At 42.3% G+C, this 136676-nt stretch overlaps 1 protein-coding gene across 6 annotated transcripts; it reads right to left on the bottom strand.

Moving 5' to 3' along the window:
* Positions 1 to 35449: 35449 nt before the first annotated feature.
* Positions 35450 to 132536, bottom strand: LOC109864463 (endothelin-converting enzyme 2-like). 6 transcript variants are annotated; one of them, XM_031797704.1, is made up of 20 exons: positions 132398 to 132536; positions 131659 to 131815; positions 106483 to 106569; positions 104050 to 104194; positions 103530 to 103745; positions 89953 to 90077; positions 87599 to 87745; positions 87254 to 87319; positions 80385 to 80573; positions 66185 to 66327; positions 41955 to 42069; positions 41522 to 41632; positions 40775 to 40873; positions 40416 to 40493; positions 40139 to 40242; positions 39710 to 39820; positions 39573 to 39640; positions 39224 to 39414; positions 38752 to 38847; positions 35450 to 38348 (listed from the first exon to the last, which is right to left on the bottom strand). In XM_031797704.1, the coding sequence occupies exons 2-20, from the start codon at positions 131698 to 131700 to the stop codon at positions 38172 to 38174; spliced, it is 2310 nt and encodes a 769-aa protein (XP_031653564.1). In that variant the 5' UTR covers positions 131701 to 131815; positions 132398 to 132536; the 3' UTR covers positions 35450 to 38171. The 6 variants fall into 6 exon arrangements, with proteins under 6 accessions (XP_031653564.1, XP_031653565.1, XP_031653562.1 ...); XM_031797705.1 differs by having other exon boundaries at positions 131668 to 131815; XM_031797702.1 differs by lacking the exon at positions 132398 to 132536 and adding an exon at positions 131918 to 132087.
* Between the last annotated feature and the right edge of the window lie 4140 nt (positions 132537 to 136676).

The raw sequence follows: 136676 nt of genomic DNA, 5'->3' as shown, positions 1-136676 counted from the left end.
CAAACAAAGGTTAGTATTTATCAATTTGGAACTTGACCGGAAAGTCTGCGTATCTCCATGCACATCTCAGACCATGCTTATGCCCAACTTCTCGTGTTTGATCAATTATAATAACAGTAGGCTAATGAAAACATTAAAACGTAGGCCTAATGTAAAAACAGATGCATTTGTCGTTGGTAAGGAGATTGCATAGCAGCATGTAGCCTAATATGTTTCTTTAACTTTTATTATATAGGCCGAAATCATTATCATATTGCAGGACTTGTCACTCCTTTTATGACATAACTGGTTTATTCCCACTACGCAACAAACATTAGGCTACTATTTCGCCATCACTCATTTAATAACCAAACATGCTAGAAAGTAAATAGATCAGTAGCCTATTTAAATTATTTGACAGTATGGGTAGAGCAGGCTACAGTGTCGTATTTTCCATAGAAGTGTGCTGTAGCATTTACTTTCAAATAGTTTGAATAGACAATCAAATTTGCAGAATGCATGGCCAGTGTTTGGCACTCGCAAAGTGACACATTGTCTAGCTAGCTAGCTAATTGTCAAAACAAAAGACTCCACTATGCAAGTAACCATTTCACTACACCTTCTGGATCCTGTGCATGTGACACATTAACTTAGATTTTATTTGATATAGAATGTGTTTACCAGCGACGGTAATGTGACGAGCATGACCTTTACCAAAGTGAAATTAGGATATAACGTTAGGCCAATGAGACATTCTCCAAGTTCTAAAATTCTCTGGTAGAATGCCCTGTTTTTATTTAAATCACGCTCACAACTGTCAGCTATTTTCTGTAATTGGATCGGCATTCACTTGTAAATAATGATCTTGAGTTTATGATGTTGAGGTTTTTTTTACCTTAATTTAACTAGTCAAGTCAGTTAACAACAAATTCTTATTTTCAATCTTGCAACCTTTCGGTTACTAGTCCAGCACTCTAACCACTAGGCTACCTGCCTCCACAATAATGAACACAAATGAGCTAAAGTAAAGACACTGTCAGCTACATGATATGGTCATTATTTGGACTGGCTGGCCAGCTAACTTAGAGGCGAAAGAAACACAAACCTATTTAGGCGAGGTGCTGGCTAGCGGAGTGGAACACTAGAAAAAATAAAAGGCGAGCCGCACACTCTAGGAGCTCAGATGCAAAAACATGTATGTTCAACATTTTGACAAACAAGCTGTCTTTATCAGGGTATAATGACAAACACTGAGACTCGTTTATATAGTGTCAAAAGACACACACAGGTGTCTGTAATCATGGCCTGATATCATTGGTTAATTCTCATGTATTAAAATAGCATACAAAAAACAAATGATGGCGTATGATCATAGATACAATTTGGCTACATAAGCGTACAAACATTTACAATAGAAAAATCACAATAATCACAAGAATGGCTTCAGATCAAAGTCTACGTTGAGACCAAAGGGAGCAAGGGTCTTTAAATTAAAGATCCAGGCAGCCTCTCGTTTTAACAATAAATTGTCGAGGTCACCCCCTCTCCTAGGGAGAGGGACATGTTCGATGCCATTATAACGCAGAGATGAAATCGAGTGGTTTTCCTCCAAAAAGTGGGCCGCAACGGTCAATTTTGTACGATGCTCCGAGATACGTACTCTTAATTCGCACTTTGTTTTACCCACATCATTTTTACCACAAGGACACATTATAAGATAAATTACTGCCTTAGTGGAGCACGTGATAACACCTTTTGATTGGGATCTGTTTCCTTGTTTGGGGGTGTTCGAAGGATCTACATTTATAAGTGCCATTGCATTGAGCACGGCCATTACATTTGTAGTTTCCATTCAGTAGGGGTGCAAATACATGTTGTGCAGGAATATCCTGGGGTGGAAAATCAGAGTTTACCAATTGATCTCTGAGGTTTCTGCCCCGTGAGATTACGACCAAGGGATGGTCCGAAAACACATTACCGACCGATACTCATCATCAAATCTAAGAATGTGCCAATGTTTGTGAACGATTCCCTTCATTTGTTCAGAGCACTTTGAATAGCGGGTAGTTAGAATGCAAGAATGCTTATTTTTGTGAGACTGACCTTGAAAAAGGTCATGCTTTGTTTTTAATTTTCTCAATGGCAGTATTAATCTGACCATGTTTGTACCCCCTCTCCTTGAATTATCTTTGCGGCCCAGCCATATATCTGTCGAAATCTGAACGTTTTTTACAAATTCTTTTGATTCAACAGAATTGGCTGTAGGGCAAACTGTTTTTCAAGGGAAGTGGGTGACATCTATCAGACCTCAACAAACTGTTATGGTCAGTAGGTTTCCTGTAAAGATCAGTGTATAGAACATTATCTTCACACAAGATCAGAAGATCAAGAAAACTGATTTGACGTGTATCAGATTGCATAATAAATCTCAGATGCTCAGAAGAGGAGTTAAGAAAAGCATGGAACGCCTGAAGCTGTTCTGTATCACTCCTCCATAGAACAAAAATATTATAACAAATAATGATGTTAGGCAAGAAAACATTTTTGAGAGGATTGAAAATAGACTGTTTCTCCATGTAACCCACATACAAATTAGAATAGTTATGAGCCATGGGTGATCCCATAGCAGTACCCATCTTCTGAATAAAGAAATTATTTAGAAACATGAAGTAGTTGTGTGTGTGAGTACTATTTCAGCCAATGTTATAATACATGCACTGGAAGGTAGTTCACTAGGGTCACATTGCAGAAGAAAATGTTCCTTTTCTTCAATGCCCCCCCGTGTGGAATATTTGTGTATAATGACTCAACATCAAAAGTAACTAACAAAGTATCCTCAGGGAGGGGATCAAGAGATTCAATAATAGAGATCATACTGCTGGTGTCCTTTACAAATGAGGGGAGCTGTTCTGCAAGTGGTCCAATAAAAAAGTCAACAAAAGTCGATAGAGGGGCCATGACTGCATTAATGCCCACTACAATAGGGCGTCCTGGAGGTTTGTAAACATTCTTGTGTAATTTCGGCAAAGTATAAAAAGTGGTAATTTAGGGTTTTGAATAGCCAAAAGGTTGTGTTATTTTTGGGCTATCTGACCAGAACTTATATACCCATCTAGGACAGTACAGATCGTGTTCTGAAATTGGGGAGTAGGGTCATTTCTGAGTTTCTTGTAAAAGGTGTTGTCAAGCAGTTGTCTATTGACACTCATTTACATAAACTGTCCTATCCATGAGTACAACCTACCCACCCTTATCAGCAGGGCGGGTAAGAACTGACGTATCAGATTGTAATTCAAGCAAAGCTTGTTTACATTCTTCTGTAAATTATGGAAAGATATGTACTTAAGGAGATGAACAACATCTTTTTCAACAAGTCTGCAATATGTCTCCATAGAGTGATTGTGATTGGCTGGAGGTACAAAATAACTCTTACTTCCAAAAGTAGTTGGAGTATTTGCAGGTGAGCAACCTACATGTTCAGTAGAAATATCCCCGCACATTGACTCTGGACCGCTACAACCTGTATATAGCTCCGCTACTGTTATTTTCACTGTCATTTTACAGTTTAAAAAATGTCTTTACTTATCTATTGTTTACCTAATACCTATTTTTTACTTTAAAATTGCACTGTGTTGTTAGGTGTTGTAAGTAAGCATTTCACTGTAAGGTCTACACCTGTTGTATTCGGCGCGCGTGACAAATAAACTTTGATTTGATTAGGCTCTAACTAGAAAAGCAAACGGCTCTGGGATACGAATATTAATGTCAGCTAGAGAGCCAGCCAGCTAACGTTAGCTAGCTTGCTAACAGTCCACTCTAGCTTAAGACATATAGCTAGCTAGGTAAACAATGAACCAAGGTAGGTAAATAAAGTGTAAGATCACACACATCAAGTTACGTTAGCTAACGAGCCAGCCAGCTAACGTTAGCTAGTTAAACAACAATGAAGACCGTGCCAACAATGCCACAGTGCTGGAAGCTAACCAACCAGGTGCAATGTTAACTAGCTAACATTAGGATCTAACTAGAAAAGAAAATGGCTCTGGGATAGAACTAGCAACGTCAGCAGGGAGCCAGCCAGCTAACGTTAGCTAGCTAGCTGACAGTACACTTTAACTAAAGACATGTAGCTAGCTAGCTAGGTAAACAATGAACCTAGCTAGGTAAACAATGTTGAGGATCACAAACGTCACGTAACATTAGCTAACGAGGCAGACAGCTAACGTTAGCTAGTTAAAACTCCCGCTTGCGGATCAACTTACGGTTTAACTGTAAATCAAATAAATTCTAATAATTATTATAGTGGTTAAACATTTTAGGTACATATAAGTGTCTTATATCAGCTGAAGCTTAGATTCTTGTTAATCTAACTGCACTGTCCAATTTACAGTAGCTATTACAGAGAAAACATGCCATGTGATTGTTTGAGGACGGCGACCCACATCAAAATATTTTTCCCACCGGCCAGGTTTCATACATTCACATATAAAGATTAAATATTCACTTACTTTTTGAAAATCTTTCCCTGATTTGTCATCCACAGGGTCCCAGAGACAACATGTAATGTTGTTTTGTTAGATAATATCCTTTTTTATATCCCAAAAAGTCTGTATAGTTGGCCCCATCAATTTAGATTTTCTCCTACCATATGTGTGTTATATTCTGCTACATTATTTTAACATTTCTACAAATGTCAAAGTGTTTTCTTTCCCAATGTAGCTAGCTAACGCTAGACTGTCTTACCTGTATACATCATCATGCATGATGGACATGTCTCCCTGTCAGGAATGCCATACCACGGTTGCCCTTAGATTTAAGATGTAACCCGGAGACAGGTGTTTTGTCCATCTCTTTAGCTGTCATTCTCTAATTCCACCGATTTCAAAACTTGATCCTCCAGAAAATGGAGAGCAGCACTTATGCAGCTCCACACAACAATACATAAAAAAAGAAGCTTTCAACAGGATTACCAACACAGACTGACAAACTCAAATAGACAGAAGCCTTCTACATGGCAGACAAATCTGAACTAATCTCTTGGCATGTCCAGCCCACTCATTATCTCAACCAATCATGGTTGCTGTATTTTCTGTGGCTTAACCAACAAGGTTCGTAATTTAACAATTTTATTCGTATTTACAGATGCCATGCAAGTTTTTTATTGAGGCACATGAAAGTTTACATGTTCGAGAAGGCATTTCTGCCAAAAAACGCATTTTGATTTTTAAAAAATGTTATGTTCAAAACAGCTCTCCTGTGAAGTTGTGATTTTTGACATACACCCAGTTTCGTGAATCGGGTATCAAATGATTGTGGAGGCGTCTTGTTAGACTGCAGTGCAGCTTTTTACATTATCGATCATAGTCTGCTGTTGGAAAAAGTTGTGTGCTATGGCTTTACATCACCTGCTATAATGGGGATAAAGAGTTACTTGTCTAGCAGAACACAGAGGGTGTTCTTTAACCTCTTGAAACTAGGGGGCACTATTTTTGGAAAAATAATGTTCCCAAGTAAACCGCCTATTTCTCAGGACCAGATGCTAGAATATGCATATAATTGACAGTTTAGGATAGAAAACACTAAAGTTTCCAAAACTGTCAAAATATCGTCTGTGAGTATAACAGAACTGATATTGCAGGCGAAATCTTGAGAAAAATCCAATCAGGAAGTGACTCTTATTTTGAAACCCCTGTCTTTCTATGCATCCCTATTTCCCATTGAAAGGGATATCAACCAGATTCCTTTTTCTGTGGCTTCCCTAAGGTGTCTACAGCCTTTAGACGTAGTTTCAGGCCTTTATTTTGAAGAATGAGCGTAAACGACTACATTGCGTAAGTGGCCAGCTGAGGGCTGTCAGAGTGATTCTTGCATAGAAGACAGAGGTAGTCATTTTTCCTCTCGCTTCTACTGAAAAGCCAATTGTCCCGGTTGATATATTATCGGTTGATATATTATCGATTTGAAAAACACCTTGAGGATTGATTATAAAAAACGTTTGCCATGTTTCTGTCAATATTATGGACATAATTTTGATTTTTTTTTCGGCGTTGTTATGACCGCTATTTCCGGTGGATTTCTCAACATAACGTGACAAACAAAAGGAGGTATTTTGGGTATAAAAATAATCTTTATGGAACAAAAGGAACATTTTCTGTCTAACTGGGAGTCTCATCAGTGAAAACATCCGAAGATCAAAGGTAAACGGTTAATTTGATTGCTTTCGGATTTTCGTGACCAAGCTTCCTGCTGCTAGCTGGACATAATGCTATCGATAGGCTATCGATAAACTTACACAAAAGCTTGTCATACTTTGGCTGTAAAGCATAATTTCAAAATCTGAGATGACAGGGTGATTAACAAAAGGCTAAGCTGTGTTTCACTATATTTCAATTGTGATTTCATGATATTAATATTTTCTATTAGTATTTTTTGGCCATTGCGCTATGCTAATTAGTGTAGTTGATGACAATTCTCCCAGATCCGGGATGGGTAGTTCCAAAAGATTTTAATGGAAGCCCCTTAACTTCTAGGATATAGGGAGCGCTCTTTTAATTTTTGGATAAAAAAACGTTCCAGTTTTAAACAAGATATTTTGTCACGAAAAGATGCTCGACTATGCATATAATTGACAGCTTTGGAAAGAAAACACTGACGTTTCCAAAACTGCAAAGATATTATATGTGAGTGCCACAGAACTGATGCTACAGGCGAAACCAAGATGAAATTTCAAACAGGAAGTGCCCCAGATTTTGAAGGCGCTGTGTTCCAATGTCTCCTTGGCTGTGGCTGTGAATGGGCCAGGAATGAGCTTACACTTTCTGTCGTTTCCCCAAGGTGTCTGCAGCATTGTGACGTATTTGTAGGAATATCATTGGAAGATTGACCATTTTACACTACATCTACCAGGTGCTTGGTGTCCTCCGTCGCAATTATTGCGTAATCTCCAGCTGCGTGTATTTTTCCATTTGCTTCCGAGGAGAAACCCAACTGCCACGAATGATTTATCATCGAATAGATATGTGAAAAACACCTTGAGGATTGATTCTAAACAACGTTTGCCATGTTTCTGTCGATATTATGGAGTTAATTTGGAAAAAAGTTTGGCGTTGTAATGACTGAATTTTCGTTTTTTTTTCTTAGCCAAACGTGATGAACAAAACAGATCGATTTCTCCTACACAAATAATATTTTTGGAAAAACTGAACATTTGCTATCTAACTGAGAGTCTCCTCATTGAAAACATCCGAAGTTCTTCAAAAAGGTAAATATTTTATTTGAAGGCTTTTCTTGTTTTTGTGAAAATGTTGCCTGCTGAATGCTAGGGGTAATGCTATGCTAGCTATCAATACTTTTACACAAATACTTGTGTAGCTATGGTTGAAAAGCATATTTTGAAAATCTGAGATGACAGTGTTGTTAACAAAAGGCTAAGCTTGTGAGTGAATATATTTATTTAATTTCATTTGCGATTTTCATGAATAGTTAACGTTGCGTTATGGTAATGAGCTTGAGGCTATGATTACGCACCCGGATACGGGATTGCTCAACGCAAGAAGTTAAACATAACCCAGGCAGAATCAGGAATTCCCCAGGGTAGCTGTTTATGCCCCTTGCTTTTTACAATCTTTACTAACGATTTTCTGACTCAACACTTTACACGTCAACTACTACAGTGACGGAAATGACTGCAACACTTAACAAAGAGCTGCAGTTAGTTTAGGAATGGGTAGCAAGGAATAAGTTAGTCCTAAATATTTCCAAAACGAAAAGCATTGTATTTGGGACAAATTATTCACTAAACCCTAAACCTCAACTACATATTGTAATGAACAATGTGGAAATTGAGCAAATTGAGGTGACTAAACTGCTTGGAGTAACCCTGGAATGAAAACTGTCATGGTTAAAACATATTGATACAACAGTAGCTAAGATGGGGAGAAGTCTGTCCATAATAAAAAGCACTGCTCTGCCTTCTTAACAACACTATCAAAAAGGCAGGTCCTACAGCCCCTGGTTTTGTCGCACCTGGACTACTGTTCTGTTGGCTCAGAACAGGACAGCACGGCTGGCCCTTAAAAGTAAACGGAGAGCTAACATTAATGACATGCATGTCAATATCTCATGGCTCAAATTGGAAGAGTGATTGACTTCCTCATTACTTGTTTTTGTAAGAGGTGTTGACAAGCTGAAGGTACGAGCTGTCTGTTTAAAATAATAGCACACAGCTCGGACACCCATGCATACCCCACAATACATGCCACCCCAGGTCTCTCTTCACAGTCCCCAAGTCCAGAACAGACTATGGGAGGCACACAGTACTACATAGAGCCATGACTACATGGAACTCTACTCCACATCAGGTATCTGATGCAAGCAGTAGAATCAGATTTAAAAAGCTATTAAAATACACCTTATGCAACAGCAGGACTGTGAAGTAACACACACATAGGCACAGGCACATGCATACACACACATGATAACATATGCACTATACACAAACACGTACACATGGATTTTGAGTTGTAGATATGTGGTTGTGGAGTATGGGCCTGAGGGCACACACTTAGTGTGTTGAGAATTCTGTAATGAATGTATTGTAATGTTTTTAAATTTTCTTTGAAAATACTTTTTGAAATCTGACATGTTGGCTGGATTCACAACAAGTGTACCTTTAATTTGCAATCTTGCATGTGTGATTTCATGAAAGTTAGATTTTTATAGTAATTTATTTGAATTTGGCGCCCTGCCTTTTCTCTGGCCAGGTGAGACGCTACCGCCCCACATATCCCAGAGAGGTTAATCTTGACGCACCTATCCCTTTAGCGGGATCATTTTCATCAACACCCGCTAAATTGCAGTGCGCCAAATTCTAATTAAATTACTAAACATATTTAATTTTCATGAAATCACAAGTGCAATATAGCAAAACACAGTTTAGCTTGTTAATCCACCTGGCGTGTCAGATTTTAATACAGCTTTTCGGTGAAAGCATAACAAGCGTTTATGTAAGAACATCTCTCTCAGTAGACAAAATATTACAAACACCTAGCAGCCAAGTAGATTGGCCACGAAAGTCAGAAAAGCAATAGATTAAATCGCTTACCTTTGATGATCCTCGGATGTTTTCACTCACGAGACTCCCAGTTACACAATAAATGTTCCTTTTGTTGATATCCAAAATACCTCCATTTTGTTTGGCGCGTTATGTTCAGAAATCCACAGGCTCGAGCGGTGACGACATCGCAGACGAATATTCCAAATATATCAAATATCAAATATATAATCGATAATATATCAACTGGGACTGTCACTTTTTCGATAGGAAAGGGAGAGACAATGGCTGCCCCACTCTGTTGCGCAAGCAAAACTCATGTGAACACCCAGCTATCCACTGACGCGACGTTATCTTTCTCGCTCATTTTTCAAAATAAAAGCCTGAAACTATGTCTAAAGACTGCTGACACCTTGAGAAAGCGATAGGAAAATGAATCTGGTTGATATCCATTTAAATGGAGCGAAGACAGGCTATGGAACATGGAGCTTTCAAATAGAAGCCACTCCCTGGTTTGATTTCCCTCAGGTTTTCGCATGCAATATCAGTTCTGTTTTACTCACAGACAATATTTAGACAATTTTGGAAACTTTAGAGTGTTTTCTATCCTACTCTGACTGAATTATATGCATATTCTAGTTTCTAGGCCTGAGAAATAGGCCGTTTCAAATGGGTATGTTTTTTTTGCCAAAAACGAAAATCCTGCCCCATACACTCAAGAAGTTAAGCCATTTTGCCACAACTTTGTAAGTTTGCTTGGGGTCATTGTCCATTTGGAAGACCCATTTGCGACCAAGCTTTAACTTCCTGACAGATGTCTTGAGATGTTACTTCAATATATCCACATATTTTATCTGTCTCATGATGCCATCTATTTTACGAAGTGCACCAGTGCCTCCTGCAGCAAAGCACCCCCCACAACGTGATTCAGCCACCCAGTGGTTCACGGTTGGGATGGTATTCTTCAGTTTGCAAGCCTTCCATTATGGTCAAACAGTTCAATTTTTGATTCATCAGAGGTCCTTTTTCGAAAAAAATATGATCTTTGTGTAGTTGCAAGCCGTAGTCTGGCTTCTTTATGGCAGTTTTGGAGCAGCGGCTTCTTCCTTGCTGAGCGGCCTTTCAGGTTATGTTGATATAGGACTCATTTTACTGTGAATATAGATACTTTTCTACCGGTTTCCTCCAGCATCTTCACAAGGTCGTTTGCTGTTGTTCTGGGATTGATTTGCACTTGTCGCACCAAAGTACATTTAACTCTAGGAGACAGAATGCACCTCGTTCCTGAGTGGTATGACGGCTGCTTGGTCCCATGGTGTTTAAACTTGCATACTATTGTTGATACAGATGAACATGGTACCTTCAGGCGTTTGGAAATTGCTCCCAAGGATGAGCCAGACTTGTGGAGGTCGACAATAGTTTTTGAGGTCTTGGCTGATGTATTTAGCTTTTCCCATACTGTCAAGAAATGAGGCACTGAGTTTGAAGGTAGGCTTTGAAATACATCCACAGATACACCTCCAACTGACTCAAACGATGTCAATTAGCCTATCAGAAGCTTCTAAAGCCATGACATAATTTTTGTGAATTTTCCAAGCTGTTTAAAGGCACAGTGAACTTAGTGTAAACTTCTGACACACTGGAATTGTGATAGTGAATTATAAGTGAAATAATCTTTCTGTGAACAATTTTTGGAAAAATTACTTGTGTCATGCACGAAGTAGATTTCCTAGCCGACTTGCCAAAACTAGTTTGTTAACAAGAAATTTGTAGACAAAAAAATAAAGGGAACACTAAAATAACACATCCTAGATCTGAATGAATGAAATATTCTTATTAAATACTTTTTTCTTTACATTTCTTTACATGTGCTGACAAAAAAAAAAAATCACACAAAAAATGATCAATGGAAATCAAATGTATCAACCCATGGAGGTCTGGATTTGGAGTCACACTCAAAATTAAAGTGGAAAACCACACTACAGGCTGATCCAACTTTGATGTAAATGTCCTTAAAACAAGTCAAAATGAGGCTCAGTAGTGTGTGGCCTCCACGTGCCTGTATGACCTCCCTACAACGCCTGGGCATGCTCCTGATGAGGTGGCGGATGGTCTCCTGAGGGATCTCCTCCCAGACCTGGACTAAAGCATCCGCTAACTCCTGGACAGTCTGTGGTGCAATGTGGCGTTGGTGGATGGAGCGAGACATGATGTCCCAGATGTGCTCAATTGGATTCAGGTCTGGGGAACGGGCGGGCCAGTCCATAGTATCAATGCCTTCCTCTTACAGGAACTGCTGACTCACTCCAGCCACATGAGGTCTAGCATTGTCTTGCATTAGGCGGAACCCAGGTCCAACCGCACCAGCATATGGGATCTCATCTCAGTACCTAATGGCAGTCAGGCTACCTCTGGCGAGCACATGGAGGGCTGTGCGGCCCCCCAAAGAAATGCCACCCCACACCATGACTGACCCACTGCCAAACCGGTCATGCTGGAGGATGTTGCAGGCAGCAGAACTTTCTCCACAGCGTCTCTCAGACTGTCACGTGCTCAGTGTGAACCTGCTTTCATCTGTGAAGAGCACAGGGCGCCAGTGGCGAATTTGCCAATCTTGGTGTTCTCTGGCAAATGCCAAACGTCCTGCACGGTGTTGGGCTGTAAGCACAACCCCCACCTGTGGACGTCGGGCCCTCATACCACCCTCATCGAGTCTGTTTCTGACCGTTTGAGCAGGCACATGGACATGTGTGGCCTGCTGGAGGTCATTTTGCAGGGCTCTGGCAGTGCTCCTCCTGCTCCTCCTTGCACAAAGGCAGAGGAAGCGGTCCTGCTGCTGGGTTGTTGCACTCCTACAGCCTCCTCCACGTCTCCTGATGTACTGGCCTGTCTCCTGGTAGCGCCTCCATGCTCTGGACACTACGCTGACAGACACAGCAAACCTTCTTGCCACAGCTCGCATTGATGTGCCATCCTGGATGAGCTGCACTACCTGAGCCACTTGTGTGGGTTGAAGACTCCGTCTCATGCTACCACTAGTGAAAGCACCGCCAGCATTCAAAAGTGACCAAAACATCAGCCAGGAAGCATAGGAACTGAGAAGTGGTCTGTGGTTATCACCTGCAGAACCACTCCTTTATTGGGGGTGTCTTGCTAATTGCCTATAATTTCCACCTATTGTCTATTCCATTTGCACAACAGCATGTGGAATTTATTGTCAATCAGTGTTGCTTCGTAAGTGGACAGTTTGATTTCAAAGAAGTGTGATTGACTTACACTTTACATTGTGTTGTTTAAGTGTTCCATAAATGTTTTTGAGCAGTATATATATATATATATATATATATATATATATATATATATATATATATATATACACACACACACACACACACACACACACATATATATACAGTGGGGAGAACAAGTATTTGATAACCTGCTAAATCGGCAGTGTTTCCTACTTACAAAGCATATAGAGGTCTGTAATTTTTTACCATAGGTACACTTCAACTGTGAGAGACGGAATCTAAAACGAAAATCCAGAAAATCACATTGTATGATATTTAAGTAATTCATATGCATTTTATTGCATGACTTAAGTATTTGATACATCAGAAAATCAGAATGTTATGTCTGTGAGTATAACAGAACTGATTTGGGAGGTAAAAATTAATTCAGTAAGTAGGATTTTTTGTTGTTGTAGTTTTCAATTCAATGCCTTTGCAGTTGACTCCATTGACTTAGGACTCAAATTGCTCCAATGCCTTCCAATAGATGTCAACAGTCTTCAGAAATTGTTTCAGGCTTTTATTCTGAAAAATGAGTGAGTAAGAGCAGTCTGAATGAGTGGACCCTGCCGTGTCACAGAGCTTTTTCATGCGCGCGACCAAAAGAGTGCCTTTCTTGTTTACCTTTTATATTGACGACATTATTGTCCGGTTGAAATATTATCGATTATTTAGGCTAAAAACAACCTGAGAATTTAATAAAAAACATTGTTTGACATGTTTCTATGAACTTTACGGATACAATTTGGATTTTTTTGTCTGCCTGTTTTGACTGCGTTAGAGCCTGTGGATTACTGAAGAAAACGCGAACAAAACTGAGGTTTTCGGATATAAAGAGAGACTTTATCGAACAAAAAGAACATTTATTGAATAAATGAATGTTTTCTGAGTGCAATCATATGAAGATCATCAAAAGTAAGTGATTAATTGTATCTCTATTTCTGACTTGTGTAACTCTTCTATTTGGCTGGTTACTGTTTGTAATGATTTGTCTTCTGGGCTATGTTCTCAAATAATTGTAAGGTATGCTTCTGCCGTAAAGCATTTCTGAAATCTGACATAGTGGTTGGATTCACAAGAAGTTAATCTTTAAACCTATGTAATATAGTTGTATCTTTTCTGAATTTTTATAATGAGCATTTCTGTATTTGAAATTGGTGCTCTGCAATCTCACTGGATGTTGGCCAGGTGGGACTCTAGCGTCCCACATACCCTAGAGAGGTAAATTAAGCTGTCAGTTGAGGACTTGTGAGGTGTCTGTTTCTCAAACTAGACACTTGAATGTACTTGTCCTCTTGGTCAGTTTTGTACCTGGGCCTCCCACTCTTTAAATTCTGGTTAGAGCCAGTTTGCGCTGTTCTTTGAAGCGAGTAGGACACAGCGTTGTATGAGATCTTCTGTTTCTTGGCAATTTCTCACATGGAATAGGCTTCATTCCTCAGTACAAAATTAGACTGACAAGTTTCAGGCCATTTTGAGTCTGTAATCAAACCCATAAATGGTCATGCTCCAGATACTCAACTAGTATTATGAAGGCTATTTTTATTGCTTATTTAATCAGGAGAACAGTTATCAGTTGTGCCAACATAACTGCAAAAGGGTTTTCTAATGATCAATTAGCCTTTTAAAATTATAAACTTGGATTAGCTAACACAACATGCCTTTGGAACACAGGAGTGATGGTTGCTGATAATGGGCCTCTGTACGTCTATGTAGATGAATTAAACCATTGTTAATTCGACGTAGTCTGAATCTGGGTCTTACCTTCATACCAGGCCATGACTGACCCAGCAGACCTGGGCCAGATGTGCAATGCCATCTCCTCCCAAGGAGCCTCCATTAGTAGGCATGAGGAATTGCTTCGTGGTCTTATGGTGGGCATCCAAACATTGGCTGAGCGCCATGACCGGACGTTGTACATGCTGCTGGAGCAATTCCGTGGGTTTTCAATGGGGCAGCCTGCCACGGTGTCAACCCCACCACCCCCCAGTAACTAGGAGGCTGGCAGCACCGCCCCACCGGCCAATCCACCTTCCCGGGAGCCCTGTTTACCTTCCCTGGAACACTTTAATGGAGAGCCAAGCACCTATCAGGCATTTTTAGCTCAGTGTGTCCTCATTTCCGAGCTTCGGCCCTCCCCTTGGATCGCTCCAAGATAGCCTACCTCATCACGCTGATGTCTGGGAGGGCTCTCTCCGGGGCTTCTGCCGTATAGGAACAACAGCCAGCCATGCGTGTGAGTCTGGAGGGGTTCATGGGAGAGGCGAGGAATGTTTTTGATGCCTCTTTCTCCGGGAGAGAAGCTGCCTAGAAGCTAATCCAGCTCCAGCAGGATGCACGCAGAGTGGCCGACTATGAGGTGGATTTCCACACGTTGGCAGCAGAGAGTGCGTGGATCCAGGAAGCACTGTTTGACATGTTCCTGCACGGTGTCTCGGAGGTGGTTAAGGCCGAGCTTCCTGCACGGGAGTTACCCACGGATCTTGTCTCCCTCATCGATTTGACCATCCGCGTTGATGGGCAACAACTGGAATGAGAGGAAATTTGATTTAGCAAAATGTTGGTAATTTTGTGTCCTCTTGCCCTGTAAAAGACCAGGATCACCGTTAGTTGCAAGTGCTCTGGAGGGCCATATGGAGAAATGTTCTACTTCCCTTACTCGCACCCCTTTTCATGTCATTCTGCTCTGGGGAATCCAATAGAAATCTCTCCGGGTCCACATTGACTCTGGGGCCGATGAGAGCTTTATGGATGGACACTAACACTGGCCCATGGATGTTAGAGCACTGGACGGGTGCTCTATAGGCCAGGTCACTCACAACACCACTCCCATCAACCTACGTGTGTCAGAAAATCACATAGAGAACACTCAATTCCTACTCATCAAGTCCCCTCAGATTCCCGTGGTTTGGGATTCTCCTGGCTTCAGTGACACAATCCCCCCATTTCAATTGGTCTACGGGTGCTATCATGGGCTGGAGTCCGTTCTGCCACGCCCATTGTCTGAAGTCGGCGCAACCTGCCCCCGAGACTTCTTCCTGGGGACTCGGAAGTTGCTCCAGATCTCTCCGCCATTCCAGCAGAGTACCAGGACCTCCGGGAGGTGTTCAGCGAGTCCCAGGCAAATTCCCTTCTCCCGCACCACCCCTATGACTGCGGGATTGACCTTCTGCTTCCTGGGGTTCGACAATATTATCTGGGGTTAGAGCACCCTGTCCGACTCCTGTCTGCACTCACCTCTACCAGGGTTCCATTCATGTGGTCATCTGCCACCGACCAAGCATTCTAGGACCTTAAACACCGCTTCACCACTGCTCCTATCCTGGTTCATCCTGACCCTTCCTGTCAGTTCATGGTGGAGGCCGATGCTTCGGATGTTGGAGTGGGGGCTGTCCTATTCCAACGTTCTGCCCTGGATGTAAAGCTGCATTCCTGCGCCTTCTCCCACCACCTCAACGCTATGAAGAGGAACTACAATGTGGGGAACATCCCTTCATTGTGTGGACCAACCACAAAAACCTGGAGTTTCTCTGCACCGCCAAGCGCCTCAGCTCCAGATAAGCGAGATGCGCCCTGCTGTTTACCCGGTAAAAATGTTCCCTCTCCTACCGGCCGGAGTCCAAAAATGTAAAGCCGGGTGCCCTGTTTCACCGCTATAACCCCACGGTTACCACCCCAGAGCCTGAGACCATCCTTCCTACCTTGTGCCTGGTGACGGCACTCAGCTGGGGTATAGGGAAACAGGCTTTTGGTGGCCTACTATGGTTCCCGATGTTGCCGCGTTTGACGCCGTCTGCTCACAGAACAAGACTCCGTGGCAAGCTCCGGCTGGTCTTCTCCATCCACTGCCTGGGGCCAGGGGTTCTTGTCCAGGTTCTGGAAGGCATTCTGCATGGTCTTTGGATCATCAGCCAGCCTGTCCTCTGGATTCCACCCCCAGTCCAATGGCCTGTAGGAGTGAGCCAAACAGGACTTCGAGGCGACTCTCCAGTGCCTATTCCCCGCCAACCCTACCACCTGGAGTCAGCAACTGGTATGGGTTGAGTACACTCGCAACACCCTTCCCTGCTCTGCCGCAGGTCTCTCACCCTTCGAGTGTTTCTTGGGATATCAGCTTCCGCTCTTCCCTGAGCAAGGGGAGGAAGTCAGCGATCCCTCTGCCCAGATGTTCATCCGACACTGTCACCATACCTGGAAGAGAGCCAGGGCCACTCTGTTGAAGACCTCTTCCAGGTATAGGTGACAAGCGGATTGCCATGCTATCGGCTTGAGTAGAGAGTATGGCTCTCCACTTTCCCCGTATCTAGAGTATTTAGCCCCACTGCTATTCGTCTTGTTTTACCCCTACCCTCCGTATTCACCCTACTTTCCATGTGTCTAGGATGTCTCACAGCACTTTGTCTTCTGCATCCAAGCCCACACCTCCTCCCCATGTCATCGATGGCCATCCGGAGTACACGGTGAGACACCTCCTGAGTGTTCGACCATGGGGCAGGGGCTTCCAGTACCTGGTTGACTGGGAGGGTTATGGCCCAGAGGAGAGGTGCCGGGTCCCCGCTGGAGACATCCTGGACCCGGCCCTCATCGCCCGACTTCCACTGCCGGCAACCAGGTATGCGCCAAGGTAGGACACCAGGTGGTGCACATAGATGGGGGGTACTGTCACACCCTGATCTGTTTCACCTGTCTTTGTGATTGTCTCCACCCCCCTCCAGGTGTCGCCCATCTTCCCCATTATCCCCTGTGTATTTATACCTGTGTTCTCTGTTTGTTCGTCTTGGATTATTGACCTCTGCCTACCCTGAGCCTGCCTGCCTTCCGGTACCGTTGCCCCACCTATGGTTTACTGACCCCTGCCTGCCTTGACCTGACTATTGCCTGCCCCTGTTGGATTATTAAACCATTGTTAATTCGACGTTGTCTACGTCTGGGTCTTACCTTAATACCTGATAGTAAATATTGTTAATGTAAACACTGTACAGCCTCAAAATATGGTTAAAATAATACATTTGATATTATGGAAAGTCAGTCCTTGCATCCATAGCTCTGTCTATTAATCTGAGAGTGGTTACATGTCTCCAGGCCCATCCCTTTTACCAAAACAGAGGTGGGGTAGCCGTTTTGTTATGGTTTTGTGTTGAGTCACTGATGTGGTCATCCTGTCTGATTTGACTTTATTTGGGGTGTCCTGCTAATTGCCTATAATTTCCACCTGTTGTCTATTCCATTTGCACAACAACATGTGCAATTTATTGTCAATCAGTGTTGCTTCCTAAGTGGGCAGTTTGATTTCACAGAAGTGTCATTGACTTGGAGTTACATTGTGTTGTTTGCAGTGTATGTCTCTGGAGATTAATTGGCTGGGTGCTCAATTTTATACACCTATCAGCAACGCGTATGGCTGAAATAGCTAAATCCACTAATTTGAAGGCGTGTCCACATACCTTTATACAGTGGGGCAAAAAAGTATTTAGTCAGTCACCAATTGTGCAAGTTCTCCCACTTAAAAAGATGAGAGGCCTGTAATGTTCATCATAGGTACACTTCAACTATGACAGACAAAATGAGAAAAAAAATCCAGAAAATCACATTGTAGGATTTTTTATGAATTTATTTGCAAATTATGGTGGAAAATAAGTATTTGGTCACCTACAAACAAGCAAGAAGAAGGCTCTCACAGACATGTAACTTCTTCTTTAAGAGGCTCCTCTGTCCTCCACTCGTTACCTGTATTAATGGCACCTGTTTGAACTTGTTATCTGTATAAAAGACACCTGTCCACAACCTCAAACAGTCACACTCCAAACTCCACTATGGCCAAGACCAAAGAGCTGTCAAAGGACACCAGAAACAGAATTGTAGACCTGCACCAGGCTGGGAAGACTGAACCTGCAATAGGTAAGCAGCTTGGTTTGAAGAAATCAACTGTGGGAGCAATTATTAGGAAATGGAAGACATACAAGACCACTGATAATCTCCCTCGATCTGGGGCTCCACGCAAGATCTCACCCCGGGGGGTCAAAATGATCACAAGAACGGTGAGCAAAAATCTCAGAACCACAGGGGGGGACCTAGTGAATGACCTGCAGAGAGCTGGGACCAAAGTAACAAAGCCTACCATCAGTAACACACTACGCCGCCAGGGACTCAAATCCTGCAGTGCCAGATGTGTCCCCCTGCTTAAGCCAGTACATGTCCAGGCCCGTCTGAATTTGCTAGAGAGCATTTGGATGATCCAGAAAAAGATTGGGAGAATGTCATGGTCAGATGAAATGGTCAGATGAAACCAAAATATAACTTTTTGATAAAAACTCAACTCATCGTGTTTGGTGGACAAAGAATGCTGAGTTGCATCCAAAGAACACCATACCTACTGTGAAGCATGGGGGTGGAAACATCATGCTTTGGGGCTGTTTTTCTGCAAAGGGACCAGGACGACTGATCCGTGTAAAGGAAAGAATGAGTGGGGCCATGTATCGTGAGATTTTGAGTGAAAACCTCCTTCCATCAGCAAGGGCATTGAAGATTAAACGTGGCTGGATCTTTCCGCATGACAATGATCACACACCGCCCGGGCAACGAAGGAGTGGCTTCGTAAGAAGCATTTCAAGGTCCTGGAGTGGCCTAGCCAGTCTCCAGATCTCAACCCCATAGAAAATCTTTGGAGGGAGTTGAAAGTCCATGTTGCCCAGCAACAGCCCAAAACATCACTGCTCTAGAGGAGATCTGCATGGAGGAATGGGCCAAAATACCAGCAACCATGTGTGAAAACCTTGTGAAGACTTACAGAAAACGTTTGACCTCCGGTCTTTGCCAACAAAGGGTATATAACAAAGTATTGAGATAAACTTTTGTTATTGACCAAATACTTATTTTCCACCATAATTTGCAAATAAATTCATAAAAAATCCTACAATATGATTTTCTGGATTTTTTTCTTCAGTTTGTCTGTCATAGTTGAAGTGTACCTATGATGAAAATTACAGGCCTCTCTCATCTTTTTTAAGTGGGAGAACTTGCACAATTGGTGGCTGACTAAATACTTTTTGGCCCCACTGTATATATAGTGTATGTCTGTGCTGGATGTCCAGAGTAAGCAAATTGAGCCTATGTAGTGTATTCTGGATAGGTCCCACTCTAAGACATTTTCCTTTTCTACTCCTCTGCCTAGTCATTGTGCCACTGCCTCGCCACCATTTTGCCACTCTCTGACTGGCTGGCCAGGGCTGCCCTACAGAGACCCCTCCCCAGTGAAGTCATCTCTCCTCTTTCATCTCACCCACCCTTCCATTCCTACCCAACCTGGCCCCCCCTCCCAACCCCCGTTGGAGAATAAATTAAAGATAATAATTTATGCTAAGAGTATTATTATATTATTGATCGATTGACTCTGTCTTTTCAAATCACCCAGCAGTGCTATTTGCAGAGTTAGCTCGAGGTAAATTTGCGACCCAAAAAAAGCTACATATGGACAGTACCAATACAAAAGATCTAATGACTCTCTCTTCGCTGAAAAATCTGCGGAGATGGAATGGTTGTATACCCCGTACAAACAGTTCCTTCAGAAAGTATTCAGACCCCTTGACTTTTTCCACATTTTGTTAGGTTACAGCCTTGTTCTAAAATTAATTATAGTTTTTTTCCCTCTTCTCATCAATCTACACACAATACCCCATAATGGGGTGGCAGTGTAGCCTAGTGATTAGAGCGTTGGACTAGTAACCGTAAGGTTGCAAGGTACAAAATCTGTCATTCTGCCCCTGAACAAGGTAGTTAACCCACTGTTCCTAGGCCGTCATTGAAAATAAGAATTTGTTCTTAACTGACTTGCCCTAGTTAAATTAAATCACGAGGTAGGAAAATGACGTGGATATATTGAAGCAACAGCCAGGAAGTCAGTCAGGATGTTAAAGATTGGTCGCAAATGGGTCTTCCAAATGGACAATGACCCCAAGCATACTTCCAAAGTTGTGGCAAAATGGCTTAAGGACAACAAAGTCAAGGTATTGGAGTGCCATCACAAAGCCCTGAGCTAGAAAATTTGTGGGCAGAACTAAAAAAGTGTGTGTGAGCAAGGAGGCCTACAGACCTGACTCAGTTACACCAACTCTGTCAAGAGGAATGGGCCAAAATTCACCCAACTTATTGTGGGATCTTGTGGAAGGCTACCCGAAATGTTTGACCCAAGTTAAACAATTTAAAGGCAATGCTACCAAATTCTAATTGAGTGTATGTAAACTTCTGACCTACTGGGAATGTGATGAAAGAAATAAAATCTGAAATAAATGATTCTCTCTACTTCTATTGATACTTTTCACATTCTTAAAATAAAGTGGTGATCCTAACTGACCTAAGACAGAATTGGTTTTACTTGGATTAAATATCAGGAATTGTGAAAGAATGAGTTTAAATGTATTTGGGTAAGGTGCATGTAAACCTCTGACTTCAGCTGTACATTTGTTTTAAAGAAAATACACTGAAACCAAAATACCTTTAGTTTTGATCCTCTCAGCTCCGACTAATTTTCAAGTCCTCTGGTGGTTACAGTCCTAACCCTAGAACAGATAGCACCAAAATAAATAAATAAAATACCTACAAAACCTACGGTAGGCCTACAGTACCCTGCGTCACTATTTCATTGTTCCAGACCAGCGCAAGGGGGAGTTTTAGCACTGATTATGCTTTTGGGTCCCAAGGCACTGACAATTAATTGGTAACTGATAATTGTGCACAACATCAAAATTGAATTTCAATGAACTGAATGATGAGGATGAAGAAGGTGATTGAATTTAGAACAATAGTGTAATAATTGCTATTCCTCTGTTCTGCACACCCGGAGAAATACATTTACTACTCGTCAGTATTACTCACTAAAACTGTTGTTGCACTAAGGTTTTTATTCTAAGAGAAACTTAGATGTGGAAATGTTAGGATTATTTTGCTCTTACTGTGGTAGTGTAGTCCACTCCCGACCAATCACATTGTACAGTGCCTGAGTGGCGCAGCTGTCTAAGACACTGCATCGCAGTGAATATTGCGTTACTACAGATCCTGTGCCAGCTGTGACTGGGAGACCCATGAGGCGACAGCAGGCTTTTGGTTTTTCTCCTACTAAAAACAGAAATAAATCATGATAACTAACAAACTATTTAATAGTGTCTCACCACATGTTCAAGAATGGACTTTTTCTCACTCACTTTCAATTATTTCAAATCCCCAAAATATCGTTATTTTTTAAACAAAGCAATTTACTATTATTATTGTTAATTAATTTCGAATTATATAAAAGCCCCTTAGAAATTCTCAAAGTAAAACAATGTAAAAAATTCCCCTTAGATATTAATTCGGAGGGCAGATATGATTCAATATTAAAGCATTAGACCTCGCACTAAAGGCGTCAGTCAAAAGTTATACTTAAATCCAAACTGGATTTAACGAAAAATTACTTGAAAAGCGCATATTTGTAAATCCCAACTCTAAAAGTAATTGGAAAGGTAGATACAAATGATCTGTGACATTGTGGTTACAATAAAGAATGTAGATTTAAACAAATAAAATGCTGTGTTTTTATTTACAGTAGTGATGGACAGCTGGAGACATTTTGTATTTCTTCATCGACATCTTTATGCTTTTGTTAATAATATAACGGAAAAAATACATAAAAAATGCAGATGACACAACCCAAGGGGGGGCGCCAACCCAGACAGGAAGATCACGACAGTGACTCAACCCACTCAAGTGACACACCCCTCCTACGGATGGCATGGAAGAGCATCAGTAAGCCAGTGACTCAGCCCCTGTAATAGGGTTAGAGGCAGAGAATCCCAGCGGAGAGAGGGGAACCAGCCAGGCAGAGACAGCAAGGGCGGTTCGTTGCTCCAGAGCCTTTCATTTCACCTTCACACTCCTGGGTCAGACTACACTCAATCATATGTCCCACTGAAGAGATGAGTCTTCAGTACAGACTTAAAGGTTGAGCCCGAGTCTGCGTCTCTCACATGGGTAGGCAGACCATTCCATAAAATAGAGCTCTACAGGAGAAGGCCCTGCCTCCAGCTGTTTGCTTAGAAATTCTAGAGACAATTAGGAGGCCTGCGTCTTGTGACCGTAGCATACGTGTAGGTATGTACGGCAGGACCAAGACCATGTAATGCTTTGTAGGTTAGCAGTAAAACCTTGAAATCAACCCTTGCCATAACAGGAAGTCAGTGTAGGGAGGCTAGCACTGGAGTAATATGATCAAATGTTTTGGTTCTACTCAGGATTCTAGCAGCCGTATTAGCACTAACTGAAGTTTATTTAGTGCTTTATCCGGGTAGCCGGAAAGTAGAGCATTGCAGTAGTCTAACCTAAAAGTAACAAAAGCATGGATTCATTTTCCTGCATCATTTTTGGACACAAAGTTTCAGATTTTTGTAATGTTACGTAGATGGAAAAAAGCTGTCCTTGAAGCGGTCTTGATATGTTACGTAGATGGAAAAAAGCTGTCCTTGAAGCGGTCTTGATATGTTACGTAGATGGAAAAAAGCTGTCCTTGAAGCGGTCTTGATATGTTACGTAGATGGAAAAAAAGCTGTCCTTGAAATGGTCTTGATATGTTCGTCAAAAGAGAGATAACGCAGAGGTCCTTCACAGTTTTATTTGAGATGACTGTACAACCATCAAGAATAATTGGGTTTCAAATTTGACAAATTTGGGTTTCCAATCTCTCCAAAAGAATGTGGTGATCGATGGTATCAAAAGCAGCACTAAGGTCTAGGAGAACGAGGACAGATGCAAAGCCTCGGTCTGAAGCCATTAAAAGGTCATTTACCACCTTCACAAGTGCAGTCTCAGTGCTATGATGGGGTCTAAAACCAGACCATTTCGTATACATTGTTTGTATTCAGGAAGGCAGTGAGTTCTCTGAGAATTTATAGCATGACTTTTGATGCTCCTTGGTTGGGGTCTGAGCAGATCATTTGTTGCGGTTGTGATTATGATCAGTGATTAGTTCATTGACTATAACTGCCTTTGAAGTGAGGGATCTAACACTAAGTAGCCCTATTTTGAGATGTGAGGTATCACGATCTCTTTCAATAATGGCAGGAATGGAGGAGGTCTTTATTCTTGTGAGATTGCTAAGGCAAACACCGCCATGTTTAGTTTTGCCCAACCCAGGTCGAGGCACAGACACGGTCTCAATGGGGATAGCTGAGCTGACTACACTGACTATGCTAGTGGCAGACTCCACTAAGCTGGCAGGCTGGCTAACAGCCTGCTGCCTGGCCTGCACCCTATTTCATTGTGGAGCTAGAGAAGTTAGAGCCCTGTCTATGTTGGTAGATAAGATGAGAGCATCCCTCGAGCTAGGATGGAGTCAGTCACGCCTCAACAGGCCAGGTCCTGTTTGTGGGAGAGTCCCAGAAAGAGGGCCAATTATCTACAAATTCTATCTTTTGGGAGGGGCAGAAAACAGTTTTTAACCAGCGATTGAGTTGTGAGACTCTGCTGTAGAGCTCATCACTCCCCCTAACTGGGAGGGGGCCAGAGACAATTACTCGATGCCGACATCTTTCTATCTGATTTACACGCTGAAGCTATGTTGCGCTTGGTGACCTCTGACTGTTTCATCCTAACATCGTTGGTGCCGACGTGGATTACGTACTCTCTACACTAGCCTGTTTTAGTTTTAGCCAGCACCATCTTCAGATTAGCCTTAACGTCGGTAGCCCTGCCACCTGGTAAACAGTGTATGATCGCTGGATGATTAGTTTTAAGTCTAATACTGCGGGTAATGGAGTCGCCAATGACTAGGGTTTTCAATTTGTCAAAGCTAATGGTGGGAAGCTTCGGCGTCTCAGACCCCGTAACGTGAGGAGTAGAGACCAGAGAAGGCTTGGCCTCAGACTCGCTGCTTAATGGGGAAAACCGGTTGAAAGTTTGTCGGCTGAATGAGCGACACCAGTTGAGCATTCCTACAGCACTTCCACCCAGCTCCACGACCACGGGTAAAACCTTGCTGAGATGATCAATGTATTTGTTACATTGTTGTATCATCAATTTCTCTAGCCTAAATGTCTTGATGGCCTTGACCAGTTCATCTTTGCTTGTAGGTTTAGCAGTTATGGATGAATGTTTTCAGTTGATGCCAAACAAGTTAGATCGGGTTTAAATCAGGAGACCTACATGTAGAGATTTAAAAATACATTTGTATATATACTGTAGGTCTACCGTAGGCGGTTTATTTATTTCTATTTAACCTTTATGTTACTACATAATGGTCTACTTTCTCTGCGGGCATCTTGACCCAGTTTGTCCTCATTTGCAATGCAAACCCGGTTGGTAGTGTGTTTTGGGTCATTGTCTGCATTTGGAGAAAAAACTAATGTATTTAGCCTAACAGCCAACTTTAGATACAATACCAGAAACATACATGTAAATAGGCCTAAACATAACAGAATATTGCTATACTCCTACCTTGAAAGAAACGATGTGGTCCCAGAAACACCTCTCTGACATAGGGTCCAGCATATCACTTGAGGATTTATTGATGACTCCGGGATGCTGGCCTTCTAGGCAGAGTTCCTCTGTCCAGTGTCTGCGTTCTTTTGCCCATTTTAATATTTTCTTTTTATTGGCTAGTCTGAGATGGCTTTTTCTTTGCAACTCTGCCGAGAAGGCCAGCATCCCGAAGTCGCCTCTTCACTGTTGATGTGGAGACTGGTGTTTTGCGGGCACTATTTAATGAAGCTGCCAGTTGAGGACTTGCGAGGCATCTGTTTCTCAAACTAGACACTAATGTACTTGTCCTCTTGCTCAGTTGTGATCAATTAGCCTTTTAAAATGATAAAACTCAGATTAGCTAACACAATGTGCCATTGGAACACAGGAGTGATGGTTCCTGATAATGGGCCTCTGTACGCCTATGTAGATATTCCATTAAAGATCTGTCGTTTCCAGCTACAAAAGTCATTTACAACATTAACAAATGTCTACACTGTATTTCTTATCAATTTGGTGTTATTGTAATGGACAAAAAAAATTGCTTTTCTTTTAAAACAAGGACATATCTAAGTGACCCCAAACTTTTGAACGGTAGTGTATATATTAACTTGTCTTACCGAGCCTTTCCATAAGTCCATGTATGTTTCTTCAACTGTCTTCTGACTGTGATTAGAGTGATGTTGATGTGCCGTGATGCAAGCAGATTACACATGGCATTTGTCGATCGCTCATCATTTTCATTCCTCAGTGAGTCGATGGCTTGAAAAGTCTTGCTGGAAATGGAATTCAACGTAAAAATGTGCATTATACAGTAAAGACCAGCAGTCGATTTATTTAAGCATTATTTTTAGCATTATTAGGCCAACTTTGCAGTATTGTCACCTACTGTACCTGTTCGTTTTCCTGGGATTTCGCGTTCGGCGTAACACAGGCATCTGATGATAGTGTCTGCAAATAGCACTGTCCGTGACTAAAATCCCCAAGTCTACCAGTATTTTTTAAATGTCTCCAGTAGATGTTCCGTTCCTCCTGAAAGCCCTAATCTGCTCACTTAAATTAATAGAGTTCCTGGTCATGGTGCTGCAGTATGTTGTTACAGCATAATCAAAGTGAGAACAATCGGCGATCTGCTGTATTCTTATGCCCTATTGTAAACTGAAAGTCACACCTTTCCAGTACTCCTCAACCCGCCCCAAACTCCACCCTTAATAACACAGTTACCATTCAAAAACAAGCTGTTTCTCAAAAAAAAAAATATGACAATGCGACCAAACAGACGAAATGGACGTTGTTTTTATCCAGTCAGCTTCTTTCTATGGTGCTACCCGCTTCAGGGTTAGGACTGTAACCACCAGAGGACATGAAAATGAGCTGGAGCTGAAAGGATCACCAAAACTAAAAAGGCATTTAGGTTTCAGTGTGTTAAAAAAAAAAAATGTATATAGCCTATCCATGTGTAGGCAAACTGTGTATTAAAATCGATAGTGAAATAAAAATATTATTGTGCCCTAAAAACGTGAATCTGTTTTTGCAGAGCATACAACCATGCTGACAACCATCCGTGAACAAAGGGCTGGACAATGGGCTCCACCGAAGAAAAAAAAATGGTTGACAAGAAAGCGATTATTATTGCCAGATTCTTAAAAATGTGTACGCAGCATGTGTGTGTTGGAGTTACTTTTAATTCTTAATTGATCTACCGTTTCTATCATAGGCCACTGTAATCGATGGGGGCTCAGGGCAGTACCATTCTGCTCATCTGATGGAGGTGCACATGGATCAGATTCAAACTTTGAAGACCGAGATCGAGTCATTGAAGGCAGACCAGCAGAAAGAGAAACATTATCTGAGGGCAGAGATACGGGCGACAGCTGATGCATTGGTCCAGAGCCAGGCAGTATTGGCAGAGAGTCAGAAGGAGAATGACGCATTGAAGAGGGCGAGGAACGATATGGATTCACAATCCATGCCAGGCACACCTGTGAGCTCTGGAAATCCACCTCCGACAGGCAGAGTCAATATACCTGACAGGTTCGTCAGGTCGTCGGTTCACCATTTCCATTCCTCTCCTGACAACAGAACTTGACCAACTGCACACCAGGCACAGCAAGGGCCGTCCGAACAGTTACGCTGTTCTGCTATTCCAAGGATGTGTAACCGAAGCGAGATACCACGAGTGGAGACAGAATACCAACTGGGATATATCCCGAGGCAAATGTGGCTTAGTGAACCTCCGAGTGTTCATCATTAATACTGTGTCTCAGAAGTTTCTCTCCATGACTGATGCAACCCGAAAAAGAATTAAAGACAGAGATAATGAGTACTTGAGGTCACAGAGAAAGTTTGGACATGGTCTGCACAGTAGTCTAATAAACAAATGCAGATGGCTTCTATCTTCCAAATTATTAAAATGTTTATTATCCAAATGTTTAAATTGCGTGTGGGCAACCTCATGTCGGATAAAGCATATACTGGACAGTACTGCATTTCTTCATCAGCATCTTCATGCTTTTATTATTAAAATAATGATAAAAATACAGATGTTTATTTAGTTATGGATCAATAATGATTTACTATGGGAATAAATATCAATGAATGACAGAAATATTGGAACAAAGCAGGTAAACAAATTGTTGTTTACTGGAAAACACTCTTCAAACACACACGGTCGGCACTGGGATGTCCTTGTCCAAAAACTAGGGAATGTGGTTTAATGGTTTTTCTTCTTCTTGCTCACTCTAGGTTATATGAAAATGAAATCATTTTTAAACAAAGCGATTATTATTTTAGAATTATATTAAAGACCCTCAGATATTCTCACATATCAGATATTCATTTAGAATCCTCCAATCCTCTAAATATAATTATTGATGGAGAGTCACTCCATAGAAACAAATATTTTTAGATATACTACAGGCGACATGAGGTGCTGTTAAAAGTGGTGTAGGTCTTATTTAAAAAGCATATTGAAGTTAGTACTGCTCTTACTGTAGTACAGCGCCATATTTTCCATTCCATCCTAACAGAAACGCTGAGGGTTTCGTTTTTCATTTTTCTTGGAATAGAAACACCATAATATTAATCAAATGAATTAAAATGTATATATATATTTTTAAAATCAATCCCATATACTGTGTTCTTACAAAAACAGGTTTTAAATTCTCTAGTACAGCCACTATTGAAGGCTATCAAATGCTTCTCAAAGATGCCCTCTGGTGGTCAAACTAGCACTAACTAGCATTATTGTTAACAATGGCTGACAATTAAATAACGTGCCATAGAATTCTGAGCCAGCCCGCAAGGTGTGCTGCAGTGTGGCGCAACTTTTAAAGGAGTAACCACTGTAGGTCTCCTGAATTAAACCCGATCGAACTCGTTTGGCATCAACTGAAAACATTCATCCGTAAATGATACAAGTCTCCCCCTTACCCTCCTTCTTGGCAAGAGTCTATGGTCCTGCTAATAGCCCATAATGGGTGGATGGATGGCTTATTTTGTATTACAATGTATTGAACAAGTTAATTAATTACACTCATTTACCATTCTCATTCTCGGATTGGAAACGTTGTTTGCAGAGTTCACGATCTCGTTTTCAAGTCCTTGTGTAAAAAATAACGATATTTTGGAGATTTTGTTTTCAAATAACTGAAAGTGAGCGGTTGTAATCTGAATACAAGGGAAAAGTCCCGGTAATAGCCCATCCTAGAAATGTTTGCAGAATTCACAGCCTGCAATGCTTGTTTTCTCTCCCAGTCAGGCAAAGTACAGCGGCAAAGTACAGTCAGGCAAAGTACAGCGCTATCTTCTCTCCATAGTACTCTCGGATGTGGTCCAGAGGCTGGAAGTTCTGGCCCAGCGAGCCCAGTACTGTCGGAGGATCTGCCTCATGCTCAAGGACTGGGAGTCCACCGCCTCCCCCTCTGGCATCTCAAATGGACCCTGCAGGGACATCAGAAGACAGAGGCAGACGGTGGCTAACTATTCAGGTTTGGGGTTACAGTCAGAGTCAAAGGTGCCATGCACATTGTGACTTGACATTCAGGGGCATGAGACGCCCCATTTCAGATTACGGTAAGGTTTAACATTACAGAGTGCGATTCATAAGATTAGTGAGATTTTGAGTTATGTTTATCAGAAGATCCCTGGGAGTGGGAGGACAGAAATTAAATCATATGCACATATACAGTGCATTCGGAAAGTAGGAGGAAACCTGGCACAATCCTTACGGTGAAGCCTGGTGGTGGCAGCATCATGCTGTGGGGATGATTTTCAGCGGCAGGGACTGGGAGACTAGTCAGGATGGAGGCAAAGATGAACAGAGCAAAGTACAGAGATCCTTGACAAAAACCTGCTCCAGAGCGCTCAGGACCTCAGACTGGGGCGAAGGTTTACCTTCCAACAGTACAACAACCCTAAGCACACAACCAAGACAACACAGTAATGGCTTCGGGACAAGTCTCTGAATGTTCCTGAGTGGCCCAGTCAGAGCCTGGACATGAACCTGATCTAACATCTTTGGAGAGGATTGAAAATAGATGTACAGCAACACTCCTCATCCAACCTGACAAAGCTTGAGAGGAGAAACTCCCCAAATACAGGTGTGCCAAGCTTGTAGAGCCATACCCAAGAAGACTCGATGCTGTAATCGCTGCCAAAAGTGCTTCAAGAAAGTACTGAGTAAAGGGTCTGAATACTTATGTTATTGTGATATTTCATTTGTTTCATGTTTTTCTTTGTCGTTATGGGGTTGTGTGTGTAGATTGATGAAATATTTCACCCATCAATTTTAGAATAAGGCTGTATTGTAACAAAATGTGGAAAAAGTCAAGGGGTCTGAATACATTCCGAAAGCACTGAACATATTTGTTTTAAGAAAATTGGTTGAACTGGGAAATAATACAAGCCTAAGAGATCCACATCTGGTACTGGTAGCATATTGGTTTTATAGCTGCCACCTGTAATAGTCTGTTGTATAGCAATGCACAATTGAAAGGTCTGCTCTGTCATTTGTTGAGTTGTTCCAGCAAGTTAACAAAGATTTAGGTAAACACGATCTCTAAAAAGGAACATGGGTGATTAATCTCTTCTATCCAGTGGTATAAAATATTTAATTAAAAATACTTTAAAGTACTACTTAAGTCGTTTTTGGAGGTATCTGCACTTTTATTTTTGACAATATTTACTTTTACTCCCAAATATTTTCCCTGACATCCAAAAGTACATGTTCGATTTTGAATGCTCAGGCAGAACAGAATTATGGTACAATTCACGCACCTATCAATATAACGTGTTGTCATCCCTACTGCTTCTAATCTGGTGGACTCACTAAACACAAATACTGCATTTGTACATGATTGTTTTTTAAATCGTGCTGTCAGGTTTGCTTAATATAGGGGAATATGATGTATTGCGTTTACTTAAGTATGACAATTGAGTACTTTTCCCACCACTGTACTTAAGTACATTTAAAACCAGATACTTTCACGGGAGTCCTTTTCTATCAAGGTATCTTTACTTTTAATCAAGTGTGAAATGTAATACTTTTTCCACCACTGCTTCTGTCCCTGAACATCATGATTTTAAACGTATCATCTCTAACCTTACAAGTTATTTAATTAAATATGTTACCTAATAATTTTGTAGCCATTAGTTCAGTGGCTGGTTGACACATTTTATAGAAACTATGCAATTGGTGATTAGAAAAAAATCCATGCTTTTAGCAATTGAACCATTTCTGATACCCTTGACAACCCTCAGCAGCCACTAACAATACATATTTCAGACTCATATTGCATGCATTTTCATTATTAGACATCGGTGAATGCTATTCGAACATTTCAAATCAAATTGATTTTCTTACTTGCAAGCCCTTAACCAACACTGCAGTTTTAAGAAAGTATTTACTAAAATAAACTGAAGTAAAACGTTATATATATATATATTTTTTAAAGACTATCATTTAGGAGCAACAATAAAATAACAGTAGCAAGGCTAAATACAGTGGGTATTGGTACAGACTCAATGTGCGAAGGCACAGGTTAGTCGAGGTAATTGAGGTAATATGTACGTAGGTAAAGTGACTATGCATGGATAATAAACAATAAACATAGCCATTTGTTTAGCTTGGGGGTAGAAGCAGTTAAGAAGCCTCTTGGATCTAGACTTGGCGCTCCGGTACAGCTTGCCGTGCGGTAGCAGAGAGAACAGTATATGACTAGGGTGGCTGGAGTCTGACAATTTTTAGGGTCTGCCTCTGACACCACCTGGTATAGAGGTCCTGGATGGCAGGAAGCTTGGCCCCAGTGATGTACTGGGCTGTATGCACTACCCTCTGTAGTGCCTTGCGGTCAGAGGCTGAGCAGTTGCCATACCAGGCGGTGATGCAACCAGACAGGATGCTCTTGATGGTGCAGCTGTAGAACCTTTTGAGGATCTGAGGACCCATGCCAAATCTTTTCAGTCTCCCGTGGGTTCCGTATTTCACTGAAAGAATAAACGTGCGTTATTTTATAATTAAGTCTGATTTGATAGACTGAGCGATGGTAGGCACCAGCAGGCTCGTAAGCATTCATTCAAACAGCACTTTTGTGCGTTTTTCCAGCAGCTCTTCGCAATGCTTCAAGCATTAGCTGTTTATGACTTCAAGCCTATCAACTCCCGAGATTAGACTGGTGTAACCGATGTGAAATGGCTAGACAGTTAGCGGGGTGAGCGTTAATAACTTTTCAAACGTCACTCGCTCTGAGACTTGGAGTAGTTGTTCCCCTTGCTCTGCATGGGTAACGCTGCTTCGAGGGTGGCTGTTGTCGATGTGTTCCTGGCTCGAGCCCAGGTAGCGGCGAGGAGAGGGATGGAAGCTATACTGTTACACTGGCAATACTAAAGTGCCTATAAGAACATCCAATAGTTAGAGGTATATGAAATACAAATCATATAGAGAGAAATAGTCCAATAATAACTACAACCTAAAACTTCTTACCTGGGAATATTGAAGACTCATGTTAAAAGGAACCACCAGCTTTCATATGTTCTCATGTTCTGAGCAAGGAACTTAAACGTTAGCTTTCTTACATGGCACATATTGCACTTTTACTTTCTTCTCCAACACTTTGTTTTTGCATTATTTAAACCAAATTGAACATGTTTCATTATTTGAGGCTAAATTGATTTTATTTATGTTTTTTATTAAGTTAAAATAAGTGATCATTCAGTATGGTTGTAATTGTCATTATTACAAATAAATAAAAACAATTGGGCGATTAATCGGCTTTTTTGGTCCTCCAAATAATTGGTATCGGCGTTGAAAAATCATAATCGGTCGACCTCCAGTCAAGGTCACCCCCTCTCCTAGGGAGGGTGACACGTTCGATGCCGATATAACTTAGGGATGAAATCAAGCGGTTGGCTTCCAAAAAGTGGGCTGCAACTGGATAAGTCGAGTTTTGCACCTAATGGTGCTACGATGCTCCGAGAATCATACTTTTAATTTGCACTTTGTTTTACCCACAGAATTTTTACCATAAGGACAAGTTCCAAGATAAATAACTGCCTTAGTGGAGCAAAGGTGTGATAACACCTTTTGATTGGGATCTGTTTCCCTGTTTGGGGGTGTTCGAAGGATCTACATTTATACGTGCCATTGCATTGAGCACGGCCATTACATTTGTAGTTTCCATTCAGTAGGGGCGCAAATAGACATTGTGCAGGGATATCTTGGGGTGGTAAATCAGAGTTTACCAATTGATCTGAGGTTTGTGCCCCGCGAGAATATGACCAAGGGATGGTCCGAAAACACATCACCAATACTGTCATCAGATCTTAGAATGTGCCAATGTTTGAATGATTCCCTACATTTGTTCAGAGCACTATGAAGAGTAGGTAGTTCTTTGCATCTCAGCCATATTCTTTTGATTCAACATAATTGGCTGTAGGGCAAACTGTTTTCAAGGGAAGCAGGTGACAACTATCAGCCCTCAAACTGTTACGATCAGTAGGTTTCCTGTAAAGATCAGTGTATAGAACATTATCCTCACACAAGATCAGAAGATCAAGGAAACTGATTTGAATGTGTGTCAGATTGCATAGTAAATGTCAGAGGCTAAGAACAAGAGTTAAGAAAAGCATGGAATGCTTGGAGCTGTTTTGCATCACTCCTCCATAGAACAAAAATATAATAAATATACTGTTTCCAAATAATGATGTTAGGCAAGAAAATGTTTTAGAGGATTGAAAATGGACTGTTTCTCCATGTAACCCACATACAAATTAGCATAGGTAGGAGCCATGGGGGATCCCATAGCAGTACCCTTCATCGGAATAAAGAAATAATTTAGAAACATGAAGTAGTTGTGTCTGAGTAGTATTTCAGCCAATGTTATAATGCATGCACTGGAAGGTAGTTCATTAGGGTCACGTTGCAGAAGAAAACGTTCCATAGCTTCAATACCGCCCTCGTGTGGAATATTCGGGTATAACGACTCAACATCAAAATGAACTATCAAAGTATTCTCAGGGAGAGGATCAAGAGATTCAATAATATAGATCATACTGCTGGTGTCCTTTACAAAGGAGGCGAAGGCGAGATGTTCTGCAAGTGGTTTAATAAAAAAAGTCAACATAAGTCGATAGAGGGGCCATTACTGCATCAATGCCCGCTACAATAGGGCGCCCTGGAGGTTTTGTAACATTCTTGTGTAATTTTGTAAAAGTGTAGAAAGTGAACATTTTAGAGTGTTAAATAACCAAAAATTAACAAAACTCCTTGGCTATCTGACCAGAAATTAAATACCCATCTAGGACAGTAAAGATAGTGTTCTTAAAATTGGACAGTGGGTCGCTTGAGTTTCTTGTAAAATGTGTTGTCAAGCAGTTGTCTATGACACTCATTAACATAAACGTTCCTATCCATGAGTATAACCGACCCACCCTTATCAGCAGGGCGGGTAAGGACTGATGTTTCAGATTGTAAATCAAGCAAAGCTTTTTTCCATCCTTAGGTCAATTATGGAAAGATTAAACTAGAAACGCCCCCTTTTCAGGACCTTGTCTTTCAAAGATAATTAATAAAAATCCAAATAACTTCACAGATCTTCATTGTAAAGTGTTTAAACACTGTTTCCCATGCTTGTTCAATGAACCATAAACAATTAATGAACATGCACCTGTGGAACGGTTGTTAAGACACTAACAGCTTACAGGCAACAACTGCCCGAGTTACGCCAGGAACTTACAATCCCTCCATCAGTGCTCAGACGGTTCGCAATAGGCTGAGAGAGGCTGGACGGAGGGCTTGTAGGCCTGTTGTTAGGCAGGTCCTCACCAGACATCACCAGCGACCCACCGTCGCTGGACCAGACAGGACTGGCAAAGTCTTACTTCAAAAAAGAAGTCAGAGTATGTGCAGGTGAGCAGCCTACATGTTCAGTAGAAATATCACAAATAGGGGAGCTAAATGATTCCCTTAAACGGATGTTTCTAAAAAACTTACATGTCTACCTTAACATCGAAACTGTTGTAAGAAACAAAAATTAACCCTTTATCAAGCAAGGAGACATGGGCAGGGCTCAATATCTTGCGTGATAAATTGAAGACACTCAGTCCCGTGGGTGCTGGGACCATGTGAACGGTCCCCTCTGCCTCTGGTAGTTGTTTCTTCTTACCCCGTCCGGTGTGGCATCTCGGTGTGGCATCTCGTTGCACGTGTCCGGGGCCACCTCCGGGCTTCTGTCGGCCCAGTCTGAGGTGCTGGTTTTAGAGTGTTGGTCAGACAGGGGTGGATAGAAGTAAGCGGACACCCTCCAACGTCTGTCATGGAGAGGAGGAGCAGGACCTCTTTCATCAGGGTTTCTCCAGAAGTAGCCTTTGTCTTGGGTTAATTTCTTGATTTTATGCTCCTTTATTTCTGTAGACTACTTGTCCTGGAGTGCTTGATTAGATTTCATCAGTTCATTGAATATGCCATCATTAACATCTCCTTGCAGAGCTGTGCGATTCTCTTCAATCGTGTTATCCATTTCAATACAATCCTTTTTCAACTGGTCAACAATTAATTTCATTAAATCAATAGAACATTTGTTCAGGATGGCACACCAGCTCTCACACAAGTCTTCCATGCCAGATACAGTTGGGACATACTTAAGACACAGAAGTGACTGCCTGCTGTATGTATGTATGTACCCTGTCCTGAGACAGGTTTTTTCAGACCGTGATCACTTGACAGCAGACTGGCTTAGTTGTTTCTCACTGAGCGATGGAGAGAGGCACTAGCAAGTCGCTAGGCAGGTGCTGACTGACAGGACAGTGTTCATTAGGCACCAACCAGAAGAAAATGGTCTGAAACAGTGAGGGCCTACCTGGACTTGTTCCAATAACAAATGCTCATTTTCATTTTTTACATTGCAAACCATTTTTTAAAAATGTTTTCCGTTGCATGCCCTAATGAACACAACGCTGGTGGTTTTTGTCTAGTCTCGCTGGCAGCCCTGTTTCTACTATCAAAGCTCAAAATGGACCTTAAAACTTATTTTGACTTCAGTTTTTAATTTCAACACTCATCTCCAAGAAATGCCGGCCGGTAGCTTTTAGCATAATGTTCCACATTGGAATAAAAAAGCCTAAGTAAGTAAATAAGTAAAATGATAGCTTTCTCTTCACCAGGCTTTAATACAGTTCAGATAGTTTGAAAAGTATATGACTAGATGGCTGAAGAAATAAGAGAATTGTGGAGTGACAGAGACAGACAGGTGCACAGCACATCAGACCAAATAGAGAACACTTAATGACATTAGCTGGCTAATTAAAGGCTTTTACACACTTTCAAGTTATAATTTTTGCTTGCACTTTAAATATAGACCTGTGTATTTCATGAAGTAAATATTTATGGCTAACCCCGACCAACCCTCTATGTGAAAGCACTTCCCCCTGACTTCTAACCCCTGGCCTTGTGTACCTCGGCATGGAGTTTGAAGGGCACAACGCTCAATTCTAAATGTGTAGTGCATAATAGACATAGCTAACTCTCTCTGTGTTAGATATTTGATTCCACAAAATGTATGATACTGACCGTTATAATGAACTGGGAGGATGAATCATCAGCGTCCTTTATTGTTGTGAAATTGAATGGCAGATCTTTCCAGGGCAGTTCACCTAACAGGAGGGCTTCTGATTGAAGCCAATATCAACTGACTGTAATTGGTTAAACCTCATGGTCTTACATTAGACAGCACAACTCCATCTACCTGTCGTGATACAATCGGATTGTCCTGTATGGGTTAGGATTTGGTGTGTGGTGTGGTGCAGTGCTAGTATGCTCATGAGTAATGACACATCTCCATGTCTTCTAGTGAAACAACTTTGCAAAGTGCAGACATGAGCAAGTAGAGATAAAACATTAACATAGCTTGATTGAACAAGAGTCCAACAATATCCAGATTAACAAAGGTATCCTGTACCCACCCTCCCTCACGAAAAGACAGTCTTGCAGCACTTTGGAGTAGACCATGTACAAACACGGAGTTCTTTAGGAACATATCTCTTCTTCAACATATCCAGTCATTTCAAATACATTATTTTGGAATGTGAGGTGAAATCACTGCAGCTGACTTGACATTGTTGATAGTCCAACGTAAGTGGGGATGAAGTATCAAAGCAATCTGCAAACATATGCACACGTGTACATATGCACACTATGCACGGATGCACCCACGAACAGGCACACACACATACAAGCTCACACACACGCACCCACACAACCGCAAGCATACACACACATGCAGAAACTGTCCTTTTGCAATGAAGCTGACAGCTTAAACACAGTAAACATCAAACAAGCTTCGAAGGCTGTTCATACACACATACACAACTTCGGGCCCTTAGCATACAGAGAAACAAAGAATCAACTGGAAACAAGGAACAACAAATGATAATAATAATATCTTTGGCAAAAAGCAGTTTTAAAAATGAGAATGTCATTTTAACTTTGTCAACTTCAGAATATGCCAATAAAAAACAACAACTAAAACACATAGGTAAGCAAGTGGTGAGTGTCCCTACAACCGGAGTCACAGCCAGTCCAGCACTGTCTGTAGGTCCCAGATGGACCTCTGCTCATCTTGTGGTTGGATGCTTCAGTGTGAAGTTTCCCTTAAATACAGATCTACGATCAGCTTTCCCTCCCCTATTCCTAATCTTAACCATTGTTGGGGAAAATGCTAAATTGAACCAAGATCAGCATCTAGGGGCAACGCACCCTTACTCCTGGTTGGATCAACATTGTTAAGTGGCTTTCCTATGTATCCTTTCTATGTACTCAAACTGCTCTCCACCAATCTTTAAGAAATGGGATAGCTATAAGCAATATGGTGGCAAGGCCTATCAGTAGGCTTCAATATTGCTTTCACCTGTCCATTGATTTTGTGTATGATGATTTTGATTTTGTATATTTTGAATATTAAGATCCTCGCCCCTGCTATGAGGTCACAATGAAGCACATTCAAAAATATTCATTGTGATGTGACAGAGGGAGCTGAGTGGTGTCTGTGAGGACTCACAGAAGCCAGTGCACTTCATGTGAAGCAACAGAGAAAGAGGGAGAGCTGAGTCTATATGGCTCCATCAGCCACATTGTACTATGTGTATACTATATAAGGAATGCAGGCCGGAAGCAGTGGTGCTCTCTTGTGGAAGCCTTATGTGCCTCAAGGCAAGTAATATAGGGAATAGGGATGACATTTGAGATAAAGCCATATACAATGTTCAATCACAGTGAAGTTTCTCCACTTCCTGTGAGGTCATAGAGGCAGCTGAACCCATCCTGTGATGTCACAGCCAAGTTTCTGTGCTTCCTGCGAGGTCACAAAGGCAGCTGAACCCATCCTGTGATGTTACAGTGGTTTCAGTGAGAGCCCTCAGTCAATAGAGGGCTCCGGTTTAAATTGTAAACAGGGCACACAGCGAGTACAGAGACAACACAGTAGCACAGAGAAAGGGGAGGGGATAGACAGTCTATAGTGGCTCCTCCTCCCCGGCCCCATACCAAGTCCAGCAAATAATAAATAAAACGTGCCTTTGTGCCCCACCGGTGGAGGGGTTGACTGGGGCATGGAGAAAGAGGAAAAATACCATAACACTGTAATTACACACACATCAGCAGATTACAACATTTCTCTCCACGTGACGTGCCTCCCTCTCGCTCACCTGAGTCTGTCCTGCTCTACCTACAAACCACTAGTAATCCAGCATCATGTACAAAGTAAAGAAAACTAGAAGAAAAAACATCAGATGATTAGTTAGAGGTTCTCTTCCTCCTCCTCTTGATTCTCCAAGCAGCTTCCACAGACAGCACCCCCCACTGGTTCTCTAAGGCCCTACCACACCACGCAGCGGTGACCCGAGTTCATAGGGGAGCCAGTGGGGCATTGGAAGTGCTCAGCAAAGTCTGGCGAGTTGGAGAGGGTGCCGATGACGCGGTATTTTGGGGGGCTGTGGGGGTCCGTCATGAGTCCTTCGTGGGCGCTCTCCGGGGTTCGCACGGAACACCACACCTGAGAGAAGAGAGGATCTTCCGATAAATTAAACAGGCAGTAGCTAGATTATTCTCCTCTCTAGCTTCCCAACTGTTGCATATTATACTCATTCTGTTTCCAAAATAGTGTTTTATTCATTTGTACCCACATTTGTTCATCCACTTCTCCAACAGTACTTTTAATATTCCACTCTTACTTTCACCCCCAATTGCATGTGAACTCCCTCTCATTTCACCCCCTTGTCTTATATCATGATGTAGGAGTTCATCCTGAGAGTGTGACCTGACTTAAAAAACTTGGGCCCCTAGTTTTATAGCTTATGATATTGTCATGCAAACCCTGAGCCCTAATCATGAGTATTTGATACGTGAACTTTATCAGGATGTGTGTAACGCATATAGTTGACACTCCCATCACCTACCTGGGCAAATCCCACAAAGAATAGTTGGTCATTGGTCAGGTTGACCGCTGGCAGCCTCTTCTCCTCACCATTCTCCTGCACCCACGCCTGGTACGCCTGAACACAACAGGACATTTGTTTTTACAATAATAACATTTTCCGCCACTCTGATGGCCCTGAGGTGAAGTATAGTAAGACTATTGTATAGTATAATAAGAGTCATGCTGTCCAGGATCCCACCACTGACACCATGTGAAATAAAACCGTAATAACATCATAGTAACATGTTGTTTCATAGTAGTAACTATGCAATTGCTTTATAAATACATAGCAATGGATTTGGCAGTAATGGATTGAGCTATAACTGCTCAACCCCATTACTGTTACAAAATAACTGAACTTTACTACAGTTAATAATTATTACAGTGATAAATAAGTTAGTATGTGAGCAACTAAATGTAATGCATTATCAAGTGCATTATCACCTACTCACCTTATAGGCTGCCTTTAGGCCTCCGTTGTCAGCAATGTTCTCTCCCAGCGTCTGCTTGCCATTTATATGCTCCCCATTGATTGTAAACCCGTTGTACTGCTCCACCATGCATTCCGTGTGGTTCTTAAATGCTTCCACAGAGGAATTTTGCCACCATGGTCGAAGGTTCCCGTCTTTGTCGTATTCCCTGCCTGATTAAGGAAAAATCATCTTAAAAATGCTTAATCTTTACAAACATGCACACCTAGTAATCATGTCTGTGCATGCATGCTAGTGTGTGTTGGTGAGTTGGTGTTTTGTGAGGATGCGTCCATGAGTTCTGTGGAATCTGTTAAATGTGGACACCAACCTTGGTCATCAAAGGCATGAGTGAGCTCGTGTCCCATCACCACTCCTATCCCCCCGAAGTTCAGTGCTCTGCAGAGAATTCACATGGGGTCAGAAAAGCAAGCGAGCACACATACGCGCACATACACACACACTCACTTGGGGTGATCCTGGGCATAAAAGGGTGCCTGAAGGATTCCAGCTGGGAAGACAATGCCATTCTTGGTGGGCATGTAGTAGGCGTTGACTGTGGGAGGGGTCATACTCCATCTAGAAGGATGGTGGCAGAGATGTGTATAAAAAAGCAAACCTGTGAAAGCTGGTGAGAGTAGGACGACTAATTGTCATTCTGAAATGGGCTTAATGGAATAGCATGTGTTTGATACCGTTCCATTCATTGTGCTCAAGCCAATACAATGAGCCTGTCCTCTGTGACACCAGACAACACTGGAGCAAAAAGCATCCAACTTAATGTAGTGTTTGACCAGAGTCAAATTTGTGCACTTTATAGGGAATAGAGCGCAATTTCAGATCAAATGACGATGGTGATGTTGATAATGATGATGAGTGCAGCTGATGAAGACTCACTGGTCTCTGTTGGGCGGCTTGCGGAGCTGATCGGCCATCACCCTGGCGGAGAAATTGTAGAAGTTGAGTGCGTTCTGGAAGAAGTTTTCTTCCGAGACGTCATACTGTGGAGAGAGACAGACATACAGACAGAAAAAAGGGCAATAAATTAGAAACAATAAAAGGTGTCCTTGTCATTTTACCTTCAACATGTTTGAAGAACTCACAGGGTTCAATGTATGGGGCTCAATGTATGGTGTTCAATCATGACACATCTCAACAAAAGGTACTAACTCACCCCGTCATAAACATCATCCAGTTCTTTGGGTTCCAGGATGAAGTCAGGGAATCCAATCATGTCGTAGATGGCGTCTGCCTGAAGACCAAGAGAGCAAAAGTGATAAGAGAGGGCAAGATGGAGGAAGGGGACAAGAAACCTCCTGGTTTCAACATTTGGAGGTCTGGAAAAAGAGGGCCAATTACTGTATTGTAACCTGTAAACCCATATTACTCCCTCCCTGTCCTCTCTCTCTTACATGTGCGCAGGTGTGCACAGGTATGCATGTGCACGCTCGCGCACACACACATTCTTTCACAGACATAGATAGCCTCTGGCACCCAAACATAGCCTATCCAGTAGGTGACATCATCTCTGACCTTGTCTTTGGCTGCCTGACGCGTTTGTTTGTCCATCCACTTGAGGTGATCAAGAGCATCTTTGAAGGCAGTACGGATTTCATTGATCATCCCCTCTGCCTTATTGTGGGGTGAGAGACAGACATTAAATGTAAGAAGCAAGAAAGAGGGAAAGATTATGTAGATCCTTCTTTGACAATTACACTTAGATATGGACTAAATACCCGGGGCAATCTGAACCCTCGCGAATTATAATAAAAACCAAGAACACTTGCACGTGAGAGTCTATTTCCAACCTGTATAAAGCTACCAGCCCTTCTTCTGTGCCTCCTCTCTCTCCCCTTCCACGTCTCTCTCTTCTACTTGCCCCTCTTTTCTCTACCCAATAACAATCTCTCCATTTTAATAGCATGTTTTTTCTCTCCTATATTGGTCTCTCCCCTCTGCAGGACAGAGAACTATTACTAAATTAGTATTTAATTAAATGTAAACATTTATAATAATTTACAGGAAATATATAAACATTATAATCTGTACAATTCATAAGCATTTATAACATTATACAAAGCATTCATAAGTATTCATAAACATTTAAGCATTTAAAATAGATTATTAATGAAAATTATAATGTCCTAGCAAATAAGATCATTTTATGATTACCTTTTATTAGGCCTATACATGGTAACCACTAGGGGACAGTCATGGATTGTTCACCATGGTAAAACACTTGAATAGACTCTAATGCAGTTGTGCGCCTATTATACTCACAATCTCTTTGCTGTGTTTATCAAACGTAGCTTTGACAAAGAGTGCTCCCAGGGCGAAGCCGAGCGTGTCATCTGTGTTCCCAATGCAGGTCTGCCATCGTGGTGTGCAGGACTGAGCGAACACACACACACACACAATAAGTTTCTCACCAGCTGTTTACTGTGCTGAGGCAGCACACATTCCTTGCTGTGAGCCCAAACAGAGTCTCACATAAAAATCACCAGGTCTAGTTACCCTGACACAGATTAAGCATAGTCCTGGACTAAAAAGCATGCTCAACAGAGAATCTCCATTGAAATTCCTTTTTAGTTGAGGACTAGGCTTTATCTGTGTCTGGGAAACTGGCCCTAACAAGGTATTTCCTGACGCAGGGTTATCCCTAGGGCACTACTTTTAACCGAAGCCAAAAGTAGGACTCAGTCTAAAAACACACCTTCTTGGTTCCATACAGGCTCTCTAGCAGCTTGTCCTGGGCGTTCTCAAAGCGCTGGTCCAGACTAGACGCTCCTTTTTGCACCAGGTTCCAGATCATGTAGTTGTTGAGCAGGCTGAGGGCGGGGAGAGACAGAAGAGACAGGGAGAAGCAGGGAGAGATGAGGAGAGACGGGAGGAAGAGGCAACATGAGGACAAGTTGGTGACAAGAATAAGAAAAGAAAAAACAACGACAGTCAATTTTTGGGGCAATCCAATGTCTGTGTTTCCTCATGGGCAAAGCTGGTTGCATGGACATTATTATGACGTATTTCGTTATGGTCAGGTCAGGTTATATAAAATAATTTTGGTAACACTTTCTACGAAGACCATATGCATAATGTAGGCCGTCATTATAAATAATAATTTGTTCTTAACTTACTTGCCTAGTTAAATAAAGGTTAAATATATATATTTTAAATACACAGCAATATACAGTACCAGTCAAAAGTTGACACACCTACTATTTTAATCTTTGCTATATTTTTTTTTTTACTATTTTCTACATGGTAGAATAATAGTGAAGACATCAAAACTATGAAATAACACATTTGGAATCATGTAGTAACCAACAAAGTGTTAAACAAATCCAAATGTATTTTAGTAGCCACTCTTTGCCTTGACAGCTTTGCACACTCTTGGCATTCTCTCAACCAGCTTCATGAGGTAGTCACCTGGAATGCATTTCAATGAACAACTGTGTTTGTTAAATGTGTGGAATTTCTTTCCTCCTTAATGCATTTGAGCCAATCAGTTGTGTTGTGACAAGGTAGGGGTGGTATACAGAATATATCCCTATTTGGTAAAAAGACCAAGTCCATATTATGGCAAGAACAGCTCAAGTAAAGAAAAGAGAAATGACGGTCCATCAATACTTTAAGACATGAAGGTCAGTCAATTCTGGAAAAATTTGAATAACTTTGAAAGTTTCTTCAAGTGCAGTCGCAAAAACCATCAAGCACTATGATGAAACTGGCTCTCATGAAGACCGCCACAGGATAAGAAGACCTAGAATTACCTCTGAGTTACCAGCCTCCGAAATTGCAGCCCAAATAAATGCTTCTGAGTTCAAGTAACAGACACATCAACATCAACTGTTCAGAGAAGACTGAGTGAATCAGGCCTTCATGGTCAAATTGCTGCAAAGAAACCACTATTGAAGGACACCAATAAGAAGAAGAGACTTGCTTGGGCAAAGGAACACGAGGAACACGGACATAAGACCAGTGGAAATCTGTTCTTTGGTCTGATGAGACCAAACTTGAGATTTTTGGTTCCAACCGCCATGTCTTTTTTGTATTGGGGTTCAAACACACCAAAGCACCCACATGACATATAAAACAAAAGATAAAACAGTGAACTGTTTGTCCTGAATTAGCTAAATATAAAACAGTACATCATATAACATCCCTACACCACCACATATCCACAACACAAAATGTTCTATACAGCAATATCACAATGTGTGCGTATGCATGTGTCTGTACCTTTGCGTGTGTCTCTTGTAGTTCCATAAGTGTGTCTTTTTACTTGCTTTTTCAAACCGATTCTACTGCTTGCACGAGTTACCTGATGTGGAATAGAGATCCCTGTAGTCAAGGTTCTATGTAGTACTGTGCGCCTCTCATAGTCCGTTCTGGACTTGGGGACTGTGAAGAGACCTCTGGTGGCATGTCTTGTGGGGTATGCATGGGTGTCCAACCTTTGTGCTAGTATTTTAAAAACAGACAGGTCGGTACACTCAGCTTGTCAACACCTCTTACAAAAACAAGTAATGATGAAGGCAATCTCCCTTCCACTTTGAGCCATGAGAGACTGACATGCATGTCAATAATGTTAGCTCTCTGTGTACTTTTAAGGACCAGCTGTGCTGCCCTGTTCTGAGCCAACTGCAATTTTACCAAGTCCCTCTTGTAGTACTTGACGACACTACTGGAGGGGGTGTAAAGCCATAACACATACGTTTTTCCAGCAGCAGACTATGATTGATAATGTCAAAAGCTGAACTGAAGTCTCACAAGACTGCCCCCACAATCATTTTATCATCAATTTCTCTCAGCCAATCATCAGTAATTTGTGTAAGTGTTGTGCTTGTTGAGTCTTTGTGAGACGCAGAGTAGGTGAACCAATGATCTCCTCACTTGTGGTTCTGTGAAGCATGGAGGAGGAGGTGCTTCGCTGGTGACACTGTCTGATTTATTTAGAATTCAAGGCACACTTAACAGGCATTGCTACCACAGCATTCTCCAGGCTGTGAAAGGGCTATTTGACCAAGGAGTTCTCAACTGGCAGCTTCATTAAATAGTACGCGCAAATAACGGCAACAGTGAAGAGGCGACTCTGGGATGCTGGCCTTCTAGGCAGAGTTGCAAAGAAAAAGCCATATCTAAGACTGGCCAATAAAAATAAAAGATTAAGATGGGCAAAAGAACACAGACACTGGACAGAGGAACTCTTCCACAAGGCCAGCATCCCTGAGTCACCTCTTCACTGTTGACATTGAGAACTATTTAATGAAGCTGCCAGTTGAGGACTTGTGAGGCATCTGTTTCTCAAACTAGACATTCTAATGTACTTGTCCTCTTGTTCAGATGTGCACCCACTCCTCTTTCTATTCTTGTTAGAGCCAGTTTGTGCTGTTCTGAGAAGGGAATAGTACACAGCATTGTACGAGATTTTCAGTTTCTTCGCAGTTTCTCGCATGGAATAGCCTTAGAGTTTCAGAAGAAGGTTTTTTGTTTCTAGCCATTTTGAGCCTGTAATCGAACACACAAATGCTGATGCTCCAGATACTCAACTAGTATAAAGAAGGCCAATTGTATTGATTAATTAAATTAGAACAGGTTTTCAGCTGTGCTAACATAACTGCAAAATGGTTCTCTGATCAATTAACCTTTTAAAGAGAAAGCTAATCCAAGGTTAACACAATGTGACATTGGAACACATGAGTGATGGTTGCTGATAATGGGTACACCTATGTACAGTTGAAGTCTGAAGTTTACATACACCTTAGCCAAATACTTTTAAACTCAGTTTTTCACAATTCCTGCCATTTAATCAGAGTAAAAAATCCCCTGTCTTCGGTCAGTTAGGATCAACACTTTATTTTAAGAACGTGAAATGTCAGAATAATAGTAAAGAGTGATTTATTTAAGTTTTTATTTATTTCATCATGTTCCCAGTGGGTCAGAATTTTACATTCACTCTATTAGTATTTGGTAGCGTTCATTGCCTTTAAATTGTTTAAATTGGGTCAAACGCTCCGGGAGCCACCCACAAGCTTCCCACAATAAGTTTGCCATTAAATAATTTTCTGGAATTTTCCAAGCTGTTTAACTTTTTATGGCTGCAGGGGCAGTATTGAGTAGCTTGGATGAAAAGGTGCCTATTGTAAACAGCCAGCTCCTCAGTCTCAGTTGCTAATATATGCATATTATTATTAGTATTGGATAGAAAATACTCTAAAGTTTCCAAAACTGTCAAAATATTGTCTGTGAGTATAACAGAACTGATATTGCAGGCAATGTAAAAAAACAAAATCTATTTTGAAAACTCCATGTTCCATAGCCTCCCTTTGCTGGATTTAAAGGGATATGAACCAGATTCCTTTTCCTATCGCTTCCTCAGGGTGTCAGTCTTCAGACAGTTTCAGGCTTTTATTTTGAAAAATGAGCCAGAACGATAACTTCGCGTCAAGTGGTCACATGAGTTTTGCTCGCGAAACAGAATTTGGACAGCTATATTATCGATTATATATTTTAAAAACAATCTGAGGAAGGATTATAAAAAACATTTGACATGTTTCTGTGGACATTATGGAAACTATTTGGAATTTGTCTGCGTTGTCGTGACCGCTCTTTCCTGTGGATTTCTGAACATAACGCGACAAACAAAACGGAACATTTGTTGTGTAACTGGGAGTCTCGTCAGTGAAAACATCCGAAGATCAAAGGTAAACGATTAATTTGATTGCTTTTCTGATTTTCGTGACCTAGCTACTTAATGCTTAGTGTACATAATGTTTTGCTGTGCGATCGATAAACTTACACAAACGCTTGGATTGCTTTCGCTGTAAAGCAGAATTTCAAAATCTGACACGACAGGTAGATTAACAAAAGGCTAAACTGTTTTCCTATATTGCACTTGTGATTTCATGAATATAAATATTTGTAGTAATATTTATTGAATGTAGCGCAATGCTATTCAGTGGTTGTTGATGACACTTATCGTAGGGGGATTGCAGCCATAACAAGTTAAAGGCACAGTTAATTTAGTGTATGTAAACTTCTGACCCACTGGAATTCTGTTACAATGAAATAATCTGTCTGTAAATAATTGTTGGAAAAATTGTCCTAACCGACTTGCCAAAACTACAGTTTGTTAATAAATTTGTGGAGTGGTTGAAAAACAAGTTTTAATGACTCCAACCTAAGTATATGTAAACTTCGGACTTCAACTGTAGATATTCAATTAAAAATCTGCCATTTCCAGCTTCAATAGTAATTTACAACATTAACAACTATATTTCTGATAAATTGGATGTTATTTAAAAAGGACAAAAAATGTGCTTTTCTTTAAAAAATAAGGACATTTCTTGGTGAGAGGGGGCAGTATTTTCACGTCCGGATGAAATGCATGCCCAAAGTCAACTGCCTGCTACTCATCCCCAGAAGATAAGATATGAATATCATTAGTGGATTGTGATAGAAAACACTCTGAAGTTTCTAAAACGGTGTGAATCATGTCTGTGAGTATAACAGAACTTTTGTAGCAGGCGAAACCCTGAGGAAAACCTTTTTTTTTTGTTGAGGTCACTCTTTTCAATGAGTTTTCATTGGGAATACAGATTTCTAAGGGACCTTCTTGCAATTCCTCCGCTTCCACTGGATGTCACCAGTCTTTAGAAATTGGTTGAGGTTTTTCCTTTGTGTAATGAAGAAGTAGCCCTGTTCAAATCAGGGTTCACTTCAAGTGTTGTTATCAGTCCAACCCTTCAGCTCCATTCAACCCCAATTTATCTCTTAACACCATCCACATTGGATTTCTAATTGCCACATATTTTTCAACTGTACTGTGATGATTCACAAAAGCTCTGAACCTTTCTATTCTCATAGTTTCTACAGATTGTAAATTAAAGATACTTTTAGCAAAAAAATGTATTATTTTATTATTGCTCGATTGACTATAACTTTTCAAATCACCCAGTCTTGCTATCTGCAGCATTAGCTCTAGGTAATTGTTGATTCTTAGTTTGGATCCCGCGACACAGTTGGCATCAGTTGCTGGGCTTGCATGTCTCTTTCCAGTGATCCTGCCGACCAAGGACGGGTCTGAGGAGCTATTTGGCGTCGCAGCTAGCCTAGATGCTAAACTAGCTGGATGTTAAGCTAGAGAGGTTTTCTTGAATGCAGCCCGCGACACGGTTTGCCATTGTGGCTGTCTAGATCACTGTTGTTTGTTGTTTTCAATTTTCCCCGTGATCTGCCCTGTCTGGAACTGCGAGGAGTAACAGTGTAACATACTTTGCTAGCTACCATGACAAAGACCTAAGCCGGCGGGAGTACCGTTGAGGACAGTGGTGTCTCTCTATCACACATGAAGGATATTTTAAATGAACAAAAAGAGGCCTACAAGCAGTTGTTACGACAACAAGAAAATAGCTTCAAGTGTTTTGTCCAAATACTCATGGATTCTGCTAACAAAAGAATGGACAACCTGACTAGAGAGGTCCAGAACCTGAAGAACAGTTTGCAGTTCTCCCAGAGTCAGCTCGATGAGTTGAAACAGGAGAACGGCAAGCTGAGAGCAACAAGTAAGTCATTTAGACTGATTAATGACTGATTAATCAAATTATCTCGAGGGACAATCAAGGCGGAACAACATGGTTGTGGATTGAATTGCAGAATCTCCACGAGAACGGACGGAGTCTGAGGACAAAGTCAGGGAGATGATCTCTGAGAAATTGAAGATGGACCACAGGAAGATTGAGGTGGAGTGCCCACAGGACTGGGGAACCCACCACCGGCCCAGGTGATAGGCCCAGGCCGATAGTGGTCAAGTTCCTGAGGTTCAAGGTAGCTGTTCTGGAAAGAGCCAAGAACTTGAGGAAGATATACGTTCCTCTCAACAAGGACTATCCTGAAGTTATGCGCCAGAAGAGGAAAGACCTGATCCCAGTCATGAACGCTGCCAGAGCCCGTGGGGACATTGCGTACGTCCGCTATGACAGGCTCATGGTCCACCCTCCCTCCCAGAAGCCTGGAAGGGATGACAGAGCAAAGCCCATGGTTCATAGCCTCAACCCCGCAGCACACACACACACATCAATTGATTAATGGACTGCTGAATGCATTAGATTTTTTTGATAAGCTACCCAGGAAAGGGCTGAAAATAGCCCATATGTAGCCTTAGAAATAAGGTTCATGAAATCAATAACTTGCTAACATCAGATAACATTCATATATTAGCCATTTCTGATACTTTTTTCCCCCACCTTTATTTAACCAGGTAGGCTAGTTCAGAACAAGTTCTCATTTGCAACTGCGACCTGGCCAAGATAAAGCGTAGCAATTCGACACATACAACAACACAGAGTTACACATGGAATAAACAAAACATAAAGTCAATAATATAGTAGAACAAAGGAAAACAAAAAGTCTTTATACAGTGAGTGCAAATGAGGTAAGTTAAGGAAATAAATAGGCCATGGTGGCGAAGTAATTACAATATAGCAATTAAACACTGGAATGGTAGATTGGCAGAAGATGAATGTGCAAGTAGAGATACTGGGGTGCAAACGAGCAAAATAAATAAATACCAGTATGGGGATGAGGTAGGTAGATAGATGGGCTGTTTACAGATGGGCTATGTACAGGTGCAGGGATCTATAAGCTGCTCTGACAGCTGGTGCTTAAAGCTAGTGAGGGAGATGCGTTTCCAGCTTCAGATATTTTTGTAATTCGTTCCACTCACTTACATATTTCATTTGACAATATATCAGTAGCAATACAAGGATACAGTGGGGCAAAAAAGTATTTAGTCAGCCACCAATTGTGCAAGTTCTCCCACTTAAAAATATGAGAGGCCTGTAATTTTCATCAAAGGTACACTTCAACTATGACAGACAAAATGAGAAGAAAAAAAATCTGGAAAATCACATTGTAAGATTTTTCATGAATTTATTTGCAAATTATGGTGGAAAATAAGTATTTGGTCAATAACAAAAGTTTCTCAATACTTTGTTATATACCCTTTGTTGGCAATGACAGAGGTCAAACATTTTCTGTAAGTCTTCACAAGGTTTCCACACACTGTTGCTGGTATTTTGGCCCATTCCTCCATGCAGATCTCCTCTAGAGCAGTGATGTTTTGGGGCTGTTGCTGGGCAACACGGACTTTCAACTCCCTCCAAATATTTTCTATGGGGTTGAGATCTGGAGACTGGCTCGGCCACTCCAGGACCTTGAAATGCTTCTTACGAAGCCACTCCTTCGTTGCCCGGGCGGTGTGTTTGGGATCATTGTCATGCTGAAAGACCCAGCCACGTTTCATCTTCAATGCCCTTGCTGATGGAAGGAGGTTTTCACTCAAAATCTCACGCTACATGGCCCCATTCATTCTTTCCTTTACACGGATCAGTCGTCCTGGTCCCTTTGCAGAAAAACAGCCCCAAAGCATGATGTTTCCACCCCCATGCTTCACAGTAGGTATGGTGTTCTTTGGATGCAACTCAGTATTCTTTGTCCTCCAAACACGACGAGTTGAGTTTTTACCAAAAAGTTATATTTTGGTTTCATCGGACCATATGATATTCTCCCAATCTTCTTCTGGATCATCCAAATGCTCTCTAGAAAACTTCAGACGGGCCTGGACATGTACTGGCTTAAGTAGGGCGACACATCTTGCACTGCAGGATTTGAGTCCCTGGCAGCGTAGTGTGTTACTGATGGTAGGCTTTGTTACTTTGGTCCCAGCTTTCTGCAGGTCATTCACTAGGTCCCCCCATGTGGTTCTGGGATTTTTGTTCACCGTTCTTGTGATCATTTTGACCCCACGGAGTGAGATCTTGCGTGGAGCCCCAGATCGAGGGAGATTATCAGTGGTCTTGTATGTCTTCCATTTCCTAATAATTGCTCACACAGTTGATTTCTTCAAACCAAGCTGCTTACCTATTGCAGATTCAGTCTTCCCAGCCTGGTGCAGGTCTACAATTTTGTTTCTGGTGTCCTTTGCCAGCTCTTTGGTCTTGGCCATAGTGGAGTTTGGAGTGTGACTGTTTGAGGTTGTGGACAGGTGTCTTTTATACTGATAACAAGTTCAAACAGGTGCCATTAATACAGGTAATGAGTAGAGGACAGAGGAGCCTCTTAAAGAAGAAGTTACAGGTCTGTGAGAGCCAGAAATCTTGCTTGTTTGTAGGTGACCAAATACTTATTTTCCACCATAATTTGCAAATAAATTCATTAAAATCCTACAATGTGATTTTCTGGATTTTTTTCTCATTTTGTCTGTCATAGCTACCTATAATGAAAATTACAGGCCTCTCGTCTTTTTAAGTGGGAGAACTTGCACAATTGGTGGCTGACTAAATACTTTTTTGCCCCACTGTACAACATTTATAGAAGAGACAAATGCTTATGGGGGATGTGTTGCTGCATATATTCAGAGCCATATCCCTGTAATGCTTAGAGAAGATCTTATGTCAAGTGTTACTGAAGTGTTGTGGTTGCAGGTTCACTTGGCACATCTAGAGCCTTTTATTTTGGGGTGTTGCTATAGGCCACCAAGTGCTAAGAGTCAGTATCTAAATAATATGTGTGAAATGCTTGATAGTGTATGTGATGTAAACCGAGAGGTGTACGTTTTTGGGGACCTGAATATTGACTGGTTTTCATCAAGCTGTCAGCTAAAGAGGAAGCTTCTTACTGTAAACAGTGTCTGTATTCTGGTTCAGGTTATTAATCAACCTACCAGGATGTTTACAAGATCATCCACATGTATCGATCACATTTTTACTAATGCTGTAGAACTTCGTTCTGAAGCTATATCCGTACCCATTGGATGCAGTGATCACAATATGGCTATATCCAGGAAATACAAAGTTCCAACAACTGGACCTAAAATAGTGTATAAGACATCATACAAAATATTTTGCTGTGACTCTTATGTGGATGATGTTAAAAATATTTGTTGGTCTGATGTGATTAATGAGGAGCATCCAGCCGCTGCACTTGATGAATTTATGAAATTGATTCTTCCAATTATTGATAAGCATGCACCTGTTAAGATAAGCATGCACCTGACTGTAACTGACTGTTAGAACTGTTATGGCTCCATGGATTGATGATGAATTGAAAAACTGTATGGTGTAAAGAGATGGGGCAAAAGGAGTGGCTAATAAGTCTGGCTGGCTTACTTACTACAAATTGAGAAATTATGTGACTAAACTCAACAAAAATAAACTTTATTATGAAGCCAAGATCAATGATATGAAGAATGATGGAAACATTTTTGGGGGGGACTTTAAAATGAAATTATGGGCAGAAAGACAAATTCAACTCCATCTTTCATCAAATCAGATGGATTATTCATCACAAAACCATTTGATGTTGCCAATTATTTGTATAATTATTTAATTGCCAAAGTGGTCAAACTTAGGCAGGAAATACCCACAATGAACAGTGAGCAATTGTATTCATGCATAAAAATAAAAAAAATAATGAAAAAAAGCAGTGTAAGTTTGAATTTTGTAAAGTTAGTGTGGGAGAGGTGGAAAAATGTTTGTTATCGATCAATAATGACAAACCTCCTGGCATTGACAACTTAGATGGAAAGCTACTGAGGATGGTAGCGGACTCTCCACTCCTATCAGTCATATTTTTTCTCTAAGCCCAGAGGACAGTCTTTGGCTTCCCTCCAGTACTGAGGACAAAATGGCCTTTACTGGTTCTAACAGCAGACCTATAAGCTTGCTGCCAGCTCCTAGCAGTGTTGGAAGAAATTGTGTTTGACAAAATACAATGCTATTTCTCTGTAAACAGATTAACAACAGACTTTCAGCATGCTTATAGAGAAGGGCACTCAACATGTACTGCACTGACACAAATGACCGATGATTGGTTGAAAGAAATTGATAATAAGAAGATTGTGGGAGCTGAACTGTTAAGATTTCAGTGCATTCTTTGATATTATTGACCATTAACCTGTCATTGAAAAAACTTGTGCTATGGTTTTTCAACCTCTGCCATATCGTGGATTCAGAGCTATCTATCGAATAGAACTAAGGGTTTTCTTTAATGGAAGTTTCTATCAAACATGTAAAGTGTGGTGTACCACAGGGCAGCTCTCTAGGCCCTCTACTCTTTTCTATTTTTTACCAATGACCTACCACTGGCATTAAAGCATGTGTGTCCATGTATGCTGATGAGTCAACCATATACAACATCAGCAACCACAGCTAATTAAGTCACTGGAACCCTTAATAAAGAGTTGCAGTCTGTTTTGGAATGGCTGGCCAGTATTAAACTGGTCTTAAACATCTCTACATCTACAGTAAGAGCATCGTATTTGGTACAAATCATTTCTTAAGAGCTAGACCTCAGCTGAATCTGGTAATGAATGGTGTGGCTGAACCGAGCAGCACATTTAGCTCTTCATTGTAATCAGAGGGCTGATATAAATACTATGCATGCCAGTCTCTCTTGTCTAAGAGTTGAGGAGAAACTGACTGCATCCCTTCTTATTATAAGAAACATTAACTTCACTAGGGTAGCATTCGGAATTTTGGATGAAACGAGTGCCCAAATTAAACTGCCTGCTACTCAGTCCCAGAAGATAGGATATGCATATCCTTAAAATATTTTTTTTTATTTAACCTTTATTTAACCAGGTAGGCTAGTTGAGAACAAGTTCTCATTTGCAACTGCGACCTGGCCAAGATAAAGCATATCAGTGTGAACAGACAACACAGAGTTACACATGGCGTAAACAATTAACAAGTCAATAACACAGTAGGGGGGAAAAAAAGAGAGTCTATATACATTGTGTGCAAAAGGCATGAGGAGGTTTAGTAACAAAACAGATGGCACTGTGATAAACTGCATCCAGTTTGCTGAGTAGAGTATTGGAAGCTATTTTGTAGATGACATCGCCGAAGTCGAGGATCGGTAGGACAGTCAGTTTTACTAGGGTAAGTCTGGCGGCGTGAGTGAAGGAGGCTTTGTTGCGGAATAGAAAGCAGATTCTAGATTTGATTTTAGATTGGAGATGTTTGATATGAGTCTGGAAGGAGAGTTTACAGTCTAGCCAGACACCTAGGTACTTATAGATGTCCACATATTCTAGGTCGGAACCATCCAGGGTGGTGATGCTAGTCGGGCGTGCGGGTGCAGGCAGCGAACGGTTGAAAAGTATGCATTTGGTTTTACTAGTGTTTAAGAGCAGTTGGAGGCCACGGAAGGAGTGTTGTATGGCATTGAGGCTCGTTTGGAGGTTAGTGTCCAAGGACGGGCCGGAAGTATACAGAATGGTGTCGTCTGCGTAGAGGTGGATCAGGGAATCACCCGCAGCATGAGCAACATCATTGATATACACAGAGAAAAGAGTCGGCCTGAGAATTCAACCCTGTGGCACCCCCATAGAGACTGCCAGAGGACCGGACAGCATGCCCTCCGATTTGACACACTGAACTCTGTCTGCAAAGTAGTTGGTGAACCAGGCAAGGCAGTCATCAGAAAAACCGAGGCTACTGAGTCTGCCGATAAGAATATGGTGATTGACACAGTCGAAAGCCTTGGCAAGGTCGATGAAGACGGCTGCACAGTACTGTCTTTTAGCGATGGCGGTTATGATATCGTTTCGTACCTTGAGCGTGGCTGAGGTGCACCCGTGACCGGCTCGGAAACCAGATTGCACAGCAGAGAAGGTACGGTGGGATTCGAGATGGTCAGTGACCTGTTTGTTGACTTGGCTTTCGAAGACCTTAGATAGGCAGGACAGGATGGATATAGGTCTGTAACAGTTTGGGTCCAGGGTGTCTCCCCCTTTGAAGAGGGGGATGACTGCGGCAGCTTTCCAATCCTTGGGGATCTCAGACGACATGAAAGAGGTTGAACAGGCTGGTAATAGGGGTTGCGGCAATGGCGGCGGATAGTTTCAGAAATAGATGGTCCAGATTGTCAAGACCAGCTGATTTGTACGGGTCCAGGTTTTGCAGCTCTTTCAGAACATCTGCTATCTGGATTTGGGTAAAGGAGAACCTGAAGAGGCTTGGGCGAGTAGCTGCGGGGGGGGCGGAGCTGTTGGCCGAGGTTGGAGTAGCCAGGAGGAAGGCATGGCCAGCCGTTGAGAAATGCTTGTTGAAGTTTTCGATAATCATGGATTTATCGGTGGTGACCGTGTTACCTAGCCTCAGTGCAGTGGGCAGCTGGGAGGAGGTGCTCTTGTTCTCCATGGACTTCAGTGTCCCAGAACCTTTTGGAGTTAGAGCTACAGGATGCAAATTTCTGCCTGAAGAAGCTGGCCTTTGCTTGACTGACTGCGTGTATTGGTTCCTGATTTCCCTGAACAGTTGCATATCGCGGGGACTATTCGATGCTATTGCAGTCCGCCATAGGATGTTTTTGTGCTGGTCGAGGGCAGTCAGGTCTGGAGTGAACCAAGGGCTATATCTGTTCTTTGTTCTGCATTTTTTGAACGGAGCATGCTTATCTAAAATGGTGAGGAAGTTACTTTTAAAGAATGACCAGGCATCCTCAACTGACGGGATGAGGTCAATATCCTTCCAGGATACCCGGGCCAGGTCGATTAGAAAGGCTTGCTCGCAGAAGTGTTTTAGGGAGCGGTTGACAGTGATGAGGGGTGGTTGTTTGACTGCGGATCCGTAGCGGATACAGGCAATAATGCAGTGATCGCTGAGATCCTGGTTGAAGACAAGCGGAGGTGTATTTGGAGGGCCAGTTGGTCAGGATGACGTCTATGAGGGTGCACTTGTTTACAGATTTAGGGTTGTACCTGGTGGGTTCCTTGATGATTTGTGTGAGATTGAGGGCATCTAGCTTAGATTGTAGGACTGCCGGGGTGTTAAGCATATCCCAGTTTAGGTCACCTAACAGAACAAACTCTGAAGCTAGATGGGGGGCGATCAATTCACAAATGGTGTCCAGGGCACAGCTGGGAGCTGAGGGGGGTCGGTAGCAGGCGGCAACAGTGAGAGACTTATTTCTGGAGAGAGTAATTTTTTTAATTAGTAGTTCGAACTGTTTGGGTATGGACCTGGAAAGTATGACATTACTTTGCAGGCTCTCTCTGCAGTAGACTGCAACTCCTCCCCCTTTGGCAGTTCTATCTTGACAGAAAATGTTATAGTTGGGTATGGAAATCTCCGAATTTTTTGTGGCCTTCCTGAGCCAGGATTCAGACATGGCAAGGACGTCAGGGTTAGCAGAGTGTGCATAAGCAGTGAGTAAAACAAATTTAGGGAGGAGGCTTCTGATGTTGACATGCATGAAACCATATAATTAGTAGATTTGGATAGAAAACACACTCTGAAAGCACACAGTTTCCAAAACTGTTACAATAATGTCTGAGTATAACAGAACTGATATGGCAGGCAAAAACCCGAGGAGAATACAACCAGGAAGTACTATTATTTTTCCATTGAAAGCCTATCCACCATACAAAAAATAAAGCCCCAGTTCACGAGCTCTGTGTCTTCCTCCACATGTAGCCAGTCGTTAGGCATTGTTTCAGGCTTTTACTCTAAAAAATGAGGGAGATACAGCACTGTCAATCAGTGGCCAGTGGAAATTTCCATTCATCAGCCATGCGAAACAGATGATTTCGTTTTCAAATATCGGAAAGTGAGGGGTTGTAATCTGAATAAAGGCCATTCTTGAACATGGGGTGAGACATTCTTACTAATTTAATAGAGAACCAGTATGGATTTAAGTATAACTTTTGTATGACTGACGCCTTTAGTGAGACGTCTAATGCGTTAATATTTAATCATTTCTGCCCCCAAAATTCATATTCATTATATAAAATAGGCCATTTTAATTTGGTCTAGCTTGCCATTCCAAATCAAATCAAATATTTTTTGCTCATACAATTTAAAAAGCAGGTCGCTAGGTGTAGGCAAAACCATAAGGAAATTGGTAAACTGGGATATGTGTCACGACTTCTGCCGAAGTCGTTGCCTCTCCTTGTTCGGGCGGTGCTCAGTGTTCGACGTCACCTGTCTTCTAGCCATCATTGATCCACACACCTGTTTTAAATCCCATTCATTACCTGTTGTGTATTTAACCCTCTGTTTCCCCTCATGTCTTTGTCAGAGATTTTTTATTGTCAGTGTTTATTTGTTGTGTTGGTGCGCGACGGGTCCTCGTACCCATGTTTGTTCATGTCTGTACTTTGTGTTATGGAGCATGTTCCGTGGACATTTATTAAAAGACTCAATTTACACTCCATTTTGACTCTCCTGCACCTGACTTCCCTGCCACCTATACACACGGCGCTGACAATATGACTAAAGAGTTAATCTGGGTAATTTTCCACAAATAGACAGGTATTTTCCTTTCCATGGTAGCAAGATGTTATCGATAGATCTTCTACGAGGCTATGGAGGAATTCTAACTGCGGATTTAAAAGAAAATACGAATCACAGTACAATGATACATTTGTTTTTAAGCCCTGGACTTCTAATCCCTTGATTTTATTATTGGATCTGATTTTAACAGCTAACATTTTGATTGCAATAATAAATATATATGCCGATAGTGGACAACCTTGTTTTAATCCTCTTGACAGTTTAAAACTTTCTGAGATGTAGCCATTATTTACTATTTTACACCTAGGGTTAGTATAAATAACTTTAACCCATTTTATAAGAGATTCTCCAAAATTGAGATATTCCAGGCATTTATATATAAACTCCAGTCATACTTTATCAAAGGCCTTTTCAAAGTCAGCTATGAATTCCAGGCCTGGATTCCCAGATATTTCATAGTGTTCTATTGTTTCCAGTACTTGTCTATTATTATCTACAATGTATTGACCATGTAAAAAAAACTGTCTAATTAGGATGCATAATATCAAACAATACCTTTTTAATTCTATGCGCTAATAGTTTTAGCATCAAGACACTGAAGTGAAAGAGGCCTCCAATTTTTTTTACATTGGATCCTGTTTCAGTATTAATGAAATCACACCTTCTTGTTGAGTGTCTGATAATCTACCATTTATACAGGAGTGGTTAAAACATGTTAATAACAGTCCTCTGAGTATATAAAAAAGGTTTTGGTATACCTCCACTGGTATGCCACCCAGCCCTGGAGTTTTTCCAGACAAAGGCTTTAATTACATCAAGGAGTTCTTCCTCTGTAATTTGGCCATCACATGAGTCCTTCTGTGCAGCTGTTAATTTTACAGTAATAGGGGAAAAAATCCATACAATTAGCTTTGGTTAGTGAAGATGGAGGAGACTAAGACGAAAATATATTCTTAAAGTATTTTACTTCCTCTTTCAAAATATTGTTTGCTGAATGATGGGCGACTCCCAGTACATTTTCTGTAAATAATTTTTGGTAGCATTTCAATGTTGAAGATAAAAAAATAATTTGGTGCATTTTTCACCCTATTCCATCCAGTTCAATTTATTATGACAATATATTACGCTGGATCTTTCTTGAATAAGTTTCTCCATTTCTTTTTGTTTCGCCTCTAACTTATTTTGAGCCTCTATGGTACAGTTAAATTGATATATATCTATACTGTTAGTCCTTTCATTTTCTTTGTTAATATGAACTCTTTTGAACTACATTTATTTTGTTTTAGAGATGAGTATGGAATTGCATGGCCTCTAAGGCACATTTAAAAGTGTCCCATACAATTAGGGGGATATGCTTTTACCTATGTTATGTCGGAAAAAGACAGTTATAAATTCTTCTGTCCTATTTAAAAACAAGTTATCATCCAATAGTCTTTGATTCAATTTCCAATATCCTCGACCACCTGGAACCTCCGTAAGATAAATATATATGCCAATTATGTGATGGTCCGACCGCATTCTGTCCCCATCAACACTTTTTTAACTTTTGGTGCCAGAGAGAATGACATAAGAAAGTAATCAAGTCGACTAGATTGATTGAGCCTCCACCATGTATATCTCACTAGGTCTGGAAATGTAAGCCTCCATTTACAATTGACGTCGGAAGTTTACATACACTTAGGTTGGAGTCATTAAAACTCGTTTTTCAACCACTCCACACATTTCTTTATAACAAACAATAGTTCTGGCAAGTCAGGTAGGACATCTACTTGGTGCATGACATCTTTTCAACAATTGAATCCTACAGACGAAGAACCATATATGTGACAATTTTTCCATTTTAAGATAATCAGTTATTTTTATATTATTAATTTTGTGTACCACATTAGGTGTTTTATGGTTGACAAATAATTTACCATACCCATATCTTCCAACAACAATTTTTATTTTTTTTTATTTCAAAAAATACTTTTTTTTATTGCCGTTTTAATTTTAAGAATGTGGAAGAACAGTATATCTCCAGTGATGATTTCAGTTTGTGGAAGAACAGTATGTGACATTTTACATGACTTGTAAGATGTCCTATTTTAACACCTGATATGATGTTTAAAGTACTTTCAAGTACAGATGCCCTTCATGTAAATAACTTAAATGCAATATGTAGTTAATTCATTTGTATGGAGGTTCATTTAAAGGTGGTCTATCAACTTTAGCACTGATGACTTTTCTTAAAAGTTGAGTCATGAAATCTTAGTCTCATTTAAAATGAAGCCCTCAATGTGAACATACCATAGAACTACAAAACACTCACAATCTATACACAGAATGAGTTTGTATTGCACCATTGTGTAACACAGCACTTTTAGAGTTAACGTTAATGTACGTATCATTACTGTCAAAGTTAAACTATGCAAGTGTTCAATATAGCTATTATAATAATAATTATTTCTAACCTGTTCTAAGCCGGAGAGAATCAACGCTTGTTGTTTCTCGTATGGGGCAGTGTAGAAACTGTTGAACAGATGCAGCTTGCGCTCATCAGTCAACTTTCCACAATCCTTTCTGCATGTCGTGGAACACGCTCTTCCCTGCAGGATACAGTGTAACTAGCTACTGTAGCCATGTCGAATCATCCAGTGGATGGAGAAAAAGTAGCTAGCTATGTTTCTTCTATAATCTAGCAATAACATTTGTAACGATAATGTATGAGTTATTAGCCAACGAACTTTAGCTAATATGTTTTCTCTATAGTTACAAATTAGACAACCCACAACATACATGTTAGTTACTGTACTCTATAGCTAGCTAGCTTGATTGTTTGATATACGGTTCTTCCACATACCTCTTTTGGACAGCTTTACCCAGTTTTTTCTTGACTCTTACGATTTGTATAGGGTTTTCCCGCATCCCGTAAGATCTTCCTTTGCCTGTCTTTCCATTCTTTTAGTTTTGTTTTACGTTTCTTTCCCACATTTCTGAGATTTTCATCAGCAACAGAAAGGTTGTGCGCTTGTCTGTCCATTCTGAGTGGTGCACATAAACGGTTATTCCACGAGAGCCTATCTTTAAATTTAAGATGATTGTTAATTAGCGCGTGGAAAGCTTGTGAAACCGGTTCACTATAGAAAAAGGGTTTCCAGTAATGATTGTTCATGTATATCTCTTTTTTTTTGTAAATGTCACATATATGGTTCTTCGTCTGTAGGATTAAATTGTTTACAGACAGATTATTTCACTTAAAATTCACTGTATCACAATTCCAGTGGGTCAGAAGTTTACATACACTAAATTGACTGTGCCTTTGAACAGCTTGGAATATTCCAGAAAATTATTTCATGGCTTTAGAAGCAAAAAATTATAATATATATATAAGCTAATTGTATGGATATATATGTATATCTGTCTCTCTCTCTGTGTGTGTGCGCGCACACACACGTGTATATATATACACACACGTGTATATATATATATATATACACACACACACGTGTATATATATATACACACACACACACACACGTGTATATATACACACACACACACGTATATACACACACACGTATACACACACACACACACACACGTATACACACACACACACGTATACACACACACACACGTATACACACACACACGTATACACACACACACGTATACACACACACGTATACACACACACGTATACACACACACGTATACACACACACACGTATACACACACACACACACACGTATACACACACACGTATACACACACACACACACACGTATACACACACACACACACGTATACACACACACACACACACAACACACACACACACACACACACACACACACACACACACACACACACACACACACACTCACACGTATACACACACACACACACGTATACACACACACACACACGTATACACACACACACACATACATACATACATACACACACATATACATATATACATATACAAAAAACTTCTTAATTTCCATAATTAACAATTAATATTTGTAATAATGCAGGTAGTTTATGCAAAAGATTGTTACCTCTTACCAGGATTGCCATTACAAAAAAAATTACACTTTGGCAAGCAATTATTATTTTAGCAAACTATTGTGATTCATCCTATATTGTCCCTAACATCTTTACTCCCTAGTAACAGTTGTGGGACACACACAACCCTTTCCCCCACAAGCAACCAGACACTCAGATGCTCAACAGTTGTTTCATCCCAGAACTCAAGAAAGGATTTGATTTACAAATATAAAGTTGCAGCTGTATGAGAAGGCATGCATAATTGAGTAGAAACTGGCAAAAAATTGATTAACCATTGTCAAGTCCTAGCTGATGGAGATCAGATACAACCCCTTTCCAAGAAACACACACACGCTGATCCCCAGTTGTGACCATATTCCCAAGGATCTCTGTGCAGTCAGACCTCTGATGATTTTGTGCCACCAGGTCCACAATAATATGCACCATCTCTGAATGTCCAAGTGTGGCCCCCTCCCCATGGGATACTGCAGCTAGTGTTGCCAGCAGAATCACTGCCTGAGTGGGGCACCCCACAGGAATTCCCACCGGCTAAGGTCTTCAAGGTACTCATTAGCAGCTTTGAGAATTTCCTTGTAGTTTATGCTCTCCCATCGGGGGGGCTTTGGCTTTGTACGTTACAGCCTTATTCTAAAAATCTATCTACACACAAAACCCCATAATGACAAGGAAAAACAGTATAAAAAAATAAGTATTCAGACTCTTTACTCAGTACTTTGTTGAAGCACCTTTGGCAGTTATTACAGCCTCGAGTCTACTTGGGTATGACGCTACAAGCTTGGCACACCTGTATTTGGGGAATTTCTTCCATTCTTCTCACAGATCCTCTCATGTCTGGCTAGGCCATTCAAGAAAATTCAGATACTTGTCCCGAAGCCCCTCCTGTGTTGGCTTGGCTGTGTGCTTAGGGTCGTTGGCCTGTTGGAAGGTGAACCTTTGCCCAGGTCTGAGAGCAGGTTTTTAATCAAGGATCTCTCTGTACTGTACTCCCTTCATATTGCCCTTGATCCGGACAAGTCTCCCAGTACCTAGAGCTGAAAAGCATCGCCACAGCATGATGCTGCCACCACCATGTTTCACAGTAGGGATGGTGTCAGGTTTCCTCCAGAGTAAAACACTTGGCATTCAGGCCAGAAAATCTTGTTTCTCATGGTCTATGAGTCCTTTAGATAGCTTTTGGCTGTCATGTGCCTTTTACTGAGGAGTGGCTTCCGTCTGGCCACTCTACCATAAAGGTCTGATTGGTGGAGTGCTGCAGAGATGGCTGTCCTTCTGGAAGCTTTTCCCTTCTCCACAGCGGATCTCTAGAGCTCTGTCAGTCAGAGTGGCCAACGGGTTCTTGGTTACCTCTCTGACCAAGTCCCTTCTCCACCGATTGCTCAGTTTGGCCGGGCGGCCAGCTCTAGGAAGAGTTGGTGGTTACAAACTTCTTCCATTTAAGAATCATAGAGGCTATTGTGCTCTTGGGGACCTTCACTACTACAGAAATGTTTTGGTACTCTTCCCCAGATCTTTGCTCTGATATCTGTTTCACTGATTTCTGATCTCGTAAAAGCCTAGGTTTTCTGCATGTTAACACTAGAAGCTTATTTACTAAAATGGATTAATTGAAAGTGTGGGTTCACAGCTCCAATCCAGATGTGTTGGTCATTAATGACACATGGTTCAGAAAGAGTGTTTTGAATACTGATGTTAACCTTTTTCGTAAAGACAGATCTTCCAAAGATGGGGGAGTGGTAATCTTTACCAAGGATCACCTTCAGTGCTCGATTGTCTCCACCAAGTCTGTCCCCAAACAATGTGATTTGCTGGTTTTAAGCATTAAACTTTCAAATAGCTGTTTGTTGACTGTTGCTGGGTGTTATCGTCCTCCATCAGCACCAGCCTGTACCCTACCTGGCCCAAGCTCTCACCTGGCCCCTTACACTAAGTCTGAATTTGTCCTGCTAGGTGACCTAAGCTGGGACTTGCTTAAACCACCTGACCAAGTCCTAAAGCAATTGGACTCCCTAAATCTTTCTCAGATTATTACCAATCCCACAAGGTATGACTCCAAACACCCAGAAAAGGTTACTTTAATGAGCAAGCCTTCCTTCATGACCTGGCCTCTGAAAATGTATATAGAATCAGCTTGATCCCCTCTGTTCGAAGAAGCTTATCTTCAGTGATATTGTTAACAAACACACCCCCATGAAGAAAATGAGAAATAAATACAGGTTCAGCCCCTGGTTCGACGATGATCTTGCAGTTACTCCACCTCAAGAATAGCATTTAGCGAAAGGATTGGCACACGCATACTCAGGCTGACTGGCTCTCATTCAGGCAAATGAGAAATAAGTGCACTCAGGCTATCCGGAAGGCCAAAGTAAGTACCTTTATAAAGGAGCAGTTCTCACTCTGTGGGTCAAACCCCAAGAAGTTCTGGAAAATGGTTAAAGACCTGGAGTATAAACCCTCCTCCTAACAGCTGCCCACATCACTTAATGTTGATGTGGTTGTTACTGACAAGAAGCACATAGCTGAGCTCTTTAATCATCACTTCATTAAGACAGAATTCCTATTTGACTCAGCCATGCCTCCTTGCCCATCAAACATTTCCTCATCTCCCACCCCTTCTAATGCAACTAGCCCCGATGCTTCTCCCTCTATTTCCCCTGCCCCGCTACAAAGTTTCTTCCTGCAGGCGGTCACTGAGTCCGAGGTGCTAAAGGAGCTCCTGAAACTTGACCCCCAAAAAACATCTTGGTCAGATGGTTTAGACCCTTTATTCTTTAAGGTTGCTGCCCCTATAATCGTCAGGCCGATCTCTGACCTTTTTAACCTGTCTCTCCTCTCTGAGGAGGTTCCCATTGCTTTTAAGGCAGCCACAGTTAGTCCTTTATTTAAAGAGGGAGATCAAGCTGATTCTAACTGTTTAAGGCCAATTTCTATGTTGGCCTGTTTATCAAAAAGATGGAAAAACATGTCAATAATCAACTGACTGGCATTCTTGATGTCTATAGTATTCTATCTGGAATGCAATCTGGTTTTCACTCATGTTATGGATGTGTCACTGCAACCTTAAAGGTCCTCAACTATGTCACCACTGCCCTTGATTCTAAGCAATATTGTGCTGCTATTTTTGTTTGACTTGGCCAAAGCTTTTTATACGGTAGACCCTTCCATTCTTGTGGGCCGGCTAAGGAGTATTGGCATCTCTGAAGGGTCTTTGGCCTGGTTTGCTAACTACCTCTCTCAAAGGGTGCAGTGTATAAAGTCAGAACATCTGCTGTCTCAGCCACTGCTTGTCACCAAGGGAATACCCCAAGGCTCAATCCTAGGCCCCACGCTCTTCTCAATTTACATCAACAACATAGCTCAGGCAGTAGGAAGCTCTCATCCATTTATATGCATATGATACAGTCTTATACTCAACTGGCCCCTCTGAATTTGTGTTAAACTCTCTACAACAAAGTGTTCTTAGTGTCCAACAAGCTTTCTCTGCCCTTAACCTTGTTCTAAACACCTCCAAAACAAAATGAATGTGGTTTGGTAAGAAGAATGCCCCCCTCCCCACAGGTGTGATTACTACCTATGAGGATTTAGAGCTTGGAGGTAGTCACCTCATACAAGTACTTGGGAGTATGATTCGATGGTACACTGTCCTTCTCTCAGCACATATCAAAGCTGCAGGCTAAAGTTAAATCTAGACTTGGTTTCCTCTTTCACCCCAGCTGCCAAACTAGCCCTGTTTTAGATGACCATCCTACACATGCTAGATTATAGAGACATAATTTATAGAACGGCAGGTAAGGGTGCTCTCGAGCGACTAGATGTGCTTTACCATTCGGCCATCAGATTTGCCACCAATGCTCCTTATAGGACACATCACTGCACTCTATAGGCATCTGTAAACTGGTCATCTCTGTATACCCGTAGAAAGACCCACTGGTTGATCCTTATTTATAAAACCGTCTTAGGCCTCACTCCCCCCTATCTGAGATATCTACTGCAGCCCTCATCCTCCACATACAACCCCCGTTCTGCCATTCACATTCTGTTAAAGGTCCCCAAAGCACACACATTCCTGGGTCGCTCATCTTCTAAGATACCTGCCTAAATGACTACCGACCCGTAGCACTCACGTCTGTAGCCATGAAGTGCTTTGAAAGGCTGGTCATGGCTCACATCAACACCATTATCCCAGAAACCCTAGACCCACTTCAATTTGCATACTAGCCTAACAGATCCACAGATGATGCAATCTCTATTGCACTCCACACTGCCCTTTCCCACCTGGACAAAAGGAACACCTATGTGAGAATGCTATTCATTGACTACAGCTCAGCGTTCAACACCATAGTGCCCTCAAAGCTCATCAATAGCTACGGACCCTGGGACTAAACACCTCCCTCTGCAACTGGATCCTGGACTTCCTGATGGGCCACCCCTGGGGGTAAGGGTAGGTAACAACACATCGGTCACGCTGATCCTCAACATGGGGGTCCATCAGGTGTACATGCTCAGTCCCCACCTGTTCTCCAGACCCCAGCACCTAATTCAGAGGTTTAAATGCGGAAGACACATTTCAGTTGAAGGCATTCAGTTGTACCCTCAACGGGTTCTACAGCTGCACCATCGAGAGCATGGAGCATGACTGGTTGCATCACCGCCTGGTATGGCAACTGCTCGGCCTCCGACCGCAAGGCACTACAGAGGGTAGTGTGAACAGCCCAGTATATCACTGGGGCCAAGCTTCCTGCCATCCAGGACCTTTATACCAGGTGGTGTCAGAGGAAGGCCCTAAAAATGGTCAAATACTTCAGCCACCCTAATCATGGACTGTTCTCTCTGCTACCGCACGGCAAGCGGTACCGGAGCGCCAAGTCTAGGTCCAAGTTGCTTCTAAACAGCTTCTACCCCCAAGCAATAAGACTCCTGAACATCTAATGGCTACCAAGACTATTTGTACTGCTGCTACTCTCTGTTATATTATCTATGCATAGTCACTTTAAAAACTCTACCAATAGTGGTTCCTCCTTTAAAAGTTGCGTCATACTGCAGCACACCTTGCTGGTTGCTGCAGAATTCTATGGCACGTTATTTAATTGTAAGACATTTTTACCATTAATGCTAGTTAGTGCTAGTTTGACCAACAGAGGGGATCTTTGAGAAGCATTTGATAGTCTTCAATATTGGCATTACTAGAGAATTTAAAAAGTTTTTTGTAAGAACGTAGTATATGGGATTGATTAAGAAATTAGCTTCATTAGGGTCATAAAGACGTGCCAAATGTTCTCCTATGGGTTGTATCATAGCAGGTTTGTGTTTTTTGTCATGAATCTTGTTCTGGAGGCAGCTCTGCGGAATTGTCAGTTGCTGGCACAGCCACAAAGTCATTACATTTTAAACCTGACCTTGTGTAGCAAAAATCGCAGTTCTGCCTCCAGGACAAGACATGAAAAAAACTGGTAGCGCAGAAGCATGGCTGCCGATTCAGCTATGTCACAATGTGTTACGGATGGACCTTGGAGTATTTCCTGACCACGTGACCTGACCTTTGGCTGACGGGGGGATAAGTACGACCAGGTTGAGTTCCGTCCAGGTCCTTACCTGCGCTCGGTCTTGTTGATCAGGTCAGACACCTGCTGCAAGTACTCCTTGGCATATAGCACCACAGGCTCTGTGTCATTCAGGTCCAGAGGGGACAGGGCAGAGGACAGGTAGTCCAGCCAGTCCACTGCCGGAGCCAACAGCTGAGGGCGAGAGAGGATAGAGGTCAGGGGTCACCCTTATGAAAAAGACAGTTCAACACAAAAACTATGTTTTTAGACATTTTCAGAACTCAAAAGTGTCCCACATAACTGCATCTTTTAATTTAGACACAATTTTGTATCTATTCAATTCATGAGGCATATTGTTGGATCCACACAACAGATCTCAACATTGTATTGTTTTTTTAAGCAGTTGGAATTCCCTCCATATAGATGGTGGACTAACCACAATGCCATATGGCTACATGATTTAGGCTACATTCCAATTCTCTACACTTCTCCCGAAGTTTGCACTAATACACTCCCCCCATGGACTTAAAAGGAATGGATTCGCGTAAGGAATATGGTGGAAATTCCCTCCAGCCATGCTTGACCCAAACCAATGATTTTAAATGCATTAGTGGGAGTGAACAAGTGCACACTTTTGGAGAAGGGTAGAGAATCTGAACGCAACCTTTGATTTGAAAACTATTCCTTAAAACTAAACCAAATTATCCATAATATTTAGACAGAGAGAGAGAGAAAGAGAGAGAGAGAAAGAGAGAGCGCAAGAGAGAGAGACAAAACAGTGAGAGGACCCTGCAGCCCTCATAAATTTGTATTCCAGGTCCCAGATGCAATCACAGCCACCCCTATCCTGGAAGGTAAGAAGGGGTATTACAGTAAAATCCTCAGCCCTCAGCCGCAGACCCACATCCAAACTGCTTTAATCCAGAACATGGGAGCCGAGGACAGAGCAGGGAGGGAGAAAGATGATGGGATGGAGGCTGTTGTTTAGTTGTTTGGTCTTTAATGCACAAAAAAGTACAGTAAATACAAACCTGCCAAGTAAAATAAAGGTTAACTAAAATTAAATAAATACAAATATAGTATGACTACCTGTTTTTTCTGACAATCCTTATGATGCATTGTAACATGCTTAATAATTAGTGTGGTCACAATACCAGAATTTTGACACAATATATATTACCGCCACGAGTCATGACTGCCATCAAATTCCATGTGACCGTAACTAAGCATCTCCAAAACTGCATTCTGATGCCGGTACCTAATGGCCTGGAACTCAATGCTCTATTGTCTAATCACTCTGACATCAATGCAAATGCAATTTAAAATTAAGTCAACACTTCATGAGAGCCCTGGCATTCAGAGTTTAAGCGGAATAGGATCACCTGTTGCGCAACGAGAGCCAGCATCTCAAAGCTGCTTGATGCATGGAATTAAATAAGTGTTCCTATTAACCCATGTTGCCAACATTTCTATAGGTTATGCTATGCAATTATGTGAGAAAACAGAGTTTGATGGTCTCTATTAAAAAGAGGAGGATCCCACTAGTTTTCTATAGCCTTGGCATAATATATTTATTTCTCAACTTTCCTAAAATAAAGCACGTTACCTACCTGGCTGGCATGAAAATGAACAGTGGGAAAAGCGTTGTCACATGTCATTTTCACCTGCCCCTGTTCTGATAGGTGTATGATTATGCCCCATTCTAAATACAAAATGATTCTACACATACAGTACCAGTCAAAAGTTTGGACACGCCTAGTCATTCAAGAGTTTCTTTATTTTTTTACTATTTTCTACATTGTAGAATAATAGTGAGACATCAAAACTATGAAATAACACACATGGAATAATGTAGTAACCAAAAAAAGTGTTAAACAAATCTAAATATATTTTATATTTGAGATTCTTCAAAGTAGCCACCCTTTGCCTTGATGACAGCTTTGCACACTCCTGTAATTCTCTCAACCAGGTAGTCACCTGTGATGCTTTTCCAACAGTCTTGAAGGAGTTCCCACTGCCATGGTTCCACCTGTCACTATAGGGCAGCAGAGACTGTCCTAGTGGCATTAATAAAACTCAGGTGTATTCCATTTACTCATTATGATTTCTCTGAAAGAGGTGTGGTTTCTGTTGTCCTTTGCAGAAGCTTGAATTTATTTCCTGTGTGTGTTTGTTTCCCCGAGTGAGTTTGAGACCTAGTGTTTGTTGTTTTTCTAGTGTACTGTGATCCTTTGGCTACCGTTTCTCAGTAAAGTATTTATGTTTATCCTTAAACAAGGATTCCTCGTCTAGTCTCTTCTCTGCACATGGGTCCCTCACCACATCACAGCAAGCTTCTGCCAAACATGGACCCAGCAGAGATCAACCAGATCAAGAATGTCGTAATCCACCAAGGAGCACTGCTGGTGCGGCAGCAAGAACAACTCTCCCAAATGTCAGAGACTCTCCGGGCACTTACCGACTCCCTCCAACGACAGTCCAACCTCAACCCAGGAGGAGTCAATGCCTATGTCTCATCGCCCAGTGCTACAGGCATCGCCATAGTTCCTCCATGGAACCTGCACAGGTAACCCAAGATGCCAGCCCCGGAGCGGTAGGACGGCCAGGGGTTCAAGGGTTTCCTCCTGCCTATTCGAGCCACAGTCCTCCTCGTTCCACACCGATCAGACCATGATCATCTCTCTACTCTCGGGCAAGGCTCTGGCGTGGGCAATGGCGGTGTGGGAACAGAAGCCACCATCCTGCAACTCCATATTAGCTTTGACTGCAGAGCTGCGATGAGTCTTCGACCACCCAGTTGGCAGACGAGAAGTGGCCTGCTGACTGTTCAACTTCCGCCAAGGGAACAGACCAGTGGTTGACTTCGCCATCAACTTCCACACCCTCGCCGCCAAGAGTGGGTGGAATACGGAGGCCCTAGTCACCGTTTTCCACCTGGCTTTGTTTTACTCCAAGCAGTAACTGGCTTCTCGGGAACTGGGAGAGGATCTTGAGGCCCTGATAACGCCGGCAATCAAGATCGACAACCACCTCCCAGAACGCGTGAGACAGCGCATTTTTGACACCATCCCCGTATCCCGGTTTCCTGAGCACCCCAAGCCCACCATTGTGGAGTCCATGCAGCTGGGACACACATGGCTGAGCCCACACATGGCTGAGCCCACAGGAGTGTGACAAGCACATGCGAAGGCTGCTGCCTCTACTGCGGAGGTCTCAGCCATCTCCGTGCTACATGCCCAGAGCGGAGGGGATTCACCAGATTCAAGCCTTCGTGGACTCCGGGGCTGCAGATAATCAAGACTTCGACAATAGAATTACAAATCCCGTGTGTGAAATGTCCCATCCCTCTGCAGATTCATGCCCTCAATGGACGCCCCATTGGCTCCGGCCAGGTGGAATATCAGACCAAGCCCATTCTACTGCAGGTTGGGGTGAATCACTCATAAAGTTTTCGTTTGATCACGGCTTCCGAGAACTTCCTTATGCTAGGGTACTAGCGCTACATAACCTACTACTCTCCTGGTCCACAGGACACCTACTAGACTGGGGTAAGTACTGCCAGACTAAATGTCTAAGACCCCCACCTAGAGCCTTGCCGCATTCCCCTGCTTCCATTGAAGACCAAGACTTTTCCGCTCACCCTCCTGAATACTTTGAATGCCTTCAGTAAGAGGCAACCCGACACCCTCCCTCCTCATCGTCCATACGACGCCTTTCATTCACTCCTCAGCATCCCCAGCTGGTCTAGGTTTCTTCTTCCTGGGAAAGAAGGATGGAGGTCTGCATCCCTGCGTTGACTACAGAGGGCTGAACAAGATCACGATTAAGAATCGTTACCCCCTATCCCTGATGTCCGCTGACTTGGACCTGGCCAATCGGGCCAATTCTTCACCAAGAAGAATTCTCACTAGATTGCAACGCTTACAATCTAGTGAGAATCAGGGAGGGAGACGAATGGAAAACTGCCTTTAACTTCACTAGGGTAGGGGGCACTATTTTCCCTTCCGGGTGAAAAGATTGCCCAAAGTAAACTGCCTACTACTCAGGCCCAGAAGCTAGGATATGCAATAATTGGTCGATTTCGATAGAAAATACTCTAAAGTTTCCAAAACTGTTACAATAATGTCTGTGAGTATAACAGAGCTGATTTGGCAGGTGAAAATCAGAGAAAAATCCATCCAGGAAGTGGGATTGTTTTATGTTTGTAGTTTTCTATTGAATGCCATTACAGTATCCTTTGACTTAGGACTCAAATTGCACTTCCTATGGCTTCCACTAGATGTCAACCGTCTTTAGAAATAGTTTCAGGCTTGTATTCTGAAAAATGAGAGTAAGACCACTCTGAATGAGTGTCCCAGAGATTTTTCCTGCGCACAACCAAGAGCGCGCCTTTCTTGTTTACCTTTTATATTGACAACGTTATTGTCCGGTTGAAATATTATAGATTATTTAGGCTAAAAACAACCTGAGGATTGATTATAAACATTGTTTGAAATGTTTCTACGACCTTTACGGACACTATTTTGATTTTTCGTCTGCCTGTTGTGGCTGCGTTTGAGCCTGTGGATTACTGAACAAAGTGCGCAAACAAAAGTGGTTTTTGGATATAAACACTTTATCGAACAAAAACATTTATTGAGTAAATGGGAGTCTTGTGAGTGCAACCATATGAAGATCAAATGTAAGTGATCAATTGTATCGCTATTTCTGACTTGTGCAACTTCCTACTTGGATGGTAACTGTTTGTAATGATTTGTCAGCTGGGCGCTGTTCTCAGATAATCGCATGGTATGCTTTCGCCATAAAGCCTTTTTGAAATCTGACACTGTGGTTGGATTAACAAGAAGTTAATCTTTAAACCGATGTATAACACTTGTATGTTTTATGCATTATTATAATAAGTATTTCTGTTTTTGGCACTCTGCAATTTCACTGGATGTTGGCCAAGTGGGAAGCTAGTGAGGTTAACACCCCTAGCAGCCACTACGATGATTTAGTCATGCCATTCGAACTATCGAACTCAAAGGCAGTCTTCCAAGCATTGGTCAATGAAACTCTTAGGGATATGTTGAATCTTGAGTCTTTGTTTACCTCGACATCCTGATCTTCTCCAAGACCCTTCCGGAACACATCCTGCACGTGCCGAGATGCCTCCTGCAGAGTCAACTATACGTCAAGATTGAGAAGTGTGAGTTCTATGTATCCCAAGTTTCCTGTGCCACATTCTCTCTACCGCCGGCATCCAAATGGACCCTGTCAACCTGTTACGACTAGACGTTCCGCTAGTGGTTTCGACAACATCCGGTGAAATTGCAGAGCGCGAAATTCAAATTCAATTATTAGAAATATTTAACTTTCATAAAATCACAAGTGCAATATACCAAATAAAAGCTTAACTTCTTGCTAATCCAGCTAATGTCAGATTTCAAAAAGGCTTTACGGCGAAAGCAAACCAGGTGATTGTCTGAGGACACCGCCTCATCATACAAATGCATAAAAAAATCATTTTCAACCAGGGAGATGCACCACGAAAGTCAGAAATAACGATATAATTCATACCTTACCTTTGAAGAGCTTCTTCTGTTGGCACTCCAAAATGTCCCATAAACATCACAGATGGTCCTTTTGTTCGATAAATTCCTTCGTTATATCCCCAAAATGTCAATTTATTTGGCGCGTTTGATTCAGAAAACCACCGGTTCCAACTCACCCAACATGACTACAAATTATCTAATAAGTTCCCTGTAAACTTGGTCCAAACATTTCAAACAACTTTCCTAATCCTTCTTTAGGTATCCTAAAACGTAAATAATCAATCAAATTTAAGACGGAATGTACTTTGTTCAATAGCGGATAAAAGCAATGTGGAGCAAGCTCCAGGTCGCGCCCCCCAAACAAAAGAGTCCACTTGGCTTGACACTAAGTCTGAACAGCCCTACTTCTTCATTACTCAACAGATTTCTAAAGACTGTTGACATCTAGTGGAAGCCATAGGAACTGCAACCAGGTGCCTCAGAACTCTAGTTCCCCATAGAAAACCAATTGAAAGCACAGTGAACTCAACAACAACAAAAAATCCTGGAAACTTTAGGATGTTTTCTATCCAGATCTACCAATTATATGCATATCCTAGCTTCTGGGCCTGAGTCGCAGGCAGTTAACTTTGGGCACGCATTTCATCCGGATGTGTAAATACTGCCCCCATATCCCAAACACGTTATTAAGGTTAGGGTGGTCACTGACTAGCCCCGTCCCGCTTCACTCAAACAAGTCCAGCGGTTCCTCGGGTTTGCCCATTTTTACATGCGTGTTATATGCAACTTTGATGCGGTGGCAGCGCATCTCACGGCCCTAACCCGCAATTCTCAGACCCGTTTTGGCTGGACCCTTGAGGCTGACAGGGCATTCATAGAGCTCAAGGGACATTTCACCTCCGGAACCATCCTCGTTCATTCTGATCCTACTTGTCCCTTCGTGGTAGAGGTGGACGCCTCGGACACCAGAGCAGGGGCGGTTCCTTTCACAGCGGCACGAGCGGGACAACAGAATTCACAAATGTGCCTTTCTTTCCAAGTGGTTTTCGCCAGCAGAACACAACTACGATGTAGACAAACATGAGCTTTTGGTAGTCAAGTGGGCACTTGAGGGGTGGAGACACTGGTTGGAGGGGGCACCTCATCATTTTGTGATCTGGATGGACCATAAGAACGGTCTCCATTCAAGAAGCCAGGAGGTTGAACGCTTGCCAGGATAGGTGGGATCTGTTTCTTAACAGGTTCAACTTCACTCTTGCCTATCACCCGGGATCCAAGAATCAGAAAGCAGATGCCCTGTGCCACCAACACGATGTCCCTCTACTTGCCAACACGATGAGAGGGACTCTGAGCCCATCATCCCCAGCTCCCGCATTGTGGCTCCCGTGTATTGGAATATAGAGACCACGGTACGACGAGCCCAGACCCGAGAACCTGAGCCCGGCAGGGGTCCCACTAACAGACTTTATGTTCCGTGATCAGCCCGTTCAAGTGCTACAATGGGGACACTCCTCTAAATTAACTGGGCATCCAGGGGTTAATCGAACACTGGAGTTCCTGAGGTGGATATTCTGGTGGCCCAACATGATTGACGTGAGCTCTGTTGTTGCGGCCTGTTCCACCTGTGCCCAAAGCAAGTCCTCAAGCCGGCGACCGGCTGGGTTGCTCCAACCTCTGCCCATCCCCAGACGGCCCCTGTCCGTAGACTTTATCACAGGGTACCTCCATACCAAGGGCTTACCACTATCCTGATGGTCATTGATCGGTTCTCCAAGGCAGACCATTTCATTGCCTTACCCAAGTTGCCCTCAGCAAAGGAGACCGCTGATCTCATGATTACCCATGTCTTTCGACTACACGGACCTCCCCAGGACATTGTCTCGGATCGTGGACCCCAGTTCGCACACGGTATTGGAAAGCCTTCTGCTCCCTGCTCAGGGTGTTGTAATTCTCTCCTCGAGGTTCCAACCACAGTCAAATGGGCAAATGGAGTGGGCCAACCAGGAGCTGGAGAAGTTTCTTGTCTGGGTGGAGTATGATCACAACACACTGCCAAACTCGTCCACTGGACTGTCGCCGTTTGAGTGTCAGTTCGGGTCCTCCCCCTCCCCCTGGATCAGAGAGTGATCCTCCTTGCTCTGCTCATCTGCCTGACACCAACACCAGGCAAACTGGCACCAAAGGCCTGTACAGGCTCCTCCGACCTGGTCAACGAGTGCGGCTGTCCACCCGTGTTCTTCTCTTAAAGCTTGCTCCACAGGACCATTCAAGATCCTGAGTTGCATCAACCCAGTCACCTATCGTCTCCAGCCTCCCAGGTCTATGAGGGTCTGTCCATCCTTCCATGTCTCCCATCTCAAGCTGGTAAGGACCAGTCTCTTCTCCCCCACACCTGCCCCTCCGCCCCTCGACAGCCTACGCTGTCCTGTGTCTGTTGGAGGCTCGTCGGGTCAGAGGCACCCTGCAGTACCTGGTGGACTGGGAGGGCTACGGCCCCAAGGAGCAGGCATGGGTGCCTGACCTAGACATCCTGGATCCGTGACTCATAGTGGTAGCCCTGGCTCCGCGGCCGGAGCCGCTCCTAGAAGGGGGGGGGGGGGGGGGGGGGGGGGGTACTGTCATGGTTCCACCTGTCACCAGAGGGCGGCGCTAAGAGTGTGCAAAGCTGTCATCAAGGCAAAGGGTGGCTATTTTGAATAATTTCAAATATAAAAAATATTTGGATTTGTTTTTGGTTACTACATGATTCCGTATGGGTTATTTCATAGTTTTGATGTCTTCACTATTATTCTACAATGTACAAAATTGTAAAAATAAAGAAAAACCCTGGAATGAGTAGGTGTGTCCAAACTTTTGACTGCTACTGTATATTAGTAGGCTTTATGTAAAGACCAGATTAAATTGAGAATAGTCTGATGGGTGAGAATATTATCAAGCACTTTGTGCAACCTGCGCAAGAAACAGAGCAGAGCACATCCCTTTATGCAACTTTTTTTCAAATCATCATTAGAGTTGCATCATGCAGGCTTATAATGTATTAGAAATCAAAACATATAGCCTAAGGTTTGTATCACAACTAACATTGCATAAATAACTCTAAATTAAGCAAATAGGAGGACCTGTTTCAAATGATCACTGTTAACTTCTTGGTGACTGGGGGCAGTATTGAGTAGCTTGGATGAAGGTGCCCAGAGTAAACTGCCTGCTACTCAGCCATAAAAGCTAGAATATGCATATCATTTGTGTATTTGGATAGAAAACACTCTGGAGTTTCTAAAACTGTTTGAATGATGTGTGTGAGTTTAACAGAACACATATGGCAGGCGAAAACCTGACACATCCAACCAGGAAGTGGGTTTTTCAACTCATTGCCATTCCAATATACAGTGTATGTGGGGTCATTTTGCACTTCCTAAGGCTTCCACTATATGTCAATAGTCTTTAGAACCTTGGTTGATGCTTCTACTGTGAAGGGGGGCAGAATGAGAGGGGATTGAGCCAGGTGTCTGGCAGATTGTCACTTTCACATGCGCGGTCATGTGAAAGTTAGCTCGCATTCCATTGCATTTATACAGACAAAGGAATTCTCCGGTTGGAACATTATTGAAGATTTATGATAAAAACGTCCTAAAGGTTGATTCTATACTTCGTTTGACATGTTTCTACGACCTGTAATATAAACTTTTGGACTTTTCGTCCGACCTTTCGGCTGGACTTGCACGCGTGTTTGGATTTGTTTACCAAATGCCCTAACAAAAGGAGGTATTTGGACATAAATTATGAACTTTATCGAACAAATCAAACATTTATTGTGGAACTGGGATTCCTGGGAGTGCATTGTGATGAAGATCATCAAAGGAAAGTGAATATTTATAATGTCATTTCTGACTTCTGTTGACTACACAACATGGCGGATATCTCTTTGGCTGTTGGTCTCAGAGCCGTACTCAGATTATTGCATGGTATGCTTTTCCGTAAAGTTTTTAAAAAATCTGACACAGTGGTTGCATAAGGAGAAGTATATCTAAAGTTCCATGTATAATAGTTGTATATTTTAGCAATGTTTATTATGAGTATTTCTGTAAATTGATATGGCTCTCTGCAAAATCACTGCATGTTTTGGAACTACTGAACATAACACGCCAATGTAAAATGAGATTTTTGGATATAAATATGAACTTTATCAAACAAAACATACATGTATTATGTAACATGAAGTCCTATGAGTGTCATCTGATGAAGATTATCAAAGGTTAGTGATTCACTTTATCTATATTTCTGCTCTTTGTGACTCCTCTCTTTGGCTGGAAAAATGGCTGTGTTTTTCTGTGACGTGGTGGTGATCGAACAATCGTTTGTGGTGCTTTCGCTGTAAAGCCTTTTTGAAATCAGACACTGTGGCTGGATTAATGAGAATTGTATCTTTAAAATGGTGTAACATACTTGTATGCTTGAGGATTTTTAATTATGAGATTTTTGCTGTTTTAAATTTGACGCCCTGCTCTTTCACTGGTTGTTGGTGGGGTGGGACGCTACCATCCCGAATATCCCAGAGAGGTTAACCGCTCAACACAGAATAGCAGCATGTGCGCACTCCCTTGGAAATAACTTAGGGAAAACATCCTTTCTATATTATTCATGCTATGTTCAATTGTATTCTTCTTACTATAAAATAATGACACAGGAATTATAAGCAAACCTGGTCTGCAAAATGAACTAGTGTAGCCCACAGCCATATGGCATAGCCGGATCAGGGCCTATAACATAAGGATGACTCAGAATATTATATTCTTCTGAGATAGGCTACATTTTCTTCAAATCATAATGTTTCTTTAGACCGGCCCTAAATAAATAGATTTATTGTGATAGGCTATATTAAATGGATGTATTAGACTCTTTAAAAATTTAGATGTTCCAAAAGGTCTGCATCAGTGGCTTTAAGGCTAGAGTGGAAGCCCGGAGATGCTAAACGTGTTTATGTTAACTAACGGTCAATTACAATGAGACCGGCAGTTATTTGCATGACAGTTACCAGCTGACAAATTTTCATGACTGACACTACCCTAATACCAGATTTAGTATCATGATACTCAATACCAAAACAGTACCATGGCAAAAAAAAAAGAAAGCGGGAGATTTTTTTATTCTGTTTTCATTCTCAAAAACATGATTTTCCTGTGTTTAATATATATTTCTACACTATGAGGTTGGAATAATACTGTGAAAATTATGATATCCTTTTAGTGTAAGAGCTGTTTGAAAATATTTCAGCCTGTTTTGGCCTGCCTGGTGAGATCACCATGCAGTAAATTAGTTAACAAACCAATACTAAAGAGAGTTCCAAACCTCTCTGCCAATAACAACTCGTTTTCAGTTTCTCCCTCCCTACTCAGACCACTCCCAGACAGTCCTAGCTAAATCCTTGCTTGAGAAATTGCTCTTGCTAATTTTTGTTTCTTTTAGAATATTTTTTAAAATTGAAAACAATTTCAGTAAGGTACTGAAAGTGGAACTGACAGATTTTTAGCAATATAAATCGTATTAAAATCTGTCCATATACATGCCCAGGGAGAATATGACACTGTTTTTTTAAAAATAATAATAATTCTGACATTTTCATTAATTCATAGTAAGGCATTTATGAAAATTCTATAGCAATATAGAGATAAAGGCAGTGTGTTTAGACAATTAATAGACACGGCAGTAAATAAAACCTAATAAAAACATGTGTCTTGTCCAGGACCGGAGTTTATGCAGACCGGTGTGCCATATGTCAGCTACTGTAGGCCTATATGCAAATAAGCCATTTGTCACAAAGGCCTGCCGTCATTCACTTTGAACTGGACTGTGTGTTTTCAGGCAGTAAGGCCTGCCGTCATTCACTTTGAAATGGACTGTGTGTTTTCAGGCAGAAGCAACTTTAGACCATTTAGAACGCATTCGCCAAAAGCTACAAAATACACATGTAAATACCATCAACAACAACAATATCAATGTTAGTCAAAGCTAGATAAGCTACAATCGAACAAGGGAACATTAGATAAACCCTCTCAAACTATTTAACCTAGTTGGCAGTCAAAATTGCACTGAAACGGTTGGGAAAAGTAGCCTGCTCGACCTTCTGCAGCTTGCCTGCCAATGTATGCTTGTCCCAACCCATGTTTGACAACTGAATGGGAACTTGCCAGCCCGCCCATTTGATCGATGCCAAATACATTTTATTGACAAAGAGATATTCCAACTGTGGATAACAGTCGTTCATGTTCAACATAGCGAGCTAGCTAGCAAAGGGATTCACATCTCTTGCTAGCTAACCAAATGACACCTGCCTCTCTAGCTGTAGCAACCAAAAAACGATATGAGGGGGAAAAAAGTTGGTCACTCACCCACTCCTCCAATGACATGCCATCCTCCCAGCAGCTAGCTAGCTAATGTGAAGTTGGGTAGCTTGCTAAATAAATACGCTAGCCCAGGGGTGTCAAACTCAACACAGTCCTTATTGAAAAAAACACAATGAACTCAAGGGACAGATTTTTTTTTTAAACATGCAACAGCGACCCAAATTGGACAGTAGCCTAGCTAGGACCTTGGCATGTGCCTGTACACTTTACAAACCACTGCGGGCTGTAAATGGGACACACCGATGCGAGCGCATCAGGCTGTAATATCATATAGTAGATGACTCAACTGTTGACTCATTTATACTCGCTTGTGTGTCCTATTCGGCCCTCGGGCCTTGTGTTTGACACGTCTGCTAGCCTATTAGCCACGTTATGACTGACTTGTGATCGTTACCCTTGCTAGCTTGATTCTTTTGACATTCCCAACCTCAGCTAAAGTCGTCCGTTTTTGTTCAAAATATTGAGTCAATGAAACTGAAACACTGAAACACTCCACTCCCGAATGGGTGGAGGCAGCAAACAATGTACCAGGCCAGCTGTGATTTACAACCTGATATAAATATTTTTGGACTACCAAGAAATGTATTGGTGAATTATATTAAATCATACATTGAACTACATCCATCTATTCTGCCAATAATATTTTACTTCACGTCATGGAATTTTGAGTCAAATAGAAGCTATTTTTAAAACCTGTTTTTAAACATGAACTGGGAATTTGATGTTATTTACTGATGTTATGATTGTCTGCAAAGTAGTTAAAACGCTGTCAGTTCGACTTGAATTGTTACGCAGAAATGATTTGATATTACGGTCCACTTTTGAGGTCTGAAATATACCCTTTAATTCAAGTGTCCCTGCACTTAACACCGTTTTTTGATTATCGATATTTAGCGCACATGTGATGGAGTTTCCAGATCATATGGCTACTGTATTGATACAAATAATCCTTATTCTGCCAGGTAGGCCTATGCTACTTTGTACTTAACTTTTAATTGAGGTTTTGGCAAAGCCTTTCCATCTACCCGAAGATGGTTGTCATTATCATCGCTAACGGTTACACAAAGTGGTAAACATATGCGCACTGCACACTCACAGGCAGGGGCATTCCAGTATGGTTGCCTCTTCAGAAAGTTGTAGGGAATACAATGCATTCTGTTAATGTCTTATGATAAACTTTGACAAATACATTTTTCTAATAAGTTCAATACATTTAGTTGATTTGCAAACGTGAGATACATTTGACAGATGAACCGTTCCGGTGTAATGTGCAACACTAGTAAGGATAGGATCATATTAGATCCCATTCATTTACAGTATGTCTATGTATACCGGAGTTGTAGTAGAAAACGTTAGGGGCCTGTCATGTCATCATTAAAAGCTTTGCTCATCGATAATTTACTCCCCATTTAAGATGTTTTTTGCTACAGACAACAAAAATGTGTCTTTCTTATTGGACAAGTCCAGCTAGTCCTTCCCTCTTTTAATCCATTTGCTTCTGTTTGGTGCCTAATGAACATGACCCTGGAGATTTAATGTAATGATCCAGTGTTTAGAACCATCAGAAACAGAACAAAGGATTTACGACATTGCCATTCAAATTCATGCCTTATCAACTCGACTGTGTTTGCAGGCTTAAGATGAACAGACTGATTTTCTAGAGTGATTATATTCAAATTTCAGAAGTATATACAATCTACCCATTACCACCCATTTCACTGATTCAACCCATCCTACAAATGATGACTTTCAATTCCTATGAAACAGAGAACCATCTCAACTGACTCTCCATTCATTCATTCTATCTGTTTGTTGATGAAAGGCTCCTCCATGTCCACCAACCACTAGCATTCCCTTCACCATCTCTCTGCAGTTCTGCTGCTGCCTTGGAGATAGAAGAGCTTAGCAACAGCTCTTGGCAACAGTCACCTTGGCAACCAGGGAAACATTCCAAACAAAAAAGAGGACTGCAGGAGAGGCAGAGTACACAGACAAATGTGTGAGGCTTTCAGAAGGTGGTGGTGAGTTGGTGTGGGAGAGACTGCGAGAAAAAGACATGCATGTTTTGACACAGTAATGGAGACAGAAGAAAATGTGGGAACAGACTATTTGATTAAGAACAAACTTTACAGCCTGATCTGATGGCATGGGGTTCTGATCCACTCAAAATCCACCCCACAAAAAATCCACCTCACATATGTACCTCTCTCTCGCCCCCTCTCTCTCTCATACATACTCACATCCAAGCAACTGCTTACACATGGAAGTGCACATGTTCTCTCTGTAATCCCCCACCCAACAGACGCATACACACCTGCAGTTCGGCGATGGTGATCTTGTGGTAGATCTTCTCCTCATCGCGAAGTTCGTCCGGCGGTACGGTGATGTTGGCGAGCGCTGTTTCAAAGTCTAGGATCTGCTGCATTTGACTTTGTGTGGAGTTCTTATCCCCCCCCAATAGCAGGCTCAGCTCCACCATGTAGTCCAGATATGCCTTCAACACCTGGGAGGGTACACAGGATAAGCACAGGGTCGTGTTCACTTGCCACCAAATGGAAGACAACGGTGCGAAGCAGAGTGAAACGGGGAGGTACAATCTGAATTTGTTCAATGAGAAACACCGGTTTTAGTTTTTCATTGCAAACCCTCCACATGGATTTTGTTTTAGGCCTGCTATAGTTAATGTTAACCAGTGGAGGCTCCAGTGGATGACCATCCCCATTGAATTGAAGAAAAAAACAAATATTGAAACAGTAAAAAAAAAAGTTATCCTTTTTAGATAAAACTATTCAAAATATATTTTACATCACCAAATAATTTATTAAAACAAACTACTTCGCAATGAAGGTCTACAGGAGCCTCAGCAGCACTCTGTAGGGTAGTACCATGGTTTAGCCAGACAGCTAGCTTATGTCAAATCTAGGAGGTTCAAGGTTATCACCCCCTTCCATAAACTTACACAGTAATTATGACATCTTCCAGAGGACTTCCTCCAACCTCTCAGAGCTTTTGCAGCATGAACTGATATGTTGTCCACCCAATAAAAGGACCAGAGAATGCATCTAGTGCTGAAAGCATAAGCTACAAATAGCTAGCATATTGGAGTGCATAAAATGTGGTGAGTAGTTAGCTCAAAAAGAGATAAAGACAATAGTTGAACAGTTTTGAACAAAGAGAGAGAGAGAGTTATCTATATTTCATAGTTTTTTGTTTTGTCAAATGTAGCTAGCTAGTTTAGCCTACTTAAACATCTGGCTCAAATAGAGAGTGATGCTATGTTAGCTAGCTGGCTATGGCTATCCAACACTGTCAAGGTAAGCTTTTGGTTGTATTAATGTATTGCAACCGGGGCTAGCTGATGTAACTGCTAAACTGATTGCTGAGGACTACACTGTACTGCATGATTGTAGCGGGTTTACTAACGCGTTAGTTCTAGTAGCTATGTTGACTATGAATTGGCAATGATGTAGGCTGTGTGTAGCGGTTAGCAGTCATGATATGAAGGTTTGGCTTGGAAAGTTTGTTTTACCTGGTCACAGACAGCTGATGTGTTGTGCACTGAAGTCCACAAACGAAGAGAAAAGGTGTGATCTGGGGTGTATTCATTCCACAGATTATGTTTAAAAACATTTCTTAAACAGAAGCAAACAAAACAGGGATAAACATACCTAAATTTGTCAAATAGAAACTCTTGTTTTCAAATGTTGGACTAATGATGACACCGTAGATCAGCTAGATACAGTCGAGAGTGTGCAAGGTGGTATTGAATGTGCCATTCGATTCCATTAGTCATTCTAATGGAATCCAGACAGTGGAATCTAATGGCCTAATGGAAACGTGTCAGTCAGTACAAACCGTTGCACGAGATCTCATGATTCCAAGACGGACCAACAAAATGGCGGACGGAAGACAGGGTGGTGCGGCAGGTGCCGCTTCTCATTCGAATGCTGTAATTTTATCTAAACCATCAGGTGTACGCCGATCCCAGCTAAGTAACTCATGCAAAGAGTTAAAGCGCAATTATGTGTTTTATCTCCAGTACTCTGCCATGATTGTCAGTTATGTAGCTGCTCTACTGATAATCTCAGTGCGTCCTTGCTGGGATGACACAATCAGTCTACTACCGGAGAATATCAACACCAAACACATTGGTTCACCGTTCCACGGGAGCGGACAGTACACAGCATACCATAATGTTCTGAATAATGGCCAAGTCTACCTCGCTCCTTATTCTACTGAACCGCTTAGGCGTAACAAACACAAGTCCAACATTTATCGGAAACTGTTAAACTACATGTTCGCTACCCTCCTGCTCTCCGGGGATGTACAACTCAATCCTGGGCCCAATATCACCGAGCCAGTGATACGCACCGGAGTGGAGAGCGGTGGATGGCCTCATCCACTGGTCGTCGCCGCAGTGGAGGTGGGTGAGTGCTATGGTCCTATAGTTTCTCTCGACTCACCCGGTTCCAGGATAGATTTTGACTCTTCAAACATACCAGAGTCGCTATATGCGATCCCTGACTCTGCTTCTGGTACGCAAGCTATTTTAATTAGTTCCCCGCATCCAGTGCAGGCGGGAGGGATTGTTAATTGCGCTACCGAACTGCCCCTAATCAAAACGAAACAAAAACGGCCTAAACCCAGCCGTCAGAAAACACAGAAAATGTAACTTTTTTCAATGTGTCAATCACTCTCGAGTCATCTGGGACCCACGAGCTAAGCCCAAGGGACTTACTAGGGGGGCACTTGAACATTCGTAGTGTCATTCCAAAAAGTGATCAAATTCAACATCTACTCACAGACTCCAACCTTGACTTTCTCTGCCTCTCAGAGACATGGCTTCATAAACACTCTCCATGTGCTGCTTTGGTTGTGCCTGGCTACAATGTTTTCAGGAGAGACAGGATTGAGGGAAGAGGAGGGGGTGTGATGATTTACATATCCGATGTAAACAAATTGAGTGGTCATGTGATAATGAACTAGAATGTATCGGCCTGAACGTTACACTGTCTCCCCAAATGTCTTTTACCCTCATTGGAATGTATAGGCCACCTTCCACCAAAAGTGTGTTTTTTGATCAGTTTAATACCATGCTTAGGGAATGTGATTTTGGGAAAGAGGTCATCTTAATGGGAGATTTTAACATTAATTATGAAGACAAGTGTTGTAGGAAAACCCTCAAACGGATCACTAATACCTTTGACCTTACACAGCTAGTTAAAGGGCCAACCAGGGTGACTTGTTGCTCTAAAACACAGATTGATTTGGTGTTCAGTAATAAACCAGAGAGAGTGACTAAATCATTCAATATGGTTACTGGGCTGTCTGATCATAATCTGACACTTATAGTCAGAAAGCTGTCTAAGAGCAGGTTTAACCTCTCTACTGTTAGAAAGCCGGATCAACTCAGAATACCTAAGAGTGAATTAAATAATTTTGAAAAAGCAATTAAGGGAATAAACTGGAATGATCTCTTGTCCTATACAGACGTGGAAGCTGATAGTCAGGTTTTTCTATCCACAATCCAGACTACAATAAATGGCTTCCTAAAGAAAATCAAATCCAAACCTGGCCAAAAGAGCACTCTTCCTTGGCTAAATGGAGAAATCTGGAAATTGATGAAAGAACGAGATTATGCTCTAAAAATAGCCCTAAAATCTAAATTAGAGCATGACAGACGTAGGTTTACCATGTTGAGAAATAAGGTGATGAAAGAAATCAGACAGGCCAAGGCAAACTTTTTTATTAACATAATTGGTGAAGCAAAGGGAAATTCTAAATTGATATGGGAGAATCTAAAAAAGTTAACAGGGAAAGACCATAGTAACACTGCAAAAAGACTAGAAATCATGGTGAATAACAATCTAACACAGGATGCAGTCGAAATAGCAATAGTCTCGGTGTGTTTCCAAGGGTATGGAAGTCGGCCATAATAACGGCCATCTTTAAATCAGGAGACCCTGCTAACGTGAGTAACTACAGGCCCATTAGTATATTACCTGTGGTGTCAAAGGTTGTTGAAAAGTGTGTAGCAGAACAACTGATTGCCCACAACAACAGCCCCTTCACATTACACTCCATGCAGTTTGGCTTCAGAGCGAAACACTCCACAGAAACGGCCAACTGCTTTCTTCTGGAAAATGTGAAGATGGACAAAGGGGGTGCTGTTGGGGCTGTGTTTCTGGACCTAAGGAAGGCTTTTGATACTGTTAACCATGAGATTCTCATCACAAAATTGTCCAAGTTCAACTTTTCCCCTGATGCCTTGAGATGGATGAAATCATACCTTGAAGGCAGAACTCAGTGTGTCAGAGTGAGCAATGAGCTGTCGCCCACTCGTAGCTATGATGTGGGCGTGCCCCAAGGGTCAATACTGGGGGCCCTCCTGTTCAGCCTGTACATTAATGATCTGCCTTCTGTCTGTACTGGGTCTGAAGTTCAAATGTATGCAGATGATACAGTGATATATGTGCATGCAAAGAGCAAACAAGCTGCACAAGAACTCACTACTGTAATGGTCCAGGTTACAAAGTGGCTCAGTGACTCGTGTTTGCATCTCAATGTGAAAAAAACTGTTTGCATGTTCTTCACAAAGAGGGCAACAGATGCTACTGAGCTAGATGTCTATGTGTCAGGGGAGAAGCTCCAGGTGGTATCCGATTTTAAGTACCTTGGCATCATACTTGATTCCAACCTCTCTTTTAAAAAGCATGTGAAAAAGGTAATTCAAATAACCAAATTCAACCTAGCTAATTTCCGATTTATACGAAATTGTTTGACTACAGAGGTAGCAAAACTGTACTTCAAATCTATGATACTCCCCCACTTAACATACTGCTTGACTAGTTGGGCCCAAGCTTGCTGTACAACATTAAAACCTATTCAGTCTGTCTACAAACAGGCTCTCAAAGTGCTTGATAGGAAGCCCAATAGCCATCATCATTGTCACATCCTTAGAAAGCATGAGCTCTTGAGTTGGGAAAATCTTGTGCAATACACCGACGCATGTCTTGTATTCAAGATCCTCAATGGCCTGGCTCCCCCTCCACTCAATATTTTTGTTAAACAGAAAACCCAGACATATGGCAGCAGATCCACAAGGTCTGCCATGAGAGGTGACTGTATAGTTCCCCTAAGGAAAAGCACCTTTAGTAAATCTGCATTCTCTGTGAGAGCTTCCCATGTCTGGAATACACTGCCATCAGACACACATAACTGCACCACATATCACACTTTCACAAAATGCTTGAAGACATGGCTAAAGGTCAATCAGATTTGTGAACATGGTCCCTAGCTGTGTGTTGCCACTCCATGTTGTCTGTTGTCTGTAGCTTGTGAGGTGTGGAAACACTTTGTTGCTTTTATGAATTTTGTCTTGCTGCTTTTTGTTTTATGCTGCTCTGTCTGTATGCTACGTCTTGCTTGTCCTATGTTGCTCTGTCTGTATGCTATGTCTTGCTTGTTCTATGTTGCTATTGTCTATATTGTAATTGTTTTTAATAACCTGCCCAGGGACTGCGGTTGAAAATTAGCCGGTTGGCTAAAACCGGCACTTTTACTGAAATGTTGATTAATGTGCACTGTCCCTGTAAAAATTAAAATAAAATAAACTCAAACTGTCAGTCACCTTGATTACTCAAAATGCTCTCGACCTCTGCACCTACATTGTAAACTCTCATTCATAGGCTAGGTTGTAGCAACCTCATGATGGGTACAGGGAAAATTTGAGTATCATGTAGTAGCCTAAACCTATCGAAGTTACATTGAGCTGGGGGAATGGAATATGAATGACAGTCATCCAAAATGCTGTAATAGAAATAAGGCCATGTTCATATAAAAAATAAAAAAAATCCTCCCTCATCTTAAATGGCACCGACCACTACTAGTATTAACACACTTGATTTTAATCAGCTGCTCCTTAGGACAGCTAACTGATCGCTGCAGCTGTACATAGTCTATTGGTAAATAGCCCACCCTTTTAACCTACCTCATCCCCATACTGTTTTTATTTATTTCCTTTTCTGCTCTTCTGCACACCAATATCTCTACCTGTACATGACCATCTGATCATTTATCACTCCAGTGTTAATCTGCAAAATTGTAATTATTTGCCTACCTCCTCATGCCTTTTGCACACATTGTATATAGACCCCCCCTTTGTTTTCTACTGTGTTATTGACTTGTTAATTGTTTACTCCATGTGTAACTCTTTGTTGTATGCTCACACTGCTATGCTTTATCTTGGCCAGGTCGCAGTTGCAAATGAGAACTTGTTCTCAACTAGCCTACCTGGTTAAATAAAGGTGAAATAAAAAAATAAAAATAAAAGGACCTTAATTAGCTGAATCAGGTGTGTAAGTAAGGCTGCACATCTAGTTGGTGTCCAGTTGGGCCAAGAGTTGTTGTTGACCACATGACCGGATCAGAAAAAAAACTCTGGCTACAGTGACTATAACTAAGTTCTTCCAGGTGAAACACCATTTATTAGTAAAAATTCCCGACTCTACTCTGGTGTGGTATAGTCACAAGAGAATGAGAGCAATCAAAATTAAACACTTGCTGCTGGCTTCATTTTCAGTGGAAGGTTTCAGTCTTTCTAGTTTGTTGTAAAGTGACCACCACCCTGCTAAAATATGCTGGGTTGTGTCAGAGAGATTTGTGACAGGCTATAGGGAGGGTAAATTAGAATGGAACAACAAGATACACGTCAACCTTTAGATAAACAGATAATGGATGACCCCCTCCAAAGAATCCTGTGCAGATACATTTATTTATTTCACCTTTATTTATATGGAGAGGAAGCCGCCATCTTCTGCAGACAGTACATGTATGGCTACATGATGATATATTGTGTTTTAATGATGTTGTGAAGCTTGAAAATTTGAACGAAATTCCTAAGCTTTGGATAATAAATTAACTGGGGAAGACAGGCTCATAGTAATAGCTGGAACAGAATCAATGGAATGGTATCCAACAAATCAACCACATGGTTTACATTTGTTTGATGCAATTCCATTTACTCAATTCCAGTCATTATTATGAGCCGTCCTCCACTCAGCAGCCTCCTGTGACAGTAATTTACTGCATTTAAATTTATTATGGTACCTCATGTTGACAGCCATAGGTAGGAAAAGACCACAAATGTACTGGCTGGCCCCCACCCACCTGAACTTTACTCACCTTCTCATTGGCTGTCTTGTTGAGGTAATAGTCCCGCGAGGGGAGGAACAGCCCCGATTGATCCACCTGTCAGAAATGCATCAAAAGGTGAGCAAACCCACTAATCATAAGGGAGAATGAATTGCAGTGTGCGGAGTCCATTCACTATCATATTCGGCACCTGTTATTATATAAAAGCTTAAAATATGTGTGTGTGTGTGTGTGTGTGTGTGTGTGTGCGTGCATGTGCACGTCTGTCTACGTGTGCCCACGTGTGTCTGTCTGTGTCTATGCATGCATGCCTATATGTTTGTTTGTGTATGCTAGTACATATATTTTCATTTAAAAAGACCCAGAGAAGCTGACCTGGATGACATTGCTGTTGGAATTCTTGGGGTCCACGCTGACTCCGATGGTGAAGAAGGGCTGGGCACGGTAGGGGCCCGACACTGTCTTCAGAACCTCCATGAAGTTGTCCTTCTCCCAGGGCCCTGTGATGTTCCAGCCCCCTGTCTGCAAACACACACACACACACACACACACACACACTAGAGAGACTCAACGAATACAGAAAAGAGCTGCTCTTTTTTATGGCAACACTTTGTTCAACACCTTTATAAGCCAAAAAAATGTGTGTTCTTCTTACTTCCACTCACACTACAACCAGCGCTGCAGCTGGAATGAATGAGTATTGCAAAGTGTTTCCGATAAGCTTGCGTTGTTACTATTGGTCACCTTATTTTCCACCATAATTTGCAAAGAAATTCATAAAAAATCCTATAATGTGATTTTCTGGATTTTTTTTCTCATTTTGTCTGTCAGTCATAGTTGAAGTGTACCTATGATGAACATTACAGGCCTCTCATCTTTTTAAATGGAAGAACTTGCACAATTGGTGGCTGACTAAATACTTTTTTGCCCCACTGTATATACAGTGCCTTGCGAAAGTATTCCGCCCCCTTGAACTTTGCGACCTTTTGCCACATTTCAGGCTTCAAACATAAAGATATAAAACTGTATTTTTTTGTGAAGAATCAACAACAAGTGGGACACAATCATGAAGTGGAACGACATTTATTGGATATTTCAAACTTTTTTAACAAATCAAAAACTGAAAAATTGGGCGTGCAAAATTATTCAGCCCCCTTAAGTTAATACTTTGTAGCGCCACCTTTTGCTGCGATTACAGCTGTAAGTCGCTTGGGGTATGTCTCTATCAGTTTTGCACATCGAGAGACTGAAATTCTTTCCCATTCCTCCTTGCAAATCAGTTCGAGCTCAGTGAGGTTGGATGGAGAGCATTTGTGAACAGCAGTTTTCAGTTCTTTCCACAGATTCTCGATTTGATTCAGGTCTGGACTTTGACTTGGCCATTCTAACACCTGGATATGTTTATTTTTGAACCATTCCATTGTAGATTTTGCTTTATGTTTTGGATCATTGTCTTGTTGGAAGACAAATCTCCGTCCCAGTCTCAGGTCTTTTGCAGACTCCATCAGGTTTTCTTCCAGAATGGTCCTGTATTTGGCTCCATCCATCTTCCCATCAATTTTAACCATCTTCCCTGTCCCTGCTGAAGAAAAGCAGGCCCAAACCATGATGCTGCCACCACCATGTTTGACAGTGGGGATAGGGTGTGTTCAGGGCCAAACATAACGTTTTGCATTGTTGCCAAAAAGTTCAATTTTGGTTTCATCTGACCAGAGCACCTTCTTCCACATGTTTGGTGTGTCTCCCAGGTGGCTTGTGGCAAACTTTAAACAAAACTTTTTATGGATATCTTTAAGAAATGGCTTTCTTCTTGCCACTCTTCCATAAAGGCCAGATTTGTGCAATATACAACTGATTGTTGTCCTATGGACAGAGTCTCCCACCTCAGCTGTAGATCTCTGCAGTTCATCCAGAGTGATCATGGGCCCCTTGGCTTTTAACAGACCTCTGAGACTATCACAGTGCAGGTGCATTTATACGGAGACTTGATTACACACAGGTGGATTGTATTTATCATCATTAGTCATTTTGGTCAACATTGGATCATTCAGAGATCCTCACTGAACTTCTGGAGAGAGTTTGCTGCACTGAAAGGGGCTGAATAATTTTTCAGTTTTTGATTTGTTAAAAAAGTTTGAAATATCCAATAAATGTCGTTCCACTTCATGATTGTGTCCCACTTGTTGTTGATTCTTCACAAAAAAATACAGTTTTATATCTTTATGTTTGAAGCCTGAAATGTGGCAAAAGGTCGCAAAGTTCAAGGGGGCCGAATACTTTCGCAAGGCACTGTATATATTGTGCTCACTTAGCTGTGCCTCACAAGTAGTACAATCTGTTATCTGTTACCAGTGTGATCATATACAGTGGTCTGAGAAGATCAATATTGGCAGGGCAATTCAAGCATAGCCAATACGGAGTGAAAATGTACTGTGTCTATAGCCTACTGCACAAACCTTATTACTACAGAACTGTTTTTACAGAACTGGCTTGTATTTTGACTTAGAAAGGGATCTTGACTCTGGCCACTGGCCTAGAGGGAGTTTCCATGTACAAACCATTCCCTTTCAAATCCTTGAAGTATACACACTTTTGGAGAAATTAGAGTTTATTGGGATGCAGTGTGTGTGTGTGTGTGTGTGTGTGTGTGTGTGTGTGTGTGTGTGTGTGTGTGTGTGTGTGTGTGTGTGTGTGTGAGTGAAGGGGGCGGTGTCTGAAGCAAAGCTGACCTTTGCGATGAGGTCAATGAGGGGTGTGGCTCCCAGCTCCTCGATGTGCTGCTCGTTGAGACAGGACAGGTAGTAGAACTGGGTCTTCCTCTCGGCGTCACTGCTGGAGTTGAACGTGCCGTTCTCTAAAGTAGTAGAGAAAAAGAGGGGGAGGGAAGAAGATGAAAAGATGGATGAGGAGGAGGAGAACAGAGGTTAATGTGATTATGTGACATGCTGATCAAACCGGACACATGCATGTTGATTTTGTACCCCCACACCAGACACGATCAGGACACTCAGGTTGAAATATCAAAACAAACTCTGAACCAATTATATTAATTTGGGGACAAGTTGAAAAGCATTAAACATTTATTGCAATTTAGCTAGCTAGCTTGCTGTTTCTAGCTAATATGTCCTGGAATATAAACATTAGGTTGGTATTTTCCCTGAAATGCACAATGTCCTCTACTCCAACAATTAATCCAGAGATAAACGGTAAACCGGGGGGCGCTGGTGAGCAGCAACATGTAAAGGCGTTTTCTCCGTGCTCTGATCCAGGGCGAACAATTTACTATTAATACCTCCCCACAATGTTCATTTTGTAACAATTTGGAATCAAACCCAATTTACAAATTTGTCTTTTTTTCCTGAAATATTTGGCTTTCTAATCGTAAAATGTCGAGACAACAACGGCCGTGGGTCAAAAAGGAGCAGGCCTCTGCTGAAGCCTCGGGCTCAGCTGACACAGACTCTGATCCCCCCCCGAACTATCCATGGGAATGCAGCTATCATTAAATCTGAACAGACTGTGCTGTCTATAAAGGTGGAGTCATTATCCACTGACCTATCCGCACAAATAGCTATTCTTGCCACAGAGGTCTACATAAAGTTTGACTCCTTAACGAATACTTGGCGCAACATGACACCCATCTGAATAGCATGGTAGATGGGGAAAATATTTACTCAGACAAAGTGGTGACACTGGAAGAGCAAGTCACCCAGCTATCATTAGATGTCGTCAAACTCACTTCCAAGGTTGAGGACCTTGAGAACAGACAGCGCTGGTGGAAAGGTCGCATTTTCGGCGTGAGAGATGGACTCGAGACCGTAGGCGGAATGCGGCTTACCCTGTTCATGGCTAAACTGCTCCAGGAAATTCTAGGCCTCGATTACGCCCCCACCCTTGACCGTGCGCACAGAAGCATACAGTCTGCACCGAAGAATGGGTATCCGCCCAGACCCATAGTAGTTAAATTCCATTACCTTCAGGAGAAGGAGGATGTCTTCCGTAAGACAGTGCGAGCGGCTCCCATCACCCACAACGGCCAAAATATTCACATATTCACACAGCGGCAGTCATGAAGAAGAGGTCAGTCAACGAGGTGAGGGGGCTCCTACACCGCTGTCTGGACACCAAGTTCGGCATTCTTTACCCAGCTGTACTGAAGATCATTACTCCCTTCTTAGACCCAACCAAGGCCAAAGAATACATTGTCGCGCACCTACATCCACAGGAGGACAGGCAACATTATACTAACTAGCCATTGTGGGCACATACTGTGACCCTGCTCTAGACATGCTAACGCGACCAAGGACCAACTAGTGAATTCATATCTTGATTAGAAACGTGCCTCCACCCTGCAGCCCTCCCAAAAAATGTATCCAGTAACTTAACGTTATGAACAAGGATGGTATGTATAGGGTGACATTCTCACAAGGACAATATAGTTTGAATAGCATTTTATTTACAATACAATTTGCTTTTACCAACTAGCTGGCGCTGTACAGCAACGGTGCTAGGTGGCAGGGTAATAATTAGCCAAGTTGCTACCTAAGGGGGGGACATACACTGCTCAAAAAAATAAAGGGAACACTAAAATAACACATCCTAGATCTGAATTAAATATTCTTATTAAATACTTTTTTCTTTACGTAGTGGAATGTGCTGACAACAAAATCACACAAAAATTATCAATGGAAATCAAATTTATCAACCCATGGAGGTCTGGATTTGGAGTCACACTCAAAATTAAAGTGGAAAACCACACTACAGGCTGATCCAACGTTGATGTAATGTCCTTAAAACAAGTCAAAATGAGGCTCAGTAGTGTGTGTGGCCTCCACGTGCCTGTATGACCTCCCTACAACGCCTGGGCATGCTCCTGATGAGGTGGCGGATGATCTCCTGAGGGATCTCCTCCCAGACCTGGACTAAAGCATCCGCCAACTCCTGGACAGTCTGTGGTGCAACGTGGCGTTGGTGGATGGAGCGAGACATGATGTCCCAGATGTGCTCAATTGGATTCAGGTCTGGGGAATGGGCGGGCCAGTCCATAGCATCAATGCCTTCCTCTTGCAGGAACTGTCGACACACTCCAGCCACATGAGGTCTAGCATTGTCTTGCATTAGGAGGAACCGAGGGCCAACCGCACCAGCATATGGTCTCACAAGGGTCTGAGGAGCTCATCTCGGTACCTAATGGCAGTCAGGCTATCTCTGGCGAGCACATGGAGGGCTGTGCGGCCTCCCAAAGAAATGCCACCCCACACCATGACTGACCCACCGCTAAACCGGTCATGCTGGAGGATGTTGCAGGCAGCAGAACTTTCTCCACGGCGTCTCCAGACTCTGTCACATGTGCTCAGTGTGAACCTGCTTTCATCTGTGAAGAGCACAGGGCGCCAGTGGCGAATTTGCCAATCTTGGTGTTCTCTGGCAAATGCCAAACGTCCTGCACGGTGTTGGGCTGTAAGCACAACCCCCACCTGTGGACGTCGGGCCCTCATACCACCCTCATGGAGTCTGTTTCTGACCATTTGAGCAGACACAGACATTTGTGGCCTGCTGGAGGTCATTTTGCAGGGCTCTGGCAGTGCTCCTCCTGCTCCTCCTTGCACAAAGGCGGAGGTAGCGGTCCTGCTGCTGGGTTGTTGCCCTCCTACGGCCTCCTCCACGTCTCCTGATGTACTGGCCTGTCTCCTGGTAGCGCCTCCATGCTCTGGACACTACGCTGACAGACACAGCAAACCTTCTTGCCACAGCTCGCATTGATGTGCCATCCTGGATGAGCTGCACTACCTGAGCCACTTGTGTGGGATGTAGACTCCGTCTCATGCTACCACTAGTGTAAGCACTGCCAGAATTCAAAAGTGACCAAAACATCAGCCAGGAAGCATAGGAACTGAGAAGTGGTCTGTGGTCACCCCCTGCAGAACCCCTCCTTTATTGGGGGTGTCTTGCTAAATGCCTATAATTTCCACCTGTTATCTATACCATTTGCACAACAGCATGTGACATTTATTGTCAATCAGTGTTGCTTCCTAAATGGACAGTTTGATTTCACAGAAGTGTGATTGACTTGGAGTTACATTGTGTTGTTTAAGTGTTTCCTTTATTTTTTTGAGCAGTGTATATCACTAGGGGGGACAGCATATACCACATTTTTTATATATTGTTTTACTATACTTTAAATATGCATAAGTTATCTTAGATAACTGAGGTGGTTCCCTCCAGAATGAATCCCTTCCGTCGGTTTAAACTTTATTATGTTCGCCCTGGATAGAGCTCTACAGAGGTTCAGTTTACAATGGTAGCATTTTGCTCTAGTCTAGGAGAGGTAAATATAGCAGCCTTCCAACAGGGGGAAGGCCAGTATAGGGGTCCAAGCTGTTCTGAGTATTTTGTTGTTCTTAGCAGTTTTTTTATTTTCTTTATATTTTATTACTTTGACCTTTCAGCACACTGGCCATGTGATTGCACTAACATTCATTTCTGATTACTATATACTCTAGGCTCCACATGCTTTATCAGCTGGAACGTGAAATGAATTAACCAGGTGGTCAAGTGTACCCGAGTGTTACGCTCATCTTAAGTCCTTAAGTTCAGACAGTTTTTCTCCAAGAGACCCATTTTTAGTCTAGCGACCATGATAAACTAAAGAGAGGATGGGTAGACCAAATATTTCACTCCAACTTTGGTGCTAAGGCCAGAGGGGCAGCCATCCTTATCAGAAAATGCACCCAGTTTTCTCCTCCAAAGTAATTTCAGATACTAATGGCAGATATATTATAGTGATGAGGAAATTGTTTAGCACACAGGTTATTCTGGCTAACCTCTATGGTCCTAATTGGGATGAAACACAATTTCTCTGACCTCATCGCAACACTTCCTGACCTTAACTCATCAGTTTATAGTGGGCGGAGATTTCAAATGTGTATTGTATCCAAGTCGAGACAGATCCAGACCGAAGCCCAACAATATGATTTCAAAATCAGGCGCAATAATCAACTAATTTCTAGAATCATATAATTTTTGGGATCAATGCCGGAGGAGCAATCCCACCGCTAAACAGTACTCCTTTTTCTCTCCAGTACAGTCCAGTATACTCTAGGCTTGACTTTTCCCTGCTGGACAATAGAATTCTTCCTTTTGTAACTAATAGCCAATATCACAGCATCATTATCTCAGACCATAGCCCTGTTCAGCTAGATATTCGCTTTCCGGACAGAACTGTGTCCCAAAGCGCGTGGCGACTTGACAAACTACTATCCTGTAGTGCCTTTAAAAAATACATATCAGATCAACTGCACCCCTGACGTGTCTCACTCTCTGTGTGGGAGTCGTTAAAAGCATTTCTAAGGGGCTGAATTATTTCATACACAGCGTATGACAACAAACAGCACACCAAACACTTATCGGAGCCACACTACCATTCAAAAGTTTGGCGTCACTTCGAAAGGTCCTTGTTTTTGAAAGAAAAGCACATTCTTTGTCCATCCAGTTTGCGCTGTTCTTTGAAGGGAGTAGTACACAGCGTTGTCCGAGATCTTCAGTTTCTTGGCAATTTCTCGCATGGAATAGCTTTAATTTCTCAGTACAAGAATAGACTGACAAGTTTCGAAAGAAAGGGCTGTTTCTGTCCATTTTGATCCTGTAATCAAACCCACAAATGCTGATGCTCCAGATACTCAACTAGTCTAAAGAAGGCAAGTGTCACGCCCTGACCTTAGTTTTCTATGTTTTATTTTGGTCAGGTCAGGGTGTGACGAGGGTGGGTATGCTTGTTTTCCCTGTCTAGGGTTTTTTGTATATCTAGTGGTTTTGTTAGTCTAGGTTTATTATAGGTCTATGGTGGCCTGAATTGGATCCCAATCAGAGACAGCCGTTTATCGTTGGGTTGCCATTTCCATTTTGGTTTTGTAGGTTATTGTCTGTGTAGTTGCATGTTAGGACTCGTTGTATTAGCTTCACATTCGTTTTGTTTGTTTAGTGTTCTTCGTTAATAAAAAAATATGTATTCATATCACGCGCCTTGGTCTCCTCACTATGACGAACGTGACAGCAAGTTTTATTGCTTCTTTAATCAAAACAAAGGTTTTCAGCTGTGCTAACATAATTGCAAAAGGGTTTTCTAATGATCAATTAGCCTTTTAAAATTATAAACTTGGATGAGCTAACACAGCGTGCCATTGGAACACAGGAGTGATGCTTGCTGATAATGGGCCTCTGTACGCCTATGTAGATATTCCATTAAAAATCAGTCGTTTCCAGGTACAATAGTCATTTACAACATTAACAATGTCGACACTGTATTTCTGATCAATTTGATATTATGTTAACGGAACCAACATTTATTTTCGTTAAAAAACAAGGACATTTCTAAGTGGCTCCAAACTTTGGAACGGCAGTGTATCTCAACTCATTCTAGATACGCCTCTTCAACTACTGATACACCAATCGGAATTTGACAATCTTTCAAACAAACAGAGCAGCTTCTGTTTAAGTCGAGGCAAAAATTCTATAAACACAGAGAGAAAGCTGGCAAGTTGTTATCTCACCAGGTTCGACAATCTGCTGCGAGCAGCACCATACCTGAAATCTGTGTTGCAGCTGATTTAACTTCTACTAATCCCAAAGAAATCAACAATCAACTTAAGCAATTCTATTCTGCTCTTTACTCGTCAGAGGCTCTTCCTGACACATTTCCTATGCATGCATTTCTAGACAATGTGGACATCCCACATCTCAACTCAGCTGAACAAACCAACATGGATGCCTCAATAAGTGATGAAGCTAATCTGGCAATCCAGTCCATGCAGAGCGGTAAAGCTATTTTGGTTTTGCTTAAAAAAAACAAGAATCCCTAGACTGTGGCTCACAACGCCGTATAAGCCTTTTGTGCTGCGATTATAAAATGCTCACTATAATGTCCTCTTGCACCCTTTAGAGACAGTGATGCCTAATATATAATTAGCTCTGACCAAACCAGATTTATCTCAGGTAGGCAATCTTTATACAATATGCGCCGGCTATTTAACATTCTTTATTCTGCACACTCAACTCTACAGCCAGAGGTTGTCATCTCTCTTGATGCTGAAAAGGTTTTCGACTGGGTTGAGTGGGAATATATATTTACAGTACTAGAAAGATTTGCGTTTGGCCTCTCATTCCTTTCCTCAAATAAGGTTTTGTACTCGTCCCCAGTGGCTTCTGTTCGCATCAACAATGTTCCCTACATCTACTTCCCTCTCCACAGGGGGGCCAGGCAGGGTTGCTGTTTATCCCCTTTCCTATTTGATATGGCTATTGAGCCTCTTGCTATCGCCCTGTGAGCGGAGGAGAGGATTAAGGGAATATTAAGGGGCAACATAACTCACGTAGACAATCTTTTATACATCTCTAGCCCTGTGGAGTCTATACCCTCTCACTTGGACATGGTACAAGGTTTTGGGACATTCTCTGGTCTCGATGCTACCTTCTCTCCTTGGTAGAGCAACATGCTCAATGCCTGTGTATTTGAGGGAGGATACAACAATGCAACAAATACATTGATCATCTTAGCAAGGTTTTACCCGTGATTGCGGAGCTGGGGGGAAGTGTAACTAAAATGTAGCTGAGATGTACAGTAAAAGCCTTCAGCCTTTTAAAATGATAAACTTGGATAAGCTAGCACAATGTGCCATTGGAACACAGGAGTGATGGTTACTGTACACCTATGTAGATATTCCAGAAGAAAAAAGAATCTGCCATTTCCAGCTACAATAGTCATTTACAGCATTAACAATGTCTACACTTTATTTCTGATCAATTTGATGCTATTTTAATGAACACAAATGTATATTTTCTTTCAAAAACAAGGACATTTCTAAGTGACCCCAAACTTTTGAACGGTAGTGTAGGTACGTGGTTGCAAAGGGCATCCGTGTCTTAACAGTGCGATTTGCCAAGGCAGGATACTCTGAGTGCAGTCTGATCCAGAAATCTGGCAGTGGCTTCTGATTAAATTAAGTTTTCACAGAACCGCTTGTTGCAATTTCAATGAGACTCTCCTGTTCAGATATCGGTAAGTGGACTGGAGGAGGGGCATGAAAGGGATAACGAATCCAGTTGTTTGTGTCATCCGTTTCGGGAAAGTACCTGCGTAACAGCACACCCAACTCACTCAGGTGCTTTGCTATATCACATTTGACATTGTATGTAATCTTGAGTTCATTTGCACACAAAAAAAATCATACAATGATGGAAAGACCTCTGTGTTGTTCTTCGTAATGCAGACAGAGGGGAGCTCCAACTTCTTAATCATAGCCTCAATTTTGTCCCGCACATTGAATATAGTTCCTAGATTCAGATCATTCAGGCGAGAAAAAACAAAAAAAATCACCCAGATAGGCCAGTTGTGTGAGAAACTCGTCAGCATGCAAGCGGTCAGACAAGTGAAAATTTACATTTACAATAACTGGCACCAGAGGTAGCCAGGTATTCATCAGAACTGCACTGTGAGTGGCCTGCATTCCCAGGTCTGGGTTGTGTCCCAAATGGCACTCTATTCCATTTATAGTACACAAGGGCCCTAGTAAAAAGCACTATAAAGGGAATAGGGTGCCATTTGGTATTCATCCCTGTTCTGCCCACTTAGCAAGACAAGCTGAATCAGCTGGCCTAAAAAAACACAACGTACTGTAAATGCTGACTAGCCTGCTCCAGTGGCGTAGGCAAAAATTCCTGTGTGGCTGGGCATGAGTAAAAATGGCTGGACCAACATTTTCCAGTAAAAATACCCCAACATAATTAAGTGAAAATTAGTGCAATCACATTGCATCATTTAACAACGCAGAATAAATGCGACCAAGAAACACCACACTGAGTGATCTCGCTCTCCGAGGCCGAAGTGAGAAGGATCTTTAAATCAGGTCAACACCCGCAAGGCCGTGGGCCCCGACAGTAGTCCAGCATGAGCAGATCAGCTGGCAGGCATATTCACGGTTTTCAACCTCTCCTTGTCCCAGTCTGTAATACCCACATGTTTTAAAATGACCACAATCATCCCTGTTCCTAAGAACTCTAAGGGTTCATGCCACAATAATTACCGCCCTGTAGCACTCACTTCTGTCATCTGAAGTGCTTTGAGTGGCTGGTAATCATAAACATTAACTCCACCATCCAAACCACCCTAGACCAACTCCAATTTGCATACCGCCCCAATAGATCCATAGATTACGCAATCTCAATTGCTCTCCACACTGCCCTCACCCACCTAGATAGGCATTCCTCTTATGCGAGAATGCTGTTCATTGACTACAGCTTAGTGTTCAACACCATTATCCCCTCCAAGTTTAGGACTCTGAACACTTCCCTCTGCAACTGGATCCTGGACTACCTGATGGGTCAACCCCAGGTGGTGAGGGTAGGCAACATCCCCTTCACCATGCTGACCCTTAACACAAGGGCCCCACAGGGGTGTGTTCTTAGTCCCCTCCTGTACTCCCTGACTGTGTGGACATGCACGATTCCAACATCATCATCAAGTTTGCTGACGACACGACGGTGGTAGGCCTGATCACCGGCAATGGTGAGTCAGCCTACAGGGAGGTCTGTGACCTAGCAGTGTGGTGCCAGAGCAACAACTTCTCCCTCAACATCAGCAAGACCAAGGAGCTGATCGTGGACTACAGGAAACGGGGGGCGAGCACATCCCCATCCACATCAACGGGGTGGCAGTGGAGCAGGTAGACAGTTTAAAGTTCCTCTATGTCCAAATCACTAAAGACTTAAAATGATCCAAACACACACGCACAGTCGTGCAGAAGGCTCGACAGGGCCTCTCCCCCTCAGGAGGTTGAAAAAGTTTGTCATGGTCCCTCAAATCCTGAAAAGGTTCTACAGCTGTACCACAGAGCATATTGACTGGCTGCATTACTGCTTGGTATGGCAATAGCACCGCCCTGGATCGCATGGCGCTATGCTATAGAGAGTTGTGCGGACAGCCTAGTACATCACTGGGGCCGAGTTCCCTGCCATCCAGGACCTCTATATCAGGCGGTGTGAAAAGAAGGCCCAGAAAATTGTCAAAGACCCCAACCACCCAAGCCATGCACTAATTTCTGTGCTGCCACACGGCAAGAAGTACCGGTCAGTGGTGACCTGTCATTCAGGGCCTGTTTTGGGCCCCATCTGTTTAGCGGAATATAAATAAATCAATATAATTGGTTTCTTTGTTGTCTGTCTTGTATGTTATTTTGGTATTGTGTCTCACATTAGTTTGCAAACAATGTAAAAAAAATATATATATTGAGTTATTAAAGTTAATACAATACAAACATGGTCTCTTTTTTGCTTTCTTGAGTAAGGAAGCTCCAAAATGCAGGTGTTTCAGCCTAGCTCAGTGCTTTCTGTGGTGGTGGGGCAGGCAGCGGAAAATACTGAGCATAGGGGTTGGTAATGTTCTCTAGTTGCACCGTGATTGGATCAGTGTTCTGTCATTACGTAACGGCAACATCTATGGGGAAAGCTTGAAAATTCAAGCCCCTTGGGTGCTGCCATGGTTACATTAGAAGTGCCCATCCAGGAAAGCTCAAGGTCATTGGCAACGTGAAATGACGTTATACCTACCATAGCTTTGATTGGACTGATCATGTCAACATCATACTCTCTAAACCTTAGCTAGCAAGCTAGACAAGCAGTCGTCATCATGAATCATGTCGACAATTTACTGGCAAATCCTGTTCAATCCTTGTCATATGAAGAGAAATTCTAGATAAAATGTATCGGTGCTCATTGGCCATTAACATTACACAAGGAAATCACAAATTCAACAATGAGTGGTTTGGAAGGAATCGGTGGCTAACTAAGCTTGCAAAGCAATCACAAGCCTGCTTCAGTGGAGTGGGTGTGTGGTCCACTTCTGGGTTTAAGGGTCTCTTTCTTTTCAAGCTTAAAAGGCTAAACATTAACATACAACACCATGGGCCAGAAAAGGTTGAATATATTGGACAATGAAGTCAATTCAGCATGACTTCTGCCGCGTTCAAAACAACTGGAAACTCTGAACTGGGAAATCTCAGACTTCAGTGAGTTCCAAGACAACTGGGAAGTCTGAAAAAAAAAATTGCTCCGACTGGGAAAATACATTTTGAACGGTCATCCAACTCGGAATTCCAAGTCGGGAACTCGGACCTCTTTCTAGAGCTGCAACCTGAAGATCACTAACATCATGATTCTATAGTTTTTTCCCCCCAGAGTTCCCAGTTGTCTTGAAAGCACCATAAATCCAGAGAATGCTAGACTTTGATGACAAAGTTTGATGACAACATTTGCCCACAAGAAGGACCGCCGTGTCCAAAAATGCTGCTGCATAATCACGTAATATGCCAGGGAGATATATATGCTGTAGCTAAGAAAGTAATACTAAGTGTATGTTGTGTAGTAAGCGGTTAGTAGCCCATTAATAATTTGGCCCCTTTCTCCCCTCTTAACTTAGCCTACTTTCCTGACATGGTGGTGCACATGTAGCCTATAGTCTGTTTTAGAGAAAGGTAATCATTGCATTTTGTAAGAGCTTTCATTGTCTGCTTATATGCCCCCTTTAATTATCCTACGGTTCTGACTTGGTGTACAGGGAGAATACTGTAAGAACGGCCCATGTTCTGAATGTTCTGTCGCTGTAGATTTAAATAAATGCTGAACAAATTATTATATATTGACTACGTCCGTCCTCTCTATCATTAATGTCTTAAATCGAAATTAAGGAGAGCCTCTTATCCGCTCGCCGTTCCCTTATGCCATAGTTTGTACATCTCAATTGTCAGTTGAAATCACATTTGTTTAAGCAAGTCAACCATATCAGCTGTTTTTTTTAAAGGCAGTACATGAGGCTGAATGAACTGTTTCACTGCAAGACAAGGCTCCGCTGATAGCCAGGAGTAGGATTCACTCCATGGTGCTGAAAAGAAAGCTCTGCTGTTGGGACAGCTTTACGTAGGCCCTAACAGTTTGTGGGCACCGTTTGTCACCATTATAGTGGAATGAATGTATTGTTTAGTTTTGTCTAGTGATTTTGCTGGCATCAATCCCCCCAAAAATTGGGGGAGTTTGCCTCATTAACATTTACATACTAAAATCGCTACGAGTACCGATGCATCAAGTCTGACACCAACAGGCTCTTGAACAGCTTCTATCCCCAAGCAATACAACTGATAAATAGCTAATTGCTACATGGACCAAGATTACCTTGTATCTTTATTGACCTTTAATTAAAACATTTGTACTGTCTCTATGCACTCTCACATGGCCCTACACACTCACACACACTGTCACTCCAACATACACAAACACTCAGTCCATAATTTCCTCACTCACACATAATATGCACATACATTTATACTGACTCTACACACCTGTACACCCACTCACATGCAAGCTCTTGCTACTCTGTTTCTTATATTCTGTTGCCTAGTCCCCTTTACCCTACCTCAATCACTCCAGTAGCCCTGCACATTTAAGTATGGTATTAGAACGGACTATTTCCTGTATATGGTATGCTTACTTACTTACTTTATTGTGCATTTCAGATTTCTTATTTCTCATGTTATTTTTCAAGTAATACATTGTTATTGATTATTGCATTGTTGCCTTCTGAGTTTGCAAGAAAGACATTTCACTGTACTTGCGCATGTGACATTAAAACTTTACTGTCCGAGTCAAACACTAAAAACACAAACATAATGAAATAGGCTACACAACATCAGAGGCGCTGCGTGAGATCCGTGTTAGGGGAAGCAGCTTAGCCCCCGCTAGAGGAAAACAATTTTGAGAGGATCCTGGAAAAAATATGCCTTTTATAAAACACATTTCATGCAATTCTATGACGTATTACATGTATGGAATCATCATCAGAATCCTTAATAATAGGCATACTACAAAAATTACAGGGTAGGCCTAATCTGCTGATACTGACAAATGAATTGAGGTAATATGTACATGAATGTAGAGTTTTTAAAGTGACTATGCATAGATAACAACAGATAGTAGCAGAAGAGTAAAAGGAGGGGGGGCAATATAAATAGTCTGGGTAGCCATTTGATTAGATGCTCAGGAGTCTTATGGCATGGGGGTAGAAGCTGTTTAGAAGCCTCTTGGAACTTGACTTACGGTACCAAGCTCTGGTACCGCTTGCCGTGCGGTAGCAGAGAGAACAGTCTATGAATAGGGTGGCCGGATTCTTTGACATTTTTTAGGGCCTTCCTGACACCGCCTTGTATAGAGGTCCTGGATGGCAGGAAGCTTCGGCCGTACACACTACCCTCTGTAGTGCCTTGCCGAGCAGTTGCCATTCCAGGCAGTGATGCAACCAGCCAGGATGCTCTTGATGGTGCAGCTGTAGAACCTTTTGAGGATCTGAGGACCCATGCCAAATATTTTCAGTTTCCTGAGGGGGAATAGGTTTGGTCGTGCCCTCTTCACGACTGTCTTGGTGTGCTTGGACCATGTTAGTTTGTTGGTGATGTGGACACCAAGGAACTTGAAGCTCTAAACCTGCTCCACTGCAGCCCGTCGATTAGAATGGGAGCATGCTCGGTCCTCATTTTCCTGTAGTCCACAATCATCTCCTTTTTCTTGATGTAGTTGAGGGAGAGGTTGTTGTTCTGGCACCACACGGCCAGGTCTCTGAACCCCTCCCTATAGGCTGTCTCGTCGTTGTCAGTGATCAGGCCTTCCACTGTTGTGTCATCGGCAAACTTAATGATTGGAGTCATGGGAGTAGAGGAAAGAACTGAGCATGCAATGTGGAGGGGCTCCTGTGTTGAGGATCAGCATGGCGGATGTGCCATCAGCATGGCAGCCTTGTCAGGAAGTCCAGGATCCAGTTGCAGAGGGAGGTGTTTAGTTCCCGGGTCCGTAGCTTAATGATGAGCTTTGAGGGCACTATGGTGTTGAACGCTGAGCTGTAGTCAATGAATAGCATTCTCACATAGATGTTCCTTTTGTCCAGGTGGGAAAGGGCAGTGTGGAGTGTAATAGAGATTGCATCCTCAACCTGCTATTTTGACTGGTTTATGAAATGAGTTTGGCTGTGGATGTTTTCTGTGTGATGTTTAGATGATGAAGTTCCCATTTATCTTTTACATTACAACACCTTCATTTCCCCATCAGTACAAAACATTGTTTCGATGCTTTTCAGACAACAATCCTGTTCAGACACGTTTAGACACTCAACTGTCACCAAATTGTACCACTAATCAGTAGATTACTTCCATATTTTGATATGGTAATACGGTATGTTTGTGCATGTGTGTGCATGTGTTTGGTTCCAACTCACCCAGCAGGTGTTTAAGGACAGCCTGGTTCTGGTCCCAGATGCTGTTAAAGGTGCTCCAGCGAGAGCGTCCATCAGGGAGGGGGTTCTTGCGGACCCAGCCCCCGCAGGCATACTGGTAGAAGTCTTGGCAGGGGTCGGCGCTGCGGTCCAGGGCCTCTACGATCTTACTGGCCACCGTAATACAGGCCTCGGTCAGACACAGGCTCCGCGCTGGGTCTGGTGTCAAGGTAGAAAAACAGAATTCTGTAATGCTTTATAAAGCCTGCTGGTATAATGCTTCATGATGTTGTTATAATGCACTGTCACAAGACTTTTGTCACAAGCATGTATGGCCCCATAATGTCTTAATAATCATTAATCACGATACTGCTAAACACCAGCCAGTTGAAATGTTGATACACAGAGAGACCATAACATATTATAAACCGTATTATAAAGACGTAACACATGTGTGTGTGTGCTCATGTGTGAGTGTGTATTTGCATGCATGCTTGAGTGTGTGTAACCAAAAGCCTCTCACCTTTGTTGTAGCGTATGCCCAGTGTGACGGCACATCCAAACAGGGCGAGGAGAGAGGCAAGCAGCACGCCAGCCAGCACCACCTCCATCTGCGTCCTCCTGCCCAGGGGACTGAGGAGCTGGATGCCGCCCTTCCGGAAGCCAACCTGTGGAAATACATGAGTCAGAGACAGAAGAGAGGATGGGATGGGATGACATCACGTCACAAGTACCACAGACATAGCCAAGAGTGCCTCCATTCATGCAGAACTGTGGTGGAGTTCTAACACTCCCTGCACATGTCACATATACAAAAATCCCCATTTGACCGGGGTTTGATTCCTGTGTTCACCCTTCCTACAGTTTTTTCCCACCTGCCTGAATATATATATATATATATATATATACACACACACACACACACACACACATTTTAAGCCTCCATTCCTCTTTCCGAGTGACTTTCTAATGAATTAAATACCGCTATGAGGTTAATCTCGGAACAGAGAACCCAATTTCGCATGATCACTGGCCAGCTCTCGATTTGGCATTCACTCTGTCACGAGGCACTACTATGAAGTATCAATTTAGTGTAGTTTAAAAAAATGTAAACAATGACATTGTTTTGCACTTAGTAAGGGAGGATGTGGGGGGTTGAACCCCGGTCTCGGGTGGGGATTAAAAATAAATATGAAATTACAAACACTAACTTTGCTGATAGCTACTTTATTGAGGAACAATTAACTTACTATAACTGAGCTATGTAGTTGTCCCACCTATGTTACACCCTGACGGTTTCACCGGTCTTTGTGCTGGTCTCCAACCCCCCAGGTGTCGCCCATCTTCCCCATTATCCCCTTTCATTTATATCTCTGTTCTCTGTTGCTAGTTCGTCTTGTCAGGTCTTACCAGCGTGTCTCCCATTTTCTCAAGATTCTGTTTCCTAGTTTCCCTGGTTCTGACTATTCTGCCTGCCCTGACCCTGAGCCTGCCTGCCGTTCTGTACCTTACTGACTCTGCCCTGGATTACGGACCTCTGCCTGCCCTTGACCCATCTTTTGCCTTCCCCCTGTTTGGGTCAATAACCATCTGTGATTCTAGCTGTCTGCATTTGGGTCTCATCGTGAGTTCTGATAACCTGGCCATCTTAAGAAGAATGCACTAACTGTAAGCTGCTCTGGATAAGAGTGTCTGCTAAATTACTAAAATGTCCATTTAAAATGGGGTAGCATACAGTATGTGACTCAGAGACTGACAGAGTCTGAAAGACACCTCCTAATCGCATAAGCCAGGAGTATTTTTTTGGTTGCACGAACATTATGATCACTTGCCTGAAAATGTAAATGAGCTATTTACACCCGGAAGTGCCATATACACTAAGTAAACCAAACATTAAGACCCACATTCCTAATATTGGGTTCCACAATCCATGTCTCAATTGTCTGAAGGCAACAAAAAAAAAATCATTCTTTAACCTGTCTCCTCCCCTTTATCTACACTGATTGAAGAGGATTTGACAAGTGACATAAATAAGGGATTATAGCTTTCACCTTGATTCATCTGGTTGATGATTCACTATGTCATGGAAAGAGCACGTGTTCTTAATGTTTTGGAATTGTATTTTGGTTGTTATCAGTAAAACAATTCTCAGAGCAGACTCAACTTTCCCAACTGCCATAAATGCTATGAATTGTTTCACTTAAACAATGAGGAGGAACCAGAAATGTCAGTTTAAGGCTATTGGAATTCTTTGCCGTTTGGTTTTAACTTGTTTTATTACCTGCCCAATGGGACAACCACAGAGCAGGCTCAACTTGCTCAACTGCTCAAGATCAATTGCTACGGGCAATAAGGCAACCCTCAATGGCAATCCCTGTTACTAGCCAGGAGCGATACTGCTGGACCACAGGCTCTGCACACATTACATGTCTAAAGGTAATGTGCTACTACTGTTCATCTGCAGTAATAATCAACTGAACCTTCTACACACTTTTCCTCAGACAATAATGTCCTCTTTAAAATCAGCACTGTACATCTATGTGTCACTGGGCTCTCATCTATGATGACACTTAGTTCTGACTGTTTACAATGACATTTCAGGGACCAAATTCAAGAGAAAGCAAGAGACAGACATGACAAATCCATTGTTCACAAATCCATTGTTCTTCCTTTTTTATGGTTTCCCACATAACATCATACTTGGATTGAGAAACAGAAAATACTTATTGAGGGGCTAATAGAACAGGAGTTTAAGCCCAGATTCTGTGTAATAATGCTCCGGGGTGAAGTTTCCCCTAGGTACCTTAGCCATTAGTGGGGAAAATGAAAAACTGACCCATGATCGGCGTACAAGTCGAATTCACCCTAGTCCTATAATAACACACTGACATTGTGTGGCCTCTCCATTTTCATTGACCTCTGACCCCCACACATCAACCAATGAGCTCAGACTGACCTCCACACTGTCCGGAGACATCCCTCCATCGTCTGGGTTTTCTGCCGCCTCCTCCTCCTCAAATGTTGCACGCTTGTAGCTGGACATCTGCATGGGGAAGAAAGGAAGAAAAGAGTTCGCATCAATAATAATAGAAGATAAATTTAAAAAATAAGAGAAAGCGAGTAAGCAGTACAGAGAAGTTACAGGACATCACAGCAGTACCGACTTGGAATGAAGGAATGTATTAGAGAAAACAACCAGGCCACACATGAGAGAGAGGGAGAAGAATGGAAATAGGAGAGAGATCCCCCTGGGGTTTCTCATCCCTGCCATTCAGTCACACTGCATTACCCCCTCTTCACACACTAAGGTGTGTGTGTGTTTAGTGATGGAAAACAGAACACAGGAGTATGTGTTTGTGTATCCTGATCTTGATGCGTTTTGTGATTTTGATGATCGTCATTTCTGTCCTTTGTAGAATGATCATCATGTGACTACTACGTCTTTGTAACATGGCCCCCTTATGAGTGGCCCCTGAGCTGAGCCAGACACCCCCCACTCAGAACAGAGCTGCAGACTAAATACAGGAGAGTCAGGGGATGGATCCAAATCCTTGTGTTTAATTAACCTTCTCAGGTTATAACATACCACACGCACAAGTACGACACACACACAGTGTTTATTTAACAATGGATAACTACAGTAATGTTTGAGTTACACAGGCAAATCTAAATAACTTCCTCATGCATGGTTAGGTTCATTTCATGGTGACAGGGGGCAGTATTTTCACAGATCTTCCCGTCTTCAATTTTTTTTTATTATTTACGTAACAAAATACCTAAAGTTGTATTACAAAAGTAGTTTGAAATGTTTTGGCAAAGTTTACAGGTAACTTTTAAGATATTTTGTAGTCACGTTGCGCAAGTTGGAACCGGTGTTTTGCTGGATCAAACATGCCAAATAAATGGACATTTTGGATATATATCGAAGGAATTAATCAAACAAAAGGACCATTTGTGATTATGGGACATATTGGAGTGCCAACAAAAGAAGCTTGTCAAAGGTAAGGCATGATTTATTTGTATTTCTGTGTTTTGCGTCGTGCCAGCAGGGTTGAAATATGCTTTCTCTCTTTGTTTACGGAGGTGCTACCCTCAGATAATAGCATCGTTTGCTTTCGCCTGAAAAGCCTTTTTGAAATCTGACATGTTGGCTGGATTCACAACAAGTGTAGCTTTAATTTGGATTCTTACATGTGTGATTTCATGAAAGTCAGATTTTTATAGTAATTTATTTTAATTTGGCGCTCTGCATTTTCACCGGCTTTTGGCCAGGTGGGACGCTAGCGTCCCACATAACCCAGAGGTTAAAAACAACTAAAGTTAAGACAACATAATTCAAAGCAGAAGTGTTAGAAATGAAACAAATTCATTGGACCAGCGCTGGAGCGAAAATGACGGAGTGAATGGTAGCCATACAGAAAGTTCGCCATCAAAGTAGAAAAGAAAACACAACCGTAGTGTATTTCAGCTAACTACTCAAACACATAGCATAACTGTTTTACTGCCATTCTATTTATTTAAATGTGTTGAATGGTCTAATGCACTGGTCTAATGAATGTGTTTGTTTTCGAATGCTCGGCATGGAATTATTACGTTGCGTTAACCTTCATTATTTTAAACCTAGATCCATGGGAAAGAATCAGTTCTTCAACCTTCCCTCAACTACATTAACGGTCTTCTGTGAATACAAACATCGTTGCATAGAAACACCAGCGCGCTCCTCACCAAAGCCCTTAACATACCACATACCTCTGCCAGTTAAAAGCACTCTCCTCATCACAGATAACTCCATAACAGTCTCTGTATGACACTAATTCTAAGAATGCCCTCATGCTAGACTGGCTTGTATGGAAGACGAGCTCGGGGATGACATTCCAAACAATGAACTTCCCGACTCATCTAAACAACATTCTCTCTAAAGGTAAATGTTAGGTTCCATCTGTGACCTGTTCCAACTTCCAACCCTTTTAGATCCTACAGTGGGGAGGGTCGTAATGGGCCGTTGTCTCCCATGAGAACATTACTCATCAACAAGCCTCAGAAAGAGCACACTGACATAAGCACAACGTGTCCCTTCAGAAGGCAGTTTGGAAACACTTCCCTGTAAGAACCATTCCAGCTGGCAGAATTTGGAACGTGATGTCTTCATGACAACATTTTCTGGTTGAAAAGAAACCATATAAACAATGTGGGAAAATCCCTTGAGACACACTAACAGACCCACACACACACTTGCACGCAAAGTACTCTCAGTATGACCTTTCTAATAGGCTACTCTCAAAATCTTCCTTTCATCCGCCCACATCACACCCATTGACCATGTTCCTCTCTCCTTTACACCCCCCCACTACTCGTTTCCTCCTATCCAATCCAAAGCCATCACCACAAAATAGACTAGCTTTCTAGGAATCATGTGAGCTCTATTCATGGCATTTCTATCTACAATATTCAGTACGCTGCGTTCTCCTGATCACAACCCAGCTAGGAAAAGGATGTATGCCTGGTAAACCTTGGTCTGTTCCAACAGCCACTTCCTCTATGAGTCCATAAACAAAACCCCATACTATAGATACTGAGCACACTTCATGTCCCTAGCTAGTGGGTATATTGTTATCACATCTTAAACTGTGACTTGGTATAAGACCCAGGCTACGTACCAAATTACACCCTTTTATCTATTTAGTGCACTACTTTGACCAGAGCCCATAGGGGTCTGGTTTAGAGATTGAAAAATCATAATCAGTCAACGCCGATACCGATATCGATTATTGGAGGACCAAAAAAAGCAGATTTTTATTTATATATTTGTAATATGTAATGATAATTACAACAATACTCAATGAACACTTAATTAACTTAATATAATACATAAATAAAATCTATTTAGTCTCAAATAAATATTGAAACATGTTCAATTTGGTTTAAATAATGCAAAGACACAAAGTAAAAGTGCAAAGCGCTGTGCTCCAACCATTGCAAAGAGCTGCTGGCAAACACAGGAAAGTGCGGTTTGAATGAATGCTTACAAGCCTGCTGCTGCCAACCACCATGCAGTCAGACTGCTCTATCAAATATCAAAACATAGACTTAATTATAATATAATAAAATACACAGAAATACGAGCCTTAGGTCATTAACATGGTCAAATCCGGAAACTACAATTTCGAAAACAGAATGTTTATTCTTTCAGTGAAATACGGAACCGTTCCGTATTTTATCGAACGGGTGACATCCATAAGTCTAAATATTGCTGTTACATTGCAACCTTCAATGTTATGTAATCATTATGTAAAATTCTGGCAAATTAATTACGATCTTTGTTAGGAACTGTCTTCACACAGTTCACACTTGTAACGAGCCAAGCAGCCCAAACTGCTGCATATACCCTTACTCTGCTTGCACAGAATTCAAGAGAAGTGGCACAATTTCCCTAGTTAATATTGCCTGCTAACATTAATTTATTTTAGCTAAATATGCTTCTTTTTTTTTTAAATACTATACTTGTGTATATTTTAAGAAAGGCATTGATTTTAAGAAAGGCATTGATGTTTATGGTTAAGTACATTGGTGCGACGACAGTGCTTTTTTCGCGAATGCGTGTGTTAAATCACCCGTTTGGCGAAGTAGGCTGTGATTCGATGATAAATTAACAGGCACCGCATTGATTATTTGCAACGCAGCACAAGCTAGTTAAACTAGTAATATCACACAACCATGTGTAGTTAACTAGTGATTATGTTAAGATTAATTGTTTTTTTATAAGATACATTTAATGCTAGCTAGCAACTTAACTCGGCTCCTTGCTGCACTCACATAACAGGTGGTCAGCCTGCCACATAGTTTCCTCGTGGAGTGCAATGTAATTGGCCATAATCGGCATCCAAAAAAGCTGATTACCGATTGTTATGAAAAACTTGAAAATCGGCCCTAATTAAAATCGGCCATGCCGATTAATCGGTCGACCTCTAGTCTGGTCAAAACACTATGTAAGATATACAGTAGGGTACCATTTGGGAAGTAACCACAAACAAAGAAATGCAGTAAATACCCACAGCCATTTGTAGTGAAAAGTGATCCTGTTTTGTGATTATTATTACCACCATTATCATTTATTTCTGGATCCCCAGAACTCTGTATGAGAAGTAAATAGTTCCTAAACATTTCCCGAACTCTGTATGGCCAGGGATGACAAGCAGTCTTTTCACCGAGGCTATAATATGAATCATGAATGTGGAGCAGCCAATTGCATAGGCTGTTGCGGGAACAGCTGGAGAGTTCAGGTGGGGTCATAGGAACGGGGATGACGCTGAACATGTGTGGTTGCTTTACTGGAAATTAGAACGCAACGGTGCCAGTAGGACAGCACCAGAGAAACAATCCCCAGAACTCTGTATGAGAAGTAAACCGTTTCTAAACATTTCCCGAACTCTGTATGCAGAGTAACTACATAATAGACCAGTATCCTGTCCAGGGGGGGATAATTGTATATCAAGCTTCCTCACTCTGCAGAAACAGGAGATAGCCAGGCAGGATCCTTACTAGTCGAATGTACAGTATATACAGAAGAAAAGTTGTAAAAGCCTATTATTGTTATTATATTTCGTTATTCCAGTAAAATGTTGATGACAATTTCCCTGAGATAAATGTTGTATATAATGGGCAATTCTGGCTCGGACAAGGCTTACTTACTAACGTTTTAATCTAGTGTATGAGGAGTAACTAGTACATAGAACCGAAACTCAGTGAAGTGAAGTTAGGCTGAACAACACAGAGAGGCCTGCACTGAAATTGGAGTCAGTGGAAGCTGCTGAGGGGAGAACTGCTCATAATAATGTCTGGAATGGAGTGAATGTCCGTCCTCCCCTCAGCAGCCTCCATTGGTTAGAGTATGTGCAACAAATTACTATGGTAGAGGTTAGAGTTACATTTAGGAGTTGCAATGTTCACACACACACACAGATTCAGTGCCAGTCAAAATTTGACACCTACTCATTCAAGGGTTTATCTTAATTTCTACAATTTTCTACATTGTAGAATAGTAAGTGAAGACATTACTATGAAATAACACATAGGGAATCATGTAGTAACCAAAAAAAGTTAAACAAATCAAAATATATTTTAGATTCTTCAATGTGGCCACCCTTTGACTTGATGACAGCTTTGCCCACTCTTGACATTCTCTCAACCATCTACACCTGGAATGCTTTTTCACCAGTCTTGAAAAGAGTTCCCACATATGCTGAGCACTGCTTTTCCTTCACTCTGTGGTCCAACTCAAACCATCTCAATGAGGTTGGTTGATTGTGGAGGCCAGGTCATCTGATGCAGCACTCCATCACACTCCTTCTTGGTCAAATAGCTCTTACACGGCCTGGAAGTGTGTTTTGGGTCATTGTCTTGTTGAAAACCATTTGATAATCCCACTAAGCGCAAACCAGATGGATGGCATATCGCTACAGAATGCTGTGGTAGCCTTGCTGTTTAAGTGTACTTTGAATTCTAAATAAATAATTGACAGTGGTGTCACCAGCAAAGCACCCCCACACCTCATCCTCTATGCTTCACGGTGGGAACCACACATGCAGAGATAATGCGTTGGAACCAAAAATCTCAAATTGGGACTCAGACCAAAAGGACAGATTTCTACTGGTCTAATGTCCATTGCTCGTGTTTCTTGACCTAAGCAAGTCTCTTCTTATTATTGGTGTTCTTTAGTAGTGGTTTATTTGCAGCAATTCAACCATGAAGGCCTGATTCACTCAGTCTCCTCTGAACAGTTGATGTTGAGATTTGTCTGTTACTTGAACTCTGTGAAGCATTTATTTGGGCTGCAATTTCTGAGGGCTGGTAACTTATCCTCTGAAGCAGAGGTAACTCTGGGTCTTCCTTTCCTGTGGCGGTTGTCATGAGAGCCAGTTTCATCACAGCGTTTCATGGTTTTTGCGACCGCACTTGAACAAACGTTCAAAGTTCTCAAAATTTTCAGGATCGACTAAACTTCATGTCTTAAAGTAATGGACTGTCGTTTCTCTTTGGTCTTTTACCAAATAGGGCTATCGTGTGTATACCACCCCTACCTTGTCACAACACAACAGATTGTCTCAAACATATTAAGAAGGAAAGAAAACCCCTCAGGGGTGCGTGCTCTGTCCCCTCCTGTACTCCCTGCTCACTCATGACTGCACGGCCAGGCACGACTCCAACACCATCACCAAGTTTGCCGATGACACAACAGTGGTAGAACTGATCACTGACAACGATGAGACAGCCTATAGGGAGGAGTTCAATGACCTGACCATGTGGTGCCAGGACAACAACCTATCCCTCAACGTGATCAAGACAAAGGAGATGATTGTGGACTACAGGAAAAGGAGGTCTGAGCATGCCCCCATTCTCATCGACGGGCTGTAGTGGCACAGGTTGAGAGCTTCAAGTTCCTTTGTCGTCCACTTCATCAACAAACTAAAATGGTCCAAGCACACCAAGACAGTCGTGAAGAGGGCACGGCAAAACCTATTCACCCTCAGGAGACTCAAAAGATTTGGCATGGGTCCTCAGAAGGTTCTACAGCTGCACCAACGAGAGCATCCTGACGGGTTGCATCACTGCCTGGTAAGGCAACTCCTCGGCCTTCAATGGCAAGGTAGGTGTCACGTCCTGACCATAGAAAGCCTGTATTTTCTATGGTAGAGTAGGTCAGGGCGTGACTAGGGGTTTTATTTTAGTTTATTATTTCTGTGGGGTTCTAGGTTTAATTTTCTATGTTGGGGTTTGTGTATGATTCCCAATTAGAGGCAGCTGGTAATCGTTGTCTAATTGGGGATCATACTTAAGTCATTTTCCACCTGTGGGTTATGGGATATTGTTTATGTTTAGTTGCCTGTTAGCACTGCATTGTCGTCACGGTTCGTTTATTCGTTATTGTTTAGTTTTTTCTAAGTTTCACTTTCTAATAAATAATGTGGAACTCTACGTACGCTGCGTAACTTGGTCCGTTTATGCAAACGATCGTGACAGTAGGGCGAACGGCCCAATACATCACTGGGGCCAAGCTTGCTGCCATCCAGGACCTCTATACCAGGTGGTGTCAGAGGAAGGCCCTAAAAATAGTCTCCAGCCACCCTAGTCATAGACTGTTCTCTCTGCTACCGCACAGCAAGCGGTACCGGAGCGCCAAGTCTAGGTCCAAGAGGCTTCTAAACAGCTTCTACCCCCAATCCATAAGACTCCAGAACATCTAATCAAATGGCTACCCAGACTATCTGCATTTGCCCCCCCCCCCCTTTACGCTGCTGCTACTCTGTTATCTATGCATAGTCACTTTAATAACTCTACCTACATGTACATATTACCTCAATTACCTCGACTAACCAGTGCCCCCACACATTGACTCTGTACTTGTACCCCCTGTATATAGCCATGCTATTATTATTTTACTGCTGCTCTAATTATTTGTTACTTTTTTGTATTTTTCTTAAAACTGCATTGTTGGTTAAGGGCTTGTAAGTAAGCACTTCACTGTAAGGTTCTATGTGGGGTTCTAGGTTTAATGTTGTATTCAGCGCATGTGACAAATAAAATGTGATTTGATTTGAGATTGCAATTTTTTTAACAAGTCACACCTGTTAATTGAAATGCATTCCAGGTGACTACCTCATGAATCTGTTAGAGAGAAGATCAGGAGTGTGCAAAGCTGTCATCAAGGAAAAGGGTGGCTACTTTGAAGAATCTATAAATATTTTGATTTGTTTAACACTTTTTTGGGTTACTACATGATTCCGTATGTGTTATTTAATAGTTGACATCTTCACTATTATTCTACAATGTAGAAAATAGTAAAAAAAAAATAAAAAAAACTGCAATGAGTAGGTGTGTCCAAACTTGTACTGTACACACACACAGACACAAGCAGGTCTACTTCTTGGGGCTAAATCCACGGGGTGTTCTTCCACCTATACCTAAACGGGATCCAGAGAGTATAAGTTTCCGTATTTGTGTGTATATCTGCACGTGTGAGTGTGTATCTATGTACATAAATGGGTAAGAGTGAATCTGCATGCGTGCTTGCCTGTGTGTGTGCGCACGTGTGTGTGTGTGTGTGTGTGTGTGTGTGTGTGTGTGTGTGTGTGTGTGTGAGAGGAGAGAGAGAGAGAGGGAGGGAGTACCCGTGCTGAGGGAGGCGAAGGGAAGGGAGAGGTTTTCCCGAGCTGCAGGAGTGGTGCGGGACTTTCACTGTGCGGAATGTGATTGTTTGAAGTGGTTTCCTGAGGAGTGTTTTTGAAGGAAAGCGACATTGGTGGAGTTCACCCTGGCACAGTTCAGCCTTCTGCCCCCAAGAGCTGGAAATACAGTCAACCCCCCATCTCACCACTGTATCGCCACAGAGGTCACCACAGTCCCCCACACACATATAGAGATGATACACATATATAAACACATATACAGTTATCATGTTATACATACTCTCACGGAAACAAAACCTTCTTTGACTGGGTGAGATGAGGACTCGCTGACTAGAATACTAAGCAAGAGAAAATTACTGAGGGACTGCGTGAGAGAGAGATAAGGAGGACTATGGGAGAGAGGAGAGAGGGTGACAGAGAGAAGTATAGAAAGAGAGAGAGACAGACAGAAAGATAGAAAGGGGGACAGAGAGAAAAGGAGAGAGGGAGAAGTAAAGAAAGAGAAAGGGGAGAGGGATAAACAGAAAGGGGGGAAAGAGAGGGACAGAGAGAGAGAAGGGGAGGGAGGGGGCAGTTTACTACAGGACCCTGATTCCCCGAGTGTAGGTGCTCAGACACACAGACGCCATGAGACATGGGCGAGGTCCAACTCACTAAACACAAATAATCACCAGCATCACTCTCAAGCACACACACAGTTAAAGGCACACACAAACGAATACTAAAGCTGTGTTTCACTGTGACTTGCCAAGTTGCCTGGGGAAATGTAACCAATAGATGTCACAAAAGTCTTAAATTTAACTAAATGTAATCTACGTATTCCCCAAAGTATTGATTTATCATGAGAGGGCCATAAACAACAACTAGTAATGTTGCATACTCTAAGGTTGAAATCTAACTTTTCTGGTAAAAATTGTTAAACTGCTGAGGTGTAGTCACTTTTGAGGAAGGACATAAGCTCAAGAACATAGTACACATATGAAATACTATATGAATACGGCTTGAAATGACTTACATTTTTTCTAAATGATTAACTATAAGATTTTACCTTCCTTATTACTGTAAAATACATATTTATATATTTTGCTTTAGAGAAAATGTGCATATTTTCTAAAGGTCCCTCTTGATCAAAACATCTGTTCTCATCGCTGTGAATGTCTCACAGAGCTCTAGCTTGGATCACTGAACTCGTTAGGAACTCACCTTTCATCTCATAATAATATTGTCCATCTATGGCACATAGCACTTTCTATTTGTTAAAAAATCTATTAATAATTTTTGATTACTGGCTACAAATCAATCTCTGAATGTGCTAGTGTTGAAACCACTCTATCCTGCTGCATTACGATGTAAGGATTCCAGGCATATGCATTGTTAGTTGGTGTGATGTATTGATCAGCCAGGAGTTGATGGACAGTCAGAATAGCGAATTAAATGCTAGGAGGGACATCCCAGCTTAAAATGGTGTCAGATTTCACATCCTGCTTCACACAGGCAGTGTCTGTGAGAATCAGGGCTATCGCTCAATGCAAGCCATTTCGATCTATGGTATCCAAATACCAGTTTATAAGCGAAAATGTAAGTCAGAACCGGTACCAGAACCTTGATGGTCCCGAAAATCTAAGAGGATATATAGTCCCACACATGCACACAATGGTAAAATAGTCACACACACAGATCCACATTGACACAGTTTGCTCATTAAAGGAAGAAGTGAGTGACATTTTCCAGATGCTCATCCCTGTCAGCTGTGAATGGAGAGGGTCAGTGCTGCATCTGGGGATTACTCAGCGCACACACACACACAATTCAATCCCATTCAAAATCCTATTTTTCCTAACCCATAACCCTAGCCTTAACCCAAAAACCTAACCCAGGTCCTAAACCTTAATGTAATTCAACCCCTAACACTAATTCTAACTTTAACCCTAAACCCTCTAGAAATAGAATTTGACCTCGAGTTGGTCAAATTTTTGTTTCTTTACTTCTGGTCCCCACAGGAATAGTTAAAGAAGTCCACAGATAAATTCCTGTCACCAGGGTGTGTTTCACTGTCCCTCGAGGTGTCTTGAAAGCTGAGATCAGAGGTCAGGTGATCTTCCTTAAATCAGCAGAGACCGGGAATGCGTCCCAAATGGCACCCTATTCCCTACATAGTACACTACTTTTGACCAGACGCACTACTAGGGAGTCATTTAGGATGCAACTCTAGGTCTCTGGGGTCACAGCGCATGCACACACACAAAGTCTTGACCAACTAACCTTGTGGGGACACAATTCAGCCCCATTCAAAATCCTATTTTTCCATAACCCTAACCGTACCCTTGCCCGAACCCTAAAATTAACCCTAGCTCCTAACCCTACAGTACCAGTCAAAAGTTAGGACACACTTATTAATTAAATGGTTTTTCTACTATGTCAAATAATAGTGAAGACATCATAATAGTTGTGAAGATGAAATAACACATATGTAATCATGTAGTGACCAAAAAAGTGTTAAACAAATCAAAATATATTTTAGATTCCTCAGAGTAGCAATATTTGGTCCAACTCATCCCAAACCATGGTTTGATTCACTCAGTCTTCTCTGAACAGTTGATGTTAAGATGTGTCTGTTACTTGAACTCTGTGAAGCATTTATTTGGGCTGCAATTTCTGAGGCTGGTAACTAACTTATCCTATGCAGCAGTAACTCTGGGTCTTCCTTTCCTGTGGCGGTCGTCATGAGAGCCAGTTCCAACATTGCATTGGTTTTACGACTGCACTTGCTTATTTGAGCTGTTCTTGCTATAATATGGACTTAGTCCTATTTGGTAAAAGACCATCTTCTGTATAACACCCTTACATTGTCACAACACAATTGATTGGCTGAAACGCATTAAGAAGGAAAGAAATTCCACAAATGTACTTTTACATAAGGCACACCTGTTAGTTGGAATGCTAAGAGTGTGCAAAGCTGTCATCAAGGAAAAGGTTGGCTACTTTGAAGAATCTCAAATATATTTTTATGTTTAACACATTTTTGTTACTACATTATTCCATGTGTTATTTCATAGTTTTGATTTCTTCACAATTTCTTTTTAATTGTCACCTTTATTTAACTAGACAAGTCAGTTAAGAAGAAATTCTTACTTACAATGACAGGCTACACCAGCCAAACCCAGATGATGCTGGGCCAATCTATGGGACTCCCAATCACGGCCAGTTGTGATACAGCCTAGAATCGAACCAGGGTGTATGTAGTGACGTCTCAAGCACTGAGATGCAGTGCCTTAGACCGCTGTGCCACTCGGGAGCCCAATGAGTAGGTGTGTCCAAACTTTTGACTGGTACTGTAATTCTAACCTTAACCCTAAGAAATAGCATTTGACGTTGTGGGGACTAACAAAATGTCCCCAGCTGGTCCAATTTGTATTTTTTTTACTATTCTTGTGGTGACTTCTGGTCTCCACAAGTAAAGGAAAACACACACTAGCCTCTGCTACAGTGAGATAACAAACCAAACAGACACTGCACCCTGGGAACATCTGAACGGTTGCTGATCTGTACCTAGGGGAAACAGGCAGGGCCATTGAATTAGAAACACTGTCAGGAAACTGACCTTTTACCTCTGATATTGGATCTGTAACAACCCACATTATATGACAACATGCCAAAAATGTCTCTTTCAGCTTATCTAAATAAGACGTTTAAAGTCAATAGTGAGAACGGCAAATACATCAGACATAAACAAAGCAGCACAAAACAGGAACTCTAACATAAATAAACGAAAAGGCTTTAGAATCTGTCTTAAACTTTAGGATCGATTATTTCTTGCCCCGACTTCAAGTTGATGGTTTTGTCAATATTTTAGTGTAAACAGTTATACTGCAACAAACATCAGCACGAAACAATCTGTCCCTTGCATCACCAACATAAATACACACACACCTGCAGCCAGCTGTGGGCCGATTTTGTCCTTAGAAGCAGTAAGTAAATAATGTCCCTCTCTTTGCTTACATCTCAGAGCAAACACACTCCCTGTCCCTCTCTCACCACTTTAGTGTTTGACCTTCACAGACACTCACACTGGACCCTCAAAAGGTACTGTGCGTTTCTGTGTGGATGTGCATATATGTATGTGTGTGTGTGTGTGCACGTGCGAGGATCCATATCCTGTACCTTTTCAAACCCCTTTATCTATGAGGACTGGAGAGCAGAGCGCTGCTCACAAACACACACACACGCACGCTGCTCACTAGCGACTTAGAAACGGAAGTCAGGGTTCAGCAATCTCCCTTTCCTCTTTTCTTCAATTCGTGACCTCTCTCTCTTCTCTCTGAAAATGAGTCCGCCAAAGAGTCACAACAACTCCCTCCCACACAAACACACACTTTTTATTGCCCCTAGCAACAGCCTAACACACACCCCGGCACAGCTGTGAACAGCTGGTTTAAGGGCAATAAGCTTATTCTCTCAGGTTAGAACAATCATACGAAAGAAGTAGGGAGATAGGAGAGAAAAAAAAGAAAGGAGAGAAGAAAAAAAAGAGATGGAAGGATAAATGAGAACATTTCCACTTTTACTTACCTTTAATAAAGTATTCAAGAGTTAGTCCTTACACTTGTTCTCTCTGTCTCCCTCTCCCACTCGCTCCTTCTCTATGCAGTTAGTGAATGACTATAAACACTGAGCACAAAGCAATTGAAGAGTGAGGGAGGGTAGGAGGAAGACAGTGGGAGTGAAAGAGGGTGAGTTACAGAGTAAGAGAAAGCAGACAGACAGCAAGAGCGAGACAGAGCGAATGAAAAACAGAGGGAGAAAGTGAACGAGGAAAGGCGGGATTCTGCTAAGGAGGTGGGGGTGGGGAGGACAAACAAACAAAGAATGGATAGGGATTGACAGTGTGAGATGAAAACTGATTTTGATATACTTCTTAGAAAAGGAGAGGAACAAGTGTAAGAAAAGGGGAATTACACAGAAACAAGCATTGACGATGAGATAGAGAGGTGAAGTCGAGAAAGCAGAGAAAGATGGGTCATTTTAGCCCATAGAGGGGAAAGGGAGGGGGCCCATTTTCTTTGGAAAGCTTGCTTCTGTGTGCATTATTATAAAAAATTAAAAATAAATAAAAGTTCCAAGAGTGAGAGAGACAGACAGGTAGAGAGAGAGCAAAGGACAGACATACATAGAAGCCTGGCAAGAGAAAGGCTAATTCATCTTTTTGTCAGTGTTTTCCTGTTCTTGCAAACATTTGACAAATTGTGGAGTATATTAAACCTAGATTTGGTATCTGTACTGACAATAATAACATGCCCATTCATCCATGGAGCGCAACAGTCTTAGAAAAAAAAAACAGTGCCATCTAGAAGCTAAAAGGGTTCTTTGGCTGTCCACATAGGAAAACTCTTTTTGGTTCCAGGTAGAACCCTTTTCTTCAGTTCTACATGGAACCCAAAAGAGTTCTGCCTGGAACCAAAAAGGGTTTTCCTATGTGAACAGCCAAAGAACCCTTTAGGAAACCTTTTTTCTAAGAGTGTACCAAGCCATTCATCTGTTCAGTGGCCAGTCATCTTGCATTTCCATACCTCTACCCATAGAGGGCGGCCTCCGCCCCCTCCCCTCCCTGGTTACAGTCAGCCACCACAGAGAGGTTGCATTCCAAACGGAACGCTATTCCATATATAATGCACTATGTTAAGCCAGAGCCTGCATGACTGTTGTTGTTCGCACACAGAAAGGATATTCTCTTCTCTGCTGACAACAAAATGCTGACCTAATTAAGCTAGCCACTTGAGCACACTACGAGCACTGTAAATGAACAAGCACAACAAACAAAACCAGGGAGGCTGCCACAACTCATGAAAATCTTACATAAGCAACAGTAGTCCAGTATTGTTTGAACACTAAGCTTATCATGCTTTAATTGATGTGCATCTGTAAAAGGCTGACGAATTTGGTGCGAATGCACACACACAGAGACACAAGCTCAAACTAACAAACGTACACATTTCCCTCTTTCCGTCTCAGTCCAACAAACACACATTACAGATGTCATTCCTCTGTTTGTTAGTGTGTGTACACTGAAAAAAATACACGCTCTCTGTTAATCTCTCTCTCCTGTTTCTCTCCTCCCCTGACCCCTACGCATCCCCTTCAGTGCGTCATCAATTAAAGAGAACAGCAGAGTGAGAGTTTAAGAGAGGGAGGGGCAGACGGGGAGAGGGAGTGAGACAGTAGGGTCCTCCCAATGGGGAGAGAATAACGTCACTGATCTAGGCCTCAAGGTTACTCCTCTTTCTCTTCTATCTCTATCCTCTACAGGGAGGAAGGAGGGAAGGCTGGAGGAAAGAGCGAAAGAAAGACAAAGGGGAGGACATCAGAAGAATATTCCGGATAAGAAAAAAGGACCATGTCCGTCTCTACAGAAAATTTCAAGGCCCTCGTGCCCCTTTACAGTGGTATAAAGTACTTCATAAAAATACTCCTTAAGTAGTTTTGGTGGGTGGGGTACTGTGTTTGCAAATTATGTCTGAGTGTTGGAGGGTGCCAGTCTGTCCGTAAAACATATGAAATAACAAAATTGTGCTGTCTGGTTTGCTTAATATAAGGAATTTGATGTATAGCATTTACTCAAGTATAACAATTGAGTACTTTTTCCACCACTGTATTTAAGTACATTTAAAACCAGATACTTTAAGATTTTTACTCAAATTGTATTTTACTGGGTGACTTTTACACAAGTCATTTTCTGTTAAGGTATCTTTACTTTTACTCAATATAACAATTTAGTACTTTTTCCACCACTGTGTGAGTGCAATAACAGTGTTCAATTCTCCAGGTGTCTTGTACAAACACACTGTACACAGTCCGCAAGTCTACAAGATTAAGGGAACTACATGTAGTGATACACTACATGACCAAAAGTATGTGGACACCTGCTCGTTGAACATCTCATTCCAAAATCATGGGCATCAATATGGAGTTGTTCTGCCCTTTGCTGCAAAAACAGCTTCCACTCTTCCAGGAAGGTTTTCCACTAGATGTTGGAACATTGCTGCGAGGACGTGCTTCCATTCAGCCACAAGAGCATCAGTGAGGTCGGGCACTGATAATGGGCGATTAGGCCTGGCTCGCAGTCGGCATTCCAATTCATCCAAAAGGTGTTTGATGGGGTTGAGGTCAGGGCTCTGTGCAGGCCAGTCAATTTTCCACACCGATATCGACAAACCATTTCTGTATGGACCTCGCTTTGTGAACGGGGGCATTGTCATGCTTTGTCAACAGGAAAGGGCATTCCCCAAACTTTTGCCACAAAATTGGAAGAACAGAATCATCTAGAACATCATTGTATGTTGTAGCATTAAGATTTCCCTTCACTGGAATTAAGGGGCCCTAGCCAGAACCATGAAAAACAGCCCCAGATCATTATTCCATTCCACCAGACTTTAGTTGGTATTATGCATTGGGCAGGTAGGGTTCTCTTGGCATCCGCCAAACCCAGATTCGTCCGTCGGACTGCCAGGTGGTGAAGCATGATTCATCACTCCAGAGAAAGTGTTTCCACTCCTCCAGAGTCGAATGGCGGAGAGCTTTACACCACTCCAGCCAACGCTTGACATTGCGCATGTGATCTTAGGCTTGTGTGCGGCTGCTCATCCATGGAAACCCATTTCATGAAGCTCCCAACGAACAGTACTTATGCTGACGTTGATTCCAGAGACAGTTTGGAACTCAGTCGTGAGTGTTGCAATTGAGGACAGACAATTTGTTTGCGCTTCAGCACTCGGCGGTCCCATTCTGTGAGCTTGTGTGGCCTACCACTTTGCGGCTGAGCCATTGTTGCTCCTAGACATTTCCACTTCACAATAACAGCACAGTTGACCGGGACAGCTCTAGTAGGGCAGAAATTTGATTACCTGACTTGTTGGAAAGGTGGCATTGTATGATGGTGCCACATTGAAAGTCACTGAGCTCTTCAGTAAGGCCATTCCACTGCCAATGTTTGTCTATGGAGATTGCAATGGCTGTGTGCTTGATGTTATACACCTGTCAGCAACTGGTATAGCTGAAATAGCCGAATCCAATAATGTGAAGGGCTATACACCACCGTTCAAAAGTTTGGGGTCACTTAGAAATGTCCTTGTTTTTGAAAGAAAAGCCCTTTTTTTTGTCCATTAAAAATAACATCAAAATTATCAGAAATACAGTGCAAACTGGCTCTAACCAGAATAGAAAGAGGAGTGGGAGGCCCCGGTCCACAACTGAGCAAGAGGACAAGTACATTAGAGTGTCTGGTTTGAGAAACAGACGTCTTACAAGTCCTCAACTGGCAGCTTCATTAAATAGTACCCACAAAACACCAGACTCAACGTCAGCAGTGAAGAGGCGACTCCGGGATGCTGGCCTTTTGGCAGAGTTCCTCTGTCCAGTGTCTGTGTTCTTTTGCCCATCTTGTAATCTTTTATTTTTATTGGCCAGTCTAAGATATGGCTTTTTCTTTGCAATTCCTAGAAGGCCAGCAATGCTGAAGCTCCACATACTCAACTAGTCTAAAGGCCAGTTTTATTGCTTCTTTGATCAAAACAAAAGTTTTCAGCTGTGCTAACATAATTACAAAAGGATTTCTAATGCTCAATTAGCCTTTTAAAATTATAAACTTGGATTAGCTAACACAACGTGCCTTTGGAACACAGGAGTGATGATTGCTGATAATGGGCCTATGTACGCCTATGTAGATATTCCATTAAAAATCATCCGTTTCCAGCTATAATAGTCATTTTCAAGATGAACAATGTCTACAATGTATTTCTGATCAATTTGATGACGTCATTTTAATGGACAAAAAATAAAGTGCTTTTCTTTAAAAAACAAGGACATTTCTTGGTGACCCCAAACTTTTGAACGGTAGTGTATGAACATATACTTACTTAGTAGCATGTACAATACATATTGGACGACAACACACATAGGCGAAATGTGTAATTCCCCCTAGGTATGTTTTAGGTATTATATTGCACAGGCAGGATAGTGTAGATAGACAAAGAAGTGAGGAGACATTTGTGAGACAAAGGTGGATGAGGATTCCATCCCATGCAGACCAGCAGATAAGTGCTAAAAGGTGATGGTGTTCCACTAGCCTAGACAAACCAGCCACAAAAAAAATTGACTTCTTAACCTAATTTCTATGGGGCCCTAAGCTTATAGTATATAACTGAGGCCCAGAGTTGTTTCCGGTCAGGTCATGTGGTCAATATCAAAACTTTGGGCCCTGCTCATACCTACAACTACCGCCCTCATGCCTATTCACCCCTCCTCTCATGTCCATCACAGGCACTACAGTGCAGAGCTGGCAGAATGTTTAAACAACGAACAAAGGATAGAGAGAGAGAGAGAGAGAGAGAGAGAGAGAGAGAGAGAGAGAGAGAGAGAGAGAGAGAGAGAGAGAGAGAGAGAGAGAGAGAGAGAGAGAGGAAGAGAGAGAGAGAGAGAGAGAGAGAGAGAGAGAGAGAGAGAGAGAGAGAGAGAGAGAGAGAGAGAGAGAGAGAGAGAGAGAGAGAGAGAGAGAGAGAGGAGAGAGAGAGAGAGAGAGAGAGAGAGAGAGGAGAGAGAGAGAGAGAGAGAGAGAGAGAGAGAGAGAGAGAGAGAGAGAGAGAGAGAGAGAGAGAGAGAGAGAGAGAGAGAGAGAGAGAGAGAGAGAGAGAGAGAGAGAGAGAGAGAGAGAGAGGAGAGAGAGAGAGAGAGAGAGAGAGAGAGAGAGAGAGAGAGAGAGAGAGAAGAGAGAGAGAGAGAGAAGAGAGAGAAGAGAGAGAGAGAGAGAGAGAGAGAGAGAGAGAGAGAGAGAGGAGAGAGAGAGGAGAGAGAGAGAGAGAGAGAGGAGAGAGAGAGAGAGAGAGAGAGGAGAGAGAGAGAGAGAGAGGAGGAGAGAGAGAGAGAGAGAGAGAGAGAGAAGAGAGAGAGAGAGAGAGAGAGAGAGGAGAGAGAGAGAGAGAGAGAGAGAGAGAGAGAGAGAGAGAGAGAGAGAGAGAGAGAGAGAGGAGAGAGAGAGGAGAGAGAGAGAGAGAGAGAGAGAGAGAGAGAGAGAGAGAGAGAGAGAGAGAGAGAGAGAGAGAGAGAGAGAGAGAGAGAGAGAGAGAGAGAGAGAGAGAGAGAGAGAGGAGAGAGAGAGAGAGAGAGAGAGGAGAGAGAGAGAGAGAGAGAGAGAGAGAGAGAGAGAGAGAGAGAGAGAGAGAGAGAGAGAGAGAGAGGAGAGAGAGGAGAGAGAGAGAGAGAAGAGAGAGAGAGAGAGAGAGAGAGAGAGAGGAGAGAGAGAGAGAGAGAGAGAGAGAGAGAGAGAGAGGAGAGAGAGAGAGAGGAGAGAGAGAGATGTTGTCAGATGACAAGGAAGGAGTAAGATTTGCCAGGAGAGATGTTATGGGAGGAAGAGAGTGAAGAGGACTTAAAATATGTCAGAGAGAATGTAAATAAAAAGCAGTAAACAGAGGAAAAGAAAACAGACCCCATCCCACTTTAGGATACATGCTAAAGTGGATGACAGTCAGCCGACAAAAGTGAAGTGTTTTGCAAGTCTTGATGATGAGCCTGCATAGGGTTATTACATTTTTTTGTAAAATCTCAAATTATGGCACCCTTTTCTCTAGATAGTGCACTACGTTTGGCCAGCCCTTTGTAGGAAATAGGGTGCTATTTAGAACAAGACCAATGACCTCCCCAGCCCTACCGATGGATCCAGGACAGATGGAGAGTCTTGCTTCAGACAGGAAGGAGCTCACCCCACCGCCCTAAGGCAGGACACACACGCACACACAGGATACCCAACCCTAATAAACCCCGGGTTCAGGTCACTCAAGGGCCTCCTTCTCCAGGCATCACTCAGTCTTGGCCTTTCCCATCACACCCTCAACTGGCCACAGCAAAGCAAATGCTAACACTTTATTTGAGGCCACACAGAGACGTATGACAATGTGTATGCGTTTTGCTTCAAAAATATGGTTTAAAAATATAGCATTTTGATCTCATGACAGGGATGGTCAGTCCTTGCATCTATTTTTTATTTTTTTATTATTTCACCTTTATTTAACCTGGTAGGCTAGTTGAGAACAAGTTCTCATTTGCAACTGCGACCTGGCCAAGATCAAGCATAGCAGTGTGAGCATACAACACAGAGTTACACATGGAGTAAACAATTAACAAGTCAATAACACAGTAGGAAAAAAAAGAGAGTCTATATACATTGTGTGCAAAAGGCGGAGGTAGGCGAATAATTACAATTTTGCAGATTAACACTGGAGTGATAAATGATCAGATGGTCATGTACAGGTAGAAATATTGGTGTGCAAAAGAGCAGAAAAGTAAATAAATAAAAACAGTATGGGGATGAGGTAGGTAAAATTGGGTGGGCTATTTACCGATAGACTATGTACAGCTGCAGCGATCGGTTAGCTGCTCAGATAGCAGATGTTTGAAGTTGGTGAGGGAGATAAAAGTCTCCAACTTCAGCGATTTTGGCAATTTGTTCCAGTCACAGGCAGCAGAGAACTGGAACGAAATGCGGCCAAATGAGGTGTTGGCTTTAGGGATGATCAGTGAGATACACCTGCTGGAGCGCGTGCTACGGGTGGGTGTTGCCATCGTGACGAGTGAACTGAGATAAGGTGGAGCTTTACCTAGCATGGACTTGTAGATGACCTGGAGCCAGTGGGTCTGGCGACGAATATGTAGCGAGGGCCAGCCGACTAGAGCATACAGTTTGCTGAGTAGAGTATTGGAAGCTATTTTGTAGATGACATCGCCGAAGTCGAGGATCGGTAGGATAGTCAGTTTTACTAGGGTAAGTTTGGCGGCATGAGTGAAGGAGGCTTTGTTGCAGAATAGAAAGCCGACTCTAGATTTGATTTTGGATTGGAGATGTTTGATATGAGTCTGGAAGGAGAGTTTACAGTCTAGCCAGACACCTAGGTACTTATAGATGTCCACATATTCTAGGTCGGAACCATCCAGGGTGGTGATGCTAGTCAGGCGTGCGGGTGCAGGCAGCGAACGGTTGAAAAGTATGCATTTGGTTTTACTAGCGTTTAAGAGCAGTTGGAGGCCACGGAAGGAGTGTTGTATGGCATTTAAGCTCGTTTGGAGGTTAGATAGCACAGTTTCCAAGGACGGGCCGGAAGTATACAGAATGGTGTCGTCTGCGTACAGGTGGATCAGGGAATCGCCCGTAGCAAGAGCAACATCATTGATATATACAGAGAATAGAGTCGGCCCGAGAATTGAACCCTGTGGCACCCCCATAGAGACTGCCAGAGGACCGGACAGCATGCCCTCCGATTTGACACACTGAACTCTGTCTGCAAAGTAGTTGGTGAACCAGGCAAGGCAGTTACCAGAAAAACCAAGGCTACTGAGTCTGCCGATAAGAATATGGTGATTGACAGAGTCGAAAGCCTTGGCAAGGTCGATGAAGATGGCTGCACAGTACTGTCTTTTATCGATGGAGGTTATGATATCGTTTAGTACCTTGAGCGTGGCTGAGGTGCACCCGTGACCGGCTCGGAAACCAGATTGCACAGCGGAGAAGGTACGGTGGGATTCGAGATGGTCAGTGACCTGTTTGTTGACTTGGCTTTCGAAGACCTTAGATAGGCAGGGCAGGATGGATATAGGTCTGTAACAGTTTGGGTCCAGGGTGTCTCCCCTTTTGAAGAGGGGGATGACTGCGGCAGCTTTCCAATCCTTGGGGATCTCAGACGATATGAAAGAGAGGTTGAACAGGCTGGTAACAGGGGTTGCGACAATGGCGGCGGATAGTTTCAGAAACAGAGGGTCCAGATTGTCAAGCCTAGCTGATTTGTACAGTCCAGGTTTTGCAGCTCTTTCAGAACATCTGCTATCTGGATTTGGGTAAAGGAGAACCTGGAGATGCTTGAGCGAGTAGCTGCGGGGGGGGGGGGGGGGCGGAGCTGTTGGCCGAGGTTGGAGTTGCCAGGAGGAAGGCATGGCCAGCCATTGAGAAATGCTTGTTGAAGTTTTCGATAATCATGGATTTATAAGTGGTGACCGTGTTACCTAGCCTCGGTGCAGTGGGCAGCTGGGAGGAGGTGCTCTTGTTCTCCATGGAGTTAGAGCTACAGGATGCAAATTTCTGCCTGAAGAAGTTGGCCTTTGCTTTCCTGACTGACTGCGTGTATTGGTTCCTGACTTCCCTGAACAGTTGCATATCGCGGGGACTATTCGATGCTATTGCAGTCCGCCACAGGATGTTTTTGTGCTGGTCGATGGCAGTCAGGTCTGGAGTGAACCAAGGGCTATATCTGTTCTTAGTTATGCATTTTTTGAACGGAGCATGCTAATCTAAAATGGAGAGGAAGTTAGTTTTAAAGAATGACCAGGCATCCTCAACTGACGGGATGAGGTCCCAGGTCGATTAGAAAGGCCTGCTCGCAGAAGTGTTTTAGGGAGCGTTTGACAGTGATGAGGGGTGGTCGTTTGACTGCGGATCCGTAGCGGATACAGGCAATATACAACTGTCTATGAATTTCAGAGTGCTAACATTTCTCCAGCCCCCTCAGCTGTTCAACAAAACAGTGTTTGGGTGACGGCTTTGTTGCTTTTCGAATCTTGGATTGTTCCCTTTAATGCTTTTGGGGTGCATTTCCTCCACATTGTAAGCATGTATAGTATAGCATCATCTCATAATGATCCTGAATTAAATCAGTTAAATTTGCTAGAAAGAGATATCATTATCATAAGCCTTATAATAAGTTATATAAATGCAACAATTTCAAAGAATTTACTGAGTTACAGTTCATAAGGAAATCAGTCAATTTAAATAAATAAATTAGGACCTAATCTAGGGATTTCACATGACTGGAAATACAGATATGCATCTCTTGGTCACAAATACGTTAACAAAAAAGGTAGGGGTGTGGATTAGAAAATCCATCAGTATCTGGTGTGACCACCATTTGCCTCATGCAGCGCGACACATCTCCTTAACATAGAATTGGTTAGGCTGTTGATTGTGGGCTGTGGAATGTTGTCCTCTCCTCTTCAACGGCTGTGCGAAACTGCTGGACATTGGCGGGAACTGGAACACACTATTGTACACGTCGATCCAGAGCATCCCAAACATGCTCAATGTCTGGTGAGAATGCAGGCCATGGAAGAATTTGGACATTTTCAGCTTCCAGGAATTGGGTACAGATCTTTACAACACAGGGCCGTGCATTATTATACTGAAACATGATGTGATGGCGGCGGCTGAATGGCACTACAATGGGCTTCAGGATCTTGTCACAGTATCTCTGTGCATTCAAATTGCCATCAATAAAATGCAATTGCGGTCATTGTCCTTAGCTTATGCCTGCCCATACCATAACCCCACTGCCACCATGGGGCACTCTGTTCACAACATGGATATCAGCAAACTGCTCACCCACACGACGGCATACACACCATCTGCCATCTGCCCAGTACAGCTAAAACCGAGATTCATCCACAAAGAGCACACTTCTCCAGCCTGCCAGTGGCCATCGAAGGTGAGCATTTGCCCACTGAAGTCAGTTAGGACGCCGAACAGCAATCAGGTCAAGACCCTTGTGAGGATGTAGATGAGCTTCCCTGACTGAGACAGTCTCATCAGCTGTCTGGGTGGCTGGTCTCAGACAATCCTGCAGGTGAAGAAGCCGGATGTGGAGGTCCTGGACTGGAGTGGTTACACATGGTCTGTGGTTGTGAGGCCGGTTGGACGTACTGCCAAATTCTCTAAAACAACGTTGGAGCAAATTTACGGTAGAGAAATAAGCATTCAATTCTCTGGCAACAGCTCTGGAGGACATTCCTGTAGTCAGCATGCCAATTGCACACTCCCTCAAAACTTGAGGCATCTGTGGTATTGCGTTGTCTGACAAAACTGCACATTATGGGCGGCCTTTTATTGTCCACAGCACAAGATGCACCTGTGTAATGATCATGCCGTTTAATCAGCTTATTGATATGCCAAACCTGTCAGGTGGATGCATTATCTTGGCAAAGGGGAAATGCTCACTAACAAGGATGTAAACAAATTTGTGCACATTGTTTAAGAGAAATAAGCTTTATGTGCATATGGAAAACTTCTGGGATCCTTTATTTCAGCTCATGAAACACTTTATATGTTGTATCTATATTTTTGTTCAGCGTATGTAAACGTATGTTACTCACTCCTGTGCGAGTAAGCATATCATGACATACACACACGTGTGCATGTCTATGCATGTTACTATGCGGGACAGACCGGAGGTGCTTTGATGTCCTACATTCTAAAGTGTGATAAGATCAGCCCTTTGAGGCAGTGTAAATACCATTGGTCTTCTTAACAAAGGTACTGGGAACAGTAGAGGCCTCGTAACAGTTTTTTCAACTAATTTTGAGTTAGTGCACGGTGTGTCTAGCGGGTGACAGCCTGCTCGACTGTGACCCAGTGCACAGATTGCATTATTAATGATGTTCATTAGAGAGATCATGAAGATATTCAGAAATCACCCCGGGGACTACAGGGCACTAATTGATTCACGGCATATTGGACAGTGGTCGGGGACCGCTCTTCCAGCTCCTTAGGCCTACATTACAGACAGGCCTATAAAGAGCCATATGCCTCCATACCGAACCCATACAGTAGGCCTACTTTACCTGTTCTCAGTTTGATGACAGACAGAGACTATCCAGCCCATATTTGACCGAGATAGCCTTATCTGTTGGATCACAACACACATTTCACATCTCACTTTGTTATCATAATACTGTTTCAATACTTAACAGATGCACATTTTTGCATTTTTACATCGATAATATTTAGGTGACGACACAATGCAACATCACCAACAACAGGTACAGCCTGTCAGACTGGAATCTCTACATAACCTATCCTGTGTTACCGGTCAACAGCTGTGTTGGTTATCATGGTAGAATACATTTTATTTATTTAACCTCTATTTAACTAGGCAAGTCAATTAAGAACAAATTCTTATTTAAAATGACGGCCTACATGGCTTTACTCTAGTTCCATATCATGTCCATGCCTACATAGGCAACAGTGTCTGGGCAAGGCACACCCAGTCAACAAAATACAAGATCCAGTAGCGAGACAAAAAACATATACATTATGTTCAAAACCAAGCACAAATGAAAAAGCAAAATGGAAAAGTTAAAAATAAACAAGTCAGGCCTAGGTTAGTTATAAGCTAGTGCAACCGACCAGTCCGAGGGTCTCCTAAGCTCCACAACTGTGTGAGCCTGCAGCACTAAAGCCCATGCAAATGTGGTTCTGAAACACCTCTGTTTACAATTGCCCACAATACAATTAATCTACGCTAAATAATGTAGCCAGAGGTAGCAAACACCATCCGTGTTTGATAAAGCCTAGGGCCCCACACCAAGATGACACTGAATAAAACCTCAACCTTTCTATGACTATTTACTGGTAGTGTCAGCCCATGGGCCTTGGACTAAGCAATGTGCTCTAACAACTTCAAATATATACAATCAAATTATTAAACGTAAATAACATGTAGTCCTATGCTGGGAAAAAGCATGAGTGTCTGAGGCTGCACCTTCTCTTATGAAATAATTTTGATAAATTATGAAAAAATACCGACGTTTGTATGGAAAGAGCAAGCGCACTAATTCCATCATGTGCAGTGAGCACCGAACACAGTATTTTATGATGGATATGAGGAGGACCAAAGCCTACCTGGGAATCTGCTCGAGCATTATTGTCCGCATAGCCTATAACATGTGCAGAATATAAACAAGGCATATTCGAATCATGACTGGTAAATTGTTTTAGCTGTAAGAAACCTGATCAAATAAATATGGTGATTGATTGCAATGGGTTTCGATCACATACAGTACGCGAGTTCGCTGCGCTCTCTCTCCTAATACATTATGAGAAGAGTAACATTATGTTTGAGAAGATGATCAAATATGATCATTACCAGACTTACGTTGTTCCGCAAATCTTGCAGAGCTACGCTCATCGTGCAACAGACAGCAACATCGACGGCGGGGCGAGCGCGACAGACTCTCTACCACTGCTGTTGACGATTCCAGTGGCTGGATCGCGAAGCCATCTCTCTCCCGCTCTCTCAAATCCTGCGGAACAACAAAAGGACATATACTAAACCTATCTCACAAATATCTATCCGTGTTGCTCTAGGACCGCAATGGACTGTGCCCGCCAGAGCATAACATTACCTAATGCCAAAGCTAGTGCCTCTCGAAAGCAAGCAGAATAGGCCTACAGCAAAATGTTCCATCGTTGGGAGAAAAAGCCCTTTCACGCGTGCAGTCGGCTAACCCAGGGATGAACGAGAAGGAAGATCGCAATCACCCTGCAGACTACACCCCGCCCTCCTTCTACCCCTTCCTCTCTCTCAATTACATTTACATTTAAGAGCTTAACTGACATGGCAAACATATGTTTACATTGTGAAAGCAAGTGAAATAGATAATAAACAAAAGTGAAAACCAATAAATCGCTCTCTCTCACACACACACACACATGCCTTCCGTTGCCAAGACAAAAACATTTATTGTAGGCTAGGCATCGGGTTGGGGTGCTGAAGGGTAATTCTAGGAAAGAGAACTGTGGTGAGATAGTCTACACAGGGAAGGGCAACAGATGTGTGCCAAGATAAGAAATACTGACTTCACCCTAATATTTTTAATACTTACAGAAATGCACCCGATTACACATCCTGTAGAAAAAGTTTGATTTTACTGGGGCTCAAGTAGGCCCACTTGCACATCTCCAATTAGTGTAGGCTACAAAATATCAGAGGTGTGTGTATGTTCGATTGTTAACTTGCTTGTGTGTCTGTCTGTCTCACATTTTAGCATTTATACACTGCATCAGTCAAATATTGTAAGTGGCTGGCCAGTAATTGAAGAGTGCTGCAATGGCTACAAACCAAAACAAAGATGCATTGTCTGGCTTCAGACCAGCGCACAGTTGTAGTGAATTGAAGAACCTCTGAAATTGCTGCAGTTTTGTAGTACAGAAATAATGCATTGGGTGACACAGGGTCACAGATTATCAACATTAGGAGGTCATTACACACATATATATATATATATAAGGGTGTACTGCATTAATTAAAAACCATCTGTGTCCCAAATCGCATCCTATCCCCTATAGTTGTTACACCCTGATCTGTTTCACCTGCCGTTGTGCTTGTCTCCACCCCCTCCAGGTGTCACCCATCTTCCCCATTGTACTTATGTTCTCTGTTTGTCTGTTGCCAGTTTGTTTTATTTCGTTAAGCTTACCAGTGGTTTTTCCTGAGCACCTGTCTGTCACTAGTTCCTGTTTTCTAGCGTCCAGTTTTTTTAAAACTTTTATTTAACCAGGCAAGTCAGTTAAGAACAAATTCTTATTTTCAATGACGGCCTAGGAACAGTGGGTTAACTGCCTGTTCAGGGGCAGAACGACAGATTTGTACCTTGTCAGCCCGGGGGTTTGAACTCGCAACCTTCCGGTTACTAGTCACACGCTCTAACCACTAGGCTACCCTGCCGCCCTGCTCCATCCTTTTTGACCGTTCTGCCTGCCTTGAACCTGCCTGTCATTCTGTACCTTGTTATACAACCTTTGTTAACTGACCCTTGCCTGCCTGCCTTTGACCTGTTTTCCTGCCCCCCCCCCCCCCCCCCCGTGTTTAAGACACTTTTGTGAATTAGAAACTGTCTGGGTCTTCTCCTGAGCCTTGACAGTACGAACTGGCCATGACGGACCCATCAAACTCGGACCAGCTCCACAACGCCGTCTCCTTCCAAGGAGCCACCATTGGAAGGCATGGAGTTGCTTCGTGGTCTTATGGAAGGGTTCCAGACCTTGGCCGAACACCATGACTGTGCGTTGAACACTTTACCGGAGCAATTCCGTGGGTTGTCTGTCAGACAGCCTACCATGACAGTAACCTCCCAGCCTCTCAGTAACCCTGCTGTTAGCAGCGCGGCCTCCTTGATTTTTCAAGAGCCCCGCTTACCTCCCCTGGAACACTTCGCTGGAGAGTCAGGAACCTGTCGGGCGATTCTCGTGTAGTGTTCTCTCATCGAGCTGCAGCCCTGCTCCTTCCCCTCGGACAGGTCGACGATAGCGTACCTCATCACGCTGATGTCCAGGAGGGCTCTCACCTGGGCTATGTCTGTGTGGGAACAACAGTCGGTCGTGTGCTTCAGTCTGGAGGAGTTTGTGGCAGAGGTGAATGTTTTTGATTCTCCATTGTTTGGGAGAGAGGCTGCCCGGAAGTTATTCCAGCTTCGGGAAGCCTCCCACCATGCAGTGGATTTCCGCATGTTGGCAGGTAAGTGCCTGGAACCCAAAATCGCTGTTCGACACGGCGTATCCGAGGAGGTTAAGGGCGAGACTGAGTATTTGTAGAGGTCTTGATTATGGAACGGGTTGCAGTTGGTGGGGATCTGCTCTGACTCCAGCACACCTGTCTCCAATCACATGCACAGAGGTGGAGAGAGAGAGAGAGAGAGAGTGTACTGGGGCAATGGTTGCAGGTCAAGGATACACCAGAAGTCCACTAGGGGGTGTGGCAGGAGCAGATTTGACATAATGACAGTGTTATGACCAATGACAAATTATGCCAGCTGTTATGACATATTATGACTGGGGGTCAAGTAAAGTGTTACCAGTGATGGTAAGGTTACTGGCTGATAAGACAATTATAAATTAAATCAATGAGTAAAATATATCATCAATCGAAACAACTATTGAGCAGCTGTAAATCGTACATACTGTGCCTACAATATATCACTGATCTATGTCCTGTAAGGGACCCCTGCCCTCAACTTCCGGATTTGTCTCCATGCTGTTGTGATATTTGTTGCTACTTGGCAAACTTTTCAGTTTTTACTTTTAATACATTTACCAACGTCTTAGTTTTTTCCTCGCTCAACTTTTTCAACCCGGACACTTTATCTGGACATGGTTCCACAGGACCTCCACCAGCCAAAAAAGCTAAGCAGTAACATTAACACTATGCCATCTAATTACAGTCGCTGTACTCATAATTTACAGGAGAACTATTGCCTAATGGTGAGGATAGTTGTGTTGCAAGCACAGCTTCAGATGCAATTTTTAGGCAAGGGCAATTTTAAGTGTAGGAAAGGATGAAGCAGCGTCTGTGCCACCAGTTAGTACAGATAGTAGTATGAATTCCCCCTGCACAGTCCCCACAGACAGACAATTTTTCTCAAGGCTTCTGGAAAGAAATGCTGTCAACATGCTCAACCGGTGTCGCTCGTTCAGCCTACAGACACTTTCAACCAGTTCTCCCCATTAAGCAACGAGTCGGAGTCAGAGGCCGAGCCTTCTCAGGTCTCTCCTCTGCCCGTTACAGGGTATGAGCCGCCGAAGCCTCACAATATTAGCTCTGACAAATTGAATACCCTAGTCATTGGCGACTCCATTGCTCACAATATTAGAGTTAAAAAGAATCATCCAGCAATCATACACTGTTTACCTGGGGGCAGGGCTACGTAAAGGCTGATCTGAAGATGGTGCTGGTTAAGGCTAAAACTGGCAAGTGTAGAGAGTATAGGGATGTTGTTATCCACGTCAGCACCAACGATGTTAGGATGAAACAGTCAGAGGTCACCAAGCGCAACATAGCTTCAGCGTAAATCAGCTACAAAGATGTGTCAGCATCGAGTAATTGTCTCTGGCCCCTCCCAGTTAGGGGGAGTGATGAGCTCTACAGCAGTCTCACAACTCAATCGCTGGTTGAAAACTGTTTTCTGCCCCTCCCAAAATAATTTGTAGATAATTGACCCTCTTTCTGGGACTCACCCACAAACAGGACCAAGCCTGGCCTGCTGAGGAGTGACGGACTCCATCCTAGCTGGAGGGGTGCTCTCATCTTATCTATGAACATAGATGGGGCTCTAACTCCTCTAGCTCCACAATGAGATGGGGTGCAGGCCAGGCAGCTCGGTGGAGTGTGCCACTAGTACAGTCAATGTAGTCAGCTCAGGTATCCCCATTGAGTCCGTGTCTGTACCTCGATCTAGGTTGAGCAAAACAAATCATGGTGGTGTTCATTTTAGCAATCTCACTGGAATAAAGACATCCTCCATTCCTGTCATTATTGAAAAAGATTGTGATATCTCACATCTCAAAATAGGGTTAGTTGACGTTAGATCCCTCGCTTCCAAGGCAGTCATTGTCAATGAACTAATCACTGATCATAATCTTTACATGATTGACCTGACTGAAACATGGCTCAAGCCTGATACATTTATTGTGTAAATTCTTAGGGATAGGGGGCAGTATTTTCACACCCGGATGAAAAGCGTGTCCAAAGTAAACTGCCCAGAAGCTAGGATATGCATATTATTAGTAGATCTGGATAGAAAACACTCTGAAGTTTCTAAAACCGTTTGAATAATGTCTGTGAGTATAACAGAACTGATTTGACAGGCGAAACCCAGAGCACAATCCATCCAGGAAAAACATTTTTGAGGTCAATCTGTCTTCCATTAGTTTTCCATGGTAATCCCTTTTTAATAGGAATCTGGTTGCAGTTCCTATGGCTACCACTAGATGTCAACAGTCTTAGAAATTGGTTGATGTTTTTCTTTTGAGAAATGAAGAAGTAGCCCTGCTCTTGTGTGTCACTCCAGGTGGACCGCACTTCACTTTGTTTCCGTCCGGTATTGAACACAGTTTATCCCGTCTTAAATTGTATCGATTTATTTATGTTTTACAATACCTACGTTTGGATTAGGAACGTTGTTTGAAATGTTTGGACCAAGTTTACAGGAAATGTATTAGATACTTTGTAGTCATGTTGGGTGATTTGGAACCGGTGTATTTTCTGAATCAAACGCACCAAATAAATTGACATTTTGGGGATATAAAGAAGAAATTTATCGAACAAAAGGACCATTTGTGATGTTTCTGGGACATTTTTGGAGTGCCAACAGAAGGAGATCTTCAAAG

This window comes from Oncorhynchus kisutch, linkage group LG19, assembly GCF_002021735.2.
Source record: "Oncorhynchus kisutch isolate 150728-3 linkage group LG19, Okis_V2, whole genome shotgun sequence".
Classification (NCBI taxonomy): domain Eukaryota; kingdom Metazoa; phylum Chordata; class Actinopteri; order Salmoniformes; family Salmonidae; genus Oncorhynchus; species Oncorhynchus kisutch.
The sequence above is the reverse complement of the archived record's forward strand: the minus strand, read 5'-3'. Positions and strand labels throughout refer to the sequence as shown.

Coding starts and splice junctions, on each gene's coding strand:
- LOC109864463 (XM_031797704.1), bottom strand. CDS start 131,700: ATGAGCGTAGCTCTGCAAGATTTGCGGAACAACGTAAGTCTG. Junction 87,320..87,598: donor CCAACAGCAATGTCATCCAG/GTCAGCTTCTCT, acceptor CATTTCTGACAG/GTGGATCAATCGGGGCTGTT. Junction 39,641..39,709: donor TATGCCCAGGATCACCCCAA/GTGAGTGTGTGT, acceptor AATTCTCTGCAG/AGCACTGAACTTCGGGGGGA.